Raw genomic sequence first — 144,179 nt, 5'->3', positions numbered from 1 at the left:
GAGAGCAGTCTAGGTACCGAGAGGTCACAGGCTAGGCACTGAAGAAGCTAGTTATATTGTTGCAAGTCTCGGTATCGAGGGTTTCAGTGTACTAAAGAACCCTACTAAAAAAGCCTACTAACCCTACTATTATTGCTACCGAGGAGGCCAGCCATGGGGACTCTAACAGTAGTGGTTAGATCTGGCTTCCATCGAATGGCAGGTCCTCTATGCGGGTGCGTGCCTGCTGGGACAGCCCTGCAGATCTCAGCTACGCATGCCTTCGTAGCGCAATGGAAAGTCAGGTTGCTTACCTGTAACTGTAGTTCTTCGAGTGGTCATCTGTGCATTCACACTGATGGGCTCTGCGCCTGCGCGGAGACCAACCGGAAACTTCCATAGCCTAGAGTTTTGGCGGGAACCCCTCCCCCTCCCTATATATACACAAGGGGTTCCCGCCCTAATCCCTCAGTTTCAAGGAGATCGACATTGTGGCCTACTTAACCGAGAGATATATGATGTTGATAAGATAGTATAAATCAATAAGTTACTACTGTATCGTGCACGTAGGGGTGACCTGGTATCGATAGGGTAGCCTATTATGGGACAAGCGAACGTAGGAAGACGTCGGTATCGATGGTATAATAACCGTCCCTAAATAAAAGGAATGTCCGTAGAAACAGAAATGACCCGAGAGGGGTTGGAGGGTGAGTTGTGTGAATGCACAGATGACCACTCGAAGAACTACAGTTACAGGTAAGCAACCTGACTTTCTTCTTCGTGGTCTCTGTGCATCACACTGATGGGCGATTAGCAAGCTGACATACCTTGGAGGAGGGTCGGTGTCGTTAGCGAAGGATCTCAGACAGGACGGCTCGGCCGAAGGTGCAGTCCTCTCTGGCACGGACATCGAGACGATAGTGTCTTATGAACATGGAGGGCTTCGCCCAGGTGGCTGCTTTACAGAGAGAGGGTAATGAGACTCCCTTTCCAAAGGCCACCGAGGTTGCGACTGCTCTCGTTGAGTGGGCTTTGACCTGTACCGGTACAGGCAATTGAGCAATCTCATAAGCCAGCTTAATGGTTTGGACAACCCAAGCAGCTATTCTTTGAGATGAGATAGGTGATCCCTTAGACTTTCCGGTGTATGATATGAATAGTCTAGGTGACTTTCGGAATGGTTCCGTTCTGTCCTTGTAGAAAGCTAAGGCTCGGCGTACATCCAGGGTGTGCATGGTACACTCTAGTGGTGTTGTCGGTGACTGGAAGAAGGAGGGTAAAATAATGTCATGTCCCACATGGAAATCCGACACCACTTTTGGTAGGAAAGTTACATCAGGGCGTAGAGTTGCTTTGTCTTTGTGAAAAGCTAGATACGGTGGGTCTATTCTTAAGGCAGCTAATTCCCCTGCTCTTTGTGCAGATGTTATAGCGACTAGAAATGCAACTTTAAGGGAGAGGAGCCTCAGATTGGTTGTTGCTAGAGGTTCGAATGGGGTTTTTGTGAGGGAATGAAGAACCACTGATAGGCTCCATGTAGGAACTATCGATTGTGATGTGCCTATCGTGTTCTTTAGTCCTTTTAGAAAACCTTTAACTAGTGGGTGTGTAGTTAGAGGTGGATTGTTATGACGGTTGGTGTGGGCTGTGATTGCTGCTAAATACACCCTTAAGGAGTTTGGTTTAAGGCAGTCTTGGTGTAAAGTGAATAGAAATTTTAGGATATCCGTGACCGAGGGACGTGAGGAGTCGAAGTTAGATTCGCAGGCGAATTTGGAGAATTTGGAGACCTTCTGGTATTGGGTTTTCTAGACTGTAATATAATGTTTTGAATGGAGGCGGAAAGAGTGTCTGCGGTTACCGAGTGATCCTCCACGCCGTGAGTCCTAGGGTGCTCAGGTTGGGGTGCCTGACTCTGCCCTATTGGATTGTTAGTAGGTCCAGTCGTTGGGGAAGTTGATGATATTTGCTCCTTGAAAGGAGAAGTAGCCTGGTGAACCAAGGTTGGCGTGGCCACCAGGGTGCAATGAGGATGCAGTTCCTGCTGTTGTGTTCTATCTTTGCTAAGACTCTGACAATAAGGGGGAACGGTGGGAAAAGGTAGAATAATGTTCCTTCCCACCTCATGTTGAAAGCGTCTCCGAGGGATCCTGGGCTGGTCCCTGCTCGGCTGCAAAAGTCCTGACAGGCAGTGTTGTGGTGTGTTGCAAAAAGGTCTATTGTTGGCGTTCCCCATTTTTTGAATAGGTTCGTCAAGACGTTGGGGTGTAGTGTCCATTCGTGTGTTGTGGATGAGGAGTGGCTCAGGTGATCTGCGAGGATGTTGTCTCGACCCGCTATGTATACCGACGTGAGGTATATTTGGTTGATGATGCACCATTGCCAGATATTCATTGTGAGGTGTAGAAGGCGGGGGGGACGTGTTCCTCCCTGTTTGTTTAGGTAAAACACCACCGTTGTGTTGTCTGATGCAACGGTGATGTGCTGGTTTCGGAGTACGGTAACGAAGGCTTTTAGAGCTTTCTGTACCGCCAGTAGTTCCAGGTAATTGATATGGTTGGATGCTTCTGTTCTGGACCATCGTGCTTGGATGTTTAGGGAGCCGCAATGCGCTCCCCAACCTGACAGGGAGGCATCTGTTACCACGGTTTTGGTGGGTGGTGGTACTTGGAAGGGAAGTCCTTGGGTGAGGTTGTTTAGGTTCTCCCACCAGTGTAGGGATTGTTTTACTCCTGTAGGTATTCGGAGGATGAGGCGCTGGTCGTCTTGTTGGTTGTCGTATGCTCTTAGGAACCACTGTTGCAGTTGCCTCATGTGGAGTCTCGCAAACTGTACCACAGCTGTCGTTGCTGACATATATCCTAGTAGTTTTTGAACCGAGTGTGCGGTAGTCGATTGCCGACATCTAAGTTTCTTTGCTAAGGTTGCGAGGCTTCGAGCCCTGTGTTCCGGGAGGTATACTCGGCCAGTGGAGTCGACGTCTATGCCGATGAAGCGAATGGTGTGAGTGGGTTGAAGAACGGATTTTCTGTATTTACGCATAGTCCGAGATTGTGTAGGAGTTGTAGAGTGGTGTTGAGATGTTGTTGGAGCCCTGTGTTCTGGGAGGTATACTCGGCCGGTGGAGTCGACGTCTATGCCGATGAAGCGAATGGTGTGAGTGGGTTGAAGAAGTTGTAGAGTGGTGTTGAGATGTTGTTGGAGTTGGTGGTACGTTTTTGCTACCAAGAGCCAGTCGTCTATATATGGATAGACCTGTATTCCTTGTACTCTTAAGTACGCGCATACCACGGTCGTGCACTTGGTAAAGACGCGTGGTGCCATTGCCAATCCGAAAGGGAGTACTAGGAACTGGAAAAATTGGTTTCTTATAGCGAAACGTAGGTATTGTTGGCTGTCCTGTCTTATAGAAATATGAAAATAAGCGTCTCTGAGGTCTATGGTGGCGAACCAGTCTCCTTTGGCTAGTAATGGAGTTATTTGTGCCAAGGTGACCATCCTGAATTTTTGAGTCGTGATGTATCTGTTGACGTTCCTGAGGTCTAAAATAGGCCTGAGACCCCCGTCCTTTTTTGGGACAGTGAAGTATCTTGAATAGAACCCTGCGTCTATTTTGTGATGATGAAGGGGGCGGATGGCGCCCTTTTTTAGTAGGGTTTGTACTTCTTGTGTGAGTGTTGGTGATGGTTTGGTTACTTTTATTCCCGAAAAAGGAGAGGGATCGTTGAACTCGATCATGTAGCCTGACTCTACGATGGTGAGAACCCATTTGTCGGTGGTGATGGTTTCCCACGCGTGCAGATAATTTGAGAGATGGCCATCGAAGAAAAAAGAGAGACTGGTTCGGACCTCGGGGTGAGAGTCAAAGTCGCTGTTTCTTAGGGGGTTCCTGACGTTTGCGGTAGGACTGGTATTTCCCTGTGTTGTATTGTCTTTTTCCTTGTTGGGGTTGTTGTTGCTGGCGGAAAGTGCGGTCAGAACGGAATCGGGTATTCAGTTGATACTGCTGTCGGTACCAGGGGCGTTGCTTGAATGGTTGTGGTGCCTGTGTTAGACCCATTTTTCTGGCGGTAGTGCGGGCCTTTTGCACGGAGTCCATGGTGTCATCTGTAGTAGCATGGAATAATCCTAGGCCATCGAACGGTAGGTCTTCTATTCTCGTTCGTGCTTCCTGTGTCAAGGAGGTGGATCGGAGCCAGGCATGCCTACGCAATGCAATGGAGGCCATCATAGTCCTGGTGCCGCAGTCTGTTTGATGCATGGCAGAATGGATTTGCATTTTTGCGAGTTCAGATACTTCGCTTTGAAAGACTCTGGCTAGATCCCTCCGATGTTCTGGGAGGTCGTCGCAGAGTGCCCCTATCTTCTCCCATAAGAAGAGTTGATATCGGGCCATAGTAGCCTGATAATTGGCTACTCTCATACTTAGTGATGCTGATGTATAAATGCGGCGTCCCATGAAGTCCAATCGTCTACCCTCCTTATCGACCGGGGAGGCGTGGATTCTGTGAGATTTCCCTTGGGCCGATTCTACTATTACTGAGCTTGGTGGTGGGTGTTTCAGAAGGAAAGCCGTATCTGCTTCTTGTACTTTATACATATTTTCTAATTTTTTGGAAGCTGGAGTTAGAGAGGAGGGGTTCTTCCAGGCTTGTTGTTCAGTTTGTAATAAGGTGGGGAGATACGGTATCATTACCGATGTTGCACTCTCTGTTGTAATTGCATCAAAAACAGGGTCTTTAGGTCTTTCTATTTGTTTTTGTACTTCTAGTCCCAATGTCTGGGCCATTCGAAGAATATGGTCAGAAAAGTTCACGACGTCTTGTGGAGGTGAAGGTGGTTCCTGCGAGCCTACTGCTGCATCTGGGGATGGTGTCGAAGGAGCGACCGATATTTCCGATGGAGAATCGGATTCATAGTCATCGGACAGAAATGCAGGAGAGTCTACGTATGGTTGTCGACGCTGGAGGGCGCTGTCGGTAATAGCAGGTAAGTCGGGTTGTCTTGGCCGTGGCCGCGGTATGGGCGCATGGTCGTCATGTGACCTATGCCTAGGTGGTAGGGGGTCTGACCGGGATGGAGGCTGAGGAGGAGGCATGAATTGGTCGTCCTGTCTATGCCTGGATGGCGATCTGTCGTCTGGTCGGTACGGAGGCGTACGTCGCGGAGGGTATCTGCTGGACTCGTATTCATAACGAGGAGGCCGGTAATATTCCCAGGGAGGGTAGTCCCTTCTATAGTTGTATGAGGAATAGTCCGATGACCTGTCCCACTCTGCATGAGGAGATCTAGATCTATCGGTACGGTATCGAGGCCGTTCAGTTCCTTGTTCTGACCCTCTCTCCTGTATATCGGAGGTTAGGGGTTGTTGCCTCTCAGGTGAGGTAATTGTAGTAGCCTGTATAGCAAGGCTTGTTGGTGCAGACTCGACGAGTTCTCCCTCAGAGATCGAAGCAGTCGGTATGACGCTCGGTATCGAGGGCATTGGCTGTACTGCTATCGGTGTCGATGGTATCGGAGGCAACGAAATTGGTGTTGATGGGTGTAGAGGTGTTAGCGTAGAAGATGGGTGCGGTTGCTCTCTACGCTTTTTCTTCCTCTGTGGGTCCACATGTTTAGTTTTTTTAGACTTTTTTGAAAGCTGTTTTAAGGATAGCATCTCTTCAGGAGTGGCTGGTTCGTGCGTAAGAGCCGGACCAGAGACTGATTTAGATGGAGAAACTTGTATAATTCTAAGGCTGCTTAGTGCAGCTGCAGGATCATCTGATCTGTTTGTAGTTGAAGCCGAAGTATGCTTCATTTTGGAGGCTGTTTTTGTCTTTTTGGGATGGGCGTCAACGGCTTTGAGGGCCTTATCCCAAAGGAGTGAGCGTAGGCGATCTGCGCGATGTTTTCTCATTTATCTGGTGAAGGCCATACAATGGTGGCACGTCTCCACGATATGGTCTTCACCAAGACATAAAACACAGAGAGAGTGTCCGTCGGAAGGGGGGAGTTTGCTCCCACAACGCACTTACAGAAGGGTGCCTTGACGGCCAGGCGCCAAGGCCGCGCGATCAAAGATCGCAAAAAAATAAATATCCGAGTAATAAAGAAAAACGCAAATTGAAAGAAAGAAGTATAAGAGGATAGAAAAGGAGGAATACAATTTTTTTTATGTATATAACTCTAAGCGCTGCTAAAGCAGAGAAGCCCTAAGTTGGTCTTTGCCACAATGGCAGTCAATGAAGAACTGAGGGATTAGGGCGGGAACCCCTTGTATATATATAGGGAGGGGGAGGGGTTCCCGCCAAAACTCTAGGCTATGGAAGTTTCCGGTTGGTCTCCACGCAGGCGCAGAGCCCATCAGTGTGATGCACAGAGACCACGAAGAAGAAACTACCATGGCTTTGAGGCGCAGTCCGTAGCGTGGAGCTATTGTCGAGAAAGTCTCATGGCCTCAGTACAAAAACATCTGCCAGTTCCCTTTGGTCATCTGGCAAGAATCCGGAGAGAGATGTAATCTTCCCCCATAAAAAGAGCTTACGTTTTGCCATTGTGGCTTGGTAATTATGCACATGAAGGGATAAAGCTGTAGAAGAGTATACTCTTCTCCCCAGGCCGTGCAACCTACGGCCTTCTTTGTCCACTGGTGCATTATTTGAGTATTATTGAGTTAGGTTTTGGATGTGTAAATAGGAACGGGACAATTTAGTCCTGCATCTTATAAATATATGTTGTCTAGCCTCCTCGACATTGTGGCATAGAGGAGGGCAGCTTCCATGATTGTTGCGCTGTGCGCAGCACAGGCAAATATGGGATAGCCACTGGGGTTGATGACCCACAGTACACATCATCGTAAACTGGGTCATTAAATTTCTCTATAGGTTGGGATATTTGAGTCCCTAGAGACGTTGCCATTCTTTGTACCTGATCAGTAAAGTGTGCTAAGTCCTCTGAAGGGGACACCACGTCTGCAGTGACCACGAGGTCATCTGGTGGTGATGTATCTAGTGAGGAGTCCGATTGGTAATCCTCCTCCGATGGAACATCCAGTCCCATGTCTGATGTAGGCAACGTCTGCAATGCTTGCGACGGTACTGAGCGGTTGGTACTGCGGTTTGCGTCGGTTGCAGAGCGCACCTCGGTACCAATGGTAGAGGCGGCGGTGGCATGGCCATGACATCCTCTGGGAGAGGTGGACGGGAGATCGTCGGAGGGTGGTTGTGGGTACTGATAATAGTAATCTAAGTGCCTTCTGTGTCTCCAATCCTCGTAATAATACGGAGGATACTGGGGAGGTTGCCAATCAGCGTAATAGTCCCGCATTCTTGGAAGGGACATAGGTCGTTCGCCATGGGTGGCATACTGGCGACCTGAATGAGTTAAAGCCGGTGAATGGTCCCGGGCTTAACCATAAGGCTAAGCCCAGGTATCGATAACCTTCGGTATCGACTGACGGTTGCTGTGGCATTTATCGGTACCGACATCCGTTGGTATCGATGGGTTGTGGCTCTTCTCGGTATTGAGGGGAAAGAGGGCCCCGATCAGCCGAGGTATTAACCACGGACGAACCTCTAATTTCACCTTCCGAGACCGATGCCCTTATGGTAGGGTCGTCAGCCAGTACCGCGATGATCCGTAATGGAGATGGTGCCGGCGAGTCAGCAATACACTCTGTTTGCTGCAGAGGGTTCAGTACCGGTGGCGAGGATGGAGTCGCCCGTCTCAGTATCGAGTATGGTCTCGGAAGCAATAGCCTCGGTACCAGGCTTAGGTAGGGAAAGCGATAGCCTCAGTATCGGGCTTATCGGTAGCGGTGGAGACCTTTGCAGTGAAAGGCTCGACATAGGGCTCCTATGCCCTGCTGCATGCCTCGGTACCGATGTGTTCGGTACCGGGCTCCTCGGTATCGATGACTTTTTCCTCACATTTATATTCTTGAGTTTTGCTCTTATTCCTCTGAGGGTCGTGTGCCTCAGAACACTCTCTCTCTCTCTCTTAGAAATCTTTTGCCGCCCTTGCGGATGCGGACTGAGAGGAGGAGGAGGGGGGAACTGGTAAGGCTCACTCCGTGCTGGAGGAAGTTGGGGCATAGACTCCATTACGGTAGGAGATTTGGAGCGTCAAGATGGTCTCTGTTTCTCCACTGCCTCCAATGCCTTATCCCAGAGTATTGCCCGAAGGCGGTCTGAGCGGTTCTTTCTTGTTTGCCTCGAGAACTTAAACAAACACACAAGATTCCACAATGTGTGTTTCCCCCAAGCAGAGCAAACAAAGTGAGTGTCTGTCGGTTTGCGTGATCTTCAGCCCGCAACGGGGCACTTCTTGAAGAGGCCTTGATGCGCCATAAGCCACAAGGCTAACTAACAACAACGAATCCTTTAAAAAAAAAAAACTAATAGAAAAGGTTAGAAAACTGGAGAGAAAAGACAAGAATAGAAAATAGAATAAAGTATACCACACACGAGAAGTCTCCACAAGCTGTTGACCCACAGGCGGTTGAAGAGAACTGAGGGAATTAGGCGGGAACCCCTGAGCATGCTCAGTGGATGGTGGGGGAGGGGTTCCCGCCTAAAAGACTTTCAGCTAGAGAAGTTTCCGAAGCTGGCCCTGCGCAGGCGCAGAGCCCATATGTGTAATGCACAGAGACCATGAAGAATATCATTTTGTTGCAGATCCATTTGTAATTCTATGACCTTTTATAATTGTCACCGAGTCTGGAAGAATTATGAGAAGTAATTTCATGCAACACATTGTTGCAGAACTCAGATAAATGGGACTTGTTGACTTTCTCTGTTGCACAGAAGTTCACCAGACAGTGGTAATTTCAATATATGAGGAAGTGGTCTGGGGAAAATACCATACTTGCAATCGCCTGTATCAGCCCAAGTGATGCAAGATATGGAGTATCTCCAAATGAATGGGACTTTCTACAGTTGTTAGATAAGCTTAGGGTTAAAAAAAACATAGCTACAGTAGAATGCCAAAGAAACAGGAAAGTGGACTGAGAGGCAGAATGTTCAGGAAAGGATCTCCCAGGGATCACAGTAGGTTAGAGCCTGGTGGTTTTGGGGATGTGCTAAGACAGAGGGGGCTGGCGATGATGCAGAAATGAGTAGGAACTGAAAGAGAGAAATAGGACGACAGGCAGGGAAGGGAAAGTCAGAGGCAAAGCAGGGAAAGAGCAAAAGGCATTGCTGAACTTTCTTTCTCGGCTTCCCTCTGCCTCAACTAGACAACGTAAGAGAAGGCCAGAAGAACGGCCAAACGGGATTGCTGCAGGGAGATTATCTGTAGGTCCATTCTAGGCATAGGATGCCTGGCATATTTGTTCACTTGGGCTGGACTAGCAGGTGGCCACGTGGGGGCACCATTGTTCCAGAACAGAAATCAAGCGGAGGGAAGAGACACCTGAGCCTGAAATCACTTGTTTCTCCCCTTGACTAGAACTGAGTGGATCTCAAAGGCTCCCGTCCTCTTTTCCAAACCACCTCCTCTCATTTGCTGAGAAATTGCAAAGCCCGTTCAGCAAGAAGCAGCCCCCATGTGCCACCCACCCAGCTGCCACTTAATCTCCAGGCCATGTCCTTTTGTGCATGCTGAGTACAAGCAACAAGGCGGCACCCCCATCCCACCCCCACTTCCGTGTGAGGACTGCCCTTGCTGGGGGAGACATATACTAGATATACTAGTAGGCAGTGCCGAGCTCCACCAACAAAAAGGGGAAACATAGCTCACGGGCAAAGGGTTCAAATTCTTCAGATGAATCACACCCACACCCACACCTCAAGCATACATGCCCCCCACGCCCTGCTGGCATTTGTTAAGGTTACACCATTACCAAATCATTCGTACTAAATCAAAACAAATAGCTGTTCAGGTTTAAATGGTTAAGGGTGCAACCCAGCCAGCTGGCTGGGGGAATCCTTAGGCAAGAAAATATTAAGTAGTTTTGTGCTGGAGTGTTTAGGTTTGAGATTTTTGCTTTTGTTGATGTATTCAGATTAGCTTTTGGAGGAGAGACCCTGCGTGTGTGTGTTAGAGAGAGAGAGAGAGAGAGAGAGAGAGAGAGAGAGAGAGAGAGAGTCTTTTAAAGTTCTAAAATAGTTGTTCAAAAATATTTTTTTTAGTACAGAAGGGCAGATGCGACGATTAAAAGCATTACTCTCTTGCTATTAATACACTGTTGCAAAAAGCGTGTTATCTGGAGAACTCTTTATCACTAAGGTTAATTGTATGATAAAAAAAAGGTGGGGAGAGAAACCAGAAGAAACGCATACATGTTTGCTTGGAAGGAAGTTCCACCAAGTTCAAATGGATTTTCTCAAGGAAGCGTGCACCGGATCACAGTGCTTGCATAATAAAAGTGCTACATAAATGATTAATAATCACAGTGCGTCTGTGGATCCATTCTCAGGCTTCCTCAAGGAAACAAAGTTAACAATAGAAAGGCATATGGTTACACTGCACCCCCCCCCAATTAGAATCAACTGATGTGATTTTATTAGGGGTCCACCTGTCAGACCCCACACTGTGAGTTCGCTTTTACATTTTTTTCTGTAAAGCAACTTTTTCAGATCGATTGGGGCAGTTGCTGTTTTACAAGATTCTGTTGCAGTTGCAAGGAGAATTGAACACTTCCCAAAATGGAAACTGTGCGTTAGCTCAGACCTGATCATAACACTCACCGGGATGTGCCATGGGGACGGTGTAATTGCCACGCCTAGCGTAGTTATAGATGACAACAGCTTCTGCACCCTGCGCTGCTGCATGGTTAATCTTCTCCGTAAAAGTGCAGTTGCCTCTTGCGATCAGGGCAATCCACGGCGACGCGGCTGTGGCGAACTCGGTGTTTGAAGTGCAGGCTTGCAGGTTTGTGGAATTGGGAGGGACCACCAGGCCATGAGCGGCAGCCACCGGAGAGTGCATCCCAAACACGCCGCATTCACACCTGTCCCTCTCCGTGGTGCTGTTCAAGGCATTGAAATAGAGCAAGCTCACATTGGCTTTGACTGGAACGGCGTCGGCTACACTGAACAGGCCAGCGAGAACCAGGAAGCAGATGGAGCCGGGCTCCCTTGCCCACTTCATCGCTTGGTCATTTAAGCATAACATCCAAAGCGCAGAGGTACTCCCAATGGCTCTGAGTCTGCTGCTGAGTCTGCGAGTGGTTTGAAATTACAATCCCAGGCAGGTAAGCAACACCACCCCTCCCAGGATCATTCGATCTTAGGTTGCGTCAGCTCCATTTCAGCGTGCTTATCTCGAGGGAATTAAGCTTCCTGATGCTAGAGCCACAGTGCCAGTGCACATACCTGTAAACCTCCACTCCCCCTGTAGCGCTGACTAATTTCTCCTTGGGTACCTTTGCACTCTTTGTTTTCGCTTTCTCACAACCGCTTTTTAGAAGGCTGCGTTGGCTAAAGATTTGAACGGGGCTTCATATCCCTTCTAATCTTTGCTCCACATGACAGAGAAAAGGTCTGCTTTCCTTTAGGAAAAGGGCTCAGCAAGTGACAAATCTAGTGGTCCCAATGGAATCAGTTACCTAGGGAGGTGGTGGGCTCTCCCACATTAGAGGCATTCAAGAGGCAGCTGGACAACCATCTGTCAGGTGTGCGGTAGGATGGATTCCTGCACTGAGCAGGGGGTTGGACTCGATGGCCTTGTAGGCCCCTTCCAACTCTATTATTCTATGATTCTATGAACAAAACCAAAGGTAACTAAGTACGAAATCAGATTAACAAGCAGAGAAAACTTTCTGAATTAAACTATCTTGGGGTAGGCAACCTTTTGGGGCTGGGAGCACGTTTGACCACACCTTGGGTGGGTGTAGTCAAGCCTGCCGAAGGTTGGGGCAAGTCTAGGCGCCAGTATCGAAGGCAGGAGGTGCACATCTCGGGCCGGAGGCTTGGACAGAGACATTGATTGAGCTGGCCAGTCCCGAGACCGGCCCCATGGTGACCTTGCCCCAAGGTATCACATATTATAGTAATGGTCTCTATCCTGCCAAGCCCGCCAGTCATCCCAGGAGGAATGGGCCGTTCCGAGCATCTGCCCCCATCAGAGATCACGGATCTGGATCGCTCAGATCCGAGGCAACAGAATCTTGGGAGCCCTCTGGGTACCAAGCTTCGTCTCGAATCCGGGGAAACCTAGGCGGCCGCGTGATATCACCATCCAGCCCTGGATGAGATCGGGTCGGAGGGGAGTCTCTTATCTCACCCTTCCAGGTTGATGGCAGAGGCCGGCTCTGGAGGGTCCGCCGGCACTAAAGGAGTCGAAGCCACAGGGATAGGCGAGTCCACGGTGGGGCATCTGGGATGGTCAGTGAAAGCTTTTGGGGAGGACCGCTTGTCCCTCCAGGTTCTTGACTCATCTTTTTCTTACCATCTGAAGAGGTTTTAGAGGTTTTTCGTCGGTTTCTTTGCTACCGTGAAGGTAAGCAAGCAGCCCTAAGTTGGGGGGTCAATACGAGTCCCTCAAGAGGACTGAGCTCGGGGGGCTTGCTGCTGTGCCCTCCAAGTCTCCCGTGGGGCCATCGAAGTTGCCAAAGATGAACCCGGTTGTTGATTTTGCAGCATGATAGGCTTGGGTGTCCCAACCAACTTCAGAGCTCTTCTCCAAAGTTCTACTCAGCCTGACCGGACGACGGCTGGCAAAGTGGACAAGTCTCCACAGCATGCTCCGCTCCCAAGCACAATTAACAGAGGGCTTTTACCGCCACACCTTTGCAGAAGGGGCCTCTTGAGGCCATACACCCCAAGAGCGGCCTCATGCAATTGCACCAAGACCGCCAATAGAAAAACAATAAGCAAAATAAGCAATAACGGCAAGCAAAAAGAGTGATGGTATGAAGAACAGAAGGAATGAAAAATGCAAGAATTGAGGGAATAGGTGGGAACCCATCGAGTCCAACCCATTAGGGGTTGGACTCGATGGCCTTGTAGACCCCTTCCAACTCTGCTATTCTATGATTCTATGACATGTGAACAGGGACACCGGGGGAGGGGTTCCCACCCAAACTTCCTCAGCTATACGATGTTTCCGAATCGTGGCAGCCTGCAAGTATCCTGCCTGGAAAGCTTCTCCAACCGAGGCAGAACGCCTGCTTCCCCTTGCCTCACTGCGCCTGCATTATTGCTGCTCCTGGTACCGGCCACCAGCACCCAAGCCCTCAATATTAGGTTTCCATACATGAGCAGCGCTGTAAGGAAATAGGGCAGCTGAGCCCAGAGCACCAGCAACAGCAGGCAAGGGAAGGCGCATGATGACGGCGTAAAGGACCCCGGGGCGGGACGAGCTGCTCTTTCAATCTGATGGAATAACAAAAAGACAGGTTGCTTACCTGTAACTGTAGTTCTTCGAGTGGTCATCTGTGCAGTCACACATATGGGCCCTGCGCAGGCGCAGAGCCCATATGTGTGATGCACAGAGACCATGAAGAAGAAAATGGCCATTCTCCTCAGATTTCTACTATTTGACGCAAGATAGCTTACGTACATGTATATATTCCAGCTCCCCACAGCCTGTCCATTAAGCCAGACTCCTTTTCTAGGATCGTGTGCTCTTATTTAGAAATAGATATTCCTCCCTTCACTGTAAAGCATTTCCAGGGTGGCTTAGAAAATAAGAAATAAGATCTGAAAGAAAAGCAGAATACAACAAATAAAAATAGAATACAACCATTTTTATATATAAAAAAATCAAAAGGCTGTTAAAATCCAGGCCTTTGCTTGGCCATGAAGTAGGCACCAGGTGACCCCTCCACTCCCCCCGAGAGCGTTTCTGAAGCACGACTTCCCATCAGACACACTGAGAAGGGCAAGGGGACCCGAGTGGGGGGGCTTTTTGCTTTGTCCCACAGCCTGGGCTCACACAGAAGGGGCAGAAGAAAAGGGTCCTCTCCCTTAAGGTCTATTGCTCCCACTCTAAACACTGCTGCCTCAGAGGGATTGCTGTGGCTGAAATTTCCCAAGCTATCCAACCACTCCTGCAGTTAATTGCAACAACTGAAGGGCTGGGCCTGCAATTTACTTCTTCCACTTAGACAATATGAGTCTTTTAACTGGACGCTAAGCTCCCCTTCATGTGTTTTCACCCGGGGGAAAAAAACACTCAAAGCGTCTATTTCACTTGAACAAAACTGAATCACTGTTGCACTTTTATTAAACATAGGCAACTACAGAAAAAACAACAACATCATAAACATTTGAAAATATGCACAAATTTCCACTTAAAGATGTGGTAATTATTATTAAGTCAAATGATCAGGAAGTTATCAAAAGCTGCAGTGCAAAGTACAGGAAGCCTGAACGACTCCTTGAATAAGTAGGTTGAAAAGCACTCATTCTTCTGAACTCTGAACACGCAGACAGAGAGACACACACACAGACTTTCCTCTTCACTGCACAGCAGCTGTATTGAGCCACGTCTGGGAGCACACTGGAGGGTATTCCCTATGTCTGAGCTAGACTACTAGTTCTGCATCAACATCAGCTCAACTTCATTTCCATTTCTGCCACAAGAACCAACGTTCTCGTTTGAACGTTTTGCCCCCAGCGTACCACGTTCATGCATCTCAGATGACAGTGTAAGTGGGACTCACATTTGGCATAGCAAATGGAGAGCCTGGGGGCTCTCCCCAGTGTGTGTGTGTGTGTGTGGGCGCTCCGTGGGGAAGTACAGGTGCCTGCCTGCAGGAAGCAGGAGCTCTCTCCCCGGTCACTTCCCTTGTCCCTCCTCCAACCCTTCTGATTGCCAATGAGTGGCAGTTCGGGGACCACCTATTTTTGGCAATCCTTTCTGGCCGGCCTGTGCTTAGTTAAATGTGGAAACAGTAAAGTAGTTTCCTTCATCTAGAAATGCTCACTATTCATTATGACAAATTTTGAGAACATGGACCACAATTAGATCCCTAGCCATCATTTAACAGGGACAACAAAAAGCTGAATTCTTCCTCCACACGTGCACATGATTTCCAGCAACACAGAGCAAGATTTGGCTACTTGATGTATTCGTTGCTTTCCTTTTGGCAACTTAACCTTAAATGAAAGTAAAATATCAATGCTTGTGGTGCCCAAACACACCCTGAGGATGCCACGTGTGCCAACATCTCCACCTCTGCTCCCAGGTAGGAAGGACCAAGAACTTTCCTTTACAGTATTATTGCGAAGTATCCAAGTTCTTCGGCTGGACCAGAGGCAGGAAAAAGATGCTCTGATGCACATTCGTTTTTCTCCTCAGATTAACAGTGCAAATCTATTGTCAATAATAACCTATGTTTTGTTTGCTACATCAACTTCTGTAATCTTATACACTTTGTTAAGAAAGACTTCAACTTTATCTTCACCCAAAGAACAGATATCCAGAATACAGATGACATGTTGTTTCTCCAGGTCAGCAGCTGCTTTTACAACTTCATCTAGTGTGGAGACACAGATAGCAAAGAACATGCATATCAGTATTAAAATTGCTAACTGTTGCTTTGGGACAAATCCAGGAAAATAATTAGTGGGAAGCGACTACTTTTTCCTGGCAACTCATATCCCAGAATGGCTGTGAATTAAGATTGGGAAACGGCAAGAAACCCATCCCCCCGCCCCCCCCCCCCCCGCCACCCTTTCAGTGCTATGGCAACAAAACAAAACAAAATCCATTCACAGGAAACCCAGCTCCATGCCTGATCGAGGGTTCAAAAATGGCTGTGGTTTACTCTTCATCTAGATCATGTAAGAGCAGGGGCTTAAGCTTAGAATATAAACCTCATTTCTGTGTTTGGCAGAAGATAGTAAAAGGGGAAATTGCATGTATTATTTGGAATTATTAAGTGTGGAAAATATTTTAAGGAACTTGGCAAGAAGTAAAGGTAATCTAAAAGCAACTGTATCTATTTACAAGAGAAGCACTTCAACCCTTCTGTTTTTCTGGAGCTTGGTATGCTACCTAACGACCCCTGACAGATTTGTAGGTTTCCAGTTCCTGAACATAAAAATCTAAGATGACAAAATGATTGGCACAATAAGCAAAGCTTCCAGCCCCCCTCCTCCTTGGTTTCACATATCTGGAGAGACTGGCAATTCTTTTACACGCCATAAGGGAAGTTGGCACTAATAAGCAGGAAAGCATAATTTGCAATCATCTATTAGATTGTGGGTCAAATATTCAAAACCAGTTCGCCTGCAGACACAATTACACAGGCAAACACCTGCAGGGGAAATATGCTCATTTAAGCATATTGCAATTATTTACCATTGCCAACTAAAACATGTAAAAAAAGGAGAAGAAAAAAAGGAAGAGATCCTCAAAAAGTGTTACAATTTGTTATCAGTGTTGCTATCTCTTCAGGGAGGAGATATTTTAATTCCTCCAGACATGTATCAATTTAAAATGGCTCCCTGCTCAGCACTGCAATGAGGATTGAAGAACTATATTGGATAGAAAATACACACACAACAGTCTGGCTTCATATAAAAACGTCCAGGATACAGGTCTAGAGTAAAGATTCACTTACAACTATACCTGCTTACTTTGAGACAGGTGATGACAAGTCATGTGCAAACCACCACCACCATTACCTAGATGGCCCTACCTGAAAGCATCTCAGAGCACCCTTCTTTGTTAATCGCCTCCTGGTGACATGAAACACCACTAGTGTGAGGCAACACGGCTTCATTCAGTGAATCTTCTGCTCGAAATAACTGGGAATCTTCAGGGCAACATCCAGGCAGGAAGGCAACATCCACAGCTATGTCCTGGTTTATACCTGTACGAGAATAGTTATGTTTTGTTAGTACCAACTAGCCTAAAAGAACTATTTAATGGCTTCAGCAACCCTTTTAGCAAAGGCAGCTTTGAGTCAAGATATTAAGGATATGGTCACAGCAAATTTAGTGATGCACGTTCTGATGTCTACCGTTTGGTGTGACTCTTTGGCAGATGGTCTTTAAAAGATTTGGGAAACTTAGTATCAGGACCCTCCGTTTAAATGGTCCCTGCGACCCACAGGGGTTGATACCCAGCCTTGACATCCCATATCAAAGGCAGTTTTGGCAAATACCAGTCCAGTTTCCTTGGAAATCTATAATGTGTATTTGTCACTCTCCGAAATGTGTGCCTCTTTTCACACAATTGTTTCTTTTTTTAAAAAAAAACTTCAAAAGAAAATGGTGACAGCGATTACTGGTGTGAGGCACCTTAGGTTGAGATTGTGGGTCCTGACCCAACAGATTAAAACCAATTCTACTGACTAAACATATCCAGTTTCATCAGAAATAATAATAATAATAATAATAATAATAATAATAATAATAATAATAATAATAATAATAATAATAATAATTTTATTTGTTACCCGCCTCTTCCTCTGGATCGAGGTGGGGTACAACACAAATGCAAGCACCATAAAATACATACAACTAATTAAACATTTAAAACTAATTCATTATTAAAAGCAGCACATTATTAAAAAGGCATCTTAAAATTCAACTGGGTAGGCCTGGAAGAGATCAGTCTTTATGGCTTTCTTAAATTCCGGAAGACTGTGAAGTTGATGACTCTCTCCAAGCAAGCCATTCCACAAACTGGGAGCGGCAGAAGAAGAGGTCCTCTGGGTAATAGTTGTCAGCCTTGTTTTCGTTGGCTGGAGTAAATTCTTCCCAGAGGACCTGAGTGTGTGGGGTGGATTGTATGGGAGAATGCGATCCCGCAGGTAGCCTGGATGCAAACCATGTAGGGCTTTAAAGGTGATAACCAACACTTTATATTTCGCCCGGAAATATAATTGTGAAATCCTTTCACAATTTTTCTTTGAACCATTTCAAACTACTTTCTAGAACTGAACAAAGTGCTCCAGATGGCATATCACTAATGCTGAGTGAATTCATACCATTTCCACCGCTAACCTTGGCCTAAAGTCTTGGAAACTGTGCTCTTGTTCGTATGTAGACCAATACAACATTGGCCTTTATTGCCACAGCAACCACATTGTTAACTTATTTTCAATTTGATACCTGATGTAACCCTCCATCTATCTTGAACGCATTGCAGTCTAACAGATACTCTCGTATTCTTCTACATTTGGGTCATCTTTCCTGTGCATAATTGCATCTGTCCTTGTGCAATTTCCTCCCTACCCCTCTCAGTCCAGCTCTGCGGTTTATTAGGGTTTTGAATTTGTAATCTATCTAAAATTATCTCTGCAAACTGCAGAACTGGGCAGATTAATTAATAGCTGATTTCTTTGTAAATGCAGAGGATATTAATTATATAGTCAAGCAGTGAGAGCGCTGCAAGCCTGGGACAGACACGCTAAGGCTGGGGTCCAAAGAGCGTCATGAGGCCAGTCAAAGGACTTCTCTGGACTCAGTAGGATGGCCTCAGCATTTCATTTCCCTTTTAACAACAGGCCACCACGACAACTGACAATTTGCTCTTGAAACTCTCCTCCGTTTCAGCAATGGTGCGCCATGCAGCATGGGAGGTCGTTCGTCCTTTTCTTGACGTCCAGACCTCAAAACTGTTAACCCTTCGCAGTGAGGTGTTGTCCCCCAGCCTTGGGAGGGTGGTGGTTACTTACTCAGAATAGCCACTTCGTAGTATTCCAGAGGACAGGCATTTTCAAAGTTCTTTGTTTCTCCATTTGTTATATAATCATTTGGTTTCCATCTTGCTGCTTGAAGATTGCATCGTTGCATAAGGAATTCTTTGTGTACATAATTAAATTTGCAAGGAAAGCTTTCTGGGAAAACGCTGCTGTAATGCAAGTGCTGTGTTAAGTTGTCTTTTACGGCTGTCCAGAGAGCACTTTCCCAGGGATTATGGCACTTCCTCTCTGCCTGAACGCCTTCAGACACACCAGCTATTTCTTTGTTACCTGCTAATAGGGAGATAGCAAATGCACAGTTAATCTCCTTTTATCGAGGTGCTCAGCCTCGTTGCCATTTTTAAATACCTTCAAGCACCATGGTGCCAAAAATCTCCATTTGGTCTGAGTCAAGGTATGCAAAGCATAAGTTTAGGCACACTGGGCAACAAAGCAGATGTACACCGGCCATCCTCTGTTCGCACACAGAATAGGATGATCTCCTGCCCCTGTGAAACACGCGTGGGAATATATGCAAATGCTTTACTCTTTGCCAGGTCCTTAATGCAATCAAGCTCTCCGAGGCATGCCCATTGACTTGGCTGACCAGCACTGTAGTGAGTGGGAGCTCCATGCCTGAGGCACTGTAAGCACTGGTAAACATTATCATTCAAGACACACACAAAAACTCTCTTGCACATCACACATCTTTGCACTTATCACTCCTGGTAAGGAAGCTTCCCTCTTGCAGCCAAACCCTTTAAAAGGAATTCTGACCTCGAACTCCACTTCGGTTTTACTCAGCCTTTTACTCGTAGCTAGGCACTGCTCCCCCGCTACCCTTTTGCCCCTGGTCTCCTCCCCTGCTTCCACCGTTACTTCACATCTCATTTTAGTCAGTGTTCCAAGGGAACTCACAAGCTGGCAGTGCTGCTGTTCCCCTTCTTATCCTTCACCTGAAAAGGTTTGTGGGGTACAAGACCAAAGGCACTCGCAGTCCCCCCATTCTGACAGCTTGGCATCGAGGGCGACTCCCTGACCCACAAGTGAGCCTTGAAGAAGAGAAGCCCCCTTTCCCCCTGGGCAGGCAAGACCTGTGCTCCAAATTCCCTTTCCAAATCTCTAGCTTTCCAAGCCAGGCTGCTGCCAGCCACCACTGTTAATAGCTTGACTTCCACTCGAACCTGATTAGGAACTCAGCGTGGCTATCTGGCATCTATCACCCCTCTCCCTTAGAAGCCAATAGGATCCTCCCTCCTTAGCCTCCCTTTCATAAAATCAAGGATTCACCAGTCCAATCTGAATATGCCTGTATGATTAATCTTTCTAGTTTTGCAACAAAAAACTGCATATTCTTTTATTTCTGAATAAACGTTCATAGTACTGGGCTGCAGTTCTAGTCTAATTTTAGATTTGGAGGTTCACATTCAAAATCGGAAAGTCAGAATAGTTGTTTCAGATCTAGCAGTAATACAGCAAGCTTCACTTGCTTGATTGTAACTACTATTATGAATCAGGCCTCTGGAATGTAGTCTTTCCTTTCCTCCAGTAATCACTGGCTATTAAATTTTTTATCTCTACACCCTAAAGACCTGCCTTGTACACGAGGAATATATCCTAGGGTTCAATTTGGCAAAGCAGCACTGACCAGCAGGGAATCTAGAAGATCCATGTTAGACCACTTCCTACACACACATGCAATTATCTGTCTGAAGGCTCCTTGCGACAATGAGATATTGTCTTGACACACAACAGAGGGTGCATATGCACCTCAGGAAGGAAAAGGAGTTACTGCAATGAAAAAGGAACATTTAGTTGGACTGGGGAATGTTCTTGCTACTATTGTTGAACTGGTGAATAGCCCAGAGAGCTTTGGCTATTGAGTGGTATAGAAATATAATAAAAAATAATAATAATACTTCTACGCTTAACATACAAAATTTACATTTTACTTAGAATCTTGCCCCATAAACAACAGACATTCATATGAGAGGTTAGGAGGGGGCACATTAACTTTGCTTTCCATTCTGCAGCCCTAAGGAAATGATCTGGTATTATTTATTTTAATTTTAAAGTTTGTTTCATGAAACAAGGTACTTACTTCTACAGGGTTGTGTTATCTCCATCACTTCTTGACTTTCTTTACTTGAAAAGGAATTTTCTGGCAAAAATTCATGCAACCTGCAAATTAAAATTAAAATAAAATATTGTTGGCATTGAGTGTCACAAAAATATAGGACCATGTCTATATTGTATAGGACCACAAACTCTTAAGATTGTGGCATTTTCCTACTGATGAAAACACTAATTCTTAACGATAAGCCCCCCCCCCCCCCCAAAAAAAAGACATGACACAGACTCTTTTCCTTGACTTCAAAGCAGTTGTGCTGGGGTGTGCATGTCTGATGCTTACCTGATGGGATAAGGGCGCTGGGAGAGGGAAGGCTTAACCCTTTCTCTCCACACCATTTCCCTACTCTGTCTCATGTAATCCCAAAGCCACTATTAGCTCAGCTGTGGGGGTGGGGGAGATGCAGGGTCTCTGATGGATGATGATGATAATAGCTTCTGGAGGAGGGGATGATTTAGACATGAGGAGACGATTAAAGGCCTCTTCCCCCAAAAGCTCCTTCCCTCACCAATTTAACAGCCCCCCTCACCCTGAAGTCATTTGGTTGGGACTGTGGCCTGGGGGGGGGGGGAATGTTTAACCCTTCCTGCCTGCTGTTTTTCCATACAAACTATTGTTACCACCATTAGAGAGCCTGGATGACGCCCCCACCATCCCCAACAGAGCTACTAGCAGCTTTGGGAGAGGAGTCAGGGTGGGGAAATGGGTTCAATACCCTCTTCCCAAGATGCATACACACAGAGTTTGGAGTGGTGGGGGGAGACATGGGGGGATCGAACTACAGATCTCTCATGTCAGGTTCATTTTGGTCATTGTAGGTGAGCAAAACAACTTGTTTCTTAATATTTAAAAACCAAGAACCATGTCTTTGCCAGAATTCACTTGCTAGGAAAACAGGGGCCTAAAAATCATTTTAACTGCCTCACTATCGGAAACCTGCTTGACTCACAATGCATGAAACACTAAGCAGCAGCACAATGCAGTATTAAACCAGGTAAGATGTCTTTGCGAATTCTTGGAAAACCTCCAGGGTGCGCTGCCATAAAGAAGACACTAGTTCAGTTTAGTGGATGTAAACAGAGAACAACAGGAAGGGAGATTCAAACGCATTCATCATTTCAGAGTCTAAAATGGCAAATCAGAGTATTTCAAACCACTGAAAAGCCCCATGAATTTAGATATCGCCCAGGGTGAGACAGGTCAGTAAATCAAATAGCACTTAGTGTTGATTGTCAGTTATGAAATCATGATGTAAACCAACAAACATGCATTCTGCCACCTTCAGGAAACATGCATATGGCATTCTGGAGATCAGGTGTATGGTGGGCCATAGGGCACGTCGTCGACTCTCTTCTGAATCAACACTGCAGATGTGAAAATGTGGAATTCCCTTAGAAAACAGAGCCTTCTCACAGGGTCAGCGTGTAATAAAGCAGGTATAATGTTTTAAGTGTCTAAGTTGCATCTTAAGACCCAATGTAGTATAATACTTAACCATAGTTAAGGAAAACAAACCATGATAAAATATCAAGTCTGAATACCTAAACAACTGCAAAGGATTGACTTCAAATCAGGATACATATGTACCTGCCTGGACCCTAAGGTCATCCTCAGGGGTCCTTCTCCGCAAGCCCTTGCCAAAGGAAGTGAGGCAGGTGGCTACCAGGAGGAGGGCCTTCTCTGCTGTGGCACCCCGGCTGTGGAATGAGCTCCCTAAGGAGGTTCGCTTGGCACCTACATTATATGCCTTTAGACGCCAGGTGAAGACCTTTTTATTCTCCCAGCATTTTAACAATCCATAAATAAATTTTAACTGGTGTTTTAAATTTGTAATTTTGCATTGCTGCTGTTTTTATCTGGTTGAGCTTTTATATTGTATTTTATATTTTGGTTTTATACTGTTGTTTTTTACTTTGAATGTTTTTAATTTTTGTGAACCGCCCAGAGAGCTCCGGCTATTGGGCAGTATAGAAATGCAATAAATAAATAAATAAAAAATACAAAACCATGGGTAGAAGTGGGCTTCCAAACCATGGTAAAACAGCAAACCATGGTTAAGGCAGATTTGCTCGATCTACTTGCAAGATAACAATCAGGTCTCACTGATGGCTCTACATACACACTCTCCCGAGGAAGTTCAACAGAATAAATCGGAGCTTCACCTTGTTGCGCTGGAGATCTTGACTAGGTTTAATGCGACAACCTATAGTTAGCACTAACCAAAATTAAACACTGGTTTTGTTCTAGCAAATAAGCCTTGGGCATATGTACTCCTCCCATCCCCAGCTGTGAGGACAAGATCAGAAGCATTTGCTTCTATTTTCAAGTAACTCTGGTTTGCCATTATGTTTGAACTGGGATAAACTGTGGTTAGTTTTAACTACGGGTTGTCTGAACAAGCCAAGTTTAAACTGAAGTTTATAATCTAACTAAGAATTAAGTGTTTGCAAACATAATTCCTACTTAGCCTTTTTGTAAATAAAATAAGGTCAAAGTAAATTTTAAATATCTGTGTCTACCTGAACAGGAAGAAAGCTCTGAATTAAATTGTTGCAAGGTAACATATTTCGTATTGGATACATGCAAGCTTTCTTCCAAGAATGATGAACAATAAGATGTACTTAGGTATGTACATGCATACATTATTACTGAAATATTCCTGATAAGCAAATGCTTTTCCAGTTTGCAAAGACAGCAAAAACAATATATATGGAGAGAGAGAGAGAGAGAGGAGAAAAAAGGAAAACCCATATTATGCTAGGTTTTGCAATGGAGATAGAAAATATTTGGCCACAATAATTGGTTTCATTACTGAATTTTAGTACTACTTTAGCCTATGCAGCTTCACTTATTAAAGCAGAAAAGCAGACCTCAGTTCATATCATGAAGCCAGAAGCTATGATAGAATAGACCAGCCATATGGCAGAGTGCAGGTTTCTGCCTCTCTTTTCCTTCTATTTTAAGGCCCCAAGCAAAAAAGCTACTGATGGAGGTTGGATTTTTTTATTTAATATTTACAAACATGATCAGCATAGTTTGTACATTTTTTTTCATTTGTACACATAATGCTTTTTGCATTTACAGGTTCTCCAAAAATATAGTAACATCTACATCTCAACAGCTATACATAAAAATCCAACCTCCATCAGTAGCTTTTTTGCTTGGGGCCTTAAAATAGAAGGAAAAGAGAGGCAGAAACCTGCACTCTGCCATATGGCTGGTCTATTCTATCATAGCTTCTGGCTTCATGATATGAACTGAGGTCTGCTTTTCTGCTTTAATAAGTGAAGCTGCATAGGCTAAAGTAGTACTAAAATTCAGTAATGAAACCAATTATTGTGGCCAAATATTTTCTATCTCCATGGAACAGCTGGGTAAACAATACGTTAAATGAGAGATCAAACTAGGATGAATTACTTTTCACATTATTTAATCCATTGTCACTTTAAAAATACATTGCAGCTTCCAACTTATTTAAGGTGCAGTCAGACTGCAGTTTATCTGGACAGAAGCCTAGCATCACTGCTCTTCCCGGCCTTTGTCTCAGCCCTATTTCCCTTGTCAAAGCTTGAATGACCAAACCCATGACGATGCATGCGCATGCAGACCTGCACCCACACACCCACTTAAATGGAGGGGGCCTTTTCAGTGGTGGCCCCCGACTGTGGAATGATCTCCCTGACGAGGCTTGCCTGGCGCCAACATAGTTATCTTTTCGGTGCCAGGTCAAGACTTTTCTCTTCTCCCAGGCAGTTAACAACATATGCTGAGTTTTTAACTGACCCCAGAATAATTGTTTTAAATGGATATTGTTATTTTAATGTCTGATGGTTTTAATTTTTTTGTATATTTGTTTTTATGCTCACTGTTTTTAACCTTTGTAAACCGCCCAGAGAGCTATGGCCATGGGGCCGTATATAAATGTAATAAATAAATTAAATAATAAATGCCTACGTATGTGGACCCGGGTCATGGCTCCTACCCACACACATTGAAACAATACTGACATCATAATTAAAGAAGGTGACAAAGAAGGAGCTGTAATTGTCATGAACAAGTTGGACAAGTTGAGATCTTATTGATATAGGGCGGGATATAAATGTTTTAAATAAATAAAATAAATAGGCTGAGAGGCAATTCTCCAACACGTTTTATAGCCCTTTATCTTCAGATTACAAAGGAATTCCAGAAAGGAACTACACAACCTGATGAAATAATTTCCTACATATGTGCAGTATCTAATCTGTACAGACACACCCCAGCAATCTTAACAATGCATCTATCTATATTTTAAAATATGCATACCAGGCAATCCTGGGCACCCTGTAATTTTGGCTTATCAGTACTGCCACAGGTGAGGCATTTGGTTACATAGACTCCATTCTTAGACCATATGCCTCCAATTCTCAAGATGATAATGATGATGATGATGATGATGATAATAATATTTCTTACCCGTCTCTTGAGGCAGGGAACAACAATAAGTATAAAATACATAAAACTGAATTAAAAATATAGTATGCATTATTAAAACATCCTAAAATTCCACTGGATAGGCCTGCCGGAATAGATGTCTTACTTATGAGATACTACTGATATCCTCAGCAAACTACAATTCATTGACAATCTTTCAGAAAACACCATTCTAACTACTGTGGATGCTGGCACCATTTATATCATTTTTAAAAATACAAAAAAACTGAGAAGCTGCAAAGAAAGTTGTGACTTACATTATTTTATTTCCTGCTGATCTTGTGAAATATGAACATCCAGAAGGTGCAGAAGGAGGGTCCCTTGACCTTAAAATAATATATTACTTTATTTAGTAGGCTGTGTTGGTCTAAATGAATGACGTGCAACCCATTACTATTTAATAATGCATCAATCATATAAAAGGCCTCACTGTTATTGTAATCTTGATGCTTAGAACCTATTACTACCCAGTTTGGCTATTTCATTTTAAGCAAGGTCATTCCCAGGCCATAGCTAGACCTAAGGTTTATCCCTGTATCGTCCAGAGGTCAAACCTGTTAATCTATGTGACACACAAGGGATCCAGTGCTCAGGCAGGGGCAAACCATGGATGATCCCAGGATAAACCTTAGGTCTAGCTGTGGCCCCAGTCATCTGTTCTTACCTAACCAGTACTACCATGCAAATATAGATTGCATTGAAAAGGTACTCTAAAACTTGTTGTGACTGTATTATTCTTAACACTGATGCAACCCATTTGAAACTGGGTAATGCTCATTTATATGTGTCTAACCTTGTTCTGAGAGGAGTAAGCAGAAGGAGAAATGTGGCCTAAAATAGACAAATGCCATCAAAAATAGAGATGGGAACAGGGCTTACTCCACAGTTTCAATCTTTCTCTTTGGTTGCCCCTGTCTGGTTACTCTGCATTGCTGCTGCACGGGTGATGGTGATCTTTGCACAGGCCTTGGTTCTATGGCTTGCTGACACTTTCTTCTTCCTCCCGTAACAAGGTCACTTTCTGACAGAGAAGTCTGTAATGGAGACCTTCTGTTAAACTATAGGAATTGAATAGTGGGAGAATAGAATCAGCTTCACTTTCACAACCAGAAAGTTCTGCTGCTTATAGGAAACTCATATTCTCAAGTATAATCTAAATTTTTGTGCTCTCTTAAAACAGGCGATCACAAACATTTACCTTCCCCAATTTAATTGAACTGATTTATTCACTGTAGAAAGTTTTAAATATACCAGGCCAAACACTCTTAAAAAATACAGAGATGGTGCTTCCAGATGAGGCTTTTAATGTGCCGTCACCCTGCCCCTTTCATGGATTTTTACAAGTGATTCAGCGGTTGTTATTCCCTTGCAATCTGTTCAGGAAAAAAAAGATGGAGTAGCTACACAATGTCTTCTAATAGTTAGGGTTAGGAAGCTCCCCAAGTCATTAAAACTTTAAGAATCTAAACTATGACTTTCAAACTCTATTTGGTCTCAAAAGTAAAGAAAAAATGTTAATCAAGGGACAATGTCTGCGGGTCCTCTAAATTCAAATGCAGAAAATCTCAATTGTAATTATGATCGTAGTATCCTAAGTACTATACTATTAATTCTCAAGCACCATACCTGCATTGGTTCCACTCCTGAGGCATCTTGAGATGTATTGCTACAGCTGACATATCTTATAGCACTAATTATCCCCTGAAAAGCAATGCATTTGCGCTCCCTGTAGTGCAGGCTTTCAATCACCTTCTCCAGTTCACTGATGGTTCTCAAAGCTGATTCAACTGCAAAGAGCAATCCCCTGAAACTTAGTTTTAAAGAAACAATGCCACCAAAAAATATGAATATGGGATTCACATGGCCAAGAACAGTACCAAAGCTTGGAACCACAATACCTGACGGAACGCCTCTCCCGAAATGAACCTACTCGTACACTGTGTTCAACATCCAAGGTCCTCCTCCGGGTGCCTACTCCAAGGGAAGCTCGGAGAACGGCAAGAGAGTGGTACCCACTTGAATTTTAAGATGCCTTTTTTAATGGTGTGCTGCTTTTAATGATGCACTGGTTTTAAATGTTTGAATTAGTTGTATGTGGTGCCCCCCCAATTGTGGAACAATCCCCCTGACGAGGCCCACCTGACGCCGACACTGTTATTTTTTTGGTACCAGGCCAAGATTTTTCTCTTCTCCCAGGCATTTAGCAATATGTAATTAGCCTTGGTATGTTTTTGTATGTTTTCAATTGTATGTTTTTGCAATTTTGAATTTTTGTATATTGTTTTTAAGTGTTTTTATCCTATGTAAACCGCCCAGGGAGCCTCAGCTATGGGGAGGTATACAAATGTAATGAATAATAACAGTAATAGTAATAGTAATAGAAATAATAATAATGCTATTGTTTTAAACTGGCACAAAAAAAAAACCCATGTGGAAATATTTCATTTGCAAAACATCTGAGAAGAGAAGGCTTTCAGAGTTTCACGTGAATGCACACAAAAGGGAATGCATGGTTGTTTCTATAAACATATTCGACATCAAAATATATTTGCATTTTAAGATACTTTCAGGTCAACTGTGATTGCTCTGTGCTACCATGAAGACCACCTCTAGGATGCAAAACCATCCTCTGCCCCTTCAGTTGCACTGTAATTTTTATCTAAGTGACACCACCTACTGCCACTTTATATTGGAATCAGAATTAAAGCCACAACAACCCCTCTGGCTTTGCAAACTTCAAATTGTTAAATTAGCCAAAGGGATGTGGGACGGGATAGAAAACCGAGAACCTTTGCTGCAACTTTTGGATCACAACCTAAGACAAGTTCTCAGCATCTACAGAGAAAGTCCTGGATTGTGCAAAGTTGCACAGAAATGCCAGTAAGACCATGAGAAAGTGTCAAGCATGATTGAGAGGCCACAATGAAATACAGTACCTTTAATATTTTTGCAGTATTTCAGAAAAGTGTCTGGGGCAGGTGGGAAAGGATAATATCCACCAATAGAAGCTTTCTCCATATGAGACGCTTCGTTCTGAGTTTTAATCCACTGGATAAAGCTTTTCACTGTCGCATCTTTTGTATATGGCTGGCCCTTGTGCCACCCTGTTAAGAAAAACAAAAAGGCTGTGGGAAGTATAATAAAAGAATCAAAAGCTTTAAAGCAGTAACATTTAGAAGTGACTATGCCATATTGGTTTTCAGTAGGATGCTACTGCAGGGTATTCAAAAATATTTGATATATTCCCATTATTACGTGGCTCTTTGAAAAATGTCATGGACATGCTGGTGTTGTGCCTTTCAAGAGGCAAGGCCAGGGCAAAGGAAGAATTGCACCCATTTCTCAGCCACTGGAGAGTCTCCCTGCGTGAACCTGAGGCTGAGTCAGAGGAATGCAGGACTTCTCCAGAGGCTTAATAAGCTTTATGCATCTCCTTTATGACCCTGGCCCAATCACCAAGACAGGCCTGGTTCAGACAACACACTAAACCACGCTGCTTAACCACAAAATGGTTAATGGAATGCATTAAGGCCAATACATTCTGTTAACCATTTTGTGGTTAAGCAGCATGGTTTAGCGTGTTGTCTGAACGGGGCCATACGGTGTTCCCAGCTAGGCTGCTACAGGTACAGGATTCTCCAGAATATTCAGGTGAACATACCAACAGCCATGCAGATCACACAATCCAAGAGATATGGTGGTACATCAAGAAACCACCATTGTGTAAACAAATTCAGAGAATCAGACTTTAGACATTTGGATAAATAGAACACAACTGGAAATGCTTTGCTTGTATTAATACAGTGCCTAGCAACATACTATTTATATTAAATCATCACTCAACAGGAGCTGAACAAGGCTGCCAAACTTGAAACAGTCTTGAAACAGACAGGGCACCACCCAAGACAGTGGAAGCAATGCAGATACTAGTGAATGACCTTCTCTAATAAATTTGTATTATTGGAAGCAGGACTAAGAAGGGCAAGTTACAATTTCTTGAGATGAATGGAAGCAGTTTCAGTCCCAAGGATTGTTGCAAAGAAGTAAAAAGGGAAATGGGAAACTGTTTAAAATGTACATGGACAGAGGAAAAATATTGCTGTGATTTGCATGAATTATGAAATTATATTTCAGAAGCTATTTACCTGTCACAAACATTTCACTTTCGTTAGACGTTGTCAGGTAAATGGTACAGGAGCCATTCTCAGCGGTATTTCGTATCACCCTCATCTGTGTACATACCAAGTATGTCACTGGAAATGAAGAAGGCGCTGCATCATTTTGGGTTTATGCTACTTCGTTGTTTACTGTCATCACACTCAGGTGCTATATGCTATTTATGTACCCTGCCATATCTGAAGGCAGCACAAAGGTTTATGTTGCGCAATTATGTGTGTCTGTAAACCCTGGGAGATTATTATTATTACTATTATTATTTCATTTCATTTCTATACTGCCCCCATAGCTGAAGCAGTTTACAATAATTGAACTGATGAAGCCCTGGGTTCCTTCACATTTCCCATTTCTATTGCTTCAGCAGGGAAATTAGAAGGAGCTGCCATAGTATTGATCATAATTGTGGTGCCCGAAATTTAAAATAGGCCTGCAATAAGCTTTTAAAATAAATACTTGGATGAATTTGTTCAAATATATCTGGCTGAGATGTGGCAAACAATTCCAGGATGAAAGGCTGCTCTGAGGTCCCATCAACAGCATGCACCCAGCGATGGATCCAAAAATCTTCCCCATGCTCTGCAAAGAGAATAGAAACATTGATGAATGCTTGAAGTGGATACTTCTGAACTGGCTGAGAAGTATTACAGTCTTTGAAAGCACCTCTTTTCCTTGAGCGTTCAGTTCTTCCTACATATTGTACAAGTCCAATAATATCACAGGAATGGCTGTTGGGTAAGTTATCTAATTCTGACCTGGAATAGACAGAATTGTAGGAGTCACGTTTATAGCAAAACATATCTGAATATACAAAATAAATCTTTTGATATAGCGCATAGACAGAAGCCATGCTCTTCACTAAAGGAATCTATTTATCTTATGATTCTTTATCAATGTATCCACAAGGACTAATGTACTGAGGGTTGTTGAATGAGAGTTTATTCCTGTATAACGTTTATTATTTTCTTAATTTTCTTTTACCCTCCCTCTCTCTTCTTCCCCTGCTGCACTTTGTAATATTGTTGATACAAGTCTTGTATATTGCTACGAAACACTGCCTATTAAAAAGGACATAGAAAAAAAAAGCCTAACCTTGTTATAAACCGATATTTAACTTCAGGCAAGTTCCATTCTGCTTTAACTTTATTTTCTGGAATGATGTTAATTTTACTTGCAGGGTCTCGAGCATTCAAATTGATTTCTATAAAAGAATTAAGTATGAGATAACAATTTCGTTTTGCTTTGGCTGAGATAATGGTTATATCAGTAATACAGTCCTGCTACGGCTTTATGTAAAACAGCCTTCCTCAACCTGGGGCGCTCCAGATGTGTTGGACTGCATCTCCCAGAATGCCCCAGCCTGCTGGGGCATTCTGGAAGTTGTAGTCCAACACATCTGGAGCGCCCCAGGTTGAGGAAGGCTGATGTAAAACATGACTTTATTAAAATTGCTTTATCTCTCTGAACTTTTCAAATAAGATAAGTTATAAATCACACAAACATAAACATGGAACCAGAAAAACTATTATGATGATGATGATGATGATGATGATGAATATTTATATACCGCTCCCCATTGAACATTTCTGAGCGATGTACAATGTACAATCTACCTGTCTGTTCTGGGTCTTTCAAACTATTTGTTAACTGTTTCTTTCCATACTGCCCCCTCCGAGATCACACAAATCACAGATATGCTGCAAGATGTTATATTGCAAGAAAGAATGCTACATCGGTCGCAGAAACCACTCTTCTGCAGAATGAATGGCTTTGGCACATAGAAAACATTAAAAAATGGGAATTCTCTGCAAGACAGCTCCTTCAGCTCTGAAATATCTTTTCTTCGATATACTGGAACAAGGAGTGTTCTACTCCTTTAAGAAACTTCCCAACATCCAACAATGGATGCATAAATATGTATGGGCTTCTGGATAAAAGGTGAGAGTGAGCATTTGGTTAAATCAAGCTGGACGGAGTTATGATGGGCATCTTTGAAGCAAATATCTATGTCTGAATCAAGACAGACATGTGAAAGAAAACCCCACTGAAGCACCTATGCAGAAACACCACCTGCATATTCTTAGAGACAATGTACCAAGATATAACGTTTCACCGACAATGTTACTTTGGGGGAAAAGTGAGCAAATCAGTGCTCCTTGAGTTACGTGAAGGCAGTCGTATGTTATCTCACAAGCTATTTCTTTAATTATTTATTATTTATTACATTTTTATACTACCCATCAGCTGAAGCTCTTTGGAGCACAATTACAAACCATAAAATATAAGAAGTATAAATTTAAAACATTAAAAAGGAAATATAAAACCAGCTACATTAAAAACCAGGGAAAGCCTGTGTAAAACGGTATATCTTCAGGAGGGTCCTCCTACTTTCTCCTTTAATAGCAAACTTTAACAGTTTATCCAGTATTCTAAAATACATTACTTGCAAAATCGAGAGAAACTGCTATAAATTGGGGAGATAATTAGCTATTTTATACGCCACATGAGCATTCTATTTATGCCACAGGAAGTCCGACTCTTCAGTGGGAAATTCTCATTGTTTAATTTACACCTATCCCGGCTAATTTCACTTGGCTCTTCTCCCGCTCCTCTGCATTTAAAAAAATCTCTCTATTATTATGTGAACCCCATTAGCACTTGTAGAAAGCAGAAACTTGGTTTTTTCCAATCTACTGAGAATGTTGTTTGTTTGTTAAAAGTCTCAACCTGACAAACTTGAATATACTACTTCACAGGGATAATTAGAATCACTGTCAACTTGGCTTACAATCATCAAACAGTTTTCATTTATCTTCCCCGCTAGCCTGACAAAACACTTCACTTTCTTGCCTACACACCATATTCACATATCAAATACTAAGATGCAATTTTAAGCAAAATAAATTGAAGCTAATTGTGCCAGTTACAGCAAGATGTGATGAGATAAGGAACCCATGTAGTCCTAAGCCATAGAGATGTTTGCTTGTTTCATGAGTGGCTACTGGAATAGCCAATACTGCTGAAAATCTAGTACTTCTGTAGATGCGAACTTCAGCTGGCTTGGGCCAAACACAGAATAAGCTTATTTTAACCTTGGCTCTGCAGCCAAGGAAGAAAACTTCTTCCTGCTACTCAAGGGCAATTCGCACAGTAAAGATTTCTTATGGCACTGCTGTTTTTGTACTGCCCAAGGTGGTAAACAAATGTATACTCTTCCTGCCCCAGACTTTCACTTCAGTGTGCCTGAATACATGTACAATGAATGAGCAGGGAGGCATGCCACGTAGTTTCATTGCCCATTTGTAAGCAACTGTATATTCCAACGCAGCACAAGGAATTATTACTGAATCACAATACGTATTTCGCATACTTAACCTATTGAAGAGAATCTCTTCATGTTTGAATCTCCAGGAGTTGGGTTTGTTTTGAAAGCATAATTTGTTTTAACAACATACTGTTGAAGCAGCACCACCATGCCAATCTTCATACTGTTGTACCATTCAGGGCATAAAGAGTTCCAAAGCACCACAGACGTCATACCAGAATGATCGGCCACTTCAAAATAGGCCTAGAAAAATTAGGAACATGTGCTGAGTTTTAAGCAACATTGTGGAAGAGTGAAAAAGTATTTATTGCTGAAGAGTTCTTTTAAAGGACTGAGGCTGAGCCGTGCTTTTCAAACTGTATACCTTTTCTTCTCTGCGCCTGGTAGCAAGCAGCCCCACTGAAAGCAGCAGGACCAACTTCTGAACAAAGGAAGAGTTAGGCGCTGGGGGCTGCTGCAATGCTAAATGTGGAAGTTACACTGAAATCAATAGACTTTCAAGGAAATGGGTTTAGGATTTAATGTATACGTTAAAACAGAATGAAAATAACCAAGAACACAAGATAGAGAGGTCAGGGCTTCATAAAACAATAGCAAAGATGTCTACGGTAAAACTGGTAGCAGAAAACATGCTATGGCTTAGTAATCTATGGAATCCTATACAAACTTAGCACATGTTGCGGCAAGATCTGAAAATGAGGAGAAAGGCAATGCAATGGGGTTCCTTCCCGATACAGAAAGCAGTACAGTACGCTACAAGGCAAGCGGATGGGTTTGTACGGGGTGATGCACTTGTTTCGCAGAGAAGAAACACTGCAATTCTTAAAGGAAAAAAGAAAATAGTAACAAAAGAAATGATACAGTCATGTGGAGTTGTGCAGGGCAGTGAGCTCTCATCATGGACTCACATGGCCTGCAGGTTGCATGTTGTTTTAACACAATTAAGGGAGCAAGGCACCGCCTAGAGGCCATACGTATTTTCGGTTTCAGGGGTCCAAGGTTAGAACCAGGGCCCTGACGTTGGAGCCCAGAAACTGCACTCCCTGCCCCTTCATAGCTGGTGCAGTTCAGAAACGGAGCACAGAGAGGGGGGAGTTCTGGGGCGGCGCCTGTGGAAGCCACGTCATGCAGCTTCCTATCCATGTCCTGCCTATCTGTGTCCTGCCTATCTAGCCAAAAATGCAGGGCAGCCGGAGTACAGAAGGAAGGATCTCCGCCCTGCGTTGGAGACTCGGCAGCTTCAGACTTCGGAGGCTGCCAACTATCTCAATAGAACTCAATTTCTATTAAAGGTGGCATTTTAATACTCTCTCTTCTGTTGCTCAAGATATTTCAGACTGGTTAACCTAGTTAAAGCTCCATAAAAATCAAATTGGAAGTTATTTAGCAAGACTCGTTTTAGCACAGTGGTGTATTCACCGATAAAACTGCTTCTGATTCTACCTATTAGAACAACAACTCTAACCCTAAAGTTACAACTAGCAAAGACTACTAGAATTCTGAGGGTCACCAAGTTCAGTGAAATAGACTAGACTGGAATTGTGTGTTTGGCACAGTTCAGCTTTTGTTTAGGACAATGTTTATTGTTTAAAAAGCATACACTACATTAACACAAGCTGTATATATACATATATTTTATTCAAACACCAGTTTATGTAATCACTTACAATTGCTTTGCTTAGTTATAGTTGTTTATTGAAGGAACAATTCAGCAAACTTTATGAAGAATTAAAACTTAGCAGCACCTGTGCCAGATTTCACTGAACGTGCAACAGCATACTTTAGCTGCTCTCTTACGAAAATGTTGTGTTAGAACTGCAGATTTCCTACCTGATATGGCATATCTAGCTTTGTCTCAGGTTTCCCATAGTACCGCAGCCTCGCTTTATGCATGATTCTAACCAGCAAGGGTGGGAAGCTGACCCAGGTCTTCCAGAGCATGTCCACATGAAACAGAGAAGTTAGTTTGGATTCTAGGAAAGCAAGCGGAGAAGACAGAAATAAATAACTGGCAGGACTGGTTTCAATAGCCCTGTTGACGACCTCTGCAAAGTATATTGATGCAAACGGAGAAGTTAAGAACAAAATCTTTTTAACTCAACAACTGGCGCAACTGGTTTTAATCCTAGGTTAATATGGTTGCCTCAAAAGCAGTGGTGTGCACAGAGCGCTCAGCCGCCTCGGCCACACTCACGTGGCCCCAGCGGAAAATCAGCCTTCCAGGTTGGGGCCTTGGGCAATGAGGCACGGCATTAAAAAAAATACCAAAATAGACAACGGGGTTAGTTGGAAGGCCAGTCCGCCGTTACATGAACCAGCAACCTGCTGCACCTTCTAACCCACCTGCATGCCACGATTCCTGCTCTTCCTGCAGACCAGAATTTGATTGTGGCCTGTTCCAAATGGCAGATGCGGTAATACCCTATTTCTTCGATTCTAAGACGCATTTTCCCCCCATATAAACATCTCTAAAAATGGGGTGCGTCTTAGAATCATGTGTGTGTGTGTGTCTTAGGGTTTTTTTTTTCCTGTTGGTGGTACTGAAATGTGCGTCTTACAATGGATGGCGTCTTACAATCAAAGAAATATGGTGCCTGAGGATGGGCTGGCGCCACACCTGGGCCCCCCTGACACTGACATCCCGAGAGCAGCACCGGCCCACCCTTGGCGGTGCCCCCCCCACCCCCACCTTTGGCCCCCCTCACACCGCTGCCTTGCGGTGCCTGACTCACCCTCCACGCAGACGTCCTGCGGGGGCTTCTGGGCCACCCACACCTCCCCACAGGGGTCCTCGTTGTTCCACAGGGGCAGGTAGTGCTTCTTGCCCCCCTTCAGCGGCGCCCCGGGCTGGTGGCGGTACTCCCTGCCCTCCGGGGGCCCCACCCCACCCTCGGCCCCGGGGCCCAGGACCTGCAGCTGCTCCAGGCACAGGAAGCCCCCGGAGAGCTGCTTCTCGGGGTACAGGTAGGCGCACTGCGTGACCTTGACCCGCGAGCCGCAGCGGAGCGCGTTGGTGTGCACGAGGCGGCTGAGCTCGGGGGCCAGGTGGCACTTCTGCCGGTACACGCCGTCCGCCACCGTCACGTCGTAGCGGTAGCAGGGGCCGGGCGCGGTGGGGCTGGGCCCCCCGGCCTCGGGCCCGTATCTCTCCACGCGCACCACGGCCACCGGAGGCGCGTCCGGCAGGGCCAGGCGCAGGTGGGGCGCCGAGCGCACCCGCTCGAACGTCCTCTGGATCCAGGAGTCCGGGGGGGCCGCGCCTGTGGGGGGGCCAGCGCCTGTGGGGGGGGGGCCGCCGCCGCCGCCGCCGCCTCCTGAGGGCCCCTGGGCGGGCGCGGGCGCGGGCCCCTGCCTCTCCCTCGGCGCTGCTGCGCCCCCACGGCTTCCCACCGGCCCCGGGGGGCCCCCGGCTTCATCGAGGGCGGCCCCCGCCTGGCCTAAGGCCTCCACGGGCCCCGCCGCGCCTCGCTCTTCCGCCATCTGCGCGGACGCCCTTCGCTGGCCGGCCTCCCCTTCCTTTCCCTTGCCCGCCTCGGGGGCCTCCCACGCAGAACCCACGCGCGGCGCGGCGCGGCGCGGCGCCCCTCCCCCTTCGCCTCAGCAGGGCCGAAGCGCCGCCTCTCGGCACAGCCCGGCAGAGCAGGGAGAGGCCGCTGCCGCCGCCTCCGCCGCCATTGTGTGTGTGTGTGTGCGCGAGAGAGAGAAAGAGAGAGAGAAACGGCCCCGCTCTTCGAACTGGCCAATGAGCGCGCGGGGGGCGGGGCCAACCGGCGGCGTTGAGGCAAGGGCTCTCGGTGAGGCGAGGCGCGGCCCCCGCCCCCCCTCACGGACTACGAGTCCCATCACACACACATACACACATCCCCTCCAGCCAGTGGGGCCAGGGTTTGGGGATGATGGGAACTGTGGCCTAAAACCTCTGGAAGAACCCTGGCGGAATAAGCCTCCCACCATAAACCCCCCCTCAAGCCCCTGAGGCGGCAATTGCAGTCTCGAAACGGGCAGCCTGCTCCCAGCTCCTATCATCCACAGCTGATGGGAGTTGCAGTGCAGAGCTTCAGCACTTATGTGAAAAGAGCTTTTTTTAATTTTATTTTTTTAAAAAGAGACCCCTGAAAGACTTTAAAAGGTTTTTTTAAAACGTATTTGCATATGGGCGTTTACTGCTTTTAAATTATATATTGTTTTAACTTGGATCATGGTTTAATTTGTTTTTAACTGTGCATATTGATTGTTTTATGCTGTATGTTTTTATCTGTATGCCGCTCTAGGATCTTAATGATATAGGGCGGGATACAAATGTTTTAAATAAATAATAAATATTTTAAAAGATGTTCTTTATTGTATTTTGCCCATGTGTTTTATCTTGTTTTTGTAAACGACCTTGGCAGTGTTGCTGAAGAGCACTTTATAAATCTTTTCCCCCCAATTAAATGAAATAACAAAAAAATACAAAATAAGAATAATTACATCATTTATAATAAAAAATAGAAGAAAAACCATTTCCAAATCCAGCACTTTATCCTATCTTCACCATCTGAACCAAACAAACATAAATGACTATAGTACAGCTGATATTTATTGTCTTGCATAAATTGAATCTTCCAGTAGTTCACAAACATGTTCTGATCCTCTCCAAATAACTTGCATTGCAATGAATCAGCCACTATAGACATGTATAATTGCAGTGATCTTGTTCATAATCCCAGCGAAGCATGTTTTGTGGATCATCCTTTCACAGACGACGAACAGATTTATTGTTTTAAACTAGAGTCCACTTCATCAGATGCGGGATGTTTTATCCTCAGTGGGTAGAAATATATACGCGCGATGGTAGAGATTGGGGACAAAAGATGAAAGATCAATGAATGATATCCATTCTGTTACGTTTTTTCCTGTAAAATTCCAATGCATACAAGATCAGCATGGTAAAAATTGTAAGAAATAAATAAATTAATAGGACCGACCCCTACTACCCTGCCCAAGGAGAACAGAAATGGGTTTGGGATATGACATCTACGCTTTTGACTGAAAGAGCACAGTTCCATGGCAAGTTTAATTAAAAAAGGAGGCTAAGGGGAGACATGATAGAGGTGTACAAAATCATGCATGGTGTGGAGAAGGAGACATTTTTCTCCCTCTCTCAAAATACTAGAACCCACTAAGGTCATCCCATGAAGCTGATTGGTGGGAGATCCAGGACAAATAAAGAGGAAGGACTTCTTCACACAGCACGTTTGGCAGGACTCCGTTTCAGAAAGATTGGTGAAATATTTTCCATTTTAGGATGCTAGACCCACCCCCCAATAACGGCTTTTAATATAGTGGAATGCTTTTTGTACTCTTCATCCTTAATACAGGGAAACACTGCTGTGTTTCCCTGTAATATGGAACTCACTACCACAAGATGTAGTGATGGCCACCAATATGGGTGGCTTTAAAAGGGGGTTGGATAAATTCCTGGTGGAGAAGGCTGTCTCCATGGCTACTAGGCCTGATGGTTGTGTGGTACCTCTGTATCCGAGACAGTAAGCCTATATGCACCAGTTGCTGGGGAACATGGGTGGGAGGGTGCTGTTGCACCTTGCCTACAGCTGGTTGGCCACTTTGTGAACAGAGTGCTGGGCTAGATGGACCCTTGGTCTGATCCAGCCTCAGGGCTCTTCTTATGTTCTTAAAAGGAAACTTGCGTTATTGAAACTAAAAGGGAAAAGAAAATGTACATATACCAGTACAGAAAGTAAAGGAAGCTAGTCTTATAATTGTTCTTTAAGCAGCAAGTTGCAGTCTCAGGCCACAAAAGCGCTGCACCGCTGTGCTGCATTGAGGCATCTGCCCCTAATGGGCAAAGTTGTTACTGCCAGCTTCAACCACATGGACACATTAAAATTAATTTAAATTGCTATTTTTTTAAAAGCTACAAAAGTAATTCTGAGGTGCACCCTTGCTAGTGTTAGGGTCCACTTAGCACACATACAAAGCTTCAAGTGTCTGGTTTCATGGTCTTAGCACAGCAGTGCTGATGGAGGGACAGACAGACACATACCCCTTTTATTCGTATGGATGCCAGGTTCCAGCCTGGGCTCAGATTTAGCCCCAGGAATGCTGAAACAGCCACCTTCAAATGCAGTAGCGCAAGCTGTTGGAAGGTGCTCTGCTCTCCCTCTTTTATGCAACATTTTTTTATTCCTTTCAATTTAATAATCTGAGCACTCCAAGGTATGTTAGACACTCATTTGGCTACAGAAGAAAAGCAGCCTAACAAAACTTGCCCTTGCTGTGAATGCCGTCTGTTGACACAGAAGTTAGCTCCCTTGACACACGTTTCCCCAGTCTATCCTTGGTGTTTTGGTTAACCTGGCTTTGATAATAACAGGAAACCATACCTAACGCTAAGATATCATTTTGAGGCGATCACCTAGAAAGTACACGTTGTCGCTTTGGTAAGTGGTGTGCAGTGGGAATAGCACTTTTAAACAAGGTGGGCGATATCGGCAGGGCATCTATCACTTTGGTTAGGGGGAACTTTGATTTATGGCTTAGCTTTGAGAATCCATAGAGAACAGTCTTTTTATATAGATTGTAGGTTTACTCATGTTTCATTTAACTTAAATACAGTTGTCTAAGTACAGCATCTGAGCTTGTAAACTGAATCTTCTGATATTTCTTTGAGAGGCAATTTTATTGCCAAGCAATTTTTCTCATAGAGGCAGCTCCACTTTCCTCCCAACAAACAAGGATATCAAATTAAAATGCCAAGTTTCATCTAGGAACCGCTGAAGATGAGCAATGCTTCTAAACTGTATCTCTGTGTAACAGTGCAGCTTACAGAATATGTGTAAGATTTTCTTTTTCTTTCATCATAGTTAGCAGGATGCCATTGTACAATTTGTTTCGTTTAAAGAACACCACTAAATTTAAAATTCCTGCGGATTTTGGTATTTTCTTAGCTTTGAGATAACTACAAAGAGTTTTCCTTTTCACCCAAGGAAATGCACTGTGATACACGGAGGCAAAGTTTTGTGGATGCATGGTGATCGCTTTTAAAAGGGCTTCAGACCTTATATAATTGATTGACTCTATTTACACCTTGCTTTTTCCACCAGAGCACTCAAGGCACTTTACTGTTTAAAATAACAGCAGGCAATCTGAGACACGACACAAAAGGAAAGAGGAATTGGGAGGGAAAGTGAGTAAATTCAGGCATTATGTTCATTGAATAATGAATATAACACGCAGGCTGATACAAGTGGGACCTGCAATAAAATGTTGCAGTATAGCAGGGGTGAGGAACTTCAGGCGTTTCCTTACTCTCCACCTTTGATTGTTGGTGGTTTCCTGGCTTTTGTGCAGCTCCCACCCCCACCCCCGTAAAATGCCTCTCCAAAGACTTTCGTTACTGGCAATAAGAGCTTTAGGCTCAAATGTGCTGTTTCTGGTGTTTCGGGCCCCACCTCCTTTGCCTTTGGCCACGCCCACCGCTGGCATGAAGGTCCCCCCCCCCACACCTTAGAGCTTCTCTGAAATGGAATTTCACCCCTCGGGCTTCTTGGTCATTTTGGTCGTCCTTTTCTGCACCTTTGACAAAGCAAAGGTCATATAAATAAATTCGTAATTTAGTGTGCCTCAGCACAGAAAGAAATATTTGATAAAAGCTCTACTAAACATTTTTTTTAAAAAGCCTTTTGAGAATTGGTACAAATCAGGCAGAGATCTGCGTTGCCCTTTTAACACTCATTCTGCCAAAATGCGATTCTCTTCCCCAACAGAAGCACAATTGAATTTAACACCAAATATAATATCGGGGCTCTGCTACGCAACTCTGATTATATTGACCTTCTTTTGCTATTGGTTATCACCTATGTGAGATAATATTATGAGAAAAATTGTCCAGTTTATTTTTTCCACAGAATAATACTTTATTTTTACTGTTTCAAATATACAATTTGAACATTAAAGAACAATTACAATAAAATAAAAATTCCCAATGACATACAGCGCACAGCATTTATTGCTCCTACTTTTTAATTCACAAGTTTGGGCTAAAGCAACACAACTTGCAAAATAAACGTAAGGATACAATTTATTGCCTTCATTACTTTTACACAACAGTAAATTGGAGATATGAAGAACTCCTGTAACAGAAAGCTGGTTCAGGAATTGTCAGGAGTTATGGCATCTTATTGATTCTTCTATTCTCTCTCTGGAGGATTTTATTCAGAACTAGCAAACGGACCCAGCTTTGCATGGGTTGGAACAGCCCTTCGCTTGATAGCCTTGAAGCAAACGTACGAAGCTGTCAGAGTTCGACACATCATGAAGCCCCGCCTGCCGGCACCCCCAGGTTTGAACCCTGCCATGGCACAGCCCTACAGACCCACCAGAGAAGGGTCTGTCCACTCCATTCTCCTGAGGTGGGGCTGCCCCACAATAGCGAGGGTGGAGGGAGCAGGCATACAACTCTGTCTCTTGGCCTACTACTCTTCCTGAATTGAGCAGGGGGATGGACTTGATGGCATTTTAGGACCCTTCCAACTCTACTATTCTATGATTCTGTGATTTCCTGGCTTCAAACTGCACAGACTGCAAATCTATGTGTTGGTCAGGGATGTTTGCCACCTAGTGGCTAAAGTTGGTCCTGTAGGCTTTGCACAAAAGGATACACTTACATTAATTAACATGATGCATTTTAAAAACCAAATAACCACGAGGTGCGCATCCCTAGGGTCTGCTTAGCATTCCTTTTTAAAAAGCAGAATACTAGGACAGATTAAGCTGAGACATTCTCCTAAACGCTAAAGATTGACTTAAGTATGATCAATTATTACTTTAAGAACTTTTCAGTCTCTGAACATTCTGCAATGTAATACTTGATGTAATCTAAAAGGCTGCTCCAGTTTCTTAACTGGGCCAGTTCCCATACGGCTTTTAAGTACTTTCCAGGCCCAGCTGCAGTTAAGGATCTGACCACCCCACTTTTATTTTCTTTCACCTACACTAACAGTTTGCTTTTCTATTTCCCCCTCTTTACGGACCTTTCATCTCCTTCTTGACCATTTCTCTGAACTTTTCCAACCTTCCCTCTCTACCAACTTTCCTCCATCATTTCTACCAACATTTCTAACATCTATTGCAGTTGGGGTGATGAGAATAAAACTTGAGAAGTTGGATCTACTATGCTTAGGAATAATAGATAGCTAGTTTTTATATTATCAAGCTTGTGTTTATCCCATACAAAATAACACTATTCACACTGTTGTGTCCCTCCCAGGCCCTTGAACTTTCAATGGGAGGCAAATGATGAGGCTTGCTAAGTAATCTACAAAGCTTTTATTAAGCAACAAACGTCTCTTTAGCCTGAGTCTACCTCTTTGTAACAATGCCCTAAGCAATTACTATGCAAACTAAGCAAGACAATTGTCCGGTCAAGAAGAGAGAGAGAGAGAGAGAGAGAGAGAGAGGTAGAGAGGTTACTTCTCAAATGCCTGTACTTCAAAGGGCTTGTTGCAGTGGTAGGTTCTTGCGCAATCTCTCTGACTTTCTCACAGCCTCTGTGCGTTTGAGCTTTCGGCAGATTCTAGCATCAGTTAGTGTTTCAGAATGCTCACCCCTGGAAGCTCTCTCGTTTCCCTCTGAGGGTGTAGGATTTGGCCTTGAGGAGATAAGCTCTGGAGTGGGCTGATTCCCAGCTGAGGAATCTCCCGTGAGAGCTTCCTCCCCCACTGGTACAGTCTGGCTGGTGTCTGGCGCTGCGTCTTCTAGTTCTGAATCTGATTCTGATTACCTTAAACATCTTCTCCCAAAACAGGGGCAGTAGGGTTAGTTAGACATGACACTGACCTAAGGTCACCCAATGAACTTCATGGTGAGTGGGGATTTGAACCTGGGCCTCTACAGTGCTACCCTGAGACTCACTCAGTTTATGTAATAGCCAAACATCACTACATCCCAGGCAGCTCATTCCACACCCCACCTGGATGTGAAGAGGAATCCAGTTTAATGGGCCAGCTGCCTTCTTATTAGGTGAGCCAAATGATAGTATATGTGCTTTGGGGAACAACACTACATATCAAAGGAAGAGAGAAAAACCTGCTGGAAAAGAGCTCTGCGTGCTGACCCAAATCCAATCCTACAGGGGCAGTAGAGTTAGACATGACACACACGCTGCAATCCTATGCAGATTTTCTTATAGGTTGACCCCACTTTGGTCAATGGGTTTTACTTCCAGGTAGGTGTGTTTTGGATTGTGGCCATAATGTTGTCTATCTGTGGCAGCTGTTTGTGGCTTCTGCAAGTGCACACACAGAAGAGAGTCTCTTTTTACCCTGTATTAAAGTTCATCCAGAAATATTATAGTAGGGTGACCATATGAAAAGGAGTACAGGGCTCCTGTATCTTTAACAGTTCTATTGAAAAAGAATTTCAGCAGGTGTCATTTGTAGATATGGAGAACCTGGTGAAATTCCCTCTTCATTGCAACAGTTAAAACTGCAGGTGCCCTGCTCTCCTTTAAATCTGGTCACTCTAGTATAGCTCCTGCAGCTTTAACGTTGTGATGAAGAGGGAATTTCAGCAGGTTCTCCATATATACAAATGACACCTGCTGAAATTCCTTTTTCAATACAACTGTTAAAGATACAGGAGCCCTGTCCTCCTTTTCATATGGTCACCCTATATTATAGCAAACCCCCCCCCCCCATTTTCACCTACATGTCAACCAGAACTCCAATCTTATTGCCATATTAATTGCATACTAAAGGCAGCGGCAGAACTAAAAAGTCTTGACATAACTGAAGGCTCCAGCAAAAGTGGCTGTCAGAGAAAAACAGCTCTGAGTGCCTGAGTTTGAGATATGTAATGTTCAGTTCATGTCACGTCATGGCCAACGTGCCAAAGGCGTAGTTTCACATGAGGTGAACACGGAACACAATGTAACTCAGCACAGCACTTTCTAGAAACACGCTGTACGCCTCCTCATGTAGGAGTTTAAGCAGAAAGAGACACACCTGAGCCAGATGCCATGCAAGGCAGCAACAAAATGGGATCTGTTTTGAAGTCCTAGGACACAGCCCTTTGTAGCCTCTTCGGAAGGTATCAATGCTCTAATAAACCCAGGCCTGCCAGCTTGTGGTCCTTCCGTTTGTCTACGTTTCTGTAAGTCTGTTTCCGTGAGGTCGGAACACCCAGAGCCTCGAGTCAGGACCCACGACCCAGTTCCGGCTTCAGGCTTTGGAGGGCCCACGGGCGAGACGCCTTCAATGCCCCACCCCCTCGGAGAGCTTGCCTTCCCATGGCCAACGCCAGCAGGTCCTTGCGCTCCTCATCCTCTCCCTCAGCAGCCCTGCCCACCCCTGCCTCCGCCTTCCACTTACATTCCAACGCTACCATATTATTTTCTCAACTGAGGATGCAACCAGCCGGTCATACGTAACCGTTGAAGGAGACAGAAAAGTTCTGCCCTTTTGCTACTCTTTAACCCCTAATAAATGGTAACTAATACATTACGTAATTTTGAAGGCTTGTTCTCAACATAATGGGAATAACAAGGTACCTTTTCTACTCATGACATGCATGTGCAGATGGACTATCAGCGCTGATATCCCAGAATGCCCTTTTTAGCATTTTAAAACTATAAAGGAATATAAAGGAAATGTCTCATTTTTCTTGGCACATTTACTTCTGCATTTTTGTCTAGGGCAACGGGCTGTTGCCTAAAGGTGGGGAACAGTGCCTACGTTTCCAGACATAATATTTCACAAAGTCGTGGTTGCGTTGCCATGAAGATGGGAAATACTCCTTGTACTGTAGAAGAATTCCTAGTCAGGACAGGATTGTGGGATGCCCTATGTGTCTGTGCCCATGGCAGATGAGGAAGCTCAATAGTGCATGCCCTCCAGACGTTTTGGACTTCAACTGACAGTAGAATCATAGAATAGCAGAGTTGGAAGGGGCCTACAAGGCCATCGAGTCCAACCCCCTGCTCAATGCAGGAATCCACCCTAAAGCATCCCTGACAGAGGGTTGTCCAGCTGCCTCTTGAAGGCCTCTAGTGTGGGAGAGCCCACAACCTCCCTAGGTAACTGATTCCATTGTCGTACTGCTCTAACAGTCAGGAAGTTTTTCCTGATGTCCAGCTGGAATCTGGCTTCCTTTAACTTGAGCCCGTTATTCCGTGTCTGTGTTATTCCTGGTGGCTCCGATTTTGGTGGGGTGGTAAATCCATTCTGGGTTTTAGTCTGAGCCAGCCAGAACCCTAAAGGTTCTGAAACCCCCTATCCCCAAAATAGGTTCAGCTCCTTGGATTGATTCTTTAGAGTTCTGGCTGTTTCTGACTAAAACCCAGAATGGAATCACAACCCCACTGAAATTGGAGCCACCAGTCTCCATTAGCTGGAACTGATGGCAGTTGAAGTCCAAAACATCCGGAGGGCGCCATGAAGGCTACGCTAGGCCACTAGCCCTGGGCTCAGTTATTTCTCTAATCACCTTGGGCTCTGTTCCGACCTGCGGAAGAGCATAAGTGGTGAGTCTGCGCCCTCCACTGCATTTCAGGCATACTCACAGCCTTCTCTCCAGTAGCAGAGGAACGCGTTCTTCTGACTTCTGTTGAATCCAGCCAGGGAGAATGACTACTGATTAACCTCTGAGATGTCACCAGGTCACCCTCCTCCTTTCCTGAAGCTGGGTTTGATTCTCTTTCTCACTTTTAAAAACTTGATTTGGTTTTAGTTGTCGGTTTTGTTTCAATAAATAAGGCTCTATGGGTGCAAACCTGAGCATGTTCAAACCAACCAACCAAATAGTTCTTCAACACCCAAGACTGAGATAGACCTTTGGTCTGATCCACCAGGGATATTCAGTTTCTACAGTTTGTCTGAACACAGCCTTAGGGACTGTTTCATGTTTCCAAGGTACATATTGGGATCAGTGCTTGTTTTCAGGAAATTCTGCTTCCCAGGTTATACCAGTAGATATGAAAGCAAAGTGCAGGATTAGGCAGAATCCTATAATAATCTGGAAAATGCGACTTTTACTCTTTGTTCATAGATACACTTTTATAAAAAAAGTTAGCAATGCAACCAGTTGGTTTGATTGATCTACAACCACTCAACCATGTAGCTGAAAGTGAAGGAGTGATTTCTCTAATTATGTATACCTGAAGTCTATGGAATGCTTATACCAATTACAAATGATTATGTTAAATCAATTATATATGCCTTTTTCATTTTAACACTTTTTTTTTTAAAAAAGGGAACATTATGTACTTGAATGATTGCTGAGGAGTTATCAACTCTTCAGTGATAATTTAGTTACTGAAGTATTTTTTAAAAAGAGGAGTTTGATGTGATGACTGTAGAATCCCAGGACCATTTGAAAAAGTTGCTGCTGCTTTTAGTGAAATTGACAAAATGGCAACAAGATTTCAAGGCCCACATGCAGCACCACATAATTTCCTTGCTCTCTGCATACAGACAGCAAGTCCCCGCCCCAATTAAACCATTGCAAGGGAGTTCAGTTAAATATAGTACGTAATCCAAAGTATTTCAACCATGATTTCACCACCTTCCATTGTACCATCAACATCCAGCCTCACCTATCCCACAGAACACATCAACCTTCTGGATATCATTGTTATGTTCCACAAAGGATGCTTAAAAACCACATAAAAACTATGCCACCAGCAATCACCTACAACACATTAAAAGATCCGTGAACCACAGCCAAGCAATGGGCTATAACTGTATTTGTTCAGTGATTTCCAAGTGACCTTGATAACATGGACATTCTTAGATAAGCTTTCTTGATTCTCAAAAAACAAGTCTGACTAGCGGGCAAACGAATAGCAAAAGCCTGAACTTACCCGGGATTTTCTACAAGAAAAAAGAACATGTAAGAAACACAACTGGACTCTCTTGCTTATTAAAGGTACTGCACCAAATCCAAAGTGACCTATTTCCTGTCTGTTCCAAAACACAGCTACGCCTCGGTACATTGGAAATTGCTTTATATGAGGTCCATCTATTAGTCCATCAAGCCCAGTACCGTCTACTTTGAACAACAGCAACTCTCCAGGGTGCTAGGAAGGGAAGAGTCTCTCCCAGTCCTGCTCTCTGAGATCCTTTTAATTGGAGATATTTGGGATCGGTACCCAGAACGTTTACATGGACAGCACAGCATGTGTTCTATGCCCAAGTTATGGTGTTATCTGAAAAAAACTGTGATTGCAGAATCATGCCCTTTTCTGGTCTGGTATATCTCACGTTAAAAGTTAATACTATGTATATTTTTAAATACTGTAAATATATCCCCTCCCACCCACCACCTCTTATCCCCAAATATAGATGACTGTATTTCTCTTTTGGATAAAAATATTTTTTGCATCAAGTTTTCAGTTATTATATAATCATACTATGTCGTAATTTTTATAGTGCTTTACATTTTCTAAAGCATTGTACAAACGTTAGCTAAGTCATGATTGTACATGTAAACCTGCAAGCTCAACTCTAGAGTAGCCCCTGAGAATATAATTTCACGGTGGAAAAAAACACAAGTGTGTCACTAGATGATTTCCCTACTGCTCAGACGTCATTCATTCAAAATGCCTAACGGGAGTTATTTTTTTAAAAAGGTTATCTGGTTCGATCCACTGACAACCTGCCTCATGTGAAGTCTCACTGGAGCAATCGCCCCACTTCAATGAGAACTTCCCTTGTTTCTTTGGGTTGTTTCTATGGCTATATAAAAAGTACATTTGTTAAATGTGATAAGAGAACATATTTACAGACCTATACATAAATAGATACTTTCTGTTGAAATCAGGAGATGTAGTAGTCTCCAGCCCCTGCCGCCTCCCCCCCCCAAAAAAACCCACAACCCTAAGAAAAGCCTGCATCCTGAACTTGCATAAGCCCCTTTGAATATGAAGGGCTGTTGTGTAAGTAAGGTTTGCAGTATCCGTCTGCAAAACACTTCCCACGGCGTCCATGAGTGATATATTGCTATTTAAAATATCCTTAGAAATACATTCTACATTGATAGCATAAATGGACGAATAATGTCTTTAGGTATACGAGGTTTCAAAGCCTGAAAAAAAAGGGGGCAGACACTTCCAGCCCCAGGGACTGCGGGCACAGTCCAGAGGAAGTCCTTTTGCACATTCCCTATCTGAAAAGACTAAAAGCTTAAAAAGAGAGAGAGAGGGAGGGAAAGTTGGTTCCTTATTAGTTCTGAAATGAAGACCAATGCACCTGACTAAGCCTGTTTTTTCAAGAACAGCAAAACAATACAAAAGTAATTTAGCCTCAAGAGGGTTTCCAGCTTGTGGCCAAGACACACATGCATTGAATATGCCCACCTGTACATAAATTGTTTTCCAAAATAAAAACATGAACGTTTAACAACAGTACATTACAATAATACCTGTGCAAAATATATACCTGCGCATACTTTGTAGTAAAGGGAACTTGGTGACTTGGTTACAGTTGCCATACATTTGCGCTCTGCTCAATTGCATATTTGCCCGTAAGTTTTTAAAAATCGCTCTCTAGGTTATTGAATGGCAGATTTTAAACAGCAAGCAATATATTTGCAATAGTTGGAAAGGAAAATGGAACTCTTCCACAACTGAAGGACGGAGTAATGATGACAGTATTTTTTCACCTCGTAGGAAAACGTGCAAACGACTGTAACTCGTTCGCATTTTACACAGCTCATATCCAGCGGGGGGGGGGGGGGGGATCAACCCATATTTCATCCTGATGTGATTCACCAATTGAATAGTATATTCTGGCCGAGTGTCATAAAGTAAATTTGACTGCTGCCTCCGGATTGAACAGATGCAAAAAAGACCTTGGGAGAAGAGAGGGGAGGCAGGAAGAGTTAGTGTGACTTTACATTTATAAGAACATTTCAGCCAGACTTGAGAATGCAGCACATATATCTCCCTATATAAGCCTGAATTCTACTTTAATTCAAAGAGTGATGTTTTACTTTTATGGCAAGATAAAGACTGGGTTTGTACAGCACACTAACCCACACTCATTGGCTGAGCATGGGTTCTTGTGGAACAGTGGATTGTTTGTTGAAACATGGGTTAGTGTGTTGTTTTCCTCAAACAAGCCATCGTGAGAAACCCTGCCTTGTTGCTGGGCTATTCAGAATGGTTAACAAGCCACCCTGCATGGCTCACAAGACACCTTGCCAAAAATGTCCTGGATTCAGACAGCACGCCCTAAATTCATTAATTTAATACTGAATGCTATATTCTACATTTCAACGAGTGGATAGCTGCTAGTTACTCCTCTCAGTTTAAAAAAGACAGTGGTCTGCTCATCTAGAAAATCTTTAGATGGAAGGGTTCAGATCCATGTTCCCCAACCTGGAGCTTTTCAGATGTGTTGGACTACAACTCCCATCATCTATCAGTCGCACCTCTCCTGTCGAAAAGAATGCAATTAAAGGGGCCTTGACTTCTTTTTCCACAGGAAGTGTGTGATCCAACAGGCGGTATGGAGCGAGATGAGGGGGAACAGCCCTGCTAAAGGAATTAATGCCCCCCCTCTTCCCTCCCCCTTGCTTTTTCCTTTTGTGTGGTATGATTTTAGATTGCAAGCCTTCAGGGGCAGGGACCATTGGTTTTCGTTGGTTATACAAAAGCTGATCTGGGAGTCTCTTTGGCTGAGGAGCAGCATCAAAACATTTCCCATAAATGCACAATCAACGATCTCCCTATCCTGGAGTTTGCCCCATGTACCTTATCGTTCCGTTCGCATAGGAATTTCAGTTTCTGTGCCTTCTTGTGCATAAACACTCCTTCCAGGTTCCCGGTCTCCACGGCACGCAGTTCAATCGCTTTCTCTCCCCAGCCCATGACTTGATTTGATTGAAGATAAGCTTGGAAATAATACAGAGGAGCACAATTAGTAGAGCTTTAAAAAATATCCCACAGAAAAGGCAGAGAGAAGGAGGAGGCCTGAAGACTTCGTCTGCTAAGCAGAAGTTGGTGGTTGCATTTCTTCCTTCGCTAGCCTAACAAGGAAGAGAATTTGGAGTTGTGCAACCACAGCTGTCGTCCTGTTCTGGCTCTTCTCTGATTTGCCCGGTGATAATCTGTCAGGGATGCTTTAGGGTGGATTCCTGCATTGAGCAGGGGGTTGGACTCGATGGCCTTGTAGCCCCCTTCCAACTCTGCTATTCTATGATTCTATGAATATATCACGGAGCCCAGTTCAAGCGCTTCTTCTTCGCCCCAGGCATAAACGGTGTAGTTTCACCACAAACTTAAACTTATTTAACAGTGATTTACTTCCCCAAAGGCACTGCAAGTGTGAGCAGGGCTGTTCCCACATGTGCTAACCCACCCTCAGTGGTGGAGTGGGGGCTCATGTGTTGTGCAGACCCGGTCAGGGTGTACATGCATATGCGTGTGCATTTGTGTGTGCATGTGTGGGTGTGGATCCCCAGGGTCTCTAACAGAAAACACCCATCACCTTCACCAAGCTACAATTCCCAGGACTTCTTAAACCAAACTGTCAGGAGATTTTAGAAACATGCTGTAGTGAAATCGTCCTGAGGCAGACTCCACTTAACACTAATAAATCACTTTCGTTGAAAGTGACTACTGACTTTCCACACTGTTGAAGGAAATTGTGCATTTTCTCTGTATGTATCCCGTTTTCCCCATTCTAAAAGGCTGAAATGCCTCTTCCTAAGGCTTCTTTACTGCCAGTAAGAACACGAAGCTAAAGAATTCTGGTACTTTTGGTACATTATTTATTTATTTAAAACATTTGTATCCCGCCCTATATCATTAAGATCTCAGGGGGGCGTACAGATAAAAGCATACAGTATAAAACAATAAATATGCACAGTTAAAAAAAATTAAACCATGAACCAAGTTAAAACAATATATAATTTAAAAGCAGTAAAAGCAGTTAAAGCAGTTAAAACAATGTGCCATCTTAGTGAATTTAACCATCAAAGGCTTTGTTAAAAAGCAGTGTTTTTATTTGGCGTTGAAATGAAATCAGTGTTGGTGCCAGTCGGGCCTACAAGGGGAGGGCATTCCACAGTTTGGGTGCCCCCCCCCCACTGGAATGTAGTCCCCAAGAGCTCCTCCAACATGGACTTTGGGGCCTGGCCAGCCCCCCTCCCATCGCGAAGGGGCCTTGGTAGCTAACGCTTCAGGTGGCTGCAAAACACACTGAGGGGAAGACTTGTGAATGCCAGACGCTGGATGTGTGTTCTCACCAGGACAAGCCCGAACTTGCCTGATCGATTGCTCTATCATCCAGGGATCATGGCGCATCCCATAGGTACATGTTCCTATAAATATACAGCTATGTCTGTTGTGAGGACATCGACATCATCATCATCATCATCATCATCATTATTATTACATTATATAGACCTTAATGTTTTAATCTCCGGTGCTGCAACTGGCAAAAGAGCCAGGGTGGCGCAGTGGTTAGTGTTGGACTGGGACTCAGGAGAGACCCGAGTTCTAGTTCCCACTCGGCCATGAGGCTCACTGGGTGACTTTGGGTCAGTCGCTGACTGACTCGGGAACACTGGGAGTGGTAGGATTGGTTGTTGCTGCTGTTGCTGTCTAAACTTGCATAGGGTTGCGCCCTTAAGTACTGCTCCACAACGGCTCTTATGGAAGACAACTGTTATGAGTAGAGATGGACGAATTTATCAACTTCGCTTTCTCTCTGTTTCTCATTTTTCTAAGCATGCTTGGTTCATCCTGAACTTCGAGAAGTTTTTTTAAAAATTCAGAGAAAAATCTGTATGCATTTTTGTAAGTAATTTCTCTTAGTACACGCGGTTTTAAAAAGTAATTTTGCCAGACATATGCTCATAGTGTAGATGTATCTGAACTGACAGGAGGAGAGGAGAACCCCTCCTCTTGGATAAGGCTAATTTCAAGTTTACCACCTTCTAGCTAGGGTGAGTGGGTTACCTGTTCCAAAATATTCTTCACTCTCTCTCTCAGGTGAAGCTCTGTATTCTAGCCCTATATATCTAGAACAGTCAACAAATTAAATATGGTAGTTCTACCATTTTAATTTCCCTCTGGAGTTAAGTCTCCTCCTTCCAATTACTAGATTGACTACATCGGTCCTGTCCACCTTAAACTCTTAAGCAATTGCTATGTTTAGTTTCCGTGCCCTACATCTATCAATTATAGCTCACATCTTTCCATCACTTAAAATAGTGCTAACATAAAGTAAGTAGCAGGTTGTTGTAATAAACCAGAATTAGCTCAAGTCCCTACAAATTGCAGGATAATAACCTCCCAAAATGTGAAGTGCTTTGTTGGTTGGTTAATGGGATTGGCAAGAAATGAAAAGAAAGAAAGAAAAGATTCTGACTGTCAGTAACTCAGCCTTAGAAGGGGCTTTTCAACCTTTTAGAATGGGAAAACTGCCCAAGGGCTGGATTGCCCCCCCCCCCCGGCCTGTGGTTTCACACCCAGGACTAATAGAAGGAAGCAGAAGAGGGAACTAAGCAGCCACCTTCAGAGAATGACACCTGGTTCTGGCCTCAGTCACCTTCTGAGGGTCCTTCACAGATACAGACCCCAACGACCTTCAATTAAACAAACCAGAGGGAAATGGAACCCATGACCTAGGATGGTGGTGGTCTCTCCCACACCAGAGGCCTTCAAGAGGCAGCTGGACAGCCATCAGTCAGGGATGCTTTAAGGTGGATCCCTGCATTGAGCAGGGGGTTGGACTCAATGGCGTTGTAGGCTCCTTCCAACTCAACTGTTCTGAGATTCTAAGTTTTGCGGCTGGAAGAATTTCAGACTGTTTTTCTTCAGCTATTATCTTTGATCGTATTCATAGTTGTAAAATCTCCCTTGAGAAAATGGCCTTTGAAGCGTTTTGGGAATAAGAGGACAGTTTTCTCTCTGCCTCTTTTTAAATTGTCTTCTTGGTTTTTCTTAAGCACTTGTTACAGCTATTTGATCCCTCCTGTTGTCTTGGGTTTGACCACATGGATGTCAATCAATTCCACCTCTACTGTTCCTGGCCTCGTGGTTCCTTTCTAAGATCAGACGTGGCTTAGTGCCACTTTGGAGGCAATGTTCTGCTTTAATACAAAAATCAAATGTTCTGCTCTTCCAGCGGCACGTCGCTCTTCAGCTCAAGGCAGAAAAGCAGAGCTTTCCCAGCGCCTTCCAACACTTTCTGTGGAGAGCTGTTGTGCCCCATCCCCTCCCCAGGACATATTTTAATCCGTCTTCCAAACAAGTTCAATGCTCACCGTTGGGTTTTGCTCTCTGTCTCTGCTAAATCTGACTGGCTAATGGTTCTTTTATCTTTGATCGTTTCACACCGCGCCGCTAATGCCGGATTGTGGGATGCAAGGACTCGGCGCCGTATAGACAGTGTTAAACATTAACGTGGCGCAGAGGAGAATTGTCTTGACATGTGTTAATTATCCCTCGCAGCTCTGGCATTTTGCGGGGAGGAGAAGAGCGACGACTGCCGTGCCAAAGAGGAAGCAGCAGACGGCAACTTGCCTGGCTCCGAGAAGCAACGGACCTATTTCTCAGGCAGGGCTGAACGCTGTTGTGCTTCTGCCTCCAAGTCCTGAACCAGGGGCGAGCTTGGCAGCTGCCCAAACCCAGCTAAGATGAGGGGTTACGGACGGACGTGAGCAAAATCCCTTGCAGCTCTAGGCTAGACAAGGCCTCCGTCAACAGCATGCTGTGAAAGCATCCAAGACACAGATGGAGCTCGTGTTCCCAAGCATGGTTGGGAATGGAGGGGGGGGGCTTCCCATTTTTCTCTCTGTCTTCCCTGCTGCACCTCAACTGCTGCCATCGACTCCTAATTTAGGCCGGTGTGAAGTAGAGGGAGCTTCTCCTTGTACAGCGCTTGCTACGAAATGTATTGAAAGCAACATTGGCAACTGAGAGGGCTGCAGCGAGCTCCTCAATTTCAGCCACAAGATAAATCCCTGCCTTTGCTAGAATGGGGTGAATCCAAGAACACCGGTTGGCAGAGGGGCAGTGGAGTAATCTAGGCATGGGCCGAGGAATCCAGTATGGCCCAGGACTGGAGAACACTTGAACTCATGGGCTGTGCCCTGCATAGGATTTGTTAAAAGCAATACAGAGAACGTACGAAATGAGACTCTGACCAGCCCTGTTAATACGTTGTTTCTAAAAAATATCCCAGATGCCCGGTGGCTCCCATCACTGTGGGAGAAGGAACACGTGAGCTGAGAGCCTGTAAGCCAATGCCTAATCCCAGGGGAATTCCACCCACCTGATTTCAGGAACTGAATGAGTGGAGCTTCTAGGTCTGCCCCCCCCCCCAATGTGCCCACAGACACATCCATGGGTGCCCACCTGGCTCCCTGCTCCTCTTATTTATTTTTAATTAGATGTTGTTTTTTAACTGGGAGTCTGGCATGCTGCAAAGTGAAGTGCCAGCACCACCTTCATTTCCAAGAAGAAGCTGAGCAGAGAGTGGGGGTTACATTTCCCTTGTCCTCTCTCTCTCTCTCTCTGTGTGTGTGTGTGTCTGAGCATCATCAGTTTACCGTCTGTGAAATGGGTATCAGAGCAGAAAACTGTGGGTTCAAAAGAGTGGGTTTGTGTTTTGGAATTAGGACTGCCCCTCCCTCTGCCTTGTAATTAGGTTCTTGGGCAAGTTACTTTTGTTTTAAACTCACCTATTTGCCTTCTGAGAAATTTATTTATTTATTTAAAACATTTGTATCCCACCCTATATCACTAGGATCTCAGGGTGGCGTACAGATAATGTGCATTTTGTGACTGGTGACAACCACCATGGCAGTGCCTATAACGCCCCCCCCCCTCAAAATTCCAAACGTGCCCACCGTCCCATGAGCCCTTCTGTTCTAGATGGCCACACTTTGGTGCAGATGCCGCTGCCTCAGACGTTGCTTTCTCCACATGGCTCAGGCACTGGGGATATTTAATGGTATGACCTTGGCTTAGTGAGGGGAACTTGGTGTGGGAGGAGAGAATGACCGTCTGGAACCCTGGTAGAGATGATGGGTGCAATTGCAGAAATATTTGTGTGTGCTGTCCAGATCGTAAGAACGGGAGGAGAGCCCTGCTGGAGCAGACCAAAGGTCCACTGGGTCCTGCGTCCTGTTTCCCCCAGGGGCTCCTCAGCTTCCCCAGGACGTGAAGGCAACAGCCTTCTCCTGCGGTTGATCTTCAGCAACAGGTATTCCAGGGCCAGGCTGCCTCTGAACCTGGGGGAGATGCACCCAGCCATCATGGCTAGAAGCCAACGATTGACATCTTCCACCATAAATTGGTCTACTCCCCTTATAAGACCATCTGAGCTAGTGGCCATAACCACAACTTCTGGCAACAAATTCTACAAATTAACTACACACTGTGCTGAAAAGGTCTTCACTTTATCTCTCCTTGATCTCCTGCCAATCTGTTTCATGCCACGACTCCAAGCCCCAGTATTACGAGGCAGGAAGAAAAACAGCCAGTTTCCCCACACCGTGCCTAATTTTATAAACCTCCGACCTGTCTCCCGGATAGTGCAGTGTTTTCTCCCTAAACTAAAAAGCTCCAAACATGGTGTCGCCTTTCTTCGTTGGGAAAATGCTTCAGCTCCCCGATCATCCTGGTAGTCTTTTCCCAGTTCTACAAGCTTTTTGGCTTGAGTAACACACACACACACACACACACACACACACACCCCGACACCCACGCACCCCCACCCACCCCGCACCTGTTTGCACGTGTCCTTCCCTCGCGTGGAGGGATTGGGGTGGCTGTATTCTTTTCATACCTACCTACAGATGCTGGCATTTCTCCCCACTGTAAAACATTTTCCTTCGAGAAGTGTCCGTAAATGTCAAGGTAGACTCCTTCATCTTCATAGGTGAGTAGTAGTTCCATTCCACTGGTATTAGGGAGTATGATAATGGCATGTGGGTGAATATTTCCCTGGATCTGGAATAATATTTTATTAAGATTTATATTATGGAACAGGCTACAGTTTTAGAAACTACAGTCCATCAATCTAGGCATCTTGGCAGAGCATTAAAACCAACAGACTTGGAGATCTTAGGAGCAAAAAAGATATATCTGTTTGAAAATGGTCTATATACTTCTTTTGCAGGTTCAGTGATCATACAAATGAAAAGAAATAGCCCTTTTATATCAAGACAGCTACAATCTGGAAAGAGGGATTTTTATCTCTCTTTAGATCAAAGATTGTGCAGCAGGTTTCATTCAGTGTTTCATTTAGTTATTCTGTAAGTCCTGTGTGTTGAAAATAAACCAAAGAGCAATATTGGCACCATAAGGGTAGAAACAGTGTCATCAAAAAGGTTATAAAGTGTATTTTAACTTAGCGATTATCTTACTTAAAGCATTTATAAACAAAATTACAGAATAATCACTATGAAAACCATACCAGGTAGTCTAAATAATTAAAAATGATAAAGCAATATTGGAACTATATAAAAACAAAGCACGAATAAAGCCAGGTTTTGTCTTAGGTGTGAGGTTTTTTGGGTTTTTTTGCCAACATAGCACATATATTTACTGTTCTTTGGGCTTTTTAAAACAGATTTGCATTAGAATTTTTAAAATGGATTTGCATTAGAATTTGTTGAAATGGTGAGGTTTTCACATTACCTAACCCCACCCCCCAACAACCTTTTCTTTGCAAGAATGGAAATCGCCACTTGAATGATATAACTGATCTAAGGAAGATTTGGAGAGTGGAATTACTTGGCTGCTATGTTTAAAGAAAACTCTGTGGGTATCTCCGTTACCAATGCATGGAGCCCCGCAAGCATGATAAAGATTAGAAATAAATACATTAAGGCTTTTGAAATAAACCCTGGATCTATGGCATGTAATATAAATATATACAGTATATGCATGCCATCCACACTAGCAAATAGGCAATAACACTAGGGAGCTCGCACAGCTACGAAACAATTGCCGTGTTGTTCCTCTGCTTTACTAATCTGGCTGTCATACTTTTCATACATTTAATTTATGTGCAGTGTACCAGTGTTCATTTTATTGTATGCATCTTGGTTATTTTCACTTTCCTTCTTTTGTGAGTCTTTTTTTGGGGGGAGGGGGGATTGGAGGGGAGGGAGTATCTGCTCTCCTTTTATGTCTGTCCCATACATCAATTTTGCCTCAACAAAATTGCTGACAGCTATACAGAATTGCACAGTCCAGACAAAGCTTTTTAAACCAGAGGGCCAAGTGAGCGCACGGCAGCGGGGGTCAGGGGTTGGATTTTCAGATGTCTTTTTCTTTGGCACAGCTGGGGGGGATCTGGATTGGGGTCGTGGTGTGTGTGTGTAAGGGGGTTAGTCTTTCTCCCCAAGCCATCCTTTGAAGAACACCCCCCCCCCCCCCGGGTGAAGGCACTATTTACCCTGGGCAGAGTGGAGGGTGTGAGTCTGAAATCCATAACACGGGGGGGGGGGGGAAGAGACTTAAGACAGGAAATTTTAAAGCTGAGGGAACGATTAATCTCCTCCCCACAGTGCCGTGGTCCTGATCCAAACCTACGGTGTTTTTACCCAAAGAGAAAGCCGTGTCTGGTTTGGCCCTAAGTCCTAGGCATGGGGCGGCCCAAGTCCTTTCGCAGCCCAGATTCATCAACCCTCTTTCTCTAAATCGAGGCTGAGCAACACGTTCCCCACCCACACCCAGCCTTTTTCGCAGCACACACACACAGATGGTTCTGGAGGGGGCAGAAAAATGCCCCCCCAACTGCAAGGAGTGCCCCCCCTGCTCTAAATAGAAGGTCATTCAAGGGTTCAGATGCACGTTGAAAACACCCTTCCTGACCCCCCGAGGGAGTCCAATCCACGTTTAAAAATCTCCTCAGCACACATTGTATTCACATCCGGAGAAGCCTCATGGCTCACGCCATACAATATTCAAACAGCTTTAAGCAACTTAGAACCTCTAACTCTCAAGCCCCTCCTCACACAGGTCCCCAGCGAGAGAGAGGATCTACCTTAAGCACCCACGGAGCGGGGGCTTTGCTGTCAGGCGTCGTGAGAGAAAGCCCATCCTGCAAACAGCCCCAACTCCAACTCTGCAGTGCCAGGAGCAGGATTACCCCGGGCGTCCCCGATTCAGTGATGAGGGAGCTCTGCAATTAGCATTTTCACAGGGCCACAGAACATGGGAAGCCCCTTTCCGTTTCCTCGAACCGCAAAGGCATGCGCACCCTGTAGAGATGCTCCACCCACCCCCACCCTGAAAGGACATGCGATTCTGCGCCCTGCTCATGCAGCCGGTGAACCGTCAGGGCACCGCATGAGCGCTACTTGCCAGACTGATTATGCCCAGGCCAACCATGCCGTCCGCCGTCTCTGCAGCCACGATCCGTAACACCAGGACCGGTATCCAGAGCCGGAGAGCAATCTTAATGCGCTGTCGTGGTATTATTCGCATGAGTGAGCAAAGCGGGGAGCAGAACGGGTGAGAAAGAGGGTGCCAGGGGGCCAACGTGCTTCACAAGGCTCCCGAAACACGGATTCCAAAGTGCTTCTTGAAGAGAATTCTAGCCTAGTTGCTCGGATTTGGACCCTTCCAATGTCAAAGAGCCCGAAGAGCGACAACCCCCAGTACGACGGCAACACACAAATTTCAGTTCCTGCACTCTGGGGTGGGGGTGGGGGTGGGCACATGTATTTTTAGCGCACTCCGTCTCAGGGTGGACGATGAGTGAACACGATCTGAGCTGCGACTCTCCCGAGGGAGTTCCCATATTGAGGGCACTCGACTGGGAAATATCGCTCCTCCGCGAACATAATTAAATGGGGAGTTTGCTGCTCAAGAGCGTCATTTTTTGGAGACGGCGACCTTTTCCCCTTGCAGTTTTAATGCGTTTTCTTCAGAGTGCCGTTTGCCACTTCTCTTTCCTTTCCTCTGACTCGAGACTCACCTATTTGGCAGGGCGCTAAGCTCCCCCCCCCGCCCAACCCTCTTTCCTAACCCCACTGGATGCCGGGGACTGAACCTGCCACATGGGAAGCACGAGGTCGGCCCCGGAGCCACGGGCCCCGGGGTAATTGTGAACATAACATTATGGGGGATGGGAGGGAACCACGTATTCCAGGCTGAGCACCTTGGAAGAAGGGCAGGTAAAAATGTCATAAGAGAAATACAATAATTAAACAACTACAACAACAACAACCCAATTCCACACGCGGAGAATACCAAGACCAGCTTAGATTTATAAAGCCGTGTACGCCTTGAACCGGTACCACAATGATCAGAGATGCTAAAGGTTAAAATATGCAATTTCTGGCTTTTGTGAAAAAAGAAAAAGAAAAGATCTAATAGAAACTTTGCTAACTTTCTCCCTCCCCCCCATTCCCCTAATTTTAATAAATAAAAAATTAATAAAACATGCGCCAGCAATCTCCTGTTGAGATGGGAGGGAGAGAAATAGACCCACCCACCCCCAGCAAACATATAACCCGTGCAAATAAAAACAGCAAAACTTTTCTAAAAACTGGATTCTCACTACAAATATTAACCACATTTACCAACATCTTGTAGCCTTATGCTCTGAGACTGAAGGGGAAACTACATTTAGCAGAAGTGTCAGATGGAGGCCAGAGCTACACAACACACGACCCAACTCGTCTTTGCAACACCCCCACCCCCCCGGGTGGCTGGGATTCCAGGCCTGGGTTTGGGACAGAAACACATGCTGGGGGGGGGCAGGGGGGAGGGGGAGGCACTGACAGGAGCAGGCAACAGGAGGGAGGGAGGAGGTGCAGGAAGAAGTATCAGGCAGGGAAGGGGTTAAATGCTCCTCCCCCCCTCACCACTTCTCCACAGCAAAACCTCCCCCCCACCATAGTACTTTGCAGAGAAGTAGCAGCTGTCAGGATTTTAAGGGGTTGTGTTGGTCTCACAGACAGACGGACTCCTCTTCTGGCATCATCTAGGAACACCTGCTCTGTAGTTCACCTGCAGCAGGTGACTTGGGACTGCTTGTTTGTTCATTTTGAATGGCTTTAATCTCTTTAATGCAATAATATGTATCAAAAAATTGAGTAGGAATATCCTAAATAATGATGAGAACCATAATAATAACAGGCTGAAAACATAATTGAATTGTCATGATTTTAAAGCGGCCCCAGGGAGGAAAGATGTTTCCATGATCGTATCTTACATGGGTTGGCAGGTACAGGTCATACACAGAGCCAGAGTCCACATCAATAGCATGGAATCCAACCAGCGAGCCATAGATGACTTTTAACCTCTGCCCGTTCTCAACTGTCAAGTCAACCAAGAGTGGTTTTTCGTGAAGTGGAGAGAAGGACTGTAATGGGGGAAAAGAGACATCTTGTTACTTCGTAGCTGACAGGAGGGCTACTGAGTAATTTTCCCTTTCTTCTTCCAAATCATAGCTGCAGTCAGGAATTTGGTGATGAGCTCTTATAGGTTAAGCCATGAGACCCGAAGCAAGCCTCCGTGCAAGCTCTGGTATGCCGACAAGGCTATGGCAGGAGGAAGCTTCTCCTCCTGGATCCCGGGGTAGAAAAAGAAAAACGAGAGTTGGGATAACACTCCTAACAGACGGCTGTTGCATAACGCTTTCCTGTCATGGCTTCCCCCAAAGAATCCTGGGGACTCTAACTCCCTTTTCTTAGAAGTCCCTAACCTGCTTCACAGAATAACAGGTCCTAAGATTTCCTAGAAACAGGGAGTGACCCTTAAATCAGTTTAAGTCTGTGGAATAGATTAGACAGTAATGCTGCAACATTAAGGGTGCAACCCTAGGCAAGTTTAGCGGGAGAAAAGGCCTACAACACTAAGCCGCCCAATTCTGGCTTGTTTTTAATATATTGGGACATAGGGAACTGTCTTGTATCTGTTCAGACTATTTTTGTGACCACTGTGGTCTAATCTGAATGGCAGCAGCTGTCCAGTTGCTCAGGCAGAGAAGCTACTCAGTCCTTTTAACCGGAGATTGAACGTGGAACCTCTTCCATGCAATGCTTGAGCACTACCACTGAGATGCGGGTCCTTTCCTGGGAGACTGACCAACCTCTGGGAGCGCATGGAATAAAAGCAATGATTAAAAAGTGCAGATGGCAAAAACTATCTTAGATGAGGCATTGCCTCCTGTGTGGGCCCGCCATCGAGGTCTATTAAATTGGTGAGTACAGGAGGCAGGGCCTTTTCAGAGGTGGCTCCGTCACTGTGGAACTCTCATCCTTAGGACGCGGTTAGCTCTCTCATTGGTGAGCTTTAAATGGACCTGACTATTCCAATGTCCTTCTCACTGCACCGTTGGTCTAAAAAGTTTTTGGACTGCTATTCTTATATTGGATGGGTTTACTTCTGTGCTTTATTTTGTTTATAGAAACTTTTTAATTTTTTTAATTGTGAACAGTTTTATGGGGGTCTGTGGTCCTCCAAAGAGGTTTATAAATACTTAAATAAATAAAATAAAGTGGGGCCTGCCTCTTCTAAAGTGGTGCGTTCTGGGACACATACATGCATCAACTCAAAACAAAAATATGCTTTTTTCCCTTTAGAGCAATTTGTTTTTCTCATATGCAAATTTTTGCAGATTTAAACTGATAAGCTGACTAAACGCTTAATCAGTAGAGAGGTCTTTAATTGGTTGATAGTGCTAATAGATAGAGCTCCCAATGGCAAAAAGCCTATTTTCCAATAATTGTCTGTATTTTATAATTATAGGAAGAACAGGAACATGTACTATGGAAAACAAATAAATCAGAGCATAGTAAAAGTATGAATCTGTACTATATACTTACCTTAAAGGCCATAAATTTGTGATATGGTTTAGGAGCCCAGGCATAGACCTCAACTGAATTTTTCACAGCAATCACAAGAAACTTGATCCTCTCGTATTTCACTGGAAAGCAATAGGTTGTTTGTCTTATAAATTGACTAGTCATAGAAATTGGAAAGGCATTCCGAGGGTTCAATCCTATACCAGCTAGGCAGGGAAACGTTTTTTTATTGGCATTCTGTTTTAATAATTTAATATGTTGTTTCAGTCTTTTTACTATTTTGCCTCTTATGTTCACTGCTCCGGGAGCTATTTTAGATATGGAGCAGTATGCAAAACATTGTAAATAAAAAATAAAACAAATAATAATAAAAAAGGCCTACAACTCCCAGTATTCCCCAGCCAGCATAGTTCAGAACGCTCAAGTGTGGACTGGACTCCCTGGGTTTGAAGCCAAAGGAGGCTCGAACGGATGCTTGGGCCGCTGGCCTCCGCCATCCCATCTGTGCTCAGTTGGGCACTGAGCGGCCTTTTAGGGGCAAGGAAGAGACTCACCCACTTTATAGTGTACGCAGCCTTCAAGGTCACCCACCGACACCCATCCTTGGCGCTTCTCCACGTCAGGATCATTCCGCAAGATCTTGTTTCGTAACCAGGACAAGTAGTAGACCCGTAGCTTATTCTTTTTACCTGGTATTTGTTGGAACAGAAGCAGAAAAGGAAGGTTTTAAAAGAAAGTTACTTCTCTGTTTGACTAAACATAAGTCCTACAACTCCTGGCATCCCTCCTGCCAGCCATACTGGCTGGGGTGTGCTGGGAATTCTAGGACCTTTTTCTGTCTAAATGTGAATAGGATTGCACTGTTAAAATTCTTTCCATCCTGTTCATGAACAAATGTATGGATCTTGGTAACTTCTTATTAAAAAATGAACCCAAAAACATTCTTATCCATCCCTAGCAGCCCCTGTCCTCTTGCAAGTACCTGTAATGTACACCCCTATGCAGTAGGTTTCTGGAAACCTGGCTATTCAAAAGCAGGAGTTGCTGTAAACCTTCCCTGCCACTCCGACCGGCTCTAAGTTCAATTAAACTTGTGCAGTGTGAGCCAAATCGTATGAAAGATCCTTAATGCCACTAACATGACTGTCTTTAAGCTAACAATTCACGTGAAACTGACCACTTGTCCCTTGGAATCTATTTGTTGATCTGTTCTTGTTTTTTATGCAATTGTTCCCTTAATTCATTCATTGAACATCCCATAGATAAGCCGAGTCTTGATAAAATGTTTCTTCTTTCATGCTCAACAAATTTTATTCATTTGCCTTGTTTTTGTTGGGCTTAAACATATTTTAGAGGTTGTGAGTGTACTTCTATATTTTTTTTAGATTTTGCTTTTTGTTATAGCCCATTGTGTGTGTGTGTGTGTGTGTGTGTGTGTGTGTGTGTGCACGGTTCACAACAACAACAACAACAAGATCAACAACAAAAATATGGCCACATCTGCGGCTCTATAAAGGGAGATCATTTCATCCCGGATTATTATATGTAGACGTTGTTGTTGTTTTCTTATGCGCTGATACTCTCTCTCTTGCTCTGTGTTTTTAGTCTGATGTATTTGCAAAAGCCGGGTTTGCCACTGAGCAATAAACTATCTCTATCTCATTTCACATGGGAGAGTTCTGGATCTTATCTAGAATTATTACTGTAACTGGATTAATAGCTGCTTTCTCACACTACCTGATGAAGAGTTCTGTGTAATTTGAAAGTCTGCACACACTTTTACTAATAGTTTGTTCTAGTAAAAGTTATCACTGCATAATTAGTGGGGAGCCCAGGCTACACCAGTATGCCTTCTACTCTTTCTTTTCCTTGAGATCGACTCTGACCCACTAACAGGCCCCCAATCCCTAATGACTGTAACCACAATATTGTACCTATACATGCCTAATCTGTGCCCAAAGAGGGATCATTTCCTGGCCCTTAGCGGCTGACATCAGATTCCAGGGCAGGGATGGTGCCCACTTAAAGAAACAAACTCACCCTGATTGATGCTGTTAGACATCAGGAACCAGATTTAAGCTGGTTTTAAGGAGTTGGAATACTCCATAAATCTTGCAAACCAGTTTACATATTAAGTAGGCAATGAAACATCCTGCATCACATCTGCCTCAGGAACAAGAATGGAAGCATACGAAAGCAACGACGAGGTTTTACAAGCCAATTTGCAGTCTCTAACGTTCTTTGCAATTGCTTCCGGTCCTCCGTAAGTCCAGATGCTTATAGACACACAACGAACCTGAGATGGTAATGAGCACGTTGAGTCCTTCAAGCACGTCCATCTGCTGGAACCGCCTCCGGGTTATCAGGGAGTAAACCCTTCCTTGCCCGCTTCGGTCCAGAAGCCACAATCCATTCTCAGTCCCCACAAGTAAATTCACCCCTGTTAACATGGAGAAAAACGCAGCACAGGCGTGTAAATCAACGGAGGTCATTTGGACCACTTCCACCCACTTCCTGAGCCATGAGGGAGCGGAGGGACCCGGGTTCTTCTCTCCTTTGGGCTTCATCTATGACGGACACTTTAAAGGGGGATTCGGCACATTCATGTCTACTGACAGCAGTTAGTCACTGGGACCTGCAACAAAATGTTGCAGTGCTACTGTTTGTTGTCCAGCCAGCTAGCCAGTTAGCCATGCCCTCTTCCAGCATACTCCATTCCATTCCTCCTAACAGCCAGCATCAGTGGAGGCTGGTGGCTCCGATTTGAGTGGGGCTGTGTATCAGGTATAGGCCGTGTACCTAGTGGTTAGATTTATTAGGAAATGCGTTGAGAATGTCAGATGTTCCCTGCAAGCTTAACTCTGTAAGGAGTTCCCATGGGAGTAGCTGGTTCACTCCTTTGCTTCAGCCTTGAAGTAGCTGGTTCTCTGGGAACTTCAGAGTGTTTTGGAAAAGAAGTGAACCAGCTACTCCCATGGGAACTGCTTACAGAGATAAGCTTGCAGGGAACATCTGACATTCTCAAAGCATTTCCTAATAAATCTAACCACTAGGTACAAGGCCTATACCTGACACTGTGAATCCATTCTGGGTCTCAGGCAGAACCAGCCAGGACACTAAAGGAACTATCCAAGGAGCTGAACCCGATCCCCAAAATAGATCTTTAGCATTCTGCGACCACTGAGATTACAATCCTCATTGGACTACTTTGGTGTTAACATTTTGGCTAAATATTTAAAAGGATATACTTTAAATATATCCAAAGGGAGAGGCGGGTAAGAAATATTTTATTATTATTATTATTATTATTATTATTATTATTATTATTATTATTATAATATTTACTTATTTATTTGTTGTATTTATATCCCACCTTTTTCCCTCCAAGAAACCCATGGCGGCATATGTGATCCTCCTCCTCCTCTTCATTGTTATCCTCACAACAACAACCCTGTGAGGTGGGTTAGGCTGAGAGTCAGTGACTGGCCCAAATTCACTCAGTGAGCTTTATGACTGAGTGGGCCCTAGACCCCGGGTCTCCTGAGTTCCGGTCCTACGCTCTAATCACTACACCACGCTCGCTGGGGATCAATACTCAGAGAATGTCACTGTTTGCATGTAGCATGGCTGATAATGGTGGGACACAGAATTCTAGACTCGATGGACCTATGGTCTGATCCAGAAGGCCTCATCTTTCCATGTCATGTCATTGAAGGCTCTGGAGGAAGAGTAGGGATGTCTGTCACTGGGGAATCCAGCTCTTTTCTAACTCAGCGGAGTTCCGTGGCATGTACCAGCTCCATTTCCATTTGTGAGTCCAGCTGCGGCCTGTTCCCCAAACTCTGGGAACTTTTTTTGTGTATTTTTTCCTCAGGGCTGGCTATTTATTTATTTATTTATTTATTGCATTTCTATACCGCCCAATAGCCGGAGCTCTCTGGGCATATCACAAAAATTAAAAACATTCAAAGTAAAAAACAATTTGTGCAAATTATGGCCGAATTCATATCAATTATAGCTGTAATTTATGCAAATCGTTCAGAAATGTGCGCAAACTGCAGAACCTTGGGGAAAATGCGCAAAATGCCTTGAAAATCTGTGAACTGCCTTGTCTCTCTGCAGACTGATTCAGGTGCTGCAGCGGGAGCCTGAGGAAGCCCAGGAAAACCTGTCAAACTCTGGTCCCCAGAAGCATTTTTCCAACATTCCTAAGGAAGAGTCATTGCGTGAAAATGAAAGGGCCAGGCAAACATTTCTTCAAGGGCGGGGGGAGCTTTCTGGAGCAAATGCCTTTGACTTGCCATTGAAATTCCACATTCAGTGATATTGTGACACAAACACAGTGGCTTGGTCCAGCTTGAGAGAAATATCCGAGGACGTCCGGAAGAACCCAAATGAATTCCAACCAGACTTGTGAATCTTTCCAGGGTGGGGGTCTCTCACCTCCCCAGGCTTTATTACGGGCACAATCCTAAGCAAGGGTAGGTAGAAGGAAGCCTTCCCATTCAGCATGGCTGGCTGGAGGGCTGCTGTGAGTTGCAGGACTTCTCCCTGCCTAAACATGCCTAGCGTGGCACACTAGGGGCTGTTTTCCGAATCCCCAGGAAGACCTTGGCCTACAGAAGCCCTCGTTCTGGAGCCAGTGGGAGTGGTGATGGGCTGCCGGTTGGAGCTGGCATCCATCAGGCGAGGCTTCCATTTGGCTGCCATGTTTGATAAGGTTTCTTATCAGTGTGTTCTGGTGGAAATAATGAGATGGCAGAAGGTGTCCCTCAGCGCAGAAAAAGAACGCAGTGAAGTGCTATCCATGGCCCGGTAAGAACGTCACGTTCTTCACCTCAGCACACATGTCATTACCAGCTTTGCTATGCTGTTCTGTTCTTAATTTAAAATCTGGGCCTCCTCCAAACATACATCAAATGAAACCCAGAGAACTGTAAACTGTAAATCTACATTTCCTGGGATAATTTCTTTCTTGCGGTTCATTCATTTATTTTGTTTCTCATCTAAGACTCAAATCAAGGCAGAGGGGTGTGGGTAAAATATTGTATCGGGTCCGCAGAACTCCTCATTGTGCTGGTGGGTATAAGGAAGATGGAAAGCTAAAGCTGATGGAGGGCTAAGGCATCCAGAACAACGATGGATCCTTAAATGATGGGCAGTGTAGTCCAGCATTTGGCACATTGTACTCAGAGGTAGGAACCTGGCATCAAGGACCAGTATCACCACTAGCTTATTTCAGGACAGGCTCATGCGTGGACCCAGAACTAGGTGGGATTTCCGAGGAGGAACAGGACTCCAGCAATGACCATAGTGATAGCTGGGACCAAAGGGAATTAATGTACCCCAATGGACAGCCCCAGGCTGCCCCCCTTAAGATGTCTCAACTGGGAAGTCCATGTGGTACTCCTCCATGTGCCCCGCCTGGTCATGCACCCAAGCTCCAGACCCCCACCACCATTCCCAGGACCTCAGGCGTTGAGCATTTTCACCTCAGAGACGGCAACGAGCCCACGCTGTTGCCCAGAATAGAGGGCCGTGTGACGGTTTGCATGGCATGGTGAACAGGGATGGGCAGTCCAGGGGGTTTGGCCAGTGGCACGGACGAAGCTGAGACCATCCATCGCTACTGCTGATGCTCCAGGAAGAGGTAAGACCACTACAAAATGGCCCCGTTATTGCCTAGCTGTTCTGGTGAAACCTCTGTTGTCCAGCTCTCCCTGCTGAATTGGCTGGACAGCTCCAGCACCCCTGGCCTTGACTGCTCTTACTGGAGAGCTTCCCAGCCTCAGTTGGACCAGGGGGAACCTGGCCTGTGCCACTCAGGGTTAGCAGGAATGGGGCAACTTAGGGGATATTTCTGTGGATTTGATTAAGACAAGCTCCTGTGCTGCATCACGCGGCCATGGCTACCTGGCAACTTCCTAGACTTGGTTTATTAAACCTTTCATCCGTCCCAACAACCCACATTCCCCAGCTGTTTCTGCTTCAGACAAGCCAGCTTACCCCACAGTGCAGAACACAAGATCTCCGAATTGAACTTCTTTTTATATTTGCGGATTTCCGGGCTGTCGCTCTGCGGCCGGATGTTTGTGGGGTTCACGTTGACGACGGATCCTTTCCTTGCGTTTTGCCGGCTGGTGGGCTCTGCTTTCACATTGGATGCTGAGAGGAAAAGCAGGCGGGGCTGATGAAATGGCCGCTTGGTCTGCCGGCCCAACGCAGCGAGGCCCGCGAGGTTCCTGCTCCCTTCTGCCCATGGCTCACGGGCCCCTGGGGAAACGCACCCCGTCGCAACGTTTCCCACCTCTTGTTAAGAGCATCTGTGAGGCGGACTAAAAATGACATTAAAAGCATCTTTGCACTTAATGTGCAGTTTATTTACTTATTTTAAATGCAAACTGCAGCTGCCGGGCAGGATAAGTTTAACCCTTTCCTCACCTGTTGCAGTCTTGGCGAACATTTCTTCCCTGAAGCTATGTCAATGAGGGGTTTCTTCCCAAAGCAAATAGCAATTTTAAAGGGGACATTTTTAAGACCAGAGAAGAGGAGAAAAGGGTTACGCTCCCCTGTCCCACCTGCTGAGACCCTGATAAGTATCGCACATGTGCATCCCAGCACCTGCCATTGGCATGTTTACAAATGTCCCATGTTCCATGCATTTCATGTTACCTCTGATTTGCCACTTGGGTCCTTTTCTTATGAGCGATGAAGCAAGATGTGGCCATACTTAGAGCAGACCCATTAATATCAATGGATCTATCCTGACTATATTGGATCCAGAGCAATTTCTGCAGAAACTTCAAAATTAGCATGAGGGAGAACCTGATGTCAAGACTGATTCATCCTTACATCAGCAGTGGGTCTTGGGCAAGAAACTTTCCTCGCTGTCCCTGGAAATGCCAAGGATGGAACCCAGGACTTGCTCCATGCAGACCCTCGGCTCTGCAACGGAACCGTCTGCAACCCGCCCTAAGAATGCAGCCCAACGCGCACTGCAGAACAGGCCAGCGTGGTGTCATGCTTCACCAGACTTATACTCACGGGAACCACAGGTGGGTCCAGTTGGACTAGAAGGAGGAGAGATTTGGAGAAGCCGAGGATCTATGAAGGACGTGAACGATGAAGTAGACGAGGAGCTGTTTTTGGAGGGCGTGTGGTCAGCGCTTGGTGTCTAAAATGAAACAAAAATGAAGACATGGATGGACCTAATCACAACTGCCTGCTGCGAAGGTGTTATATCTGTAGCAGACGGTCTTGATGGTCTTACATCCTCTCGAAAACACACACACACACACACACACACACACACACACATATAACACCTTGCCCTAAACACAATGCTACAACTTTATTAGAGCTTGGCTATGGTGCATATCCCTTCTTGGTTGTTGCACCAAGACACAGCTGCTGCCTTTGCTACTAGACCACAGCCCAGCCAATGGCAGCCCCCTGGCCTAAATCTAGGCTCCACCACCCAGTTGGCCATAAAGAAGCAAGTGGAGAAATATGGGATGGAGCGGTGACTGCGACCGTCAGACTTAAAGGCACCCCAAATTAAACGCAGCCGTATTTGGAGATTAGGGCAGGTGCCAAAGGTAGGCCGGGGGGGGGGGGCTGCTGAGGGCCCCGGAGTTGCCCCTCCTCCAAGTTGCCCCTCTTCCTCCAAGAGCGCCCCGGAGTTGCCCCTCCTCCTCCTCTTCCCCCTTGCAGCCTGCTTTTTCCACCACTCTGCCTCTGGCCCAGGCAACGGTAGTGCTGAGGAGGGGGAGGAGGTGATGATCCCACGCCCTCCTTGCCCCCTGGCTCTCTGCCTGCCCAGCAAGCAAGTGGCAGCAAGCAGGAGAGAGAGGAGGAGGAGCCAAAGATGCTGCTGGCAGTGAGGAGGGGCCATGGGTGAGGGAGGGCCCCCACGGAGGGCCTGTGGCCCACGGGCCCTCCCAAATCCTGGAGCCGGCACAGCTGGAGATTTCACCTTAGTAGGAACAGGCTTGCTTCGAGGTTCTTGGCCGTTCTCTGCAACCTTTAGCTGGTTTGCTGGACAGCCCGAAATTTGGCTCTGCTGCAGGAGGTCTGGGAGAAGATAATTCTGGTTGCTCCACAACCCTTCGTGCGCGCTGCAGCTGAGCTTTCCTGCAACGTGATCCTGCACCAAAGAACAAATTTAAGGCCGAGCGGTGGGTGACCTGCATTGGGGGCGGCATTTCTCCTCGCCTCCCTCCCAGAAGCAAATCCAGGCCCTTGTGGTAACAAATGCTGGCAAATGTTGGAAGTCCAAATCTCTGTAGTACATCAAAGCTAATGAAAATCAGATTATGGCAGAAATGTCAGCGCCTCAGGAAAAAAAAAGCAATAAAATAAAACGACGCTGGAAATGGGATTCTGATGGATGACAACTGCTTAAAGGACACTGGTAATGCTCTGTGTTTATACAGTGGCGTTCATCTTCAAAGCACTTCACAAACAATGCCAAATCCATCCTCTCAACCAATAGTGATGGAGAGGCAAAGACACGTTCGACTCCCAGGAGGAGGACAACGAAGCGGCATCTTTTCAAGAATCCGGCACCAAGACCGGAAGAACCAGGTACCTCAGAGGGCAAATTTCCCTCGCCGGAGTCTCCCTGCTTGTTAGGAACTTAACAAAATCTTTTCTTCCAGATAAGTCAGGTTGGGAGGAGCAGGGCTTTGGAATGAACTTTAAGCAGGGCCTTTTGCGGAGTGGCCCTGAGTCTTTGGAACAAACTTTAAGGAGTAGTGCTCTTCCTTGCTGAGTTTTGAGAAAATAATAAAACGTAAGGCCAACTTATTATTTTATAGCTCTTTGGAAATGAAATCAAGGAGTATAGTCATGAGGTTAGTTTGCCATTGAAACAGAATTTGGCTTGTGGTTTTATTTCTTGTTACTTTACACTTGTCCTTGTTTCTTAGGATTTTACTGTATTTGTACCCATTCCTGAATAACAGGAGAGGTGGGATAGACTTCTAAAGAAAAATATTTTTAATTAAAATATACGATAAATAACTTCAATGCAAGCATGTTAGATGCTCACATTTAGGTTTTTGCTTAAATCAAATTGAGTTATGACTGTAAACATCTGCTATGGTACGTCTGGCTGGGACAAAACAGTGTTCCCAAATCTATGGTCCCACAAAGGTTTTGGATACCTTTAGCAATCAGTAAAGTTTGAAGGCCTGACGGTTCTAGAAAGGCTGCTATCCAGAACCAAGGTGGATGCTGCTAATGTTACACAGCTATTTCCTCTCTAAGCTCCAGCGAAGCAATAACCCACGGAGATGTTTTATAGCTGGCACAGGAGACGGAAGCCGCTTGCGACAAAAGATAAACAACTGTCTGGAGCTGAGCACTTGTGAATGCCAGCCAGGATGTTTGCAGACAAACTGTGAATCCTGAGTGGAAACAGTTTGATGTTTTCAAAGCCAAATCACTAATTGGAAAATGTAGAAATGAGAGAAGGAGACATTTTGCTGCCCACTTTACGTTAAAACCCACAAAACACAACACAAATTGGAATCCCTCCCCTGGAGTTCAGTAAAGTCCTCTTAGGGATTTGAGCCTTGGGATAGGGGATGGGCAGAGGAGGAGGAGGAGGAGGAGGAGGAAGAGGAGGAGGAGGAGGAGGAGGAGGAGGAGGAGGAAGGCCAATGGGGGAGTATTCCTTCCCTCTCACCAGGACCCCCAACTCTGTACCAATGTAGGGGAGCATTTTGCAGCCTTGGGCAATATTGTAGTTCCAGACTTTAAGTCCAGGGTTCTGAACCTTTCAGCCAGAGGGCTGGATTTAATTTCAGGGAAGCTCTCGGGGCCCATATTTCAGTGGTTTTGGGGGGGACGGGGTGGGGCAGCGGAGGCAGAAGAGACTGGGCCAAAATGCAGGAAACAGCCCCCCACCCGCAATTTTAGCTCAACGCTCTCGCTGCCAGTAACTAAGCCTCCAGGGAGGCATTTCACCCTTTTCAAATGGGGAAGAAACCCAGGAAATGACCAAAGGGTCATTCAGTGCTTGAGGGAAAGAGGGTGTTAACCTGGAAAGGCAGGACCCAAGTCCCACCAATACATAAAATAAACCAACATAAATAAATAGCCGGGGTCATTTTTCTCTACAGTTGCAAAAACTGTCTGGGGGACAGAGTGTTCCTGAGGAAGTGCAGAATGCCCATCTGCAGAAAGCCAGAGGAATCTTGGAACTACCACTCACCAGACACCGATGAGAATCGTAGCTGATTTGAACCATATTGTTTTAATTTTATTGGGTTCTGCATTTTGGACGTTTCTGCAATGCATCTTATTTTAGGATCTTTTTTTTGTTTTTTGTTTTTGCAGGAGGTGAAGGTGATGGCATTAATATGTATACAGTAACATGGTTGTATATTTCAGAAGCAAAAAAAGTTTTCAAAACCATTTTAACTGTTCACATCTGCAAGAGGAAATTACTAAATATTGGCTTCAGGAAATGAAAAGAATGATGTGTAGATGAAACAGAAAATCACTTTGTTTTTAAAAAAGGAAGAAAGATATAAGGCGCTCAGGTTTAAATTCAGGATGCTTTGCGATGCCACAGAAGTGTAAATGAAGCATTGATCTCATAACTTTTTGTAATTCCTCCCTTAATCTGATTACTCTAATTCTTGCAAGCAGAAGGGATCAAACCTAGCTAACAGGGAGATTTAGCAGGCTTGTTCCAAAGTGTGAGTAAGCCCAGAATGGAATCTAAAAGGTACAGACTGGCATAAAAAGGACTGGTAATGCTGGTGGTAGCTGGGTTTTGTTTTTTGGTTTTTTTTTTTTTTTTTTAAGCAAGGCTCTTTCCCTTGTGCAAGTTCCTGCTTTCTGGCCAAGGAGATGAGCAGCTGCAAACACTTGCGGGATGTGAGCCCAGGTGGAGCATTATGGCTCAGCAAAGCCCAACTGGGGGCTGCTGGACTTGGGAATGGGCCAAATGAACTCTTGGGCCGGCCACTGTTTTCTGCCCCAGAGCCTGAAGGGGCAGAGAAGGGAACCTTATGACGCAGGGATAATTCCCACGGGGCGACACGCGGTGCATGTGGGTTCTTGGACAGGGCGCTGCTGAGGAGGCGCGGCAGGCCAAGGCTGCAAAATCAGCGGCCGCACATGGGACTTCTCCAGCTGCTCCGCGCGCAGAGAGGGAGCCCTTTGGAACGGTCTGGGTTACCTTGTGATCCGCGAGAGCGTTCTGAGGTTTCAGTTCGATCCCATCTGCTCTTGAGAAACCTGTCACTCCATTGCTGAGTGGTTGCCTAGCAACAAACGCCAATTAGTGAACAGAAGCAAGAAAAAATAAAAAAGGAAGGAAAGTTCAAAAGGAAAAAAGCCACACATTCTAAAATAAAACAAATCCCTAAACAGCTGCAGGCGTCATAAGCCCCATCCCACCCCCAACAATATCAAGTAAGTTAAAGCAATTCACAATTTACTTTTTTCCATGATATCATTCCTGTCCAAACTATTTTCAGCCAGGTGACCTCCGGATGTTTTGGACTTACACTCCCCATGAGACTCAGGCAGCATGGCAAGTGCCAGGGATGACAGGAGTTGCAGTCTAAGACCACCAGAGGACACCAGGCTGGGGAAGCCACACCTCTCTCCTCTGACTGGCAGTGGATCCCCCATGGCTCAGACAAAGAGAGAGAGAAAGAGAGAGAGAGAGAGAGAGAGAGAGAGAGATCCCTCTTACTTCTGCTGCCAGTTCCTTCTAACTGGTGGTTTTGGGGATTGAACCCGGGAACCACGTGCTCCACCACGGAGCCACGGTCCCTCCTCCAAAGGGGTTGTACACTTCTTCTTTTTCACTGTCTTGCTCCTTTCTGATCACTCTGTTTTTGGCCAACATCAGAAGCACATGTAGCCCTTAAAGCAGGGCACACCTGCTTTTCGCCTCCGAGGGCCAGGCGTGATGCTGGCTTGGCAGCCACACGCACCTCTGTGCACACATGTGAGCACACACATACATGTGCAGACACACGCACACAGCCCAGCAATCCTGATACAGATCGCCATAACATTGCTTCTAGCAGTGGCCATGAGAGAGCCCACTGAACGAGAATCTCTGGCGCGTACAGACAGGGTGGCGGGGGGAATGTCAGGTCACCCTTAGGGGCTGCAGGTTAGAGGAAGTGGGGCGTCTGGAAACTGGGTGGATACAAGTCTCCCCTGGACAAGAACATCTGTTCAATCTTACCCCTGGGAAACCCCAGATTTATCAATTCTCCTTGCACCATGAAACACAAAACCCAACTAATATCCCATTATCTTTTTAATCAGTCAACCTTGGATGGAGGGAAGATTTGGAAAGCCAACCTTATGTGATTGCCAAAATTGTCCTCGTCGTCCTCGCTGCTGCACACTTCGTCACTGGAGGATGAATACTCTGCTGATTTCTGGAGCAAGCTGCCGCCATCTTTCCCCTTGACCCAGAAGGGTGGAGTCTGGACGAAGAGAAGAGCGTCTTCGTACCCTGGGTGCATCTAAGCACCCACAGCAAACTTCTCATGAACCCGGGGTGGGCGACTTGTGGCTCTCCTGACGTTTTGGCCTACGGGTCCCATTCTCCCTCACCACTGGCTACGTTGCCCACCACCCCAGATCTAAACCTTGGAATACTCAAAACACTGACCTATAGGGGCAACATCTAAAAGCAAAGGTTGGGTCCTTCTTACGCCTGAGCCATTGGTTTCTACCAATTCACAAATGTAACTGATAGAATAGTCTATTAAATCTCATATGCTACATCAATTAAGACTTTTTTTAAATCAGGTGACAGGCATAATAATAACAATACTTATACTAATACTAATAATAAGGAAGAGAAGGAGGAGGAGGAAGAAGAGAAGGCGGAGGAGGAGAAGGCAGATAAGGAGGAGGAGAAGAAGAATGCGGAGAAGGAGGAGGAGGACTAAAAGAACTAGCAATAGACAGTGAAAAAAAACCTACTGAAAAATGGAACGGGTGAGATGCATTTCCTGGTTTCTTAGAAGACTGGTGTTGGCCCTCTGGTCTGGATGATCCTGCGTGTCCCAGAAAGAACATTTCAGAGAGGTACGTTAGTCATTCATTCAATCAAATCAAACAAATAAGCACATCCAGTCTCAGCCCTGGGAACATGTTTGAAAGGCAGGATAAGGCAATTCTATCATCAATAACAATAAATATAACAACAACAACAACGTTCTTAACCTCCTGATCAGAGTGTATTGTGTTTCCACATTTAAAATAAATACTGTCCTATTTACCCAAACTTGTAAATAACATCATTGCCTTTCATGGATGTTTTTGTCTTGAATGTCAGGTTTTATAAACTAGTACTGCTGCTATATTTTAGGACTTGGTTGGGTTTAGGAAGTTTTTGTTAGGACTTTATTATTGTAAGTTGCCCTGGAGACTTTTTATAGTGGAAATATGGGCCAGTATTTTTTTAAATCAACAAATCCCTTGAGCCGGCACTGAAAGGAGAGCAACGCTATTTATCAATTTCTTTGATTAATACTTTTTTATCCCACCTTTCTCCCCACACCAGATTTATTCATTTAGTGCATTTCTATCCTGCCCAATAGCTGAAGCTCTTTTATCCTTACAACGACCCTACGAGGTAGGTTAGTCTGAGAGGCAGTCCTACCCTAAGGTCACCCAGAGCGCTTTGTGGCTGCTGAACTTCGACTTCCCCAGTCCTGGCCCAACCCTCTAACGCAGGGGTAAAGGGCCTCGTTTCGCACGAGGGCCATGTTGTGAGCAGCGTGACACCAGTGGCCGCGGCCACGGCCCAAAGTGGACAAGGAAACCCCCCCTGCTGGCGTGGGCCCCCTGACAGGCTTGCTTGGACCCCCGAGGCACCTGGCGGGAAGGGCCCTGGGGCGGGAAGGGCCCTGGGGCGTGGAGGGAGGGGGCAGGGCTTGGAGGAGGGGCCTCTGCGGGCCAGTGGAGGAGACCTCCTGAGCCCAATCTGGTCCGCCGTCTGTGGGCCCTCTCCGTCCCTCCTTCTGCTGTCACTGCTGTGCCACATTGGCTCTGCCCCGCCTTTCGACTCCTTCCCGTGGAAGCAGAAACTGGGGCAAAGAGCCGTTTTCACCCTTCCCCGCTTTCTAAAGCTCCCTGGCTGCTGGGCCAACGGGCAGCCTCGGGAATCTCACGTTCGCTTTCTCTGAGGCGGGCGAAAACTTCTCAAACACAGCACCACAGGAGGTTCCCACTTTAGGCTTAGGTTTGCAATGCAGTATCTGAAACTAATTCCAGAAACACACGGGCCCGGGCACCAAACAGCGCCCTGGAGCAAAGGCTGCCTCCTCAACGGGGCGCGTTCGCCACCGCAGAGGTCACTTCTCCGCCCCGCCCCGCCCCCTGGGCAGGGACACGCTGCGCAAAGATGGACGGTGTGGGCCGTGAAGAGCCCGGCCGGAGGATCACCTGCCGTCGGTCGGTTGTTCTGATGAGGCGCCAGCTCCCTTCGCCTGCTGTTGGCTTTCACGGCGTGGCCCCCCAGGGACAGCTGCTGTGCGCTGTGAAGAACAAATGAAGGAAGAGAAAACTAAGCCCCAGAAGAGGGGGAGGAAGTGGCGGCCATGGACCCCTGCTGCATGTCCTGTCCCAGGTTCTGAAAACGGCACAACCAAGGCTCCCCATCCCCCGGGGGGAAGGATGATCAGATCTCCAGGTGGGAAAACCGAACGCTCCTGGAATGGATGATATGAAACACGGCAATGGCCTCTTCAAGATGCAGTGCCACGAGAGACATTGGTGAGACTCACTTTTCCAGGTTCGTAGATGCGACCCTTGGGGGGCTTACCAGGTTACCCGAAGGACCGTCTCCTCCCATATACGGTACTTGCCCAGACCCAAAGATTATCTTCAGGGGTCCTTCTCCAGGAGCCCCTAACAAATGAGGTGAGGTGGCTGGCTACTAAGAGGAGGGCCTTTTCTGTTGTGGCACCCTGGCTGCAGAATAAGCTCCCCAGAGAGGCTCGCCTGGTACCTACGCTCTGCTCTTTTCGGTGCTGGGTGAAGAGCTTCTGATTTTCCCAGGCATTTAAGCCTTTCAGATTCTGTAGTTTTTCAATATGTTACTGTATTTTAAATCTTTGCATCGCTGCAAGGGTTTATTTTGGTTTTTATTTTTCATGTTAGTTTTATACTGTAGCTTTGAACTTTCCTATTATGCTTTATCATGTTGCATTTTATGGTTTAATTGTGGTGAACTGTCCAGAGACTTTCAGCTGTTGGGCAATATAGAAATCAAATAAATAAATAAATAAATAAATAAAATGCCCCAAACACTAGGTGAGTATCAGGACCCCCCCCCCTGCAAATTCTTATCTGGCTTGGATTAAAATTGGATCTGGAAAAGAATTCCCCGCCTTCCCTGCTTCCTCCTCCTCCCCCCACCCCCCTGCTGCCACTTTCCACTCACGGATGGTCCTCAAAATCCTCCCCTCTTTGATCTCCCCCCCCCACACACTTGCCACCTCCAGTGCTGGAGTAAGAGCAGCACCTGGGTAGGTGGGTGGAGTGAAAGAGGGGGGAGGGGGGTCTCTTTACGGTAATTGGTGATTTTTGAAAATAGGATTATGAGGGGATGAGCGGGTGGGCTGGGCTCGGGCATCAGATCGGATGGGGCTCGGAAAGGCTGAACTAATTCCCTGCCGTTTGCATCTTCCAAGCCGATCTGACCGGCGCTTGGGAATGCCTGTCCACCATCAAACAATTCTGTGTGTGCCACTGGAAGGAGCCGGGCCCCTGCCGCTGGGGCTGTGATGACCCGGGGGAGTGTTATGGTGGCTGGAGCTCCAGAAGAGACCCTGATTCAAATTCCTGCTCACCTATGAAGGTCACTTAACCTTGGGCTAGTCTCTGGGTTCGTACAACTTGCTAACCTACACTCAGTGGTTGAGTGTGGGTTGTTGTTGTTGTGGGGTCTTGTTATTGTGCTGTCTGAATGCAGTGCACTGTTGTACGAACAATCCACCTTGATAACCATGGTGCACATAAGCTCTGACTGCATTTAATCCTCACAACAACCTTGCAGGGTAGGACAGGATGAGAGATATTGGCTGGCCCAGGTGAACTCCAAGGCACAGCAGGGATGTGAACCCAGGTCTCCTCAGTCCAAGAAGGTCAACCATCAGCGTACTGCACCACACGGACCCTGACCAGAAGGGGTGGCAATTCTACGGCCCTCTGGATGATGTTAGACTTGAATGCCCATTTGCCCCAGCCAGAGATGATGGACATTGTAGTCCAACATCTGGTAGGCCACAGATTCCCCCAGCCTCGCTACATAGACATATATCAATGTTCGTTTAAGGAGGAACCTCCAGCTTACCTCGAAGGGTAACTCTGATGGCTGAGATGGTCCCTGGTTAAAAATTTGGAGGTTGTTCTTTGAGGAACCTTAAAGAAATAAAGCAACAGCTTCTGCTGACTACTTTTGAAAACACACACAAGGGGAGCATGAATTTAACTTACAATACTGCAAAGCTCACCCAAAGCCCTCAAGAGATAGGATATGCACAGAGCATTCAAAACGTAACCCATTTTGTACAACCACGTTACCGATATACTGAACAACTGCTCTCAGGTCAGCATGTTTGGTTCAAAAAGACAACTGATACACGGAGCGAGTTTGGAAATGCACAGTGCAACCCCATGCCTGATTCTTCAGAAATCCCCTTGCGTTCATTGGGGCCTGCTCCCAGGTAAATGCACGTAGGGTTGCAGCCTGAGACTGCATTTCTAAACCTATTTACCAGGGAGTAAGCCAAATTGAACACAACAGGACTTACTTCCAAGTAGTCATGCATAGAATTGTGCTGTAATTCATTTCCCAAAGAAACAGCCTAGACACAGCAGGTGTCGACAGAGCTGTGTTGTCAACGGATCCCACGGATCTCCTGGGAGTTTCTCTCTGCTCTGTTGTATGCTGCAGTTATGCCACATGGGCCTGGCAGGTGGTCATGCGCTCAGAATTCAGAGTCCTGAGAATTTAAGCCTTCTTTTCTTTTTAAAAGGAAGGATTTCCTCTTCAAAGCTGCAGGGACAAAGCTGGGAGATACATGGGCAACACTTGGTGAAATCTCAAAAAGCCACAGGGGCTCTGAGTGGGCAGCCGCCGAGTGCCACTCCGGACACCTGCACGGAGGATCTATTACACAGGACAGGCAAATCCAGGCACATTTCATCGACGTTTCATCATCTACATGGGCTTTAGAACTCTACTTCCTCTTCATACATACAGGGCATGGTTTACTTGGGAGCAGAACTTTGATAGCTTTAAAAATGCAACGCTGGTTCATAACACTCCCCCGCGCCCCCAATAAAGAACCCTTTGGCCACAGAGACACTTCCACTACCTTGGGCGGTTGCTCTTCAGTCTGCCCCATATTCCAGAAGACCTCATCCTGGCCAGGGCTCAGCGGTGTCACGGCCACGTCAGACAAGGAACTGCTGTGATACATCTCTCGGCTGCTCCATAGGTTTTCATTCTTCAAGCACATAAAGCACACATGGAGTTAACTATTAATTGCTAGTGAGAGTGACAGGAGCAGCTGTAGCCCCATCAACACAAAGGGCAGGTAAGGTGGCCACTGTGGCGTTACACCCCACAAGTCAGTCCCCAAATGTATGTCTGAATTTTGTAAGTCTGTGGTTTTTAGAATATTGGCCTGAGTGGGCGGAGTTAGAATGTCTGGGGAGGAGGAGGAGGAGTGATATATAAGGGAAGGACTGAGGGGCTTGAGGGAGACTTTTGGGTACTCTTAGCGCTCTCTGTGTGTTAGCTCTTGAGGTTTAGAGTACTTGGGTCTGGAGAATTTGAGGTTCAGAGTAGAGAGTGGTGTCTTTGGAGTGTGGTGTGCACATAGTAGACGTATATTAAACAATACTGACAATAAAGAAAGCTCAAGAGTGATTGTGTGAGAGAAAGGAAAGCGCGTATGTGAATGAGTGGAAGGATTGGATGAAAGGTTTCAAAAAAGTTTTTAAAAGTTTTATTTTGAAACAAAGCTTGTGAACTTTTTAAAATAAATTTCAATTATTTTGTTTTAACTACCACAAAAATCCCACGTGTCTGTTTGGCATTTATCATCTGAAGTTTATACATTTAGCACCCACTCTGACAATAATTCACCTCAGCACATATAATTCACAGCACATTATTTTATTATTGAAATCCTTCTCCATTTAACCCCTTTCTCCACATAGTTTGGTGGAAGGCGGTGTTTGTCCCTCGCCTCAGGCGTATCAAGCGGTGGTGCTTGGCTTGAGCAGGGAGTAGCCGTGGCCGGGTCTGTTGTTCAGAGCCTGTGTCGTGGCAGCCACAAAAGAGGAAACGCAACAAGAGGACAGTGATTTGCATAGCATTTGCATATGTTAATTTATATGCATAGATGCAAATTTAGAAATGAGCGTGATGATCATTTAAATCGAAACACAGTACATCTGGCCATAGCGTGGGGGACTGCTGCCTCCTCCCTCCATGGGGTCGAAGCCCAAGGCAACGCGGTGGGGCAGAAAGACTAAGGTGTCGTCCAAGAGGGATCTGAACCCCCCAAAGCCCCCTTCCCACCTTCCCTGGCACCCGGGACGACCGCCCCGTCCCGTTGCTGCTTTCTGACATCCAATTCATGGGGCTGACACAGTTCCATTATCCGGATACAGCCCTGGCAGAAATACGCCAGGAATGCCCTGCAGCTCTGCCATCTCACTCTGCTGTTCTGTCAGATCTCACACGCTAAGAAGGGACGGAGCGCTCAAAAGAGGGTTTCTTTATTCATTAGCAGACATTTCTCTCCTCTGAGTCAGAACTGATTTAGGGCCACAACAAGCTGATATAACCGCTGTGCTCTGAGCTTCCTCTTTCAAACGTAAAAATTAAAATAAAATAAATCAGCCCCCTTTACTTCCTGTAGCTCTTAAGGACACCCAGGCAGATTTTGCAGGAATAAAAAGGGTTTAGCTGCCTGGTGATGACACTTCAAAGGAGTCCTTCTGTTACCTTTTTTTAAAAAGAAACTATGTGAATAAATCCGCTCAAACCAAAGTCCTGAGCAAACAAAAGGTATTGCAATTTCATTTTGCAGTTCCTGTCTTGCCCTTCCAAGATAACCTTGCAAGGAATCACACTGCTAAACCAATTTTAAAACAAATAAGGTCGCTAAGGAGTCTATGTTTGTAATGCTACAGTCACTTCACTTCACTTGCTTAAATGCTGCACATACTTAACTAGGAGTAAGTCTTCCTGGATTCAAAAGGGCCTTAATTTTGAAGAAACAGGAATAGGGTCAGGTTGTGCGGCTAGTTACAAGATATTTCTGCGTCTGGGTGTGGAGACTTACTATATATTTGTTATGTGTCCCCATGCATATGATTATGCTGTTGATCGATGACTTGGCCTGTTGAATCTTGCTGGGCCCAACGGGGTTGGTTTCAGTCCCAACAGGGCTCTGGGACGAGCGACCCCTCGTGGGTCCCCTCCCCTGTTTGCGGACCACTCTTGGGTTTACTTGGCGGTGTCAGGCAATGGCGCCGCAGAATCAAGCCGCATTTTAATGTCCCACAGTGGTGTGCTACACCACGGCATTGTGGGTAATTAACACGGCAGCGAGCCAAGCCATCCAGCCCCACTCAGAATGCCAGGTTGGATTTTTGTTTTTTCCCCCAGTTTTTAAAATGGGGCCTCCTGGAGTGGTGTCAGCAGTGGATCTTCTAGGGTGTTGGACCTCAGCAGTGCCCAAGATGTCAGGTATAATGCTGGTCTTGGCTCTCAAAAGTCTTATTCATGGGAACTATGGGTAGCATCCCTTTCAATGGGTCTACTCCTACTTAGAGTAGACCCATTGGAAGGAATGAGAGTTGTTAGTCATGATTCTCATTCATTTCAATGGGTTTACTCTATGTAGGACTAATATTGGACACTACCCATTGGCTCCTTGAAGATGGAGGGGGTGAGGAATGTGGGCCTCCGTTTCCCTTACACTTGTTGCAACTCTGAGGGAAGCCCTGTTTCCCTCTGAATGTCTGCTCCACCCCTTTCCCTGCAGCAAGGCCCTTGGCTACTTTTTCTCACTTCTTGGCAAAAATTTCAGGTTTTGCACAAAACAGCATTTTCAGCAGGTACAGCACTTAATAATATGATACTTAAAAGTCTTGTTTTCCTCCTCTTTGTCCAATATGATGGCAACTAATGATAGTGTTTATTTACACCAGACGGGCTGGGAGTGTCAAGCTGTTCTCAAAAGCAGCCAGCCCTGCGAGGGAAGGGGAGGCTTGAACAAGCCTGTTATCAAGGTGCGGCCTTCCCGTCATTTTCTTGGAGCCTGATTCAGCAAAACACTTAAAAAGATATTCTGAGGGAAGAACAAGTTACTCCTGGGCTGGAAAGTCCGTGCTGCCGTTGGTATCCCGAGTGGCCAAGCTGAGCGGCACCTGGGAATGGCCTAAGAGGCAGCCGGCGAGGGGCAATTTCACAAAACAGGGGCCGAGCAAAAACGGATGCCATTTTAAAACTAGGCAGACATTTTGGCAATTTGAGAGGTGGCAGATGAAATTCAATGCTGCCATGAGGCGAGGAGTTCCAGCGGCTGCCGTTTTACTCCCTGCCCAAAGCCCTTGGAGTGATGCACTGTGATGATACATTATTGTAATGATATAGCATCGCTATGAAGGGGGGCTTCTGGGGGGAAATGGTGGCCCCACGGGCAACCGCTATTTTGCAACGGAAAGCTCCCATCTCAGTAAAGCTACCTCTGCTCCCAGCGCTGTGCGTTTTAGTATACAATACGATGGCTGCTGGCAGCCTTCAGAATCCCTCTCCCTGCACACGTGGTGAGTATTTCATCTTGCCGGCCCATGAATTACTCCCCATGTCAGAAATCTGACGGATTTGGGGCCCTTTCATCCCCACGCTTGTATCCCAGATCTGAGCCAGAATGCTATAGTAGCGAACTTTCAGCTCAGCGTTATATAAAACTAGTCCTGGATTAAGAGCACAGGGGTCCCAAGACTGGTTTCGAGACACACTTATGAGTCGGCATGAAGTCCCTGCGGTTCCCACTATGGCCAGTGACAACGTAAATTGCTGCCTACTCTCCAAGTCTCACATACGACTGTGGAAGTGAGATGTGCTTTGCTATGGAAGCAAGTGGCAGACAAACACCCTGACGTGTGGAGGGAAGATCGGTTGAAGGCTCCCAGGCCAGGCTGCTCATCAGACAGAGGAGCAACCAGGAGCAACCAGGTAGAGTGTCTCTGCCTCCGCTCAACAGAAGCTGAGGAGCCCCAGCCCACAAGAGGGACACTCCCTTGCAACATCTGCTGGAGCACGCCTTTCTTCCTCCTCACATGTGATACATCTACGGTGCCACAGGATGTTATGCACTAGGGGTGTGATCCGCTCCGATTAGGAGCGTAGAAGCAGTAGCGGATTGGCCTGCTCCGCCTTACCCAGAGGCGGAGTAGGAGCGGACCGCGGACCCCCTAGAAGCAAGGCGAAGAGAAGCGGCCATTTTTCGGAGCTCCTAGTTCAGGCGGAGCGCTCCAGTCGCCATCTTGAAAACATTTCGCCATAGGATTGCATTGCGGCAAATAATCGCGCATAACTAGGTTGTTTTTGAAGCTATCGTTCTAGAAATTCTTGTGCTCAGAGAGTCGTGGATGGGGGTCATTTTGAGACCACTCTCACCTCTCTGCATTGTCTGGGTCGCGTGCTATATTTTTGTGAAAATCGGGTCAACCGCGCGGCTCAAACGGCGTTTTCGGCTTTTCGCCCATAGGATTGCATTGAGGGAAAGAATCGGGGATAACTGGGGGGGGTTTAAGCTATCATTCTGAAAATTCTTGTGCACAGAGAGTCGTGGATGGGGGTCATTTTGAGACTACTCTCAACTTTCTGCATCGTACGGGTTGCGCGCTAGAAGTTTTTAAAAAATCGGCAGGAAAAATACCTTTTTCAAAGGGCTGAGGGGCAGAGTCAGCTCCCGGTCATGATGATCCCAAAGTTGGAGGAGGGCATAGGCAAAACAGGTAACTTGGGATTCTGGGAAACTTCTCTTTCTTCATCTGAACGGGCTTTTCCCCGTGTTTTTTAACACAGTAGCCCCACCAAATGCACAAACACAACCTGAAATCATATACTAAGCCAAGAATAAGAGATAGAAACACAGCACTGCTCCCCACCCTAACCTTGGTGAACAACTGAATAGATGTGGTGCAAGGGGATGAGCTCCCCTAGGGCATCTCATCGTGGACGTGCCCCCACTCTCTCCTGCACTGGAAGGCCATTAGAGCCTTCCAAAGAGAATAAAACGGTGGAGCAATGCCTATCATGAGTTGAAGTGAAAGGTCACTTTTCAGTGGTGGAGCAATGCCTGTTATGAGTTGAAGTGAGCGTTTTACTTCTTCTCAGAGCTGTTGGTGGCTGTCTTGAACTGGCAGCTACTTCCCCCTCCCCCGGGCACGTCCCCCTATTGCTGGTAAAAGACAGATACAGCCTTTTTAAAAAAAATCTTCTTGCTGTTTATAGAGCAACACTGCTGCTTTTAATTCCACCCCTCCTTTGTTTATTTATTGATTTATTCCATTTTATATGCATTACTGGCTTATCCTTGGCTCACTTCCTTATGCCCCCAGAAATGCCAGCTGCATGCCTGCCTGCCTTCCCTCCCTCCTCCCCTGCCCACCTCGCAGGGATGTTGTGTGTGGAGTGCCCGATTTTCAAAAATTCGCCAAAAATCAGGGGATGATGGGATTGCTTTGAAACTTGGCGTGCGTGTGTATATCCCCATGAGGTGTCATGGTGCCAAACATGAGGTTTCTAACTTGAACAGAAAAAAAGTTGTATAATTTTTTAGCTTTCAATGCAAGCCTAGGGGGGGGGGGGAAACGGAGCTCCGGATCCGGATCCGGAGCTCCGGGCGGAGCGGAGCGGAAGTGGGCGGAGCGGGGGCGGGGCGGAGCGGCCCGATCCGGAAAATGGCGGATCTGCAAGTGAAGCGGAGCGGGGGTCCGTGCACACCCCTATTATGCACCATAAAATATTTCCAATGGAAATACAAGAGCCTGTAGTGGGTTCCAAGCCTTTCTGAGAAACATGCAAAAATAATATCCTAGAACTGCTCCAGTCAGGCAGGCATTGATGTCGCCACAAATAACAGTCATCTAAGCAGACCCTGCAATGCCTGAGTTGCATCTGGGCTAATCGTTCAGCAGGAAATGGCAGTATCAACAAACACTCGATTGTCACACTCCAATCCAGCCTTTTACTGGTTGGTTCTTGGCCAGAGAGGAAAGGAAAAAAGAAAGGAAGGAAGAAAGGAGGAATTTTTTCATTGATTTGACAAGCACAGAAACTGGCTGAAATTACAGGAAAGCATAACCTTATACATGGAAATATGATTTACTTTCTCTTTCCTATGATTTACTTTTTTTCTTTGGAATACAGAAAATGCAAGGGAGGAAAGCACTGGATTGCCCTATTCAGAATAGGCTTTAAAATTAAATATATATTTGGAGGAGGGAGTAAAATTCTCACCAGGGAAGAAAATTGGACATGTTTTGGTTGCTGTGCCACCTAGTTTGTAGAGTTTAAGTTAAAAAAGGAAGAAAGGAAAGGAAAGTAGGAACCCTAGGGAAGCTGTTTCATGCCATGGCAAACTATTGGTCTATCTAGGCTGGGCCAGGGTCTCAGGCAGGGAGAAGCATTTCTTGTGGAGGCTGATGGCTCCAATTTCAGCAGGGCTGTAAATCCAGACTGGGTTTGAGTCAGAACCAGCCAGAGTGCTAAAGGAGCTCTCCAGGGTGCTGAACCAGAGGGGTGGTTTCCTAATGCCCCCTTCCTGCAGAGAACTCGCCCCACCGAGACGTCTCTGTGCTTGACTCTCCCATTGGCATCAAAGCAGTTTCTAAAGTGTTTCATTTTGGCTGGAAGTGACCTGGATAGCTTAGACTCCAAATCTGATTTGTGTTCCAGATACACAAGCAAACCCTGGTTTGCACGGTGTTGTCTCTTTCTCCACCATCCTTGGGAGCCTTAGATTCTCTCCCCAAACAGCAGTCTCCAAGGACATGTCAACATCCTAAACCAGGGATGGGCAACTTGTGGTCCTCTGAATGTTTTGGACTACAATTCCCATCAGCCCTAGTCAACATAGCCACTGGAGAGGGATCATGGGAGTTGTAAGTCAAAATATCTGGAGGACTGCAAGTTGACTGCAAGCCCACACCATAGCTTTGTTGGTGCAGATGCAACTCAAAACAGATGCCTATACTTAGGTTTGCAAAGATCCTGGTTGGAGATCCTCGTTTGGTGGCCACTCACAAACTATAGCTTCTTTGATGGTGTTGGTTTGGACATCACAACGAACAAACCACTCTTTGGCATTATGCCTGAAATATCCCGAAGACTTTTCTGATCAAAGGGATGATGGGGATACCCTACCTGAGCCATCGCTGCTCGTTGCAAAGCTGGTGTGCACGGACTGGAGCTACTGCCAGAGCCCAGCCGACCAGGCGAGGCGGCCTCCCCACCCAGAATGGCTGCCCAGCTGAGGTCCGTTTGAACGCTGTCGCTCTTCTTGCGCTTGCTATCCACCTGGAAACAAACCAACAGAGACAGACCCATGGCAAGATTCGAAGGTGGGGTTGTGAGAGGATGTCGATTTGCCCCACTCTTCTATGAGTTGCCCCGTTCATAAGAAGAAGATTCAGGCATCTGCAATGTTTTCTTGCCATCCTTTTATTTTAGTTAAATCAACAAAATTGAATTTCCGCCACCCAACCAACAATACACATAAATGAAAAGGTGGCTTCACGTCCCTTCGCAGCAGACTGCGTTTGCCCCCCGCTCTTGGTTGCTGATTCTTCTGGTCATCAATGACTGTACATGTTTTGACATTCTGTGTCCAGAATTTATCAAATTATGGGTTTACAAATCCGTAATATGATGTACCTATGCAAGTCCTGTTCCTTCTGGATCTTATTTTATATTGATGGTTCAGGACTACTGTTCTGGCTTTTGGCCAAGCAAGTGAATTTACTTACTCCTAGCACTGATACTGCAGCTTAGATCTTTCGCAGTTTGACATAAGCCTGCACAGATGCAGGGCCCATACTGTCTTCCACTGGACTTCCCTGTGTTTTTCCTTCTGGCATTTTCCTAAATTTAAATCCATCTTTTGCACTAGGTGCCATAATTATAATTAGAAATGAAGGGCTGAAATGTATTACTGGATGAAATTCAGGTTATTTGGCTACTTTCTGCCTATATCATCAAATCGACTAATTGTTTTTGGGAACTCACACATGCCCATGAGGATGGTCCTCATGAATTGCACAGGTCTTTACTGAATGTAAATGGGAGACAGACGCACTTCTTTCTTGGGAGGGGGGAGGTGGCCAGGGGCACGCCAGCTTTTCCATTTTCCTCTGAGCAGACAGGAGCAACTAGCTTATTAATACGACTCCAGGTGATCCACCTAACTGAGAACAGTCTCCATAAGAAGTAATTATTATTATTTCACTGGGGAGAAATAGCTCAAATCATGGCTCTGGTCCCTGTGACTCCTAATAATACACACACACACACACACACACACACACACCCAAATCGACATGATGCCAATGGAATTGAACAAACAGGGGCACACGGAACCATTAACAGCTGCAGCCTGGCGCTAGAAACACCCAAGACACAATCAGCGCTTGCAAGAGAAATTGCAGATTTATGTCAGCCTCAATTTCCTTCCTCTGAAAGCCGCATACGTCCAACAGCGACTCACTGCCTACAACGGCTAATGTCAGAAATCCACAACAGTACATTTGGATTAAAATTTAACAGTAATGGCATGGACTAAATTTTACAATGAGTTTTATTCCAGTACAAAGAGGTCATTTACAGAATACATGCCACAGATGCAGATGAAGATTGGAGCTGACATTTTGCATTGCGTTTCCCCCCCTCAGGCATCAGGATTTATATATATATAAAAGGAGAAATTTGAAGAGATGAAACAGAGCTGTGTTTCCCATCCCTTAAGGCCTAGGAAAAGCTGCCCAACCAAACCTCACTTACGCCACTTCTATGGCCTCTCCCAGGTGTGTCCCTGCAGGGCAGGCGCCAGGGTTTGGGGAGCCCCAAAGCCAGAGACCATCACTGGGGGCCTTTAAGCGGAATGAGAATGAGCCACCTGGGTGGCTTGTGCAAGTGAGCTCAGCTGTCTGGCAAATTCACTTCCCAGCGACCTGCGGTGCCTAATGGAAGAGCAGCTTCAGCATTCTCCATCCTATTGCTTCCCAAAATCAACATCAGTGAACCAGTGTGGTGTAGTGGTTAGAGCAACCGAGGCCAGTGGCTCCTATTTCGGTGGGGTTGTGAATCCACTCTGGGTTTCAGCTAGAACCCTAAAGGAGGTATTCAAGGCGTCTGTTTTGGGGACAGAATTCAGCACCACAGACAGTTCCGTTAGAGTTCTGGCTGGTTCTGACTGAATTTTCCTTTACAGACCAAACAACCATTCATTTGCTTGCAGGCTCAGGGTGGGACCAACTGGTTGCTAACCACGTGGCAGCTTAAACAAACCTCATTGGTTCTTTTTCCCTCCAAGTGAAAGTATGAGCACCTTTTTCTTTTCTTTTTTTACTCCATCTTATCTAAATAAAGAAGAGCACCACGGGCCATTTCTGAGCCAAGAGGCCCTTGTCAATGGACTCAGCCATACCGCTTTGCTTGGGCAGTTCGACGGAAGACGAGCCGGGGGACTGACGATCCTGGGGGGCTCTTTATTCTTCTGCTTATGATCATGTTGGAGAGAAAGCAGCTGTGTCTGGTCTTTGGGAAGAGTCCGATGAAGCTTCTTACCATGATGTGCTTCTTCAATTTTTTTCTAGAGCAGGAAAAAAGAACAAGAACTAAATTGTGAAGAAGAAAAAGCCAAAAATACAAAAACTTGATGGATGTATTGGTGGATCTGACCAACCATCTCTTCCATCTAAGGATGAGCAGATGTAGGATCTGGTCCAGATGTTTTGAACCACATTAAAGCCCTTTGCACAGCGGTGATGGGGAGCAGGCCTCAGGAGCGTGTGTCCCTAGCTGTCGTCATCATCATCGTCATCATTATTTATTACAAGCAGGACCCCACAATAAAATGTTGCAGCATGGAGTGCTCTGTGGAGCGTCACAGCCAGCTAGACATGTTCTCATCCAGGATAACCCATCCTATTTTCCCTTCCCAACGACAGCAGTTTTCTATTTTGTCTCCCCACTGAAGAAACACACAGCGTTCTTTGGCTACTGGGCACATCCAGTCTTCATTTGGCTATTGTTGTTTTGCTCCCTTAGGGTTCCCCTGCGCAAGGGTGTTGTTGTTTTTTTTGTGTGTGGGGGGGGATATCCACAAAGCTTGGGATTCCCTTGAGCCTATTTCCCTCTTGTTTCTCAGTGGCCCCATTTTGGCTGCGTTGCCATTGGCTCTCAGCACCCAAATTCACCATGAGAGGAGTGATTTATACAGCACAATTGAGGCATCCTACATGAACTGGGCAACGGAGTGTACCAACATCCCCTGCCCCTTAAGGCCTAATTCTTTGGCCCTTTTTGAGGGAGAGGAGGAAGAGGAGGAGGAGGGGGAGGAATTATTCATGTCAGAGGAATTGTGCAGAGAAATGGCCCAGTTCCCATGCAATGGCCTTCACATGGTGCTGGAAGCACAGCGAATAAATGAAAAGCCTTCTATTGCTGTTTTCATCAGAAAACTTCATGAATAAATAGCCTTTGAAAGACGTTGTCCAACTTTATGCATGTACTGGGCTGGCATGCCTATTTCCATGGTAATGGAGAAAGCACACAGCCTATCCTTCCAATAAGCACGTGACGTAGTGACTTGAGTCACACATAACACAAAGCCATGGTGTTCCAAAAAGTAGGGGAAACAAGCCAGGGTTTGTTTGCAAGACAATTCCTGGCCAAAGCAACAAACCATGGTCAACCTAAACCATGGCTTAGCATTACATGCAAATGCAGCCACTGTGTGAAGTGAGTTCTCCATACTGAGGCCCAATTTGCACGATCTTTCCTCCATATTTGAAGGCAAAAGAGCCGCACTCGGATCGGTGGCTGCGCTGACTTCTGCTTGGAGTGTCTCCTTCTTGCCACGTGTGGTGTGGTGGTGGAGTGAAAGGACACCTGCCCCCTTAGCCTGGAAGAGGCTCGCCCGCTCTGTGAGTGTGCAAATTGGGTATCTGACCCACACAAACCAAGGAGGTTTTCTCCTCCGCAAAGCGACACCCTCACCTGCTGGTTGTCTGATTTCTTGACGCCCTCCGCTCTGCACCGCTCAACCTCGTTACTTCTCTGGCCGTCTTTATCCTTCTCTGCTTTGTTTTGAGCTGCCTTGATCTCCGGACATCTCCTTTCAAGGTCCAGATGCTTCCAGAGCTCCTCTCTCTTCTGGTGCTAAACACACGCCAGGGAAGAAATATTGCTTTCATTTCATCTCCGCTCATAAAAGGAATCGTTATGAATGTCACACGGCTGCTGTGGGCAATTTTGTGCAAACCTGGCTTTGAAATCATGGGGTCCTGTGCTCTGCAGGATCTGCCACCCGACAAAAGCAGGGAGCGTCTCCCCCATTTTTATCAACTTTACCATTGCTGGTATGCAGACTACGAAGTGGCAGGAGAAAGACCACCCTGAAGTATGTCCCCACTCCCAAGACATACGATGCCAAATGCAATGACTTGGGTCATCATCAACGTGTGGGGACAGTAATGATATTTATAAAAATAGGAGTTGGGTCCCACAGAGTGAGCTGCCGCACTGGGTTGCCAGGAGGATGGGCAGAACGACTCGGAAGCATGTTGTACATTGAAGGTGCTGCACAGAGCCCCGAGTGCTCCTCCTCCTGCAGGGCTCTTAGGGCCCTAGGAGGTCTCCTCCCTCCTTAAACGGGCCGGCCATTTCTCCCTTGCTGCCCCGCCTAGCCAAAAACGCCCTTTGAGGAGGAGACTGGCATGGTGCTGCCTCTCTCTCCTCCTCCAAATTCCTCTTCTCCTGTGCACCTCCCACAGGCTGGCGCCCTCCAGCTATTTGGGACTACAACTCCCATAAGCCACAGCCACCACGACTAATGGTCAGGGGTGATTGGAGTTATACTTCAAAATGTCTGGAGAGCACCAGGTTGGGGGAAGTTCTTAGACCAGAAGGATTTTGAAGGAAGGGAGGGAGGGAGGGAGGGAGGGAGGCAGCCCCATACCCATGCCGTAAGAGGGACTTTTAGGCACCTGCCATTATCTCTGCCTTGTGTCCTGCATCTTCTCTCTCCCCTTTGCCTCCTCGCTATTGAAATTCAGGACCAAACTATGCACTACATTGAGTGAGTAGCATGCAGATGAGGTTCACTTGATTTTTTTTTAACTTCCAAGTAAGCGCAACACCCCGATCTGGATTGGGACCACTGCACACATGTAGGGGAGGTTTAAACCTTCCCACCCAGTGCTGTTCTTTCTTAAATTGCCTCCCCGCCCTGTGTGTGTGTGTGGCATTACAACGCTCCATTGGTGCCAATGGAGGTTTTTCTTCTTTCGTTAGCCTCCGGGGGGGGGGGGTGTCAGAATGTGGGGGGAGCGGCTGGGTGAGGAGGCTTCAACCTCCTTGATTGAGGCCCTGCACATTTACACACAAGTAAAAAAGTGAAGCTTATCTGCACACAATGTCTTTGATGTCGTGCAGTTGAGCCCCTGGCCTGTGTGCTCCTAGGGTGGGCAGGCAGGGGACTTATTTTTTGCTCATATGTTTTGTTTATTGTTAGGATTATGTTACTCTGCATATGTGCACTGATGGCACATAATACCAACAAAAACAACAACAGTAATCCATTAATAATGCTGGACAACCATCTGTCAGGGATGCTTTAGGGTGGATTCCTGCATTGAGCTGGGGGTTGGACTCGATGGCCTTGTAGGCCCCTTCCAACTCTGCTATTCTATGATTCTAAGTTTGATGCAAATTTCTGCTTGTAAAACACTTCCTCCTATGGTAAACAAACATGTCATGTGCCAACATGGCGGCCTTTGATTTTTCTAATGCACCGTTGCAATGTGAAAATAAATAAAGAAAAACAAATCTGAGTCCAAATCTTACATCCTCCAACTTTTTCCTCTGCAGTTTTTGTTCCACTATTCGTTTCTGCCTTTCTTCCGAGAGCTGCTTTTTGTACTTTTCTTGGTCTTTCAGCTGCGGATGCTGCTGGATCGGCTGCTGGCGTTGAGGATCACAGCGACTTTTGTTCTCCTGCTGAAGCCTCAGGAATTCACGCCGGAGGGTGGATTCACCAGGGAGATTAACAATGGAGCTTAATTTAAAAAGAGAGAGAGAGAGAGAGGAAGTATCTGTTTGACTAACTGTGGTATTAAACTCTACACGGCAAACACAAGAAGCATCACTGGGGAACAGCTTCTGCTGTCCTAGGCTACAGCATCGGAACGTTCCAGAAAATCTCCACAGAAATCTCCCTCCCACCACCCCCAGCTCTTCTCTGTGTTTACAATGTTTAACAACTCTTCAAAATCCAGGCTAAAGCTGATTATCTGTTTGTTCACTGGAGACTTAACTTCACTGTTGCCTTCCCAAAACAAATTTTAGCATCTGCTCACAGAAAACACTGAAAGGGGACAAAAGAGGATTCAGAGGTATTTGGAATTTGTATGGAAGCCCGCCTGGTTGAGATGGGGCGAGGAGCAAAGCCAGACTCAGTGGTCAGAGTGAGCAAAATGTCCCGCATCCGCCTTTTGCTTTGTGGCGCTTGAAAGAGGGAAGATCCATATAGCCAGATACCTTTATCAGGCCAACTCAAAGATAACACAAAAAAGTGCCAGCTTCCGAGCTCTCCGGATCTCCTCAATGGGCAAGAGGCCTGGTCAGCCCTTCTCCCGCCTCCGCCCTGCTTTTTGTAACAGGGTGGCTGTGGCGTTACACCCCACAAGTCAATTCCAAATATATGTCTGCAGTTTGTAAGTCTGTGGTTTGTAGTGTTGGCCTGAGTGGGCGGAGAATGAATGTCTTGGGAGGGAGAGGAGTGATATATAAGGGAATGACTAAGGGGATGGTTCGTTCTGTTCTGTTCTGTTCTTGTTCTTTTCAAGAAAGCTTTTCAGGGAGACTTGTTAGGGACTCTTAGAGTCTGTAGTGCTCTCTGTATTTATGGTACTTCAGTTCTGGGAAATTTGAGAGTCAGTGTAGTGCGTGGTGTCTTTAGAGTGTGGTGTGCACGTAGTGGAAGTATATTATTCAATACTGATAATAAAGAAAGTTCAAGAGTGATTGTGTGAGAGAAAGGAAAGTGCGAATGTGAGGGTGACAGGATTGTATGGAAGGTTTCAAAAAGGTTTTTAAATGTTGTTATTTGAAACAAAGCTTATGAACTTTCAAAAATAAATTTTGATTGTTTTGTTTTTAAACTACCACAAAAAGCCCACGTGTCTGTTTGGCATTTATCATCTTAAGTTTACACATATAACACCCACTCTGACAATCATTCACCTCAGCAGATATAACTCACAGCGCATTATTATATATATTAAAATCCTTCTCCATTTTAAACCCCTTTCTCCACATAGTTTGGAGGAAGGTGGTTCTTATCCCTTGCCTCAGGCGTATCAAGCGGTGGTGCTTGGCTTGAGCAGGGAGCAGCCTCGGCCGGGCCTGGTGTTCAGAGCCTGCGTCGCCCCATAAGAAGTGGTGGCAGCCGTGAGGTCTGGTGTTCAGAGCCTGTGTCGTGGCAGTGGCCTTAGGGTTTTTTCCCCCTTTTGAAAGGTGCAGTTTCTCATCTCAGGTAGGTTCTAATCTTTCTTATCCCACATCTTCCTTGTGGAGCAAGACATGAGGCCAAGGCGCCCCACCCAAACAGACGCCAAATAGATGGGCAGGACAGGTGGATGTGATTTCCGCACTGGCCGTGGGGCGGCCTCCACCACTGCACCTGAAGGCCGCGAGGCAGCTTCGAGGGCGCAGGCCACATGGCGTGGTGTACACAGCTCTGAGCCCAACCCCGAGGTCTGCTGCCTCACTCTGCCTAATAGCAGGGCGGGCCTTCCTTCCCTCCTCCCTTGAATGCCACATTCTCCATCGCTCCTGCTGCAGGCGTAGCCTGTCTGGCTGCTTCCCCACAGGGTGGATTCCACAGCAGCAGCGTGACATCTTACGCATTGCAAAAAAGAGGAAACAGATTTGCATAAAAATTAACCTTGGTTCTCCTTCATCTTCATTCACCTCATCACCTTCTTCCTCACTTCCACTGTATTCGTACTCAGTTTCATCTAAAAGAGGGGGCGGGGGGGGGGGGGAGAAACCAAATCCAGATAAGAAACCTGATTTCTCCAGGTGCTGTATTCCCCTCCAACCACAAACATATAAGTTGCAACGATTGCTGTAAACCGTCAAACATTTTAAATGGAGGGATTCTCTACATTCACGTTCTTTGCTTGTTTTGGCTTTGGGTATTCATTCATTCGGGGCATGCTCCTAGGCGTGTTTAGACAGGATAAAGTCCTACAACTCCCAGCATTCCCCAGCCAGCATGGAGGACTGTTTCTGTCTAAACATGCCTAGGGCTGCGCTCTTAATTATGGATTCTATCTGTTTATTTACCTGTAATGTTAATGGAGTCCTGTAACAGCATAATTGGTTAAACAACTATGAACAGCCAGTCTAATATACACAAACACACCAGCCTGATTGCCACAGACCTCCATATTTTATACAAAAGACCAGTGCAGCTAATTCAGAGTAATTAAATAAAACCAATCCATTTTAAAATGAGGCCAACACAATGTTTTCCCCTTGCTTGCATTGAAACAAGAAAGAACCCAGCAACCTTCCCAGTGACAAAGGAGGAATCATCCTTCAAAGAGAACACCAGCAGTTCTTCAGAAGGTCCTCCCAGGAGAGTTCTCAATCAGAGGAAAATCAGCTTCTCTCTGCAGTCTTTATACAGATCACAGCACAGGAGTGCACGGTCAACCGACTCTCTTGCACCCAATCTAATGTGCGAATGCAGCTCATGTGTCATCAGAGGCCTCTGTCATGCAGGCATAGTAAACAGCAAGCCAGGGTTGGATGATGATCCCCATTGAATGTGTACATCCGGTGGCAAACCCAAGTTTGTCTCCATGCCATGTGTGAACTGGTCTTCAGTCTTCTCTCTTCCATACAAATGATTGCTAAAGTTAAGAGGGACGAAGCTGGCGGTATTACGGGTCTCACCTTTCTCCCCCTTCTTCTTCCTGGTTCTATCTAGATGGTCCTTCAGCAAGATGCGCACCTGTCGCTCATTCTGCATGTCTCTGATGAAGGAATGCTTGAGCAGGGTTTCCGTTGCAGGCCGATGCGTGTAGTTCTTAACCAAGCAGCTGTCGACAAAGTTAAGGAATTTCTTTGACCTAAAAAACAACGAAAGGAAAAGCAGCAGCTCAGGTTTCCCTCTTGACTCTCCTCAAACACGTTGACAGGATGCCTCACCAAGACTTGCCAAGCTGTTACACAGGGCAGTGCATGGCCACTGATGTAGGCAGGCCTGTTCCAAAGGACGGGAAGGAGCAAGGCATTGTGGGTATCAGGGCTGGTGGTCTGGGCAGGACTGGCCCAGGCAGGTCCTCAAGAAGACAAGCAGTGCCAGCCGGAGAACAGCTCAGGACTAGGGGAACTCTAAAGGACCGAGCCAAGGTTCTGGTCCCTAAGGCCCCAAGTAGGTTCAGCCCCATGGAGAGCTCCTTCGCAGTCCCAGCTGGTTCTAACTGAGACCCAGAATGGAATCAGCTCACCAAAATCAGAGCCACCACTGCTTCCTTGCTCGGCTTGAATGCAAACCACGTCTAAACAAGGAATCTGCGCAAAGGATTTACATCAATGGCCAAAATGCCAGTGTAGATAAGAGCTTAGACTGACGGATTTGATAAGATCACAACGTCTGGACTACACAGAAAACTTTCAACAATCCAAATAAAAGCAGACACCAGACAGAACTGCACTGCGAGCTGATATCTTGGCATTTATTGCCATTTAAAAGAAGTGCGTTACCATTTCCTAGATTTCAGTTTTGGGGGCGGGTTCCGTGGAATGAGAAACAGAGCCCTCATGGGATGCATGTCGCACAAGGCTACAAGAAGGAAAGAAAGAAAAACACACACGCAAGCTGTTAAAATGGACACTTTGGGTCTTGTTCACACATGCACCTCATCACTTGATTTCTTTACCCTTGATTACATGATGTGCTGGGTGGTTGGGAGCTGAATGTGCGAAGGGAGTCTGCTGAAAAGCGCCGCGTGTGAAATGACTGGAAGGCAAGATCAACGGTGGCCTCTGAGGGTGCGTTCACATGACCCCCAATTTCCTCACGACAGGAAGTTGCTATGATCTCAGGTACAATGCGCGTGTCTAAACTGGCCCGCAGTGCCAAGAAGCTGAATGTGTGAAAGAGCTGCATTTGAGATGACGTGATGTGATATGGGCATTCTACCTGTGGTGTGTTTGGTTTGTGCGGACCCAAGCTTGCAGGCCGCCCTTTGCGTGGTGTTACAGGCGCCACGTGGTGGACACGCAGGCATGAAGCGGCTCCCTCTTTTATCGATGTGAAGCCGGCCAAACGCATCGCTAATTCTCACATCTTGGGATTTTCTCCATGCCTTGTTATTTCATAAGTTCCTCTGTCCGTATCGTTTGACCTGGAAAACCACAAACCTCACAGCTGCAGCAGCAGCGGGAGAAAGGGGCTGGTGGAACAGACGTGGCAAGCAGGTTGCGCTGGTCTCACACCATGCAGTGACTTCAAAAGGGGGCGAGTTTGGGTTGCACTCATATGCACTGAGCCCCAGCAAGGTTTCCTGCTTTGAGCAACAGGGTTGCCAGTTCATGTGTGTGTGTGTAATTAATTACTCGTAGCAACACATAAAATGAAGCGATGATTCTGCTTAGTAACCACACGGGCCCTTGATCGGAGGAGGTGAATCCTTCGAAAGAGGCATAGCCAACCAAGGGCACAGACAACCACAAGTCCGAACAAACAGCACAACTCACTTACGGGGAGCTCCCTCGGCCATCTCTATCGCTGTGATTCCCAGCGACCACAAGTCACTCTAGAGGAAAAGAGACAGCAAAGACAGTGAAAATGGTCACAGGAAGCAGGCCAGCCCCACTTACGCCAGCAAGGTGAAGGAGCCCTCCCCGGGCAGGCCAAACCTACTCCTGTGGGATGCCTGCCTCGGGGGCCCGAGACAGGCGAGGGAGCTCACGTGCATGCATGTGTCCATGGGCAATGTGTATCAGGCCAAGTAGTACATGGCTGATGGACTTGGTTTGCCTCGGTGGGTAATAAGTTGTTCAGGCCTGATTCTGGTTTTAATGCATCCAATTCCAATCACGTCATAGAGGCAACAAAATGTCTTTCACTGTCTCCTTCCCCCCTTGCTTATTTATTTATTTGTTTATTTATTAGTAATGCTTGTAGTGCTTAAGATAATAAAATGCCTAAGTGGCTAAACCATGCATTGGCAAAATGCCTGTTTACCGTGCTCATTGGCCGTGATTTTAAGTGACAGCAAAGTGTAGAGCAGAGGAAGCTACTTTTAGTGGATTTGTCAGTTTCTCATTTTTTCCAGTCATTCAGAACTTTGATTTTTTTAAAAAACACACATGAAAATACATCTAGATATTTGTGCGCATTTTCCATAATACATGCATTTTTGTACACATACCTGCCTAATACCCACATTTTTTGCAAGCATTTTTGTTACTATAATGCATTCTTGAACATTGTTGCATGCATCTTTGTGTGCAATTTCCCCTAATATATGCATTTATTTGACTGGAGAGTGCCATCTCAAAATTTGGAGACGTGCGAATTTAGAAGGATAACTGAGTCCTGGGGCTGGCTTACGGGTTCAAAAGTACAAATTTCTCTCCCCGCCCCCAATCCCTGGTTAAAATTGACTGAACTGGCATTGAGGAAGGAAAGAGGAGGGAGGAGATTACAACCGTCAAGACATGAAGTGATCAGGCCAAAGTGTGCACTCAACATTAGGTCCAGAAGGGAAATTGAGGAAGAAACAGCAATGGTCTGAAAAGGGGACAGAGGAAGGTTGGAGGCAAAAGAGAATGGAAAGCAATATTTATGAGGTGGAGGTCAGGGGGACCCTTGTGGGGCTGAGCACAGCTGTTGATTCTGAGAAGAACCAAACCCTTTCCCCACAAGGGTGGGGGGATGTGTGAGAGAACTAAGTTGTTGCTGTTTTGGGCAACTCTTGGGCAGGAAGTGAGCAGGAGGCCAGCAAGCAGCAGAAGCAAGACTTACTCTGTAGTCATAGGTTGATTCTGGGTTTTCATCACAAGCAATGACCTCAGGGGCCATCCAGTAGGGGGTCCCGATGAACGTGTTTCTTCTGCCAATTGTCCGGTCTAGTTGAGCGCTCACGCCAAAATCCACTGCAAAAGCCAAGCAGGCACAAAGGAATGAAGAAAACAAGGCAGGGGTGTGTCCACCTGGGGAGTTTATTTATTTATTACATTTTTATACCGCCTAATAGCCGAAGCTCTCTGGGCGGTTCACAAAAATGTTCACAAAAAAGTTGCAGCAAACCAGGTAAATACCTACAAGTATGTTCACAGATGAAGGGCCGACACACACATGCAGGCACATGCCAGTGAACATCTCAGCACTTGTTCAAAGGCGTGCGGCTCAATACGTGAACCAAGTCTAATGAAAAGCATTGATTGATTGATTGATTGCATTTATATCCTGCCTTTTTCCTCCAAGAAACCCAGGGCAGTGTACATAATCCCTCTCCATTTTATCCTCACAATAACAACCCTGTGAAGTAGGTTGGGCTGAGAGTCTGTGAGTGGCCCAAAGTCACCCAGTGGGTCTCCATGGCCGAGTGGGGACTAGAACCCGGATCTCTCAACTCCCAGTCCAACACTTTAGCCACTACACCACACTGGCTCTAGTCAATCAAGCAATGACTTAAATTGTTTAAAAGCTTCCGATTGATTAAAAATGTGCTCCCAGCTAATCAGACAGCAGATTTAAATGCAAAATGCTAACCTTTTTCTTTTCTTTTAATGTAAGCACTTACAGATCCATGGGTGGCAGCCCTATTCTAAGAAGGGGAATCCTTCCCTCTCGGATGGGGCATGCCTAGTTCTCTCTTGCACAGGGAAGAATGCCTCTTCTAAGAGGGTGGCTGCTTTGACACAGGAATGCAGGATCTAAAAACGAAGGAAGAATGCTTCCCCCCTTCAGAACTAATGTTTTATTTACACAAACGCACATTTAATAGATTTACTTAATTGATTAAAATTCAGATGTCTGATCAGTTAACACTAATGGGATTGAGTGAAAGCCCTAATAATAATATTTATTGTTATTCACATTGCGTTGTATATGGAACTTCATAGAATCATGTGATTAAAAGAGTTTGGTCTCTGCCCAGAGGAGCTTAAAACCGGCAGTGACAGAGACAGCAGAAGGGAGGGAGGGAGGGAGGGAGGGAGGAGAGGCAACGGGAACAGGGAACAAAGACATGCAGATACAGGTTTGGTTGAAATGTAACAGGAAGCCATGGTTTCCTTCTGTGAGACTGAGCTGTGGCAAACCCTCAAGTTAGCACAATCCCCCCCTCCCCTCTTTTACTCAAGAAAGTAAAGCTTTTGATTTTAAGCTAACTGCAGTACCACATAATGTGCAGACTTAGTGAATTGTGTCTTTGATTATAATTTGAGAACAAGCCAGGATTTGAAACCATGGGTTGTTTCCGGCTTGTTCTCACTAACTATAGTTTAAATAAACCACAGTTCCTTGAGTTCAGATGTCATAAAGTACTGTGGCTTGGTTAAAATAGAAAGCGGAAGCTTCCAGTCTTCTCCTAGCAGCACCAAAGAGAAGGAGGCAGAAGCACCCGGGCCAGCGGTGAGCCACGGCTCACACTCACAGTGGGAAATCATGGCTCCTTGCCTTGCCTAAACTGAGCTAAGCGTAGCAGTGTTGCTCAGATATCATTTGAGTTGGAGATGAGGTGAAAAACGGGAGGCTCCAACTGCAGCAGTGGGCCTGCCTTTGACCATCCACTCTGGCCACCTGACACTCAAAGCTGCAGCCATAAATCAAAGGCCCATGCAGATGTGAACCAGCTGGATGGCTGTGCTTGATTTCACGAAGTTGAACAAATCCTTAAAACACTCTCCAAGCTCATTCCCTGTACTCACTGAGGGACCATAAAGAGATTATTGGTGATTTCCTTCACTTGAGGAGAAAGCTTTACTGTATGCTTCCAGTGTCACAAAGAAAGAGAAAATTAAAAGGGGGAAAAATACCACTTCAAAAGAAATCTCGATAATACAGTCTCTTCGTGACACTATGGATACATTCAAATCATCTCTATCCTCCGGCTGTTCCTTGAGCATTATCATAAGAGAGGTACATTGGGTAAGCACATCAGGGTCTCTGTCCCAAATACAAGGGTCACATACCTAGTTTCACCTCAGCGTTTTCCGTTAGGAGTACGTTCTGCCCTTTAATATCTCGGTGAATAACATGATGAGCATGTAAATGTGCCAATCCCTAAAAGAAGAACAGCACAGTGATTTAGCTATCTTGCCCTTTTCTGTTTCTATTCCACCAAGAAAGGACTCCCATTAGGTGATGAAGTGATACACATTCCAATAAGGATCCTCTTCAACATTTTTATTAATGATTTGGACGAGGAGGTGCAGGGAATGCTTATCAAATTTGCAGATGACACAAAATTGGGAGGGATAGCTAATACCCTGGAAGACAGAAACAAACTTCAAAGTGATCTTGATAGGCTGGAGTGCTGGGCTGAAAACAACAGAATGAAATTTAATAGGGATAAATACCAAGTTCTACATTTAGGAAAAAGAAATCAAATGCACAGTTACAAGTCGGGGGATACTTGGCTCAGCAATACTACAAATGAGAAGGATCTTGGAATTGTTGTAGATCGCAAGCTGAATATGAGCCAACAGTGCGATAAGGCTGCAAGAAAGGCAAATGCTATTTCGGGCTGCATTAATAGAAGTATAGCTTCCAAATCACGTGAGGTACTGGTTCCTCTCTATTCGGCCCTGGTTAGGCCTCATCTAGAGTATTGCGTCCAGTTCTGGGCTCCACAATTCAAGAAGGATGCAGACAAGCTGGAGTGTGTTCAGAGAAGGGCAACCAGGATGATCAGGGGTCTGGAAACAAAGCCCTATGAAGAGAGACTGAAAGAACTGGGCATGTTTAGCCTAGAGAAGAGAAGATGGAGGGGAGACATGATAGCACTCTTCAAATACTTAAAAGGTTGTCACACAGAGGAGGGCCATGATCTCTTCTCGATCCTCCCAGAGTGCAGGACACGGAATAATGGGCTCAAGTTAAAGGAAGCCAGATTCCAGCTGGACATCAGGAAAAAAATCCTGACTGTTAGAGCAGTGCAACGGTGGAATCAGTTACCTAGGGAGGTGGTGGGCTCTTCCACACTAGAGGCCTTCAAGAGGCAGCTGGACAACCATCTGTCAGGGATGCTTTAGGGTGGATTCCTACATTGAGCAGGGGGTTGGACTCGATGGCCTTGTAGGCCCCTTCCAACTCTGCTATGCTATGATTCTATGATTCTAAGTGCAGCCCCGAAGCTCTCGTCAACAACTAGAACCTATCGAGGTCCAGGCCACCCACGGGCCCACTTTGGTCTGCGGAAGGTCCTGGTGCTGTAGACAAGGGTTCCCAGAGGGAAAAAGGGACGAGGCTTCGGTGCCATAAATAGGCAGAAGATGGAACTTTGCGCAACAAGCGACAACACCTGCAGAAGGCAGCTGGACAACCATCTGTCAGGTATGGTTTAGGATGGATTCTGGCATTGAGCGGGGGGTTGGATTCGATGGCCTTTTAGGATCCTTCCAACTCTACTATTCTGTGATTCCAGGGCTGATGAGTGAGAGATTCTGTGGTCCGGCGATTTGATCATTAGGAACATTCCTGGGTTGGGCCTCTGATAGGACCCCCTGGATGTATGGTGACTTGACTGTCGGCTGCAATGATTGTTGACAGTGGGCAGTATCCAATGGTGATATACCTCAACCTCAATGAGCACCAGCAGGCGTCCACCAAAACCACTCATAACTTCTTGAACATGTGCTTGTGATTGTCTCGTTCCCAACTCCCAGTTCGATTTGCGCAAATTTCCTAGTTCGCAAAAAATTCAGCATGGATTGAATCAGTTCCACTTCAGTCTATGAGGAAAGTTGTGTAAATTGGGGAAATTTGCACAAATCTCCCATTCGAACGCTGCTTGATTTGTGTAAGTTTCCGGAGTGAGTGGTGATTGCATACACAAATGGGGAATTGGGCAGGAGACGAGCGTTGAGATGATGTTCAGAGAATCCTGGCAATCTTGAACTTTGCTTGTCCACCCATCTCTACACCTTACAATTACCATAAGTTAGCACCTGAGTTGCTATTAGATAGATGATGATGATGATGATGATGATTATATTGATGATGATGAAACGGATTCCTAGCCTGCCTTTGAGGCTGTATCCTCTCCCAAGGCAGGTTACACCACAAGTCAAGATGATACATGGCATTATACATTATTTCAGATTCAATACCAAAGCAACATTGATGCCTGCTTCAAAATGCCATTAAGGCGACACTCACCCTGAGAACCTCTCGGCATATATATGCAATCCAGTCTTCCTTGAAACAGTTTCCTTTCGTCTTCTTCACCAAATCTGTTACAGACCCAGCTCCGCAATATTCCATTACTAACTGGGGAGCGGCAAAAACACAGATTGATTACAGAACGCAGAGGGGTACTTAGCGTTTTCTAATTAGCTTCATTAAAACGTTTGCTTAAGCTTTGGTGAACTGGTGGCCCAAACTTAAGATTTCCAAAGCAAACCATAAATGGGGTGCACCCAACTATTGTGCTACTTGAAGTAACATAAAATGTCATTCAACAGCCCAGCTCAAATGTCATAAAAATATAAGAACAACATGCTGGATGAGACCAAGGGTCCATCCAGTCCACCATTCTGTTTACTTAGGAAGCCCACAAGTAAGGACATGCGTGCAACAGTATCTTCCCGCCCATGTTCCCTTACAACTGCTGTCCAGAGCATCCTGCTTCTGCTACCAGAGGTTGCATACAGCCATCAGTGCTAGTAGCATTGATAACCTTCTCCACCATGAATTTGTCTAATCCCCCTTTAAAGCCATCCAAACTGGTGGCCATGACTAGATCTTGTGGAAGTGACTTCCACAGTTTAACTATGCACTGCGTGAAGAAGTCAGAGCTGTGTCTTGGGCTCCCATGTTCTCCTCTCCCACCTTCCTCTTCCTTGTGCATACTCTGACTCATTTCAAGACAGCATGGGTCATAGTAACCCTAGTTGCCATGATCCCAAATCTAGCAACCCATGGTTAACACAACCCATAGTGTGTGTCCAAACCTGAACTGGCAATCATGGTTTAAACTGGCTTTCTCATTCTGGTTTGGAAGTAAACCCTGGAAGAAGAGCTGATCCTTTCAGTGCATTGGGATTTTTGGTTCTGAAAATAAAACTTGGGTCACCTAGTGCTGGAAATGGAAAAGTTTTGTTGGCTTTAGGATGCCGCCCTCTGGTTCCTGAGAGATCCCCTTTGAAACACGTCCAAAGCAAATATAACAAACATAGACAATGAATTTCATGACCCTCCTGTAGATCTAAGCATTGGCCCTAAAGGGAATAGGAATACTTGGAAAATGCTCCTCACCCAAATGACTCCCTGGGATTGGAGTTCCAAATTACTTGGTTTATTTTATTTATTTATTTAAGGATTTTTATGCCGCCATTCAGCCAAAAAAGGCTCTCACGGCGGCTTACAAAAGTATTTCTTGACAGTCCCTGCCCAGAGGCTTACAATCTAAAAGACATGACACAAAAGGAAAGGGGATTGGGAGGGAAGAGGAGGAGGGGGAAAAGGAAAGCAAATTCAGGCACTACAATCTTAGTTGTAAAGTTCAGCAGTTACAGTTGACAGCAGGAGGGAGGGGGCTCTCAGCTGGAGCTGGACCCAGGCATGGTGGAGAGGTGCCTGGCTGCTGCTTCCTCCCTCACTGGTGGCCTCTGCAGAGACAGTTGACAGCAGGAGGGAGGGGGCTCTCAGCTGGAGCTGGACCCAGGCACGGTGGAGAAGTGCCTGGCTGCTGCTTCCTCCCTCACGGGTGGCCTCTGCAGAGACAGTTGACAGCAGGAGGGAGGGGGCTCTCAGCTGGAGCTGGACCCAGGCACGGTGGAGAGGTGCCTGGCTGCTGCTTCCTCCCTCACGGGTGGCCTCTGCAGAGACAGTTGGTAGCAGGAGGGAGGGGGCTCTCAGCTGGAGCTGGACCCAGGCACGGTGGAGAGGTGCCTGGCTGCTGCTTCCTCCCTCACTGGTGGCCTCTGCAGAGACAGTTGACAGCAGGAGGGAGGGGGCTCTCAGCTGGAGCTGGACTCAGGCACGGTGGAGAGGTGCCTGGCCGCCGCTTCCTCCCTCACTGGTGGCCTCTGCAGAGACAGTTGGTAGCAGGAGGGAGGGGGCTCTCAGCTGGAGCTGGACCCAGGCACGGTGGAGAGGTGCCTGGCCGCCGCTTCCTCCCTCACTGGTGGCCTCTGCAGAGATATGTGGTTGGCCTTGCTTCTCCAGTGGAGCCAATACTTTGGGGATTATTTACGGTTGATCAGAATGTTTTTCTCCCCCATAGAATTACCCAGTGTTTCATATTTTTATGCCTGCATTTTGTGCATGCTATTTGTCACAACTTCCCGTAACTCCAGTTTCATTTGTGTCTTCCCGCTCACCTCTACATCACCAATGTGAAGGTGCATAGAGATAAAACACTTCCAACAGCAGTCTTGACATTGCTCACACAACTGCATCAAGGTCCTTTTTTAAAAGCGGCGTTTCACCCATGCTCATATATCAGTAAAACATCATGAAATAAACAAGCAGGCTGCCGTTAGTGCAGTGCGTTGCAAAAGGCGTGCACCTGCGGTGGAACAAGCATGTGAAGGCAATTGGGGACGGTTTTCATTGCGAACTGCCCAGAGCCTTGGCTAATGGGCAACATAAAAAGGCAACATCTAACTAAGTAAATAGAATAAACAAGACAAAACAATGAGGGAAAGTTACAACACCTGGGATCATTTAGTTTGGAGAAAACGTGAGTGTGGGAAGACACGGTGGAGGTGTACGAAGTCATGCATGATGCAGAGGACGTGCACAGGGAGGCATTTTGCTCCCTCTCTCAGAACACTAGAACCCCCCTGAGGTCACCCCGTGCAGCTGATTGGTGGGAGATTCTGGACAGATAAAAGGAAGGGCTTCTCCTCACAGCACACAGTTAAGGTACAGAATTCGCATTCCACAAGTTGCACTGAGGGGCACCAAGTTGGGTGCCTTTAAAAGGGCTTTAATTAAATACTGTGAATTCACGGGGAATGAGGCTACCCATGGCCACTAGTCCTGATGACTCTGTGCTACCTCCTTGTGTTCTCCAGGGATTTGGGCACACAGGTGACACGGGCGGCGTGGGTGGGCAAGGGCGGTTTTATTTATTCACTTTGATTCTTTGAAATCCCACCTTTCCCCTCCAAAATTGTTACTTTAAGCAGCTTACCAAATATAAAAAAACGTTAAGAAGATAACTAATAATGAAGACACATTAACAAACTAAAAGCAGCATTGAACACACAAAAAACCAAATCTTCCAGTCAATAAAAAGCCCCGAAACAGTGCAGTCAAATGCTTGTTTCAGACAGAAGTGTCCTTCACCTGCTAGTAGAGCGCAGCTAAAGGGGAAGACGGCCGAACCCTTTGTGGTAGGAAGTTCCACCTATGGGGCCAGCATCAAGGGTAGGCCCGGTTGGGCCCTGCTGAGGGTCCACACGCCAGCAGGGCCTTCCTGGAGTTCCCCCTCCTCCCTATTGCAACATGTGTGTAGCCTGCCTCTTGCTTTGGCCCAGACAATGTGATGGTGAGGAGGAGCAATGGGCCCCCCTGCATATTTGCTCCCAGGCTGAGGGAGGGGCCCCATTTAGGGGGTCTTGCCCAAGGCTAGAGCCAGCCATGCACAGGGTGCTGCCACTGACCCAGGGCTGTCCCAAGGCCTTTTGCTGCCTGAGGGGAAGACCAAGGCGGGGCCTCCTCCCAATTCCCATACAAAAGTCAACTGGACTGACAGATTAACCTGCCTTTCGTAGTGAGGGTGATGGGGGAGGAGCATCGCCTCACTGCAGCTGAAGGCAGCAGGTTAACTGAGGGGCTGAAGGGCAGCAGCACCTTGCTGCTGCCTCCCAGCATCTGCCGCCTGAGGCAACTGCTTCACTCTGCCGAACGCTAGGACCAGACCTGCACCAACGGGGCTTCTGAAGGCAACGGCAGACACAGAAGGAGCCCCACAGCGGACATCAAAGACGCAAAACAAAACACACGGAGGCCCCCGAGAACGGTGGCCAACCGAGCACACTCCAATGCTGGGGTTAACTTGAGAACCGCCCAGCTAAACCGGAATTCAGGAGGAATGGAATGCAGAGCCAGGCAAACCAGAGAAAGAATAAAGGAAGAGCATCGCCCCTAAACGGGAACGGAGAGCGACTGGACTCCCAAACACGGATGTTGAAAGGAAGCACGAGGGGAACTGGATACCTACCCACAGCTGGTCGTCCTGACCTGCAGGACTTTTCTTGACAAACGCGCCGTAGTACGTTGCAATATTGCGATGGTGGGAATATTTTTTCAACATGTTGATTTCCAGTTTGATTTCTTCTTCCTCCTCCTGTGGCAAAAAAGAGGGGCGGGGGAAGGGGGGAATATGGGATCATAGGTTGCCGATAGACAGAGAGAGTTTCCGGGCTCCTTGCAATCCTGAGATGAGCCGGAGGAGGCAAGAGGGCAGAGCAGGGCTCTTGTGCACTCAGGTCACCCTCAGGGCAATGGAGAGCATCCTGGTGGGTGGCGCGTGGGCTGGAGGAAGTGGATGGCCGTCTTCGGCCCCCTCCCGGGTGGCCACGCCCCAGAACGCAAAAGCCCCGGAACGGGCTCAGGAACAGCCACAGGCAGGTCTTTTGCACACTACGCAGCGTACGTTTAGGGAATGTGCGGCCACAAAATGTGAGAGCTGGGGTGGTGTAGTGCTGAGACTTTGGGCTGGGACTTGGGATTCCATTCAGCCGTGAAGCTCCCTGGGTGCCTTTGGGCCAGTCACAGACTCTCCGCATAAGCTACCTCGCAGGGTTGTTGAGAGGATAAAACGGAGAGGAGGAGGAGAAGGGTCATTTATGCTGTGGAGTTGTGGAAGGGCCTTTAGAAAAAGAAATGCATATCCAGAAGCTGAACAAATGAAAAGGAGATCAAGTCAGACCAGCAGTCTGCCTACGCTGGTCGGTAGCAGCTCCCAGGGGCTTTTCCAAGCCCCACCTGGAGACGGAGCCTGGGATGTTCTGCATGCAAAACACACGTGCTCTACCAGGGAACCGCAGCCATTTATTTATTTATTTATTTATTTGTATCCCGCCTTTGTCCAATGCTGGGCCTCAAGGTGGCTTTACAAAATTAAAACAGATACAATTAAAACCTATGAATAGAAATATACAAATGTTAAAAATATAATTAGATGCTCTTCAATATTAAAACATTTAAAATACAAATAACAATTATAAAACCCTATGCATAGTCAGGGCTCCAGACTATACGCCAAAGGCCTGCTGGAACAAAAAATGGTTTTGCCTGCTCCTGGAAGCACACCGAGGAGGGAGCCAGTCTAGCATCCCTGGGAGGGGAGTGTTCCAGAGGCCTGGAGCAGCCACCGAGGAGGCCCTCTCCCGCGTCCCCACCAGGCTTGCCTGGGATGGTGGCGGGACCGAGGGAAGGGCCTGCCCACAAGATCTCCAGCGTGGGGGGCCTTTGGCCGAGGGCAGGAGTGGGCTTTGCAACACACAGGAGAGAGCAGGCCATTGCCCAGGTGCCCAACAGGCTTCGGAAAGGGCTTTCCTTCCTCAGGGGCAGAAGCCCCATTGGAAGGAGTCTTGGCGGCACATCTGGAGAAAGAGATACCGCCCTGGAGCAAGCCGAGTCCTTTCTGTAACAGATGGGGCGTAGGAAAGGTTCTGTCGGGCACCTGAGCATATTTTTTCTTCTCTTTTGGGACACGTAAGCTCCTTTCCCTCTTGCTGTTTCCTCGAGATGTTGGGGCGTGCAAGTCCCATCCCTCCTCACCACTGGCTATACTGGTTAGCCTGATAGGAGTTGTAGTACAAAGCATCTGGAGTGACACAAGTTACCCACCTCCCTGGTCTAGGGCCTGCCTCGCCATTCATATCTCCCACACCTCGCCCCGCCCTGATCTGCAACTGAGGGCTACGAATACCGGGTCCCTGGCAGACATGCCTTGGCTGAAATAGTGTGCAACATACTTAGAGGATATTTGAAATGCACCGTACACAACGTAAAAGTATTATTCTGAGACCGCAGTGCTGACCACGGCAGGCACTTGCATCGTGAATGCAGAAGTGCAAAGCAAGCAGGCGCGCCGGCTTTGTGCACTGGTGTGTCTGGCTGCCCTGATCACAACCATTTCCCCTCAACGATGAGACTCTGATCGTGCTGCTCTGCTCTGTCACGTGACAGGAAGCGCAGCTGATGTGGGGGGAAAGGTTTGCAAAAACCACGCTGGCTGTCAGTTCCACCAAACGTTCCCACGCCCCTCCCAGAAATACGACACCACAACGGCTCTTCCTGACAGGCGGGCGGACAGACGGACGGATCACCCCATGGTGACCACTGCAGCATCCGTCCCGTTGCCTGAGCAAGTTGCAAGAAAGTGGCTGGGGATCAAAGCTTAAGATAAAAGGGGTGGGGGTGGGGGCAGAACGGCTGAGAGCCCTTGGAACAGAGCAGAAGTGTTCTGCAGCCACTTTAAAAGACGGGGTTGTCCAAAAAGAAAAGAAAAAAAGAGAAGCCTTTTCATGGAGGATTTGGGGAAGGAGAAATCTGCCCGGATGGATATGCAGAATCTGAGTGGAGCCAAGAAAGGCTTCGTTATAGGATCAGACCCAGGGTGGAATCCAAGCACGGCCTTTGTGGCCATGAAGCCTGAGAAGACTTCAATTCATGGGTCTCCCCACAAAGCGCCCCCGGAAGGTGACCGGGCACAGGGCCTTTTCAGCTGTGGCATCCCTTCTATGGGAATCCCTCCCCAAAAGGGCTCAACACAGGCATGCAGAACCTCAGGCCCAGCAGCCAAATCCAGCCCTCTGGGGTTCTCAAGATGGCCCGTCCCCCTTTCCTGCCAAACACTTATTATTAGGCATTTTCCTGGCTTTTGTGCAGTTCCCCCCCCCCATCAAGCAGGACACGGTGCAACAGCACCCTCCTGCCCATGTTCCCCAGCAACTGCTGTACATAGGCTTACTGCTTCTGATACCGGATACTGATACATAGCCTGACTCAACAGAAGGGCACCTTAATACTTTTAGCTACTCCGCTACCCAGGCTGTAGTTTTGCACAGTGACTGCAAGGCCACGTTATCAGCGGGATCAGCCGCAAGTGAAAAGTGTCCCCCTTCCTCCTTTCCTCCTTTCCTTTTTTATAATGGGGGATAAAACCAGCGTTTACATCTACAACTTGCCCTCTGCTCCATGCTGTTGCCCATCTAGGTGGCCTAGATTTTACTGAGAAAACGGCCGGTAGGCGCTGGGACAAGGATGGTATGACAGCACAGCAGGGGCTGCTGCGAACCGACAGGAAATCTTCTCTTTGCTATCTCTGGAGACAGATAATCACCCAGAAATAAGCAGGAAGAGGCTGTGCTGCCTCATCATTACAGACCAGCAAAATAGACACAAGTGCCGCCTCCAATGGCCATGCCCCAATTGTGCAAGCGGGACTGAAAATGAGAGCAGGTGTCTGTCCGTCCATCCGTCCTGGTTACGGGAAGGAAAGCACCGTGCAAAGGACTGTATTTAGACAAGCTGGTTGTTTTCTCCCATAAGCAAGCCATCATTTTAACACTTGGGCTGCTTGTGGGACATGTTCCCACTGTGAGCGGTATCTTTAACAACGAGCAAACGGCAGCTCTGTTTCTGGCACAACGCCTGCCTGAGAGGGGCCCTCCATGAGAAGCCACCTCCTTCCTTTCTAGGGACCTTCCAGCCAGTGGCAGCTCCAGATTCCGGAGGGCCCTGGGGGAGCCTTTCCTTCTCCCCCCCCCCTTGCCACCCGCAGCTCTGGCTCCTCGTCCTCTTTCTCATCCTGGCTCCCTCTTGCTTGCCTGGCAGGCAGAGAGCCGGGGAGCCAGGAGGCGTCGGGGGGCCCTCCCAACGGTGGCCCTGCCCCAGGCTCACGGCCAGGATGGGGGCCGGTTCTGCCATCAGGCTTTGTCATCAAGCCAGCTGGGAAGAAGCGTGCTGCAGGACCAGCCCCATCCTCCAACTCCCAGCGTACGTCGGATATTGTTTCCGATCTCTTTACCCACCCCTGAGGACAAGAACAGCAGGACCCGTAAAGCCGTCGGGCGAGAGGATCTGGCCCTTTGCACATGGCGCTCTGAGAGATAACTGGGAGAGGAGGGGTCTGCAGGGGAATCTCTTATCTCACCGGTCCCAAATGCAATAATAAAGAAAGAAATGCAATAAATAAATAAAATGCCCACTGATCATCCGGCCCACAGAGGGTCTGCGGCAGGGCAACGTGGCTGCCACCACCACCACCACCACCACCACCACCACCGGGTTCTGCTTTCCTGATCTAAACAGTGGAAAGTAAATCTGTTAAATAACAGACACACAAACTTCCGTGGCTGTCCCCAAGTGCGGTGCTTTATCCCCTCGATTAGTAGTAAGGCTGCGCAAGGGTTGTGGCGCAGGGTGCCGGATACGCACGAGATGCCGCCACCCCCGATCGACCTGCATATGAGGGGGCTGCAGATTCAAAATGGTGGCCGCACAAGGGTGGGTTGAATGGCCCTTGAGGAGCCGCCTGTGTCATGAACCAGTCCGCATTGACATGAACCGCTTGGGGGTTTCCACTGCGACCTTCAGCTCACAGCGCCTTCCTGCCACAGGAATACTGGAAACTGCTTTATATGGATTCCGACCAACTGGCCCTGAACGGTCACGATCCTCTGGGGTTTTGGGCATGATTCTTTCCTAGCCTTACGTGGAGATGCTGCCAGGGATGGAGCCTTCTGCATCAGCAAGTACGAGGCTCGGTGGTGAAGGGGCGGCACAAGGGCCACACGGGGGCTGGGGTGAGACTCTTTGCACAGTCATGCCACACTGGCTCTGCGCAAGTCTGCACAGCGGCCATTCAGTCGTATGGGAGAAGGTAAAAGGGGGCACCCAGGAAGACCCTGAGGTAGGAACTAGCGCCCTGGTGGCCCCGTCCCTTAACCTCCATAGCCCCGCCCCAGGTGCTGGTTTCTTGGTTCAAGCCAAATAGCGTAACAGGGAGTTGGGAACCGCCTCTTTTACAGAGACTTGAGATATACCTCTGAGGCCAAAGGGTCTGCTTGCTCACCTCGGTCACGTTCATCACCTTGATTGCCGCCAGCTGCCCGGTCTTCACGTGGCGACCCTGGGAAGGCGACAGCAAGAGAGCACAGGTCAATCAGCGCAGGAGGCAGAAGGTGTCATGGTGCAGAGGAATGACCTGTGTAAGCCGCGGACTCAAATCCGTCATTTCAACAGACATCGTTATAAGCCGGGTTTTTGAAGCCATTTGGCTGAACGAAAACAATTTGTACAGCACTTGATAGCAAATCAATATTAAACCCCGAGGGTGATATACAGCGATGTGGATAGCTTGAGCAGACATAAGGACGTGGATATCTCCAAACCTACATCTGCTGCTTACATTTTGGCCTTCGAACAATATTCGAGAGAGGGAGAGAGAGAGAGAGAGAGAGAGAGAGAGGGAGGGAGGGAGAGAGGGAGAGGGAGAGGGAGGGCACTTTGTAATAGAATGAAAAGAACAACCAGCAAATATTTTATCGAGCTGATCAGTAAAATTGTTCTGCCAGGCCCAGGAGTTTTATTTGTTTGTTTGACAGGGTCGTAGCTCAGTGGCAAAGCACCTGCTTTGAATGCAGAAGGTCTCCGGTTCGATCCCCAGCGTTGCCACCTAAGAAGGATTTCTGATGTTCTTAAGCTCCCAGAGCACAGTGAGATGGAGCGTTTACCAGGGCTCCAACACCCAGAAAGCGCTCAATGCCTTGAGCAGGGGTTGGACTCGATGGCCTTGTAGGCCCCTTCCAACTCTGCTATTCTATGATTCTATGACAACAATGTCAAAAGCTCTGCCCAGTGAGGCAGAGGCCTCATCCCTGTACCTCATCCCGCACTGCTCAGGAGCCCCCTAAAAAACTTCAGAGATGCTGTTGAAGGGCTGGCTGGTGGAGGTGAGGAATGTAGGAGCAGTGACGTTGTGGACCCAGCACTGGGGTGTGAGGAGCAGGGATGTGGACAACATCCGCCCCACCTCTCAGAATCCCCTGTCCCCTCTGAACCTAGCTGCAATCCACTCAGTAGCGGAGAGGAGCAGGGAGGGATTTCCCCAGACGACAATATATGGTTCCCCACTGGGATGAGAAGTATTCTGGGGTGGCTTGCTCCTGAATGGGCGGCTATGACCCATTCGCTTCACCAGAGAGGAGCTGCTCCTGAAATGGCAGCCTACAATTTAGGCCTCTCCCTCAGGGTGTGATTTCAGAGACTGCCATGAGGCACTTCCAAATTTGTCACTGCGCCATTGGGAAGGAGACGGGAAAGTCCCCTTCCGTGAACGTGCAACATTGGCTCGCCTGGCGCCTCCACGGACCTCTTTTCGGCACCAGGTGGAGACCTTTTGATTTCCCCCACACCTTAATCTTTCAATTTCAGTTTTAAACCTAGGATTGTATTTTTACAATCTCAGATTTGTACTGTGGCTAGGTTCTATTTGCTTATGATTTTTATTTTCTATACTATGGTTTTAAACCTTTACATTTTTGGCCCTGTGGGGAAGAAGAAGGACCGAGGGGACAGGAGCAGGCAGAAGTAACATCGAGGCCTGCTCCTGCTGGACTCTCCCCCCCCCCACAGAGCAAACTGCCATCTTGGCCCTGTGGGGAAGAAGAAGGACCGAGGGGACAGGAGCAGGCAGAAGTAACATCGGGGCCTGCTCCTGCTGGACTCTTCCCCCCCCCCACAGGGCAAACTGCCATCTTGGCCCTGTGGGGAAGAAGAAGGACCAAGGGGACAGGAGCAGGCAGAAGTAACATCGGGGCCTGCTCCTGCTGGACTCTTCCCCCCCCCACAGGGCAAACTGCCATCTTGGCCCTGTGGGGAAGAAGAAGGACCGAGGGGACAGGAGCAGGCAGAAGTAACATCGGGGCCTGCTCCTGCTGGACTCTTCCCCCCCCCCCCACAGGGCAAACTGCCATCTTTGCCCTGTGGGGAAGAAGAAGGACCGAGGGGACAGGAGCAGGCAGAAGTAACATCGGGGCCTGCTCCTGCTGGACTCTTCCCCCCCCCACAGGGCAAACTGCCATCTTGGCCCTGTGGGGAAGAAGAAGGACCGAGGGGACAGGAGCAGGCAGAAGTAACATCGGGGCCTGCTCCTGCTGGACTCTTCCCCCCCCCCCCCCACAGGGCAAACTGCCATCTTGGCCCTGTGGGGAAGAAGAAGGACCGAGGGGACAGGAGCAGGCAGAAGTAACATCGAGGCCTGCTCCTGCTGGACTCTTCGCCCCCCCACAGGGCAAACTGCCATCTTGGCCCTGTGGGGAAGAAGAAGGACCGAGGGGACAGGAGCAGGCAGAAGTAACATCGGGGCCTGCTCCTGCTGGACTCTTCCCCTCCCCCCACAGGGCAAACTGCCATCTTGGCCCTGTGGGGAAGAAGAAGGACCAAGGGGACAGGAGCAGGCAGAAGTAACATCGGGGCCTGCTCCTGCTGGACTCTTCCCCCCCCACAGGGCAAACTGCCATCTTGGCCCTGTGGGGAAGAAGAAGGACCGAGGGGACAGGAGCAGGCAGAAGTAACATCGGGGCCTGCTCCTGCTGGACTCTTCCCCCCCCCCACAGGGCAAACTGCCATCTTTGCCCTGTGGGGAAGAAGAAGGACCGAGGGGACAGGAGCAGGCAGAAGTAACATCGGGGCCTGCTCCTGCTGGACTCTTCCCCCCCCCACAGGGCAAACTGCCATCTTGGCCCTGTGGGGAAGAAGAAGGACCGAGGGGACAGGAGCAGGCAGAAGTAACATCGGGGCCTGCTCCTGCTGGACTCTTCCCCCCCCACAGGGCAAACTGCCATCTTGGCCCTGTGGGGAAGAAGAAGGACCGAGGGGACAGGAGCAGGCAGAAGTAACATCGGGGCCTGCTCCTGCTGGACTCTTCCCCCCCCCCACAGGGCAAACTGCCATCTTGGCCCTGTGGGGAAGAAGAAGGACCGAGGGGACAGGAGCAGGCAGAAGTAACATCGGGGCCTGCTCCTGCTGGACTCTTCCCCCCCCCACAGAGCAAACTGCCATCTTGGCCCTGTGGGGAAGAAGAAGGACCGAGGGGACAGGAGCAGGCAGAAGTAACATCGGGGCCTGCTCCTGCTGGACTCTTCCCCCCCCCACAGGGCAAACTGCCATCTTGGCCCTGTGGGGAAGAAGAAGGACCGAGGGGACAGGAGCAGGCAGAAGTAACATCGGGGCCTGCTCCTGCTGGACTCTACCCCCCCCAGGGCAAACTGCCATCTTGGCCCTGTGGGGAAGAAGAGGGACCGAGGGGACAGGAGCAGGCAGAAGTAACATCGGGGCCTGCTCCTGCTGGACTCTTCCCCCCCCCCCCAGGGCAAACTGCCATCTTGGCCCTGTGGGGAAGAAGAAGGACCGAGGGGACAGGAGCAGGCAGAAGTAACATCGAGGCCTGCTCCTGCTGGACTCTTCCCCCCCCCCCACAGGGCAAACTGCCATCTTGGCCCTGTGGGGAAGAAGAAGGACCGAGGGGACAGGAGCAGGCAGAAGTAACATCGAGGCCTGCTCCTGCTGGACTCTTCCCCCCCCCACAGGGCAAACTGCCATCTTGGCCCTGTGGGGAAGAAGAAGGACCGAGGGGACAGGAGCAGGCAGAAGTAACATCGGGGCCTGCTCCTGCTGGACTCTTCCCCCCCCCCCACAGAGCAAACTGCCATCTTGGCCCTTTGGGGAAGAAGAAGGACCGAGGGGACAGGAGCAGGCAGAAGTAACATCGGGGCCTGCTCCTGCTGGACTCTTCCCCCCCCCCCACAGGGCAAACTGCCATCTTGGCCCTGTGGGGAAGAAGAAGGACCGAGGGGACAGGAGCAGGCAGAAGTAACATCGGGGCCTGCTCCTGCTGGACTCTTCCCCCCCCCACAGGGCAAACTGCCATCTTGGCCCTGTGGGGAAGAAGAAGGACCGAGGGGACAGGAGCAGGCAGAAGTAACATCGGGGCCTGCTCCTGCTGGACTCTTCCCCCCCCCCAGGGCAAACTGCCATCTTGGCCCTGTGGGGAAGAAGAAGGACCGAGGGGACAGGAGCAGGCAGAAGTAACATCGGGGCCTGCTCCTGCTGGACTCTTCCCCCCCCCCCACAGGGCAAACTGCCATCTTGGCCCTGTGGGGAAGAAGAAGGACCGAGGGGACAGGAGCAGGCAGAAGTAACATCGGGGCCTGCTCCTGCTGGACTCTTCCCCCCCCCCACAGGGCAAACTGCCATCTTGGCCCTGTGGGGAAGAAGAAGGACCGAGGGGACAGGAGCAGGCAGAAGTAACATCGGGGCCTGCTCCTGTTGGACTCTTCCCCCCCCCCACAGGGCAAACTGCCATCTTGGCCCTGTGGGGAAGAAGAAGGACCGAGGGGACAGGAGCAGGCAGAAGTAACATCGGGGCCTGCTCCTGCTGGACTCTTCCCCCCCCCCACAGGGCAAACTGCCATCTTGGCCCTGTGGGGAAGAAGAAGGACCGAGGGGACAGGAGCAGGCAGAAGTAACATCGGGGCCTGCTCCTGTTGGGCTCTTCCCCCCCCCCCCCACAGGGCAAACTGCCATCTTGGCCCTGTGGGGAAGAAGAAGGACCGAGGGGACAGGAGCAGGCAGAAGTAACATCGGGGCCTGCTCCTGCTGGACTCTTCCCCCCCCCCCCCACAGGGCAAACTGCCATCTTGGCCCTGTGGGGAAGAAGAAGGACCGAGGGGACAGGAGCAGGCAGAAGTAACATCGGGGCCTGCTCCTGCTGGACTCTCTCTCTCTCTCTCTCTCTCTCTCTCTCCTCCCTCCCTCCCTCCTTGACTCCTTTTCCTTATGTGTCATGTCTTTATTAGATTGTAAGCCTGAGGGCAGGGACTGTCTTTTTTGCTAAGTGTAAGCCGCTCCGAGAGCCTTTTTTGGCTGAGGAGCGGGGTATAAGTATGATAAATAAATAAATAATAATTTTTTATATTGCATTTTATGGCCTTATATTTTAGGGTTTAAATTGTTGGGTGGAATGGAAATGTAATAAACAATTGCATACATAATGTTAACTTCATTTAGGTTCTGAATTGGTGTGTTGCATAGAGCCAGGCACACACAGTCACAGTCACGGACCCCTCGAAGATTGCCGACTGCAGAGCCCGCCGGCCCGGGCGCAATCCCAGAGAGAGGTTTGCTCTTGGTTTGCATCCAGCTGACAACACTCACCACAACTTCGCTGCCTTCAGCTGCTCCGGCTCCTTTGTCAGAGGCCATTGTTTGCAAACGTTTCCAGGCATTGAAAGCTCCACAGTAGAGCACGAAGCCTTTCCAGACAAGCCGGCACCCTCATTTAACTGCCCCCCCCTCCAAAAAAACCCCTTTGCCTGGAACGGAATACTCTGCCTGCTTCTCTGCCCAGTCAAAACCCAGAGTCATCAATTCACCTGGGAAGAAGAGGGCTCACTTACAGGGAGTCCAGTTCTAGAGGAGCACCTATGCCAGGTCCACCCACCCCGAGCCCTGCTGGAAGGGGCAGCCCAAGACATTTTGCTGCCTGAGGCAAAGGACAAGATGGCACCGCCTCCCATTCCATGTACAAAAGCTGACTGGAGCGGCACATGATTCTGCCTTAATGCTGGTGATAGGACTGCGTCCTCCAGTGCACCCGAAGACAGCGGGCTAACTTAGAAGGTACAGAGCAGATCACACAGCACACAACTTTGTCCTCCAAAAACTTGCTGCCATCTTCCGGCATCTGCTGCCTGAGGACACTGCTTCATTCTGCTAATGGCAGGGCCGGTCCCTGCCTGCTGACAGAGGCTTTCCTATCCTCTCTATCCTCGGATTTAGCTATTCTCTCTAGATGGGCCCCTGAGTCGATCCCGCTCACTTGCCTTTCCAGGGACAGTGATGGTGGTTGAGAGGGCAATGGATCCAATGGGTCTATCACCGCTCACCTCCCTTCCCTGCTCCACCTCCCAGCACCCCGCATCCCTCTCTCTCTCCTTCCGTTTCCTGAAGTTGGAGTTCAAACCTTGAGAGAGAGGGAGCCGCCACGGAGCTCTCTGTGGTGGCTGGGAGGGGGGTGAACCATGGGAACCCCCCTCAGATTCCTCCCTCCGAGGCTGCAGCTCCGTCTATAATCTCAGAGAGGGGGTGATCTCAGCTGCCTATGGAACCTCAACCATTATCTGAGCGTATCGCTCTTTGAGGGGACTGAAAAACAATGGGTGGAAATTAACATGATCTGTTGGATACTAACACGGCAACGTTGATGGAACCGATAGGAATTATTACTGAGAAATTACTCACGAGCAGTTCAGAGGTTTATGGCTAGTTTCAGTTAATGAAGGGCCAAGAAAAAGCTTGAAACACACACACACACACACACACACACACACACACACACACAGAAGATTCGACAGCAATAAATGGCCAATTTCTCAAGATTACACCAGTTTAAGCCTGAGCAAATAATTTACATCGCCCATCGTGACAGCTCAACTGGCAAAATCTATCATTTTGTGGCAGTTAATTAGCAAGGCTTTTTTCTACCATAAAGAATCCAGAAGAGCCCTTGGTGAGTTTACAGAGCTCTGACAGAGGTCCGTCCCATTGGCTTTAATCACTTCATGAGGAAGACGGCAGCGAAAGGCTGGTCCTATAAAGGGGCCTCTCCGGCTTTGTCTGTGTCGCATGTGTGTCTTTTAATGCACCGTATGCAATGGAGCAGAGTGGCTCTCAAGGCTGCCTGCAGAAGGAAGGGGCGTGTGGGTGGGGGCGGGTATCTGGGAGAACTAGCCCAGGGCCCTGCCAAGCAGGGAGTCCCTTGCCTCAGCCCCTGGGCATACCATCGGCCCTGGCAACGTTGTTCACCAGCGCACCTCACATCCACGGGTTCACATCGGAACTGCCGAAAGAGGAGGAAAGGCGTCAACAACAAAAAGAGAACAGCGATTTGCAGATCACTTGCAAATGCTAAAATATACCAGAAGGACCAGCTTTGGATCCCACCACCTTGACCAGGGCAGCGGGGGACACCGTTGTCTGCTCTGGCTCAGGCACCAAATATCTTCCCCGGTCCCGAAAAACAGGCCCAGAGAGCTGGCGCGGCTGGAGGTCCCAGTATCAGCCTGTTAGGGGTTCCTGACTGTGCCGTCTGACGAAGGAGCTGCCTTTGAAGGGACCCGTAGAACAGCAAGCCACAAAGAGAGAGAGAAAGAGAGACTGAAAATATCTGTATCAACATGATTTAGAAACCAAGCTTTGGCACATTTTTATTTTCAGATCCCAAAGTCTAAATTTAGCAAGTGTGCGCAGGAAAACAGTGGTCGCTCGCTCATGAAGAGCTGTCTTCAAGCGAAATCTGGCCTACTTCTCCACAACAACAACAGGAGCGGGCCTCTCCTGCAGCAAACAGATGTGGCCCCTTTTCACGCATTGTTGTCGTGTCAAAAGCATGCAGCAATTCGCAGCTCTGCAGGTGGTGCAAAAGAGAGTACATTTGAGAGTGAGACAGCAATGAAGGCACAGACACGAAAAATGTGATGAGGCAGAAAAATGGGCAGGTGAAAAGTCGCCGTTTCTGCAAACCAACACCCAAGACGAGAAGTGGAGTCCTGCCCCCAAGCTTGACTAAGAACTAGAAAGGGACCACATCATTGTAACGGAACACAGGAAGGAATTTTCCCCAACTGTAATTTTGGTTTTTCCCCAGCTTCATGTGAGACAGGACATATGACCACAACTGAAGATGGAAAGATTTGGCAGAGAAGACTCATGCTGTGAAATTAAGGAAAATAATTCTTGGGGACCCATCACCCTCCCGCAACAATAGGCAGAGGAATTGGCAAACGCGTTTTACATTAGGAGAAGGAGTTCGTATCCTAGTAATGAACTTGTACGATGAGCCACGACCCATGAGGTCTAGTGGCATGACTTTCCAGTCAACTGATGAATTATTACCATTTTCCTACAACCCAAATGTTAACATCCAGGGGTCATACATTCATGTCTGTGTTTACTTGAAAGCTTTGCCCTGGGAGGCCACCACCAGCCTCTCCTGGATAGATGGCAACTTCTCACATCCCTAAACCCTCCTGGCTGGCCGCCTTCATCACCTCCATTTCACTGAGAAACAAAACCAGTCAGTATAAACCAAACGAAAAATCAGCCAGACAAACAGGATTCTTGAGGGAAAAGACAGCTGACTGGGCAGTTAGAAAAGAGCTAAACCCACGTCAGCAGACGCTTGCCTGGCCCAGCAGCGAGCGGAGGAGAAAGAGCCGCTTTCAGTGAACGCAGGCCGGGAAGAGCTGTTTGGCCAAGGGAGGAAGGCGTTGCACGCCAGGACCGCGCGTTCCGAGGGCCAAACAACAGACTGCCTTCCCACAAATGCAGGGTTGCACTTGTGGCAGCCGGGTTGCAACCCAGCCTGCAAAGGCCCCTGAGCTGCTGAATATGCTGCTGAGTGGGGAAGTGGGATGGCTGAGGCATAGCCCACCTACAGCCCTTATCTTGCCCTCCATTCCCCACCCCCCGGCCAAACAGAGGAGAACGCCAAGTGGGCCACAGAGACCACGTGCTGCCCCACGCCAAAGCCCCAGCATTGGAACCCCGGTGGGGCCAGGTGTCCTACTTTACCGAGCACAGTCCTCTGTTTTGGAAGCTGTTTGAAGAGGTTCCAGTCCAAGCCTGGTTTAAAGTCAAAAGGCCCCTAAGGAGGGAGACAGGGTGGCCACACTGGTCCCTTTAACAGAGGACCACCCTCTGTTTTGAAGGCCTCCTCTACTCAAAGGGCTGCCCAGCCTGGGTCTGGGTTACAGCACCTGGACAGCACACAGGTCATGCGGCCACAGCCTTTCCACCCTGTGGTAAGATGTAACTGCCCCTTTGCTCCTTAAGTTATAGTAATGATTTCTAAACCTGAATCTATACAGATAAATTAGACTATGAAAAATCTATTCAAATTGATGGCTTCTTTTATCCTCTGCCCCCCACCCCGTGGTTCATGTGTGGCCCCCAGCTGCCGTCTCTGCCCCCAATCCCTGCCAGGCCGTGGAGTCGACTCTTTCTTGGGCAATGTGTGTGAGTGCGGGGGAGAAACCGGCCTCTGTCCCAAAACGTGGTGCCCGCCCCCCCCAATCTTGGGAGGAAACAAAGGCGGAGTCTGGCAGCTGCATGATCCTGGGACGAACACTCAGTGCTCCCAACACACAGAGCCACCCCTTAATCAGCTCAGCCCGTGGGTGGGTGGGGGCCCACTGGGGGGGGCACTTTGCTGAGGTCCCGTCCCTAGAGTCAGTCCTGTGCACAGGCCACAGTTCCAGCTCCCGGTTTTGGGGGGCCCTTACCAGCTGAGACTGAATGGGCCAGGAGGAGGAGGAGGAGGAGGCACTCACTGCTCCTCCTCCCCCCCCCCTCAACTGGCCGGAGCAAGCGGCAGCTGAGCAAGCACCTGGCAAGGGTGGCCAGAAGCATCCACGCCAGGGGCTCGCGTCGGTTGGGCCCGGCTGGCCCGTGCCAGGTGCCCCGCCTCTGCCTACCCTTGACACTGGCCGAAGTGGTGCCATGTGGCTCCTGACCTCAGGAACGGCTGCCTCGTGATCCCGTAACCTGCAGAAGCTGCCTGGCACCTTTTTTAACGGACGGCTTGAATAGCCTTAATCAATCTTTTATGTTATGCTGGAAAGGGCAAACATTGAGCCAATGTTATTTCTCTTCCAGACTCCTTTTATATTTCTCGGGTTCATTGCAAATCACATGGGTGGACAATGCATGTAAATAAATCATAGAGTCCATTATCCAAATCAACGGTATATTTATTTCATAAATGTGCCCCTCCTATATTTTGGGAGGAATGCTCTCAAACACAGAGTTATAAAAGCAAGATATTTAAGCAAATGCAGCATAGCAGAAATGATTTGCATTTTGTTTATTCCGTTTTTCTTTTCCTTTTAAAATCCCAAGTTAAAAAAAAATACAGAAGAGAAACCCTCATAAATTTTTACTCAATAGACCCAGATGCTTTCTGATTTCAAAAGAATGCATTTTAAAAAGGGAACTGGGGTGGGGGTGGGGAAAGTATGTTATCATATGCCTTTCTCAAAGAACTTTATTTTCTTAAATTACTTAAATGCTATACAAGATAGAATCATAGAATAGCAGAGTTGGAAGGGGCCTACAAGGCCATCGAGTCCAACCCCCTGCTCAATGCAGGAATCCACCCTAAAGCTAGTTTTGAAAGGAAAAATTCAAGATCTTGAAAGATGTGGGCAATTAAGGGGTTTTTTTAAAAAAAGAAAGAAAAGAGAAAAGAAAGGCGGACGGACAGACAGAGAGAGAGAGAGAGAGAAATGCAACTAGAATTAAGTGTTGCCATTATAACAGAAGCGCCCTTCTCTTGCCACCATTGCCACCAGCTGCGCTTGATCCTCAGCATAGCTCCTGCTGACTTGCTTGCTTGACAGGCGGGGAGCCAGGAGGCCGCGGTGTCTGCCTCCTCCTCCTCCTCCTCCTCCTCCTCCTCCTCCTCACCACCACCACCACCACCACCAGAGCAAGAGAGCAAGTGAAACATGCAGGATTGTCAAGCGTGAAGAGGAGGAACAGCTCCAGGGGTCTCTTCCCAGTGGGCCCCTACTGGGATGTGGGCCCTCAGCAATGGCCCAAATAGGCGGACCCTAGACGCTGGGCCCTCTGGGTCGATTTGATTTCCCCAACATCCCTCATGGGGATGTGATGGCCAGGCTGTGCTCGTTTGTACACACAACAGTAATTGCACAGGGCTCTTCCGGAGACCCCTGCCTTGCAATGACCCTGCCTGTCTATTCAGGTCCGTGGGGGAGAAGGCGCTCTTGAAGACCCCATCATCTGCCGAGGCCTGTTTCGAGTCTTGCATGAAAGGGTTTTCTCTGGTGTCGTTCCCAAACTGTGGACTGCACCCCCTCAAGGACTTACTTCTGCACAGACATGTCTAGGATTGAGCTGTAAGTTCCAGTGAGCGCACTGGGACTTACTCCTTGGTCAGTGCGCATTGGCCTGCAGCTGTGATAAGCGGCATAAAGTCTTTTGTGGTTACAGACTTTCTGTTTGAAGGCCGGGCAGGAAGAACCTCCAGCAAACCAAAGGAGTGGGTGGAAATGCTGCCAGGTTTCCTGTGGGGGATTTCCTCAAAGCTGTTTCCATCTACTGATCCTAGACACTGTTGGGAGAGGTGAAGGAAGGAAGGAAGACACATGCGTGCCCACACAAAGATGATGACTTTTAAAGGTAGCGAAGAACTCTTGTTTTAAGAGAACAACTCCTCGCGTTCAGGGTTTCACGCTAGGAAGATCAGTAGAACCGGCCTGCAACAGAAGGACCAAAGATCGACGTCTGCCCCCTACTCTTTTGGACCTGCTCCTGAGTTTATTGTTTGAAAGAAGGAGTGGAGCTAAGCAAGCTTTTACCGCAGCCTTTCCTAAGCTAGGGTCCCCAGACGTTGTGGGACTAGAAGTCCTGTCTGCCACCACTGGCCATATCAGTTGAGGAGCTGGGAGTTGTAGTCCAACATCAGCTGGAGATCCTGGACTGGGGAAGACCCTGGATTGGGAAAGAACCTGGATTAAGAAAGACCACATCCCATCTCCAGGTGAGAACACCCCTGGCCCCAGAAGCCTTAGGAGTTGTATTTTAATTAATGCTCTGAGAACCACCTTCGGACTGAAAAGGAGTGGCATGCAAGGAAGGTAAGAAATAAAGACATCAACCAACGGGAGTGGACAGATGGACAGCAAAGGTGGACTCTGGGAGGCCGAACAGGTGCAAAGGGACTTATGCCCCAAGGCTGGCAAGAGGAACAGCCACCACTGAAGGTCTTACTGCTCTTGCTGCAGTCGCAGCTGTCAATTTCAACTGGATGCTTATTTAGATATATGGTCTGCTTATATCTGAAGTACGTATCTGCAACAGTAGTGTCAAATATCTTTTTTAAAAACAACAACAGCAACAACAACAACGGTGTTTTGAGTCGTTATCACTGTAGGGATATTGATGACGATTATTTATTATGTTCCTCCTCTTGTTGTCATTTGCAGTCCTCACCGCATTGCTTTGTTTTCTTAAAATTGCAAACACAATTCAAGAAGAAGAAGAAGAAGAAGAAGAAGAAGAAGAAGACATCTGACTGGTTGGCTGACAGATGCTTTTGACTCCGGCCTGCCACTGAGAAACCCTCCCCTAAATTCTGCCTCCTTGTAAAAGGCCACCGAGAGGCACGAAACAGCTGTTCTAACCCTGTCGTGACCTAACAGACTACTTGGCAACGCTGCTGCTGTTGCAACGTGAATGCTCAGGAACAGGGGTGGGTGGGCTTGAATCTACGCTCCATTTGCTTTTGGGGATTGGAACGAGGGGACTGGGTCATGGAAGAAGGGACTTGAATACCGTGAGGGCCTCTTGGGGTTGCAGAGGCACGGGTGGGTATGGCCAAGCCCCTGCTGAGGCGCCACGCCCAGCAGCCCCCCCCCCCCGACCTGCTCCTCCTCTTCCCATTGCAGCCTGCTGGCCCACTTGCCTCCCGCTCTGGCCCAGGCGACAGTGCGGGTTGAGCAGTAGCAGCAGCAGCGGCAGCAGCGGCGGCAGCTCTGGCCAACCTACTCACCCGATTTCTGCCTGCTGAGCAGGCAAGTGCTAGCAATGATGAGGGAGAGGAGGAAGAGCCCTGGCAGCTGGTGACAATGACCGGGCGAAGGAAGACTCACTGAGGGAGGGGACCCATGGGAGGTGTCTTCTTAGGACCTTCAGAAACTTGAAGCCAGCTCTGGTCTATGGTTTCCTAGCTGCACCACTGATGGGGGAGATCTGCAAAAAGTCTGAGGCTCAAAGCCATGGTAGGATTCATGCGTTCCTCCAACCTACATGCACTGAAATCACAATGTTTTGCACTGTTATGCACACATTTCTTAAATTTAGCCTTCAAGTCATCGCCTACGGCGCTCCCATCCGCTCAGGCTTTCTGCACGGCACACAAGCTGCTTTCACACTTCATAATTTAACAAGGCCACGCGATGCGTTGCAGTCCTTTCTGATTTTTCTCCCCTCTCCCTAAACATAAATAAAACTTCTTTTATGGAGTTCTTCCTCTGCTCTGGAAACAAGGGCCGCCTCCTCCTGCACTCTCAGTTGGGTCTTTTTACGCTAAACCCAGAAATACGGAAAGTGGGTAAAAGAAAGTGCTTTCCAAAAAAAGAAGCTACCCAAAACCAAAGCAGGCCTTCCCCATGGAAAAGGATGACCCTTGCCGTCCTCTGTACAGCAGGCCCTGATCTGGCGGTGTAGACAGGCAGTATCAGGAGGAAGCTAGGAAGGAACCAGGCAGCACTGGCTGGTCCCCTTCCAAGCCAAGGCCCTGGGGAGGCTCCATCACATTACTTGGGCATTTCATTTTTCAAATGACACCTCCATTTAAAAGAACCCAACCCACAAAAGTGTTCAGTTTGCGCTGGCTGCTTGCTTCTGCAATGATTTTAAATCCAGTCCTCCACCACTGCTCCAGGCAACATCCTGCATGTCTAATCAGCCTCTCTCCTCCACTTATCTGTTGTCAGTCGTCAGAAGGCGGAATCTCCTCTTGGGCTTCTGTTGTACCACAGAGGGAGGAGATGGTTGCAGTTCAACAGCAGAGCAGATGTTATTTATTTATTTATTTATTTATTTATTTATTACATTTTTATACCGCCCAATAGCCGAAGCTCTCTGTGTGTATTTTTGTTACACAAGCAAAAGGTCACGGGTCCGTCCCCTGGCCCTTCCAGTTAAAAAGGATCATGTAGCAGAGGATGGAGAAGACCCTCACCCCCCATGCTAGGGTGGCCAAGTGTTCTACTTTACAGAGGGCTGTCCTCTATTTGAAGGTGTCCTCTGTTTGAGGTCCTGTCCATCCCAAATGTGGTTTAAAGATGAGGAACCATAAGAAGGGGGAGCTAAATGGCCTTGAAGGGGCCCATCAACAGTTCATAGAATCACAGAATCATAGAATCATAGAATAGCAGAGTTGGAAGGGGCCTACAAGGCCATCGAGTCCAACCCCCTGCTCAATGCAGGAATCCACCCTAAAGCATCCCTGACAGATGGTTGTCCAGCTGCCTCTTGAAGGCCTCTAGTGTGGGGGAGCCCACAACCTCCCTAGGTAACTGATTCCATTGTCGTACTGCTCTAACAGTCAGGAAGTTTTTCCTGATGTCCAGCTGGAATCTGGCTTCCTTTAACTTGAGCCCGTTATTCCGTGTGCTGCACTCTGGGAGGATCGAGAAGAGATCCTGGCCCTCCTCTGTGTGACAACCTTTTAAGTATTTGAAGAGTGCTCTCATGTCTCCCCTCCATCTTCTCTTCTCCAGGCTAAACATGCCCAGTTCTTTCAGTCTCTCTTCATAGGGCTTTATTTCTAGACCTCTGATCATCCTGGTTGCCCTCTTCTGAACACGCTCCAGCTTGTCTGCATCCTTCTTGAATTGTGGAGCCCAGAACTGGACACAATACTCTAGATGAGGCCTAACCAGGGCCGAATAGAGAGGAACCAGGACCTCACGTGATTTGAAAGCTATACTTCTATTAATGCAGCCCAAAATAGCATTTGCCTTTCTTGCAGCCATATCGCACTGTTGGCTCCTATTCAGCTTGTGATCTACAACAATTCCAAGATCTTTCTCATTTGTAGTATTGCTGAGCCAAGTTGGCACATGGAAAGTAGACCTGTAGAGGTTGTCTGGTCTCAGTCATCCCCACTGAGATGTATTCCTATGTAAATTCCAATTATTATCTATAAATTTACATGCATAAATTAGCATATACAACTGGTATGTAAATCACTGTTTTTCGGCAATGTATCAGATGGTAGAGTAATCAAGGATGGATGCTACAGCAGAGATGACTCAAGACAATGAACATCGGCCTTGGTGGATTGGGGCCAGGTCTCACAGGGACTTCTTCTTCTTCTTCTTCTTCTTCTTCTTCTTATTATTATTATTATTATTAGCAGCGATGTTGACGTCACCTGCCACCCAAACCCTGCAGAATTCCAGGCTCCCTCTGAGCTGAGCTACAATTTTCACAGTAGGTGGAAGGGAAATACATTTTCCCAACAACAACATTTTCTGTCCTGTGGAAATGCAACGTATTTTGGGGTAGCTTAGTCTTGAATGAGCAATTATGGGTGCAGAAAAAGGTCCTACAACTTGCAGCCATGCCCCAGCCAGCATGCCTAGGATTGGGCCCGAGGAGCCTTTAGCTTTACAAAAGATCTGCTCCTGGTGGAGATGAAAAGTGCTAGAAATGGTTTGTTGATATGCCTTGATTCTTCACACACACACACACACACACACACACACACACACACACAGACTCTCCTTGGGGTCATGGCTATGCGCATTTACCACTACACTATTGAACATAGGAACATGTGATGATGCCTTGTGTTCAAGCAGTGCTTCTGCATGATCTTTCCTCTCTAGGAGTAGGACCTGAGACCTTCTCCATGCAAAACATGTTCTGCCCCATTGAGAGGTGGCTTCTCCATCTCCAAAAGGCATCACGAAGAGCCCTGGTGGATCAGACCAAAAGCTGATCTAGTCCAACATCTTGTTCCCCCACAGAAGCTAATCAGACACCTATAAGAACCGCCACAAGCAAGACCCCTGAACTGGTATTCGGAGGAATGCTGCCTCTGGTCCTGGAGAGTAATATATAGCCCAAGGCAAACAACAACAACAACAACAACCGAAACAAAAAGCAACCGAAATGAAACCCATCCGTGGTAAAGGTATCATAATAAAGCAAACAGTTGGACATCTATTGCAATTCAATGGAAAACTGAGATGGTCACTTCATTCTGCCTAACAGCAGGGCCGGCCCAATGCTGCCATGTATTGCACATTCTCCAGGAACTGTTTGGCTCTACAGCAAGACTCTGCTGCCCACGCCACAGATGATGCACATGGACTGGAAGCATCATTTTTCATGACTCAACAGAGAGCAAGAGAGCTCCATTTGGGACAGTCACCACTCCCAGAGATGGGAAACAAACCTTGGCCATTGCTGGTTTGCAAAGCATTTAAAATTGCTCACCATTCCCCACCGAAGCTGGGAGAAATCAATGCGAAAACAAAAGAACAAAACCCAATGCTGTTTTAAGAAGAAGAAAAGAACATCAACCGAGGGTAAACGTGCATTCCCATCATGACATTTATTTATTTATTACATTTTTATACCACTCAATAGCTGAAGCTCTCTGGGTGGTTCACAAAAATTAAAACCATAATAAAACAACCAACATGTTAAAAGCACAATTACAAAATACAGTATAAAAAGCACAACCAGGATAAAAACACGCAGCAAAATTGACATGCCACAGTCACTTATTTTGTTCCCAAACTGTAAGGAAGATTTGAAGGATAAGCACAAGAAATGTAATAGCAAAGAGCGAACATCAACCAAACAACCAGAGTGGAAGTTCATCCATCAATCAAGGAAGCTGGGTTGGGTGGGGGGCGGATACAATGAAACCAGTAACATGCATCACAATTTCGTTTATGAGTAGATGGATTTAGGTACATGGCATCACTCCCCCAAATGCCCAATTACTGGCCACATTCTGAACTGTTAAACATGACTTAATAAGGTGAGATGTGAATGAGCGTCATGTTCTCCACATGCAGCCGTTGCACTTCCCTGCAGCTCCCTGCAATGTCCACACTTGGAAACGATGGCAGTTCCGAACAAACCAGAATAGAAAGCCATGGTTTACCATCACCAAACATATCCTGGCTTCTTTGAGAGTGATAACAGGGAGCTGTGGTTAACTGCTGCTTCCTGGCTCTTACCTGTTCACCTTAAGGTCTGTATGTGGGTGCAGGCAGCTCGTTCCTATCTCCACTTATTAAGCTGAGATTTAATTGCCCGACCTTGGCCACGGGCTCAATTCAGACAATAACCATAGTTAGAAGCCCACAACACAGGTTGAATTTACAGACCTACAGCAGGGAAATCAGGGCTTCCAGCTGCTCGTTGGTTTTTGGTTCCTATCTATCCAGTGCTCCTCTCCTTTCCTGGTGGTACAACGGCCTCTCGAGGCAGAGCAATGGCCCCAACTTGGGTATTCAGGCATAACAGCAAAACACAGTAAGTACAAACTGTAACTTCCAAACCAAATTCAAATCACGATTGATATCCTGGTTTAGCAGACACTCCTTCCAAATCATAGTTTGTAATCTGGTGTAAGTTCAGACATGGTATTTATTAATTAATTCATTTATTTTGTACCACACTTTCCTATCAAGGAAATGGCACTCAAGGCAGCTTACAATCATAGGAACTCTATTTTTAAAAACAACACACACATTAAAATGTGAGTAAAACAGTAATTCAACAAACAAGTTAAAAGCACAATTAAAATGGCAATGAACAGAAACAGCACCCCAACAGACCACAGCTTACCCACCAAAGGACTGCTTGGATAGAAATGCCTGAAGGACAGCAGAGAGGGGGTCAGCCGAGACTCCACTGACAGGGAGTTCCATCGAGAATGCCCCAGCCTTACTTCACCACCAGACGTGCCTTTGAAGGTGGTCGTGCCGAAAGAAGGGGCTGTCCCCCAAATCTTAAAACCTGGGCAGGCTCATATGGGAGAAGGCGGCCTTTCAGGCAAGCTGATCCCAAGATATATAGGACTTCATAGATCATATGATATCCAGCTTTCAATTAATCCCAATTGCCTTGAAATATATTGATCCCCCCCTTTAAATAAGATGCCATACCTTAAAGACTTGGCCGTATGTCCCATTTCCAACGACTTGTACTAGTTCAAATATCCCTGCTGGATCCTAGAAATAAATAAATAAATAAATAAATAAATAAAGAGGCACATTGAGTCATTTTGTTTTAAGCGGATCAGCAGCTGGTGTCCTTCGGAAAGGCACATCTTGAATTGAATTTATAACAGTCTGCGGGGGGGGGGAGGGATGTACAACCCATCAGGAAGGCCTCCTGCACAAGCTTCTTTGAAACAAGTGAGACTGTGCAACAGCCCCACCCTCCAGGCATGCTAAAAATAAATGCCAGATGAGCTCAACTCCCATTGGCTCCTGTCAGTGGGAAGGGAACTCTTCCGGCCTGCAAAAGGTTAGTGGCACATCTGCCTCCCAAGCTGGCAAGCCCTGGAATGTGGAAAGGTCCGCGTGGAGGAGCCACAGCTATTCTCGTGAAGCCTGGGCAGGGCAGAAAATTAAACTCTGCTCAGCCTCACCCGAGCCATACAGGCAGGCAAGCTGGTTTTCTAAAAACAGCCTGGAAGGAAGATAAGAGGGAATTCGCCTGTCCAGAAATCACAGAGGAGCCCCTGCCAAACCGCTGCAGGACAACGACTCGGGGGTTCCTCAGGGCAGCACATAAAAAGCCTTCACTCACAACTGCTGCTCCTTTTGAGAAGATAAATGAAGGTTTGCTGAAATATCCTCCGCTGAATCTAGAAATGATTTCCAAACAAGACTTAGTTAAATATCCCCAACCCAAATCTTCTAGATGTTATCTCCACCGAAGTAAGAATCTACAAAACAACTGTAGGTAGTTTTAAGCGCTTGCATTTCAGCAAGATGGCTTTGCTAAATGACATTAAAAGCCAATACTTTAGTCCTGTTGACTTGAAAAAGCTGTTGTCGTGCTGTGGTTCATTTTCAGCTACTCTCTTGCAAAGTTTATCTTAAGAAAACCTTGATCTTCCATTATTAATTTTATGTATAAGAAAACTTGCTAGCAAAAGAGTTTTGAAATGACAAGCATCTCAAAAGAAAGAAAGAAAAGGAAACTTGACTACTTAACCCTAAGAAACAACAACATTCTGATGACATATAATTACTGAATTTATTTTTCCAAAAGTTGTAATAGCAATGCACGATAAGTCTTGCAAGACAGAAGGTGTTTTTTAAAGTGGCTTGTTTATATGTATTTTATTGTAAACTTCTTAGATCTTGTGGATAAATTGTGGACAATCCAAAAATATGGAAAGGGAACGAAGCAAACTTCTTCTCATGCCTGAAGGCACAGCAGAAAACCAAATCAAAACTGCCAAGTCTTGACTTCCACCTGGTTTAAATGTAAAGGAAGTACATTATGCTCTGGTTTCCTGTTCAGTTTGCTTTCTCACAGTCCTTACAGTAAGTTCGTTTTGTGGCATCCAGGTCAACTGCCTTGTTTCAGCCTTTTGGACTTTGCAGCCAATGATAAAGACAAAGCAAGAAGAGCAGCATATGGTACGGCACATTACAGTAATTAACCTCAAAGTGATGAATGTTTGGGCCAGGATTTTGGCATCTGTCAAAGGAAATGCAGCGAACTTGGCAGTGGCTGGAGAGCGGAGGGCCATTCAGACTCGGGGATACCAAATGCTAGCAGAGAGGAAGCACTACATCAAAGAAGCGTCCAGCTCTGAGATAATTAAGGATTTGGTTGGGTCGGAAGACTAACTCATAACAGATCACAGAGTAATAGGGGCAAGGACAGAGAAAGGACCGAAGTCAGAGATCAAGGCTGCCTGCAACGTGAAGGCCAGTTTAATCTTACATGTGGGGGGAAAGGGGGGCACCTTTCTTTAAAGCACCTATTCACCTATGGCGAGCATGAACTGGCCTTCAGGCGATCAGCCAAGCAAGCTTCTGTACATTGGGAGAGCGATGACATCTTCCACAGAGGAGGGACCACTTCAGAATGGTAGAGCACAGCGATAGAGGCAAACCGCCTGAAAAATGGGAGAGCTGCTGCCGATCAGTGTAGATAATACTGAGTTATAGTGACTAGCATCCTGACTTGGTAAAAGTCCGCTCCCCAGGTTATCGACTATTAATTAAGAGGCACAAAAGATGCTTTTTAAGAACTGAGCTGCCAGATCAAACCGGAGGCCCTTGCAAGACCTCTTCTCTGCTAGGAAGAAGGCACCACGATGCTCCCTGTCCTGTAGCAAGCCTACCCTCCTCACACTTTGCATGCAAACAGGACATGGCGCTGCAGTTGTTGGCCCCAATCCAGCCACATTTAGTCAGCACTTCCAACCGGACATGAAGGGCATGCTTACTCAGAGCCATGTCCCATGGTATTGGCCGCATTCAGCTGCCTTGCAGTGACTCAGAACGGTGGTCCACGAAGCCCAGCGCTGTCTGCTTTTGACTGGCAGCATCTGCCCAGGGCCTGGGCAGAGGTCTTCCTCAACCTCTGCCAGGATCCTTTCAACGGGGCAGGCCGGGGATCGACCCTGGTAGCTGCTGGGTGTGAAGCGTGTGCCTCGCGTGTGTCTTCACGTGATGTCATGATTGTATGGATCACTGCAAGAATGACATTGCAGAGGCCCCACCCTGCCTACCCTTCACCACAGCCCTGGGCGGAAGCGGCTTCATCAGATACAAGAACGGAGAGAAACAAGCTGGGGGCACCCATGGTAGGCGGGTAGGGAAGGAACAACCTGCCATTTGCATTTAAGGAGAGGCCTACACTATACCGGCGGCATCCAGCACTGCATGGGGAAAAGGAGGCCAATCACGGACGCCACAGGCAGAAAAGTCATAGTTTCCATTCAAAGCCAGATCAAAGCCCTCAGATGGCTTTAAATTCAGATGGCTTTAAAAGACACTGGACAAATAGGTAGAGGAGAAGGTCCAGCAGGGGATCTTGGTCAGGATGGACCTGTGGAGACCCTCCCTGTTCAGAGACACTATTCCAGCAAACACCTGTTGCGGGGGAGCCATCGCAGGAATCCTGGAACACAGGGAGCAGCTTCACCCATGGTCCATCTAGCCCAGTGTTGTCAACACGGACTGGCAACAATGGCTGTCCAGGGTTCGAGGCAGAAGTTTTTCCAGCCCTACCTGGAGATGTTGCTGGGGGTCAATCCTGAGCAGGTGGTCCACACACGTTTTAAAGCACGTACAGGGCTGCAGCTATAGTCCCATGACTAACTTTAGCTGGGGTGGAGACACTGCAAAGAGACCGGCAGGAATCGTGTGCAAAGGCGAAAGGCCAGCAGCAGCAAAGGGAGACCTTGCTTCACGGAAAAGCTCCAATGTACAGATTGCCAGGACAGATGCTGAGAAAATGAGCTGAAAAATTAATCCTACTTCACAGAAATCTCCAGCGGCCTCCTCCGGAAGAAATGAACGATAGTGATAAATTGCATCGCCACCAGATACCAAGGAATGGGACTCATTCATTCACTTGCTCATTCATTTTTGCATCTGTAATAGACACACCTCCCCAATGAACTTTAACTAAAGTGATGGATTTCGCGCCTCCGTGCAGCAGGTGGGAAAAGGCTGCAAGTTGTGCAATGGGATCTTTTGATTGAACAGGATGAACAGAACCCAGCAAGATCTGTGGTGATGGCTCCACGCTGCAGGTTGCGTTCATACAACCGCTTCCCTCACTGCCCCAAGTCCACGGGGTCCTGCTCTTGGGCATCACCACGTGAGGGAAAGCCCCGGTCACTCACGGCAGCGCTGAGAATGATGCAACGTGCATTCAAACCACAGGGCTCAGCCAACTGCAGTCAGCCTTCAAGAAATGCTGCCAAGCTCATGATCTGAAGGCAGACTGGAGCTCTCTTGCACGCCCGGCCATTTCCTGGGCCCCACCCGCCACAATGCCCTCGTCCAGGGATTGGCTGGAATAATAAAAGGAGGGACCGAACTTTGGGTGGGCCCAATCCAGGAACTGCTGGGCAAACGAATTCATTAAAAATACACACAGAGAGAAAGTTTACACTGAAATAATCAAAATCAAATCACTTTATTACGGTCTGAGACCAGCACAACTGCTATTTTCCTGCCCCCAGAGATTAGTAGTGGCTCTGAGAACTCATTGATCACAAAGTAGGCATTCAGTATTCGGAAGGTCCGAATGAAACACACGTCAGGGTGCAGCCTATGGGCCAAACTAAGGGTGGGGGTCCCTACGAGCCTGGTTAGACGGAAATGCGTCCTACAGCTCCCAGCATCCTCCAGGCAGTCTGGCCACATTGTGTGTGTAGGACTCATTGCTGTCTAAACATGCACAAGATTGCACCCTAAAGCTCTTTTAAAAGAATACGCTTCAAGCATGCAAGAAACGGGCCTGTTCTAAACTTGGTGGCTCCACCTCTTTCGCTTTGTGAGTGGAAGTCTCTGCAGCCCTCCTCCCTCATGGACGTCTCACTGCAGCCGTGAAGGAGGAAGAGCCGTGGGTCTCACCATTTCCATCACAAACCCCACAATGGGTCAAATCCACCAGCCCCCAAACTAGGCTGGACTGAACCACTTCAGAGCGACGGCCCTCGTGACATCCATCAGGCAAAGCTGCTTAAAGGCTGGAGTTACCGTGACGGCTAAGAGAGTGAGCTGTGAACCGGGGAGTTCCCAGTGGAAAGCTCACTTCAGCCAAGAGCACACTGGGGAGTCACAGGCAAGGCACAACCTGTCCGACTCTCCCCATCTGAAACGCAGGGATAATACCAGGCTACCTTACAGGGTTGTTGCAAGGATTACCAAGATAACACGCATTATGCAAACCGCACTCAGCACTTAGGAAAAGCAACATATGAACACTAAACTGTGTGTTTGTAAGTTGGTTTGAAGTTTATAGAACTGCATTGCATCCCTGGAGCATCCTAGCTGAGCGTGTGAACTGGGAAGTCCAGGGTTCAAGTCTCACTTCAGCGCAATGGGTGGCCTCTGGAAAGCCAGTTTTTGCCTCAGGCCCCTCAGTTTGCTATCTCACCTCTATGGGTTAATTCCGGGTGCCTTTGCTCCCACTTCCCAACATGTGGCTCATTTGCAACATGGGGTAAGAATGCAGGTCTGCCTTTCAGAGCTGTTATAAGGAGCACTGAGTTAATGTATGTGAAACAGAAAAGAATTCTCACTTTCACATCCTGTCTCTTCCCAGTTAATTGTCCAGGTTAACTGCCCAACCTCTTTCTCCCTGCCCAAATCCTAGAAAAAGCATGGATCATCTGCAAAATGTGTGCATGCATGTAATCTTTATACCGCCTTTCTGGACAAGGGAGCACAGGCCTCCCTTTCAGGGCTGTTGTGAGGATTCCTAAGATAATGTGTGTGAACACAAGTTAAATCTTAGCATACAGAGGCCACCACTCCTTGCCAAAGGGTTGTCCTTTGGCAAGCATTCCTTCCTTGCCAAAGGGCTCCCTGGGAATCCTAGACCAAGCTGAGCTCATTTGCAACACACACACACACACACAGAGGAAGTGAGCTTCCTCACACCTAGTCAGAGTGTTACTCCACCTGGTTCAGTATTGTCTAGTTTGATTGGCGGTGACTCTCCAGGGTCTCAGGCTGAGGACTTTCGTATCAGCGGCCACCTGGCCCTTGTAAGTGGAGTTGGCAGGAATCGAACCTGGGACCCTGTGCTTGCAAAGCCTGTGCTCTGCTGCTGAGCCATAACAAAGGGCCCACCGTTCCAAACTGTTGTGAGCACTGCTGAAAGAACCACTTAGGGATTTCATTATATTAAGTGGTATAGAAATACCACTAAGAAAATAAATTATTAAATGGGCTGCATCCAGACCACAGCTGCCATCCTACACCACCCTACTTGGGAACAAGTCCTGCTGGACTCCGTGTTTTCCAAGACACGGCTTGGAAAATTCTATTTCTATTCTATTTATTACATTTATATACCGCCCCACAACTGAAGCTCTCCGGGCGGTTTACAAAAGTTAAAAACAGTAAACATTAAAAATATACACAATTTAAAACCATCAAAAACATAAAAACAACAGCACAAAAACAACATGAATAGCAATGAAATCAATGGGACAATTTAGCCATGCGTTCATCCAACCTGGTATGCCTTCTGGACGTTTTGGACTACAATGCCCAGCATGCACCTGCTCGGACCCCTAGGCCATCTTCAGAGGCCCTCCTTGGGTTGCTCCTGCCAAAGGAAGCTGGGCCGGAGGCTACAAGAGATGGGGCCTTCTCAGCGGTGGCACCCCACTTGCAAAATAAACTCCCCAAAGAGGTTTGCCGGGCACCTACGTGGTTCTCTTTTCTGGCACCGCCAAAGTCCTCTTTTTTCTCTTGGGCCTTTTAGAGATCTCCTTCTAGGTTATTACAGCTGTTCCATCGCTTCCTGCGCTGTTGATCATTTCACACCGTCTTGCATTTTGTTCTTTTAATCATTTGTGTTGCATTTGCTATGGCATCATATCAAATGGCATCTTAGCGTTGTTGTTTTTAACTGTTTGTAACCGGCCCGGAGAACATTAGTTATGGGACTGGTTGGAAATGTAATAAATAAAGTGCCTGCCCGTTGGCCCTGCTGGCCGGGGCTGATGGGAGTTGAATTCCGAAGCATCCGCAGGGGCACCAGGCTGGCGCGGCGGGGGTGTCCTCTTCCCTGGGGTTCCCTTCCTTTTGGGAACTGCCGCGCCTGCCCCGACCCCCGCGAACGCCGAGGCTGGGCTGGGTCCGGCGCGGCGCGGCGCTGGTCCCCCCTGCCACCCGTCCCTCCCCGCAGCGCAGCGCAGCAGGCAGCGCAGCAGGCAGCGCACTCACCCGCAGCGCAGCCAGGTCGATGCTGTCGAGGCTCCGGGCGGCGCAGTCGCTGGCCATGGCTCGCGCGGGCGCCGCTCTAACGGTCCCCCGCTCGCCTGCTGCCCATGGGCGCCGCGCGGGACCCGGGCAGGCGACGCCCCGGAGGGAGGCAGAGGGGGGCGGGCGGCGGGCGGCGGGGGCGGGGGCTCCTCCGCGGCCCCGGTCAGAGGGCCAGCAGCAGCAGCAGCAGCAGCAGGAGGAAGCGGCCCCGCAGCGCCGACGCCGTGGAGGAAAACAACTTCTGCACAGACATTTCCTCGGGAAAGTTTGCGAGGAAGTGACGTGCCCGGGATGGGTTGGACCGGCCTCGGCTGGGGGGTGGCGTGGGGGGGGGGAGACAGAGAGAGGGGGGGGATGCAACAGCCCCAGCTGGCGGGGGCAGGGTGGGGGCAGCGGTGAGAGCCCGTCACGCGCACCCCCGGAACCCTTCAAGGCCCAGCACCTTAGCCAGCCAGCCAGCCAGCACGGGGGGGGGGGGACGGCTCAACGTGCATCGGCTTGCAGCCTAGGTGACGGGCCGCAAGCAATTACCTGGGAGTAGGCCCCATAGAATTCAATGGGGGTTGCGCCTAAGGAGCCATGCGCGCGGGACGGCAGGCGAAGCCTCCTTGGCAACCGAGCAGCTGCATTTTCCCAGCGGCTGCTCGGACCCGTCTGAAGCCAGGCTCATCCCCAGGGAGTGGGTCGTGGCAGGGGACTCGCCAGCCGCCGGCCTTTGCCAGTCGCCACCGCCCGCTGGCACCGGGGCGGGCTGTTGATGGCCCCAAAGCCACGGAGCTCCTGGGGACGGACTGGTCGGGAGTAGGCAGCGGTCCCCCCAAGTCTTGCTGGAGGCTGCCGTCGGCTCTGGAGCGAGGCGGAGCGCCTGGCGAGGCTGGAGTCGGGGAACTCAAAGAGCACCGCTGAAGGGACTGTGGGGATGCTGTGGACGTCATGTATCTTGACTTCAGCAACGCTTTTGACAAAGTGCCCCATGATATTCTGATTAACAAACTAGCTCAAAGTGGGCGAGATGGAACAACTAAAGAACAACAATGTCTTCTTTATTGATACATTGTAAGCCGCTCCAAGAGCCTTTTGGCTGAGGTGCGGGATAAAAATACTCTAAATAAATAAATAAAATAAATAAACTATTAGGTGGATTCACAGTTGGCTACAGAATCGGACTCAAAGAGTACTTATCAATGGAACCTTCTCAAACTGGGAGGAGGTAACGAGTGGGGTGCCGCAGGGCTCAGTCCTGGGCCCAGTGCTCTTCAACATTTTTATTAATGATTTGGACAAGGAGGTGCAGGGAACGCTGATGAAATTTACAGATGACACAAAATTGGGTGGGATAGCTAATACCCTGGAAGACAGAAACAAACTTCAAAGTGATCTTGATAGGCTGGAGTGCTGGGCTGAAAACAACAAAATGAAATTTTATAGGGATAAATGCCAAGTTCTACATTTAGGAAATAGAAATCAAATGCACAGTTACAAGATGGGGGACACTTGGCTCAGCAATACTACAAATGAGAAGGATCTTGGAATTGTTGTCGATCGCAAGCTGAATATGAGCCAACAGTGTGATAAGGCTGCAAGAAAGGCAAATGCTATTTCAGGCTGCATTAATAGAAGTATAGCTTCCAAATCACGTGAGGTACTGGTTCCTCTCTATTCGGCCCTGGTTAGGCCTCATCTATTTATTTATTTATTTATTTATCATATTTATACCCCGCTCCTCAGCCAAAAAAGGCTCTCAGAGCGGCTTACACTTAGCAAAAAAGACAGTCCCTGCCCTCAGGCTTACAGTCTAATAAAGACATGACACACAAGGAACAGGAGGGAGGGAGGGGGGAGGATTATTATTATTATTATTATTTATTTATATAGCACCATCAATGTACATGGTGCTTTACAAAGTAAAACAGTAAATAGCAAGACCCTGCCGCATAGGCTTACATTCTAATAAAACCATAATAAAACAATAAGGAGGGGAAGAGAAAGCAAACAGGCACAGGGTAGGGTAAACAGGCACTGGGTAGGGTGAACTAACAGTATAAACTCAGAACAAAATCAAGTTTTAAAAGCTTTAGGAAAAAGAAAAGTTTTTAGTTGAGCTTTAAAAGCTGCGGTTGAACTTGTAGTTCTCAAATGTTCTGGTAGAGCGTTCCAGGCATAAGGGGCAGCAGAAGAAAAAGGACGAAGCCGAGCAAGGGAAGTAGAGACCCTTGGGCAGGCGAGAAACATGGCATCAGAGGAGCGAAGAGCACGAGCGGGGCAATAGTGTGAGATGAGAGAGGAGAGATAGGAAGGAGCTAGATAGTGAAAAGCTTTGTAGGTCAACAGGAGAAGTTTATATTGGATTCTGAAGTGAATTGGAAGCCAATGAAGAGATTTCAGAAGTGGAGTAACATGGTCAGAGCGGCGAGCCAAGAAGATGATCTTAGCAGCAGAGTGGTGAACAGAAACCAATGAACTGATGTGAGAAGAAGGAAGGCCAGTGAGAAGAAGGTTGCAGTAGTCCAACCGAGAAATAACCAATGCATAAACAAGAGTCTTGGCAGAAGAGACAGACAAAAATGATCGAATCCTGGCAATATTATACAGGAAAAAACGACAGGATTTAGCTACTGCCTCAATATGAGGAATAAAGGAGAGCGAGGAATCAAATATAAAGCCAAGACTACGAGCTTCCTTGACTGGAGTAAGTGTAACATCATTGACAGTAAGAGAGAATGAGAGATGAGGAGAAGGTTTAGGAGGAAAAACAAGCAATTCAGTCTTTGCCATATTAAGTTTCAAATGACGATGAAGCAACCAAGCTGAGATATCTGAAAGACATGCCGAGATACGATCGTGAACATCAGGAGAAAGATCCGGAGATGAAAGATATAATTGTGTATCATCGGCATACAGATGATATTGGAGGCCATGAGATTGAATAAGATTACCCAAGGACAACATGTATAAAGAAAACAACAATGGGCCAAGCACCGAGCCTTGGGGAACCCCTACTGAAAGGGGAAAAGAAGAAGACGAGCTGCCATTAGCCAACACGCTGAAAGAGCGACCCGCTAGATAGGAGGCAAACCAGTTATAGACAGAGCCACAAAATCCAAGGTCATGAAGGGAATCTGAAAGAAGGTCATGATCAACCGTGTCAAAGGCTGCAGTTAGATCAAGGAGAATAAGAACGGAATAATGGCCTTTAGACTTGGCAGTAAGAAGATCATTGGTAATCTTAGTAAGGGCTGTTTCAGTGGAATGCAAAGGACGGAATCCAGATTAAAAAGGATCCAGAGCAGAGTTACTAGAAAGAAAATCAAGACAGCGAGAGTAGACCACACGCTCCAGGATCTTTGAAACAAACGGCAACAAAGAGACAGGTCGGTAGTTAGACAGAGATAGCCTATCAAGAGTAGGTTTCTTGAGAATAGGAGAGACTGTAGCATGTTTAAAAGCAGAAGGAAATGAACCAGAGGACAGAGAAAAATTAATAATATGAAGCAAGGAAGGGAGGATAGCAGGGATAAGATTAATAAAGACGTGAGAAGGAATCGGATCATGAGAACAAGTGGAAGGCTTCGAAGAGCGCAGTATTGTAGACAGTTCATCAGCTGAGACCGAAGGAAACGCAGAGAAATTTGCAGGAGGAACTGACAGATGAGGAACAGGAACTGGAAGAGGAGCAGAGCTGGCCAGATCAGAGCGGATAGTTTGGATTTTATCATTGAAAAAAGAGGCAAAGTTATTAGCAGACAGAGAGGCGGGGAGAGATGGTGGATTAGGCTTCAGAAGAGAATTGAAGGACGCAAAGAGCCGCTGAGGATGCCTAGCATTTGACTGGATCAACGTTGAGTAATACTGCTGTTTGGCCAATGAAACGGCAGAAGAGAAAGAGGAGAGAACAAATTTGTAATGGACAAAGTCTGCCCAGTCCCTGGTCCTGCGCCAAAGGCATTCAGCTGCCCGGGAACAAGAGCGAAGGTAGCGGAGGAAAGAGGTGAGCCACGGTTGGGGTTGAGAAGGGTGAACTATCCGAGTTGTAGATGGAGCAAGGTTATCAAGAGTTGAAGATAAGGAGGAATTAAAGAAGGAGACAGCTGAGTCCAAGGAGACAGCCGAAAAGACAGAAGGAAGAGAGGAGGCTAGAGACTGAGAAAAATCCTCATAATTGATAGATTGCAAGTCACGACAAGAGCGAGAAGTGGGACGTGAAGGAGGAGGATTATGAGTAATATTGAAAGAAACTAGGTGATGATCTGACAACGGAAAGTGAGCAGTAGAAAAGTCCAACACAGAGCAATTCCGAGTGAGAACAAGATCCAGACAGTGTCCAAGGGAATGCGTGGGTGCATCAGACCAAAGCTTAAGATCATAAGAGGAAGATAATGAGTGAAATCGTAGAGCTGCAGCGTCTTGAGGGTCATCCACATGAATATTGAAATCACCCAAAATAAGAGTAGGACAGTTATCAGAGAGGAAAAAGGACAGCCACGAATCAAAATCAGAGATAAATTTAGAGGATGAGCCTGGGGGGCGGTACAGAACTGCAATCCGCAGTCGCAGTGGAGCGAAGAGCCTCACCACATGTACCTCAAAGGAGGAGAAGCAATGTGAAGATGGAATGGAGAGAGGCTGGTACTGGCACAAACTAGATAATAAAAGACCCACACCACCACCCCGACCCTCTGGTCGACTCGAATGAGAGAAAGAGAGTCCTCCAAGAGAGAGGGCAGCAGAGATGGCGGTATCATGGGCAGGAAGCCAGGTTTCAGTAAGAGCAAGGAGGTGGAGAGACCTAGAGATAAACAAGTCCTGGATGACAGGGGCCTTAGAAGCAACAGAGCGACAGTTCCATAAGGAACACGAAAAAGGCAACTGAGAAGAGGGGAGACACTGAATAGGAACTAAGTTGGGAGAGACTAAGTTGGGAGGAGAGAGAGAGAGAGTCCAACAGGAGCAGGCCATGATGTTTCTTCTGCCTGCTCCTGTCCCCTTGTTCTTTCTTCTTCCCCACAGGGCCAAGATGACAGTTTGCCCTGTGGGGGTGGGGGAAGAGTCCAACAGGAGCAGGCCATGATGTTTCTTCTGCCTGCTCCTGTCCCCTTGTTCTTTCTTCTTTCCCACAGGGCCAAGATGACAGTTTGCCCTGTGGGGGTGGGGGAAGAGTCCAACAGGAGCAGGCCATGATGTTTCTTCTGCCTGCTCCTGTCCTCTTGTTCTTTCTTCTTCCCCACAGGGCCAAGATGGAGTATTGTGTCCAGTTCTGGGCTCCACAATTCAAGAAGGACGCAGACAAGCTGGAGCGTGTTCAGAGAAGGGCAACCAGGATGATCAAGGGTCTGGAAACAAAGCCCTATGAAGAGAGACTGAAAGAACTGGGCATGTTTAGCCTGGAGAAGAGAAGATGGAGGGGAGACATGATAGCACTTTTCAAATACTTAAAAGGTTGTCACACAGAGGAGGGCCAGGATCTCTTCTCGATCCTCCCAGAATGCAGGACACGGAATAATGGGCTCAAGTTAAAGGAAGCCAGATTCCGGCTGGACATCAGGAAAAACTTCCTGACTGTTAGAGCAGTACGACAATGGAATCAGTTCCCTAGGGAGGTTGTGGGCTCTCCCACACTAGGGGCCTTTAAGAGGCAGCTGGACAACCATCTGTCAGGGATGCTTTAGGGTGGATTCCTGCATTGAGCAGGGGGTTGGACTCGATGGCCTTGTAGGCCCCTTCCAACTCTGCTATTCTATGATTCTATGATTCTAAGTGCAGCCCCGAAGCTCTAGCCAACAACTAGAACCTATCGAGGTCCAGGCCACCTACGGGGCCCACTTTGGTCTGCGGAAGGTCCTGGTGCTGTAGACAAGGGTTCCCAGAGGGAAAAAGGGACGAGGCTTCGGTGCCATAAATAGGCAGAAGAGGGAACTTTGCGCAACAAGCGACAACACCTGCAGAAAATCCCACCTCTGCACAACTCCTGAAGGTGTCACACTGGTTAGAACGGAAGGGTTGACACTGTCCCCCAAACCCCCAATGTGGCCAACACGCACTGGCCTCCCCCAGAAGGGACTGTGGCCGTTTAAAGCTCATTTCTGACAGGGTGGGTCTCTCCAGCTGCCAACATCTTAACAGCCCCTATACATTTCTACCCATCAGAATGCTTCATTCTTCTTTTTAAAAAGAAAAAGAAGCTTTGGCATGTAGACATCTAGCAGCAGGGCGATAAAATGATGGCACCAAGCTTTCCCCGCTGACTTCCAGCTTGCCAGACGGCTGTTAAGGGCACAGAAGCAGAGCTAGTCAAAACAAGTTGGCAACCTTGTACACATGCTGAAGGTCATGTTGAGAAAAATGCAGAATGCTGAAAATAGACCCATCACTCCCCACCCTCCCGCCCACTTGCACGAGGGCCGATAAAAAGAAAGAAAAAAGGCAGCCCTGAAGCTGAAGGATGTTTTGTACAGGAAGTGAAAGGGGGAAGTGACTTCCTTTCTTTCAACAGAGGAAATGTTATTTTGCCCGAGGATTGTGGGTTTCTCAGTGCTGAAGTTCTCAGTCTACAACCCCCACCTCATCCCCAAGGTGGGGGGGGGGATCTAGGGTGACTGACAGCTATTTTTGTAAATTTGCAATCACTAATTTGAAACGACTGGTGTGGTCTGAAACGAAAGCGACACCTTTTGTCTTCCAGGGTGTGCCTGTTACCACGCCAGCTCACACTTTCTTCGCCCGCCTTGCATTGCCAATGCATTTGCTGGCTCCTGGGCCTTTAAAATACCGTAAAACGAGTCAGCATCGTTCCCCAGGCAAGATTTAAAAGCACAGGACCTCTGTCGGCCAAGACATTGGCTGAGCTGTGTGGCATTCAAGTAGAGCGGACTAAATGTGCCCTGTCGAGTAACTGTCTATGGCCCTGATTTGAATCAGGACCAGCTCACACTGGAAGGTTAGGATTAAATTCTTCTCCATTTGATGATGGTGACACAGACAAGCTGGAGCGTGTTCAGAGGAGGGCGACCAGGATGATCTGGAAACAAAGCCCTATGAAGAGAGACTGAAAGAGCTGGGCATGTTTAGCCTGGAGAAGAGGAGATTGAGGGAAGACGATTCTATGATTCTATGATTCTATGAGAGCACTCTTCAAATACTTAAAAGGTTGTCACACAGAGGAGGGCCAGGATCTCTTCTCGATCCTCCCAGAGTGCAGGACAGGGACTAATGGGCTGAAGTTATAGGAAGTCAGATTCCGGCTGGACATCAGGAAAAACTTCCTGACTGTTAGAGCAGTATGATAATGGAACCAATTACCTAGGGAAGTTGTGGGCTCTCCCACACTAGGGGCATTCAAGAGGCAGCTGGACAACCATCTGTCAAGTATGCTTTAGGATGGATTCCTGCATTGAGCAGGGGGTTGGACTCGATGGCCTTGTAGGCCCCTTCCAACTCTACTATTCTATGATTCTATGATGATGATGATGGTCTACTTTGGAGTCAATGGGGGATCTTCTTCTTCTAAATCCCCTTACATCTCTGTGTGTGGAATTCTGGGAAGCAAATGAGTGGGGGTGATTTAATTCTCCCCTTCCATTCTACATTCTAGTCCTGATCCAAACTGTGGTCATGCACTTACTTGAAAGTAAATGGAGGAGGAGGAGGAGGAGAGGCTAAACTACTCACTACGCAATTAATGTAATGTCTTGTTTCACCCCAAGTTGCATTTGGCAAACCTGAAGTTAAGGTATCTGTACAAGATTCAACAGACGGTAGAAAACCAAGCAGAGGGACAAAGTATATGCGAAGTCGTGGGCACTTCTTACCAGGAAGAAGGCATTGTGGCCCATCAATCTAGAACATGCCCCCATCCCTGTACTTTCTACTCTTTACCCCTACACTGTTATTTTGCCCCAAACAGTAGGGATGGGGTGTTTTTCCACCTTTGAACCAATATTTATTTATGTATGTATTACATTTTTATACCGCCCAATAGCCGAAGCTCTCTGGGCGGTTCACAAAAATTAAAACCATAGTAAAACAACCAACAGGTTAATATGAGAACTCCTTTGAAATTCACATCTCCGAATTTTGAAATGGAGTTCTCCACTGAACATGGGTATGTTAGAGGGAAGGATACACAAAGATGCATAAATTAGTGGAAACATTCAAAATGCATTGTGTTAGGAAAATTGGTGCCGAAAAGTGTACATTCCTCAAAACTGCATGCAAAAAATGCATGTGCTGGGAGAAGCATACACAAATGATTTGTACAAATGTTCATGCAAACTTTCTAAAAAAAAGTTATTAAAATTCAGGACGAATCACATTTAAGATTGAAAAATGAGAAATTGAGAGACACTGAAATTGACGGATTCACCCATCCCTAAAAGAGCACCTGCTGCTATTTACCTGCAGAGACGCTGTTTATTGCAGACAGCAGCTTTGGGGGTGAATTGCACCCTTGAAAGGGGAGGGAGTTTCGACAGCAAACTGTTGTGGGGCCGTTCTTGGGTTGTGTCTCTGCAGCAGCTTTTTCTTCAGAGCGAGTGTCCAGTTTAAACGCACTTAAAAAGAGAGAGAGAGAGAATTACGTCACCTCTAGTTTGGCCCTTATGTTTGCACTTGAAGTAGCAAC

The 144,179-nt window shown here is 47.2% G+C and overlaps 2 protein-coding genes across 2 annotated transcripts; both read right to left on the bottom strand.

Moving 5' to 3' along the window:
- Positions 1 to 14,091: 14,091 nt before the first annotated feature.
- RADX (RPA1 related single stranded DNA binding protein, X-linked) lies at positions 14,092 to 36,126 on the bottom strand. The gene is made up of 16 exons (XM_063142042.1): positions 35,379 to 36,126; positions 34,477 to 34,619; positions 32,697 to 32,889; positions 30,414 to 30,522; positions 29,985 to 30,076; positions 29,778 to 29,900; positions 29,294 to 29,401; positions 28,085 to 28,252; positions 26,775 to 26,935; positions 26,028 to 26,206; positions 25,406 to 25,474; positions 21,625 to 21,711; positions 20,646 to 20,725; positions 18,539 to 18,838; positions 16,553 to 16,726; positions 14,092 to 15,385 (listed from the first exon to the last, which is right to left on the bottom strand). Exons 1-16 carry the CDS (start codon positions 36,124 to 36,126, stop codon positions 15,240 to 15,242), a joined length of 2,880 nt encoding a protein of 959 aa, XP_062998112.1. The 3' UTR covers positions 14,092 to 15,239.
- Positions 36,127 to 46,982: 10,856 nt separating this feature from the next.
- NRK (Nik related kinase) lies at positions 46,983 to 135,580 on the bottom strand. The gene is made up of 31 exons (XM_063141844.1): positions 135,524 to 135,580; positions 128,744 to 128,809; positions 111,034 to 111,090; positions 106,168 to 106,293; positions 102,153 to 102,263; positions 99,965 to 100,055; positions 97,791 to 97,921; positions 96,522 to 96,576; positions 95,522 to 95,600; positions 94,709 to 94,884; positions 93,690 to 93,762; positions 91,589 to 91,799; positions 89,741 to 89,902; positions 88,167 to 88,331; positions 85,889 to 86,041; positions 78,807 to 78,938; positions 77,780 to 77,847; positions 75,868 to 75,959; positions 74,401 to 74,474; positions 73,768 to 73,895; positions 72,623 to 72,707; positions 69,404 to 69,574; positions 68,473 to 68,602; positions 67,435 to 67,593; positions 63,725 to 63,868; positions 61,983 to 62,117; positions 61,450 to 61,550; positions 59,835 to 59,984; positions 55,453 to 55,612; positions 49,400 to 49,539; positions 46,983 to 48,495 (listed from the first exon to the last, which is right to left on the bottom strand). Exons 1-31 carry the CDS (start codon positions 135,578 to 135,580, stop codon positions 48,412 to 48,414), a joined length of 3,666 nt encoding a protein of 1,221 aa, XP_062997914.1. The 3' UTR covers positions 46,983 to 48,411.
- Between the last annotated feature and the right edge of the window lie 8,599 nt (positions 135,581 to 144,179).

The sequence above is a fragment of the Elgaria multicarinata genome, chromosome 15, assembly GCF_023053635.1.
Source record: "Elgaria multicarinata webbii isolate HBS135686 ecotype San Diego chromosome 15, rElgMul1.1.pri, whole genome shotgun sequence".
NCBI lineage: Eukaryota > Metazoa > Chordata > Lepidosauria > Squamata > Anguidae > Elgaria > Elgaria multicarinata.
This window is presented reverse-complemented; position numbering and strand designations above follow the sequence as displayed.

Coding starts and splice junctions, on each gene's coding strand:
- RADX (XM_063142042.1), bottom strand. CDS start 36,126: ATGGCGGAAGAGCGAGGCGCGGCGGGGCCCGTGGAGGCCTTAGGCCAG. Junction 21,712..25,405: donor TCAGCAGGAAATAAAATAAT/GTAAGTCACAAC, acceptor TCTTTATGGCAG/CGCACCCTGGAGGTTTTCCA. Junction 18,839..20,645: donor GATAACACAACCCTGTAGAA/GTAAGTACCTTG, acceptor TCTCCCTATTAG/CAGGTAACAAAGAAATAGCT.
- NRK (XM_063141844.1), bottom strand. CDS start 135,580: ATGGCCAGCGACTGCGCCGCCCGGAGCCTCGACAGCATCGACCTGGCT. Junction 96,577..97,790: donor AATCAACCTATGACTACAGA/GTAAGTCTTGCT, acceptor CTTTTCCTCTAG/AGTGACTTGTGGTCGCTGGG. Junction 73,896..74,400: donor CTCACCCGTTCCATTTTTCA/GTAGGTTTTTTT, acceptor CTCTTCGTCCAG/ACTCCACCCTTCTGGGTCAA.